This window comes from Rhipicephalus microplus, chromosome 3 (genome assembly GCF_043290135.1).
Source record: "Rhipicephalus microplus isolate Deutch F79 chromosome 3, USDA_Rmic, whole genome shotgun sequence".
In the NCBI taxonomy this organism is placed as follows: Eukaryota; Metazoa; Arthropoda; class Arachnida; order Ixodida; family Ixodidae; genus Rhipicephalus; species Rhipicephalus microplus.
In genome coordinates, this window is record NC_134702.1 from 264059005 (window position 1) to 264203183 (window position 144179).

The following is a 144179-nucleotide window of genomic DNA, read 5'->3' on the forward strand; positions in this document are numbered from 1 at the left end:
ATTTTCCTTTCCAGTGCTTGCGGCGTCGTCCTCAGTTTAAGGTGAACCCTCTTTGTAAGCTTCTAGGTTTCTGCTCTGTAGGTAAGTACCGGCAATATGCAGTTGTTATATACCTTCCTTTTGAGGGATAGTGGCAATGTAACAGTCACTATATGAGAGTGCTTGCCAAATGTGCTCCACCCCATTCTTATTCTTCTAGTTACTTCAATCTCATGGTTTAGCTCCGCGTTTATTACCTGTCCTAAGTAAACGTAGTCTTTTACTACTTCAACTGGACTATTACCCATCTCGAAGCGCTGTTCTCTTAGAAGGTTGTTGTACACTACTTTCATTTTCTGCAGATTAATATTAAGACATACCTTTCTGCTCTCCTTGTCTAACTCTGTGATCATGAGTTGCAATTCGTCCCCTGAGTTACTCAGCAATGCGATTCCATCAGCGAAGAGTAGGTTACCAAGGCATTCTGCATTAACTCTTATCCCTAACTCTTCCAAATCTAGGCCTCTGAAAACCTCCTTTAAGCCCGCAATAAATAGCATTGAGGAGACTGTATCTCCCTGCCTTACAGCCCTCTTGATTGGTATTCTGTCACTTTTTTTATAGAGCACTATGATGGCAGGTGATCCCCAGTAGATTTCTTCCAGGATGTTTATATATGCTTCATCGACGCCCCGATTCCACAGTGTGCACATGACTGCTGATATTTCTGCTGAATCAAACGCGTTCTCGTAATTTATGAAGGCTATGTATAGTGGTTGGCTACGTTCTGAGCATTTCTCTTTTACCTGATCGATAGTATGAATGTGGTCGATTGTAGAATAGCCTGTTTGAAATCCAGCTTGTCCCTTTGGTTGATTGAATTCTAATGTTGCCTTGATTCTGTTAGCAATTACCTTTGTATATAGCTTGTATACGATGGAGAGCAAGCTGATCAACCTGTAGTTCTTCAAGACCTTGTCGTCCCCTTTCTCACGGATTAAGATGATGTTAGCATTCCTCTTTCCGTCAGAAGACACATTGTAAACAGGGTGGCTAGTTTTTTTAACACAATCTGTCCATCTTTCAGCAGATCTGATGTTACCCGATCTTCACCAGCAGCTTAGCCTCTTTTCATGCTCTCCAAGGCTTTTCTGACTACTTCTGTCATTACTGGTGGGGAGCCATCAGGGTTACTGCTAGTTCTTATATTAAGGTCGTGGTTGTCCGGCTACTGTACAGATATATGTAAAATTCCTCTGCTATTTTGACTATCCTATCCAATGTTTTCTTTTTCGGCCGGCAGCCATTTAGGCAGCGTTTGCGTGGCAGTTGCGAGGAGGATGGAAGGTAAGCGGCTTGGCAAGGGTACTTGCCAGGTGAGGCACAGGGCCAAAGAGATCAACTGCGCCTTCACTGTGGTGTACGGCACTCCGCTGTCGTAAGGGAAGTTTTATTTTGGACAGACAGGGTGTTGTGTCAATAATAAAATTATGGATCACAAAGCTTCTCTGAAGAGACAACCATGCTCTAACCTATCATCCCATTGTAGAGAGTGTGGCTGCGCACCCTTGTTTGGTGATACGGTAGTTAAAGCTAGACTCAGGGACAAGGTAGCGCGGGAAATTGAAGAGGCGTATCTCATCAACAAAGTTGGTGATTCACGTGTCGCGCAAACCTCGGTTATGTTACTTTCTGCTGAGGTAGCTTTTATAGAAGCGCATCAGTAATACAATCTGTCCACTCATCTAATCGTTTCCTTTACCACACGTGTACTCGTAACCACACATAAATGTCTGTTTTCTCGAATAAAGTTTCAGTTGTTAGTGTGCGCTGTGTCCAGGTGCCTTCCTTTTGTGCTTCAAATTTTTTCGTGCACTCAGTTAAGAAAAAATTCCTGCCAGAGTCTACCTGTTTGGAAGCTTCAGGCTCGGCGTCAGGTTTCACATCGACGAAGTTGGCCTCGGGAAAACAGCTACACACACATGTAGCTGTTACTCGAGTCCACGAAGCCTTGAACTTTATAGCTGAGTAGAAGGACAACCGAAGCGGAAAGTTGGCTGCTGGGCAGTCAATAGCTATGAGTACGCTGGTGCGAATAGTGAGTTTTAGGTTTGAAGGAAATTTGAAGCAAATAGTGATTTTGGTCGAATAATCTCAAATCGAATTCGAGTAGTATATATGTCTTATATAAATGGGCATATTTATCATGACCTAACTAACCTGCACAATATTTTTGAATCCAATTAGCCTCTATGCAAATGCTTTTTTTTTTGTTCGAAGAAAGTATAAACCTCTTTGAGCAGTAACAAAATTTCTCTTTCGGTGGGATGTTAGTGATAACCTCTAAAATACATAACAATTTGAAAATTATTATTGTTGGAGGATATAAGCTGCCATAACACACTTTTAAGCTTAAAAAATGATGGATCGATTTGAGAGTAATATGTTCATTTAAAGGCATCCTCCAACATTTTTTCATGTAGACATGGAATGTTTTTACTAAAAAAACTTATTGCCTCAACAATTCACCGGTGCAAAAATTTTTAGAAACTGTCCAGTACGAGCGGAGTTACAAAGATTTGTTGCACGCTGCAATTACATTCTGTCTTCTTGTCCCGATGAAATCCCTAGAAGCTCAGCAGGAAGCTATGGCATGGGGAAAGAAAATACGCCACGTGTGCGTTGTGACCCTGAGCACTTTTTGTCTTTTTTTTTCTTTCAATACGCGGCTTTTCAAAGCGATTGCCCACATACGCATGGACGAGTGGCGGCCTCCCGCGGCGGCTCCAGTTACAATTGAGCGCGCCATGCTCAAATCAGCCAATGGCTGATACAACGGTTGTGATGAGTGATTTTCCATCTTGTGTCATCATTTGCCGAGAGAAGAGAGCAATTTTTAGCTGACTTTGAGAATTTATTGTGAATTGCAGGCTGTGTGCTGTGCTATAATACTTGGCTTGTGTGTTCTCGGTAGCTTCGACCACCGATCGACAGAGTTTTTTCACCATGCTCAAAAAGTGTTGCAAGGCCCCTTTAAATGTGAAGTTAGGCTTCGCGGCAGAGTGGATTTTTTCTGAATAGGTGCTTCTATAGCTTTGCACCCCTACACTGCATTGAAACCACCTTTACAAGCAGTTACATGCACATTATTATACACCTATTCGTTCATTGCAAATACTTCAAAACATTTAATAATTTGAATTTGAATCAAAGCAAATTTGAATACTCTACTATTCATTTGAATACAGTCAAACCTCGCTATAATGAAACTCATGGCGTGCAGGAAATATTTCGTTGAAGCGAGAATTTCGTTGTAGTGAAATCGAAAAAAAATTATAGCTGATCTGAGCTACTAAACAAAGAAACGTTTGTTCTTAAAATTAAAAAAAGTTTCCAGTGCTTCCTAATCTTTCCCAGCGGTGTCACGACACGATTCACAATCATGCACAGCGAGGCCATGGTGAAAACCGCTGAAATAACGCCTACAACTGCATTCGTAAACGTATTAAACAGTTGCATTAAGACGTTATCACCAGCAACCGTCCGCTGTCATAGTGTATCCAACAACGCCGAGATGGAGGCATGGTATCGTGGAGCGGTGACTTTTGCCTTATTCCATGCCATTCTTATCATCCAAATCTCGCAGCTGGCTGAATCGGTTTATGATGCGGACGAACAGCCGCTCTGATCAGGTACGCTCTGATCAGGCTTGGCCACACTGGCCAAGCACGAATAAAATGATAAGCACTGGAATCGGAAAAAGCATCGCTCTGCAGATGCACGCTGCAGATGCACGCAACAGCTGCACGAAGGAAACCATGAACCCTATGGACTGAGCGACTGCTTCAGCTACGGATTGTCTGCGGCTCGAAAACAAGCCAGTGGCAAAAGCAGGGCCATCCTCCATGAGCAGGGCAATCTCATCGCCATCGCTATAGAGCAATGGCGGCGCTCATGCTTGTTCACGGAGGAAGGAAAGATGTGCTTGTTGAACAGCGGCGGTTCCTGGTGATGCCAACGCGTGTTTTAGACTTCGTCGACGTTTTTTCAGGTTCTCAAAATGCATCAAAGTGTTAAAAACTGGGTTTCCTGTATAGCAATAAATATCTGAGCCTGGAATTGCATCGTGAAATTTCATTAAAGCGGGACGACAGAAGATGTGTTCGTTGTGGCGACAATATTTATGCATTGACTCTCATCGGCTGCTGATGGGGGAACCGTGAATTTTTCGTTGTAGCGGAAGTTTCGTTGAAGCGGCGTTCATTGTAGCGGGGTTTGACTGTATTTGCAGAATTCAAATATTCACACAAGCTTGGCCATGAGCAAGTGCTTCATGACGCAGCACCTATAACAAATATTAAACGCTTCATACTGAAATATTAACAGCATGAACTAACGAGATGCAAAAGAAGGAGACAACCGAGCAGAGATTACGCAATCTGCATGCAAACGCGCGCATTATGCCCAAGTCAAGAGGCTGCACTTTTCTAAATTGTGTTGAGCGACAGGAAAGGCCTTCCGTCCACCATCCTGACGACAAACAGCGAGCAAGATGTGCACGCGCGACACAAGTGAGGACGTGTGGAACTGCTCTTTCTAGCCAGACTATGAAACTCCTTAATTCAAGTTAGCGTGGCTGGCATTGCGGAGTGGTGGAATTGGGCGAAGCAGTTGCGATAAAGAGAGGAGAGCATACAGTAGGAAAACTACCTCGAAAACCAAAATATACGAGAAGAAGGCAAGTAGGGCAGCTTGCTTGAAAAGTCCAAGAAAGGCACAACTCGCACATATGAAAACTTGGGAGAGTGGCCTGCACGAGCAGTGGTCAAAGAATTGCACTATTGCATTGAATTGCGAATGGTGAACTGACTTCATTAAACTCAGACCTCGTTGTAACAAAGCTAGATTTTACACAAAAATACTTTATGTCCAAAAATTCGTTATAAAGCTTCATTGCTATCACTATATCTATTGCAAGACTAACTTTCATTTACTTTGTCATAACCTGTATTTCATTATATCCAGGTTCAGTATATCGAGGTTTGAGTATATTCACGTTTCACTCTGTGCAACAGCCGCTTTTGTACATCTGCACATGTGCAGAGGGCATGCTGAGCGAGAAAAGGACCTAAACATGAAACGAATCGTGAATTATCGAAGTCGGTGGGGTAGCCTAAACACGTGCACTGGAACGATACGAAACCAATCCAGACGCAGACGATTGAGTACTGTCGGCAGCTGACAATGTTGGGGATCATCTGGTCACTCCAGGCTGAGGGGAACTAGTCAGCTGACCGGTCTTCGAAAGCAGTTTGAAAACACGCGCCTCGTCTGACGATGAGGGGTACTCAGAGCAGTGAAGGAACAGGAAAGAGGGGTGCATAACAAAAAAAAAAAACAGTTGGGAAGAGCAACAACTAAAGAGCTGTGGAGGCAGAATCGACATCAAACAATAGGAATCTATGGGCACCTCACCGACGGCTGGTGGTCGAAAGTGATGTTCTGGACAGTCACTGAAGGGTTTACTCTATTTGCTGTAACCAATAGGTGGCACTCAGAGATGTTCCTTGCAAGTGAAACTCTGTGCCATTGAAATAATGTCTATTTCCACCTGGAATCTCAAGCGGATGTCAGTCGTTTTTGGTGGCAGTTCGTTTTAAGTGGCGTTCGACTTAGTGGGCGCCTTCCTACTGCAGAAAATTTAAGATTTATGGCATACCTTGCAGAAAGCTTCAACTGCAAACACAGCCTCAACATGAAGCTGAGCTCTGAATTCGCCTTTGGCCCTATCGTAACCGTAATCTGTGTATTTCCTGGGCAAGCGCACCAAGCGTGCTATCAGGGTGCAATTGGTGGGCAACACATGAAAGAGCACCAGAGGTGGCAGTGTGAGTTTAGTAGGCAACTAGGAAGCATAGGCTGGGTTTCCTGCAGGTGCCATTTATATTCACAGGAACCTGCACCAACGCTTGTGGATGAGGTGCACCTATCACGCATGAGGGCTAGTTACGCTAAGAAGTCTCAAAAATGCAACTGTATTATGCATAACACAATCCGGGGAAACCTGCTGCCTTGATGAATGTTAGAGAACTGATTTGCAATACAGTAATCTTGTTACAGTGGCTATTCAATGTTTGGCCTTTATTATGCGTAATATTTAGTCGATACACGTGAACGTGAGTGCGCTTGCACCAAAAGGATGGCAGTATTCTTTGTCACAGCTCCAACAACTTGGGCAAATAATTACGGGTGCCTGCATACATACAGTGACTTGGCAGGTATATACTGCCAAGATGTGACTGAGGCGGGTCACAAGCTTTCACAGCTGGCACTGCAGTCATAGATCCATGCTTGTCTCCTCTTCTTGTCTGTCGGATTTACTGCAAGAAAGATCGTTGTGATGAGATTATGAAAGATGATCGAGCCAGTTTACGATTTGGAGCAATTCTTCGAGAACGAAAAAGTCTTATTTGGAGCAGGAGGAACTGAGTTACGGAGCAGATTTAGAGTAGGCAAAACAGAATTTAGGGTCATTTGGTGCAAAACATGTCTTAACTTTTGGTGAATATTCCTATTAGTGTGCAAACTAATAATGCTGCTGCAACGTAAGCAAGGAGACATCCAGAGAGTAGCCATTAATCAGGACCTTAGTACCGAAGTGTCATATTCTGGTAAAAGAGTATTCTAAAAAATGACCTAATAGTCTTGTGTGAGTATTTGAATGCTACGAATATTCCAAAAAATAATGCAGTATTGAAATTCACTTTGAATCTAAGTTAAATTATTGAACATTATGAACTATTCGAAACGAACGAATACGTGCATACTAACCCGCATGTAACGCTATGTAAAGGCGGTTTCACTACAGTAGAGGTGTGCTAAGCCCTGAAAGCACCTTACATATGTGTTAGTGCATGTAGATGTGGTTCCACTGCAGTGAAGAGGTGCTAAGAAGTCCAAACACGTCTTCATGGAAAATCAACACGGCAGCGAAGCCCCACTTCAAGGTTCCTGTTTTTTTGTTTATTTTATTTTCAGTTCAAACGGTTGTTACACTGACTCATATGCTCTAAGTGTAGCAAATTTTAAAACGAAGCATATTTTACTGGCTATCACTAGGACTGTACCGAAAGTCACATTCTGCTACTATTCAAAGCTGTTGCCACTTCCTTTGATGAAAAAAAAAATGGCCTTTGCACAGGCCTTGTCTCTATTAAAAAAAAAATATTGTGCAGGTTTGTCTGGTCATGACAAATATGCCCCTCTCTTTATAATAGGCAATGTGTGTACGATTCAAGTTCGATTCAAAATTATTTGACCAAAATCACTACCGTATTTACTTGCGTAATCCTCACACTCACATAATTCTCGCACTCCCCACATCGCCCAACAAAAATACCATTTCTTTTCTTCCTCGAGTAATTATCCACCCCCGAAAACTGCCGCAATAATGTCGTCTGCTTGTTCCGGCCACTGATGATGATAGCGCGTGCCATCTGGCGCCATGTCTTTAGCATCAAGCGTACTATTGCGCGCAAATTCAATCCAATCCAAGCCAAGCCGAAGTGGCCAGTGCGCGTTGCGGCGTGTTTTGTATGCTGTGTCGGGAATCTTCGCACGTTATGGGGCGATACTGAAGCTACACGGCTGCTTCAAGTTGCAAGTGATAGATCATGCACTAAACGACGGCAACAGGGCCACCGGTAGGCCCTTCGGAGTCTACTAGTTTTGTGTTCGCTACTGGTGACGGCAGCTGAAAGCCACCAAGACACGTTGGGCCTGCCATGGGTCTAAAACTGGGATTGATGGTAAACTTTATTTTTTCAGAAGGAAACTGCGGACGATTCTGTTAAATAGCCATCAGCCCAATACCGACGTCCTACACTTACCTTTTGAGGGCTCCTGTTGAGTGACAAACGCTACCACTACGCCCACAACGCCCACAAGCTTTGCGTATGGTATTCTAATTCTCGACGTTTGCTTGTTCTTTTTGTGTCCCAATAAATCTTGCCTTGTGTTGAACCTCTGCTTTTATTGTTGAGGTAAGTTCTAATTAGTACTTCTTAAAGCTTGCTGTAAGTTGCTGGTGTGAGAATCCCAATTTGCGGCCACTTCGTTTTCTTTTTCACCCTGTACGTTTTCGTGGAAAGTTCTCCCTGCGCAATTCTCGCACCCCCACCTTTTCATCAGTTTTCCGGCAAAAAAAGTGCGAGGATTATGCGAGTAAATATGGTATTCGCTTCAAACCTAAAATTCACTATTCGCACAAGCCTATGACCTAAGTAGGATATTAGCAGTCTAACAAATGAAAAATAAAAACTTGATCGTTGCAAGTGAGAACATACTCACTTGCAACGATCAACGGAAAATTGTTATGTTAGATAGCGCATTAAATGAGTGCCACCACTCACTGTACATGACGCTCCACTGTACACAATAACAGCCAGAGGTGTGACATTTTTCCTTTCAATTTTTTTATTTGCACATACTGCAGGCTCAAACTGCCCTTGCAGGAGTGGTTACCGAGGAAAAAAAAGAAAAAAGCATTTAAAGCATGGTTCTTAGGGCTCTCTCATTTATTTTTGAACCAAGTGTGACAAAAGTTGGCATGCTCACTTAAGTTTGTTCTCCGGATTCTAAAAATGTAGTTATTTTTTCGGTAGCTTCATTAGTTAATTAAATAACCAAGATAATAATTTCCATTGTTCTTACCATAATAGAAAAATAACCACCTGTCAAAAATTTTAAATAACATAGGGATTGACAGTAGAAAGCATAAGACATGCAACATAAGAAGCACTTTTTTAATGGGTCATTATTTCTTACTTTACAGTCCACTAAACTTTACAGCCCTGAATGTGGCCATTGTGTGGTCACACAAAAGACTAGTTTGAAAAACTTGCATCAAGAGAAATCAAAATCTGCTTCCTATGTTGTGTGCTCCAAACATATAGCTTCATGCTGCAAAATAAAATATTCTGCTATCTGTAATAGTTTAAGATATATTTCAGTAATTTTCATCCAGGGTGTACAAAATTGTCATTTTGAGAAAATGAAGAAAACAAAGAATTCTAACATTTTCAAATGTAAAAATGTATGCACTTATAATTACAAAGCCATTGACATATAAATGAATGCTAGAAAGCCTAACGAGTGCAATGCTGCAAGCTGATCGAAAATTGAACGAGTACTTCTCAAATTACAGCACAGTAAAGTTCATTGAGTGTAACCAAATACAGAAATTTTTATATTAAAAAAAAAATGAAGCTGCCCATTAAAAATAGGCTCCCAGCATTGTTTTTTGTGCACATTTAGCTACATTGTGCAAAAACAATTACAGCTCTAGCTCTCCTAGGTCTACTAAGAAAGTGGTCAAAATCTATGCTTCGAGAATAATGTTGTTAAAACTTAATTTCGCCGTTCCGAGGGAAAAATATCATGGCACACATACTTTTAGTCAGTTAATATGCACCGGGAATGTAATAGGACTGATTGTTTGTACGAGTGTGTCGTTTCTTCTAGTCCTGAAGCAAGTTGTCGCCGTGTGTTCGTCTGCTGCGAGGCCGCTTATCAGTTCGGTGAGTGTACTGACGGCGATGTGCGACAAATGTGCGTGCGTCATCCACGATCCGTCGAATAACGCGGCGATGTTTTCCGGCTTGTCCAGAATAAGTTACCCGTAAGTGTCGCGAACCAAAGTTGCTCCCTCGCTCATCAATTTCGAGGCTACACGAGTGCAGAGATGTTTCCTTTTCACGTAAGACTGCCGCATTTACGAGCGGAGATCGTGACAACGTTGCGAACACATTGTTAAAAGCAGTCTACCTGTTGCCAGTAGCCTTCATTGCGAGGGCCGCGAGCATGTTCACTGCGAACGGATTGACTTTCTGTTGTTGGTCGACGCGGGGCGTACTCCCCTCTGACGACCCGTCGCGCAGTTCAAGGTCCTTTCGTCAGGCGGGGGGAACCACAACATCGGTGGGTTTAGCGTTAAGACTGCACTTCCGTTCCGTCACTACAAAAATTGATATCTCTGGTAGCTTCACTTCTGCTTTTTACTTGCCGACCTATAACTGATGAGGCAGCAAAACACAGCCGTTCTCAGCAACGTTGTCGGCAATCAACGGGCTCGTACGTGAGTTAGGCCTGCACCAGTGACTTGGCGACCGCCGTAGACCGCGTCGAGTTCGTTATCCTCGTTGTCCTGAGCGATAGCAGGGATCTTCACAGCGAACGAGCCACAGCCACATTCGCTTCACAAATTAGTGTAGCACGGAACTTCTTTACTACCGCAAGCAGACAGTAGCACCATGACAAAATGGCGCATGTCCGTGTGCGTCACAATGGTGAAGCAGACGCCAAAAGCGCCCCTTGGCCAATCGAATGCCTAAATTTGGTCACGTGCCCCAAGCAGCCAATTGAATCAGGCGCTAGTGCTTCTCGATGACGCGTTTTTGCTAAAAAACCAATGAGCAATGTGAGCCAGCGGTAGCGGGAAATCGAAGATGAAGAACGACCCTTCCAAACGAGACCAAGATGAACACGATAGCTCGTGTGTAACGGCAACAGTTTGGCGCGGAAAAAGCGCGATTTTAGCATCAATTTGCGCTCACATTCGTCTCACAAGGATGTTACAAATTGATTTTGCACCAGAAATAATGACGCGAGAAGCTGGAAACTTCTCAGATAAGTGCAAAAATAGGTGCAGATTTCGAAAATGTCAGCTTCAAAAAGTAGATTTTTTTGCGATCTTTGGCCTTCTAAGACCCATGTCCCCCATTCATAGAAGAAAGTAACAATCTTGAACAGAAATGAATGGCCCGCACCTCTACAGCAAATGGTTCCACAGTAGTGCGATTCACAACACTATCCGGTAACATATTCTAATGAGCAATTGCCGAGGTGAGTAAACATTTGTAAATGTTAATGCGATTTGAAGGTTGTCTGATTGTTTTACTGTGGTTAGTTCTCGATGTGTGCAGAAAAAGATGACGTAAATAACGTGACTTGGGAATTTTGAAATGATCGTGGGACCAAGGATAAATGAATTTAAGTTTGGAAACTATTCTTCACTGTGAAACTTGTTCAAGGTTTTTCACTAATACAGTGAACTCCTCTTAAACGCAACTTAAAGGGGCAAGAAAATTTGTTCCGTTTATGAGAAGTTTCATTTAAGCAAAGCCCACAAAATGAATGAAATAAGACTTTATTTCAAAAGTACCAACTGTGGCTTACTGAACAAAAACATTTTAACATATACAATACTTATATCATTGATTAGAAAGAAAAATGTTGCTAATATTGCTTACAGATATCTTTGTTTACAGCCGCACTTTCTCCAGAAACTATCTTAAAGACAAGACCATGCTGCTTTTTAAAACAGCTCAGACAGCCATTGCTCACCCACAAGTGTTCGATCCCTATGTGAGTAGCAATATTTTTGGCTTTCTCAACGAAAATGGAACCACTGATAGGGAAGTTCGCACTGTGCGCACGCTTGAATCAGAGAAAAAGAGCATCTTCGATTTCTTTGTACGCTGCCATTCTCATCCGCATTCTGTCCGTGGCGAAGTTCACAAGCTTAGCAGCTTCTTCAATCTTCCCATTGTTCTTGAGTATCCTCAACAGTGTGGAATTGGGAATATTGAACTTTTTCACAATTTCTGTCTTCGATAGGTCATTGGGGTCAAGTTCTTGAATGATTTTTAGTTTCGTTGCGAGCTTAATGTGCTGCTTAAGTGCCATGGGTGGGTATGAGCCCCGTGCTACTAGCATGGTTGGGGAATAACTATGGCATACTGCGAACACGCAAGACGACTGATTAGGTAGGTGGACCTCTTTCTTTTATTTGGCGGAGAGAGGGAGTCAATGTGCGATTTCAGAACAAACGGCACCTGCGCTGAGCCCGCTCGCAACCGCACTTTCTCAACTTGTGTGAGAGAATCACTCGGGAATATTTACAAGCCGGGGAGACTTATTTTAGCTTTTATTGCAATAGCGATTATACGGACAGCCTCAAGAGGTTTCTGCCGTCGCCATAATGTCGCCCCATCTCCTTCACTCTGAGGCGCATGAGATAAGATCCCCCCCGGTCTTTTAGACCTCCTGTCAAATGCTCAACAGAGAGGGAATGCCTGCCTGTCTCAAAAAAACATGAGAGGAGGTGGAGTTCCTCCAGGAGCAAATGCGACCTTTGATTTTACGAGAACAGTTGTCGCTGAGGCGTGCGGTTATCTCGCTATTTCAGCAGTTGTCAGCACGAAGAGAATGTGCAAAGAGTATTTCTGAAGTGTGTTCTCTTAAACCAGCATTTTTGTAGATTTCATAGATCGGATCCTAAAGAATGAGCTGCCAGCCTCGCTTCGTCTAACATTGCAGTTTGGTACTATCTCATTTATTGCTTCACCACTGCTGCAAAACTGAATTTTTTTTTGGTCAATTGATGACCACACTGATTGTTCGAATGGTTTTAGGCGAGAGCACTTGTTTTTTATTGTGGCTGACCTTTTGGTGGCTAGCCACCGTGATCCGCCAATTTCGCGATAGACATGCGACAAGCCCTTGGGCATGCAGGAGCAGCAGTAAACGCGCTCCACGTGGGTACTTAGTCTTAACTTTATGATAGGCATACCGAAGAACATTGTGCAGTGCGATTAAGAGGCATCTCTCTTTTGCGAAATATTAAACAAAATGTTTCACGACCGAATATTAGTTTGTGTGAATAGGCAGTTTCTAACATGCAGTGCCGATACCTGTAACCTATTGGCCACGGTGACTACATAACGCTCCCCGGAGCGACTTGTTAAAGAAAAAAGTGATTTTTCTACGCGTTATGGCCAGTTGCATAACAAATAAGAGGCTATCGTGTGTGCTAAACTTTCAACAGAGACACACGCAGTGGCACAGATTCTTTAGATAGGCTGAATATAACAAAAAGGGCATTGCTCAATGAAGCGAGCAGACGGCATTGGTGGCATTACAGTATAACCTCGTTACAACAGACCTTCATAGTGAAGAGGATTTGGTCTGTTGTAAAAGGAGTCTGTACAATCCATGTACTGTTACAACAGACATTTACGTAAACACGTAATGAGTCTGTTATAACAGGAGAGAATTGAAAGTCACAAACATAGTCAAATAACGGATTTATTAAATGTTTTGAAAGAAGCTAGTCAGCTTTGCCTGTACTGTGTGGCGGACAGCTTTAGACACTATACGTGTCTCCATCATGACATCTGAAGTCGTGGCCTGCTGTTCAAAATAGTTTTTGAGCCCTTGAATGTAGTCCAACGCCGGAGAAGTTGTGACCTCCTGTGTGACAATCCCTGAGTTGCCTTCTTCATTTTGTTCTTCTTCTTGCTCAGCATTAGGCACTTGGCGAATTTGGGCTACAATCTCTTCATCTGTCAGCTGCTCTGAGCTGACCAGGTCATCATCTGCAGTGACGTAATCCAAGACTGCTGGCTCCCAAAGGCCATCACACCACGATCACGTCCGCAATGCAGAGAGGCCAACAGGATACACAATGACAAACCATGAGGCCAAACAGCCCCAACTACCCCAACTGAACAAAGTGAAGTACACGGCGCCAGGGCGCCAGCAGCGCCTGCGCCGGCCCGAGCATAAGCGCCACTAAACCTTTTATTCCGAGAGGGGCCGCTGCCAAGCGCATGCTTTCTATTTATTTTTCACTTTGACCACAGTTTTATGCAAGTGGTCACTATTGTCCGTTACGAGTCTAACCAAGATTTTTTAATCTTTTATCTTTATGTTATTTTGACAACATTGCAATCATTGCAAATTATGGCTCGCTAAATGTAACAGAAGTCGAAGTCAGCCCCGGCAGCCAGATCAATCCAAGCCAAGCGCGGCCTCCCTGAAATGGCCGCCGCTTGTGTTGACACCGCCGGCATGCTTTTCCCGTGCCGCAACTATGCCTAGCGATGCCTTAAATCGGAAACAATTGAATCTCGGATGTCCGTGATATAAAAGTCTGCTGTAAAGGAGGCCTGACCACCTTGCTGGCGTCCCAATTTAGTCAATTATATCCGAATGTCCGTTGTACCCGAGTCCGTTGTAAACGAAGCTCAATCAATGGAAAAGATAGGGAGATCAGCATAACGCCGCGAATTGGTACGTAGTATCCGAATGTCCGTTGTACCCGAGTCCGTTGTAACGAGGTTATACTGTATGGAAAAGCTCTAGTTGTGTTTGTTGCGACCAAAAATAGTTTTGGGCCATAAACGGTCCGATGCCGGGTAAAAAGACGGACTAGTGGACTTTGGCCCAAGCTGTACTCGAATGTGCGCACCAAGGTGCCGAGAATTGTAGCAAAATAGCACAGTTGGATCACCACTGTCCGTTTGTCCATAACCATTAAGGACAACCTGGCCTGACAGATGAGCACTTGAGGTTACTTTGGCGTCTCATTCAACTTTTGCAAAGTAATGATCATAATCAGCCTTGTTTCATCAAACACGTACAAATGCCGAAGACCTGTCCACATAGACAGCCACAGGTACCCATGAGGTAGCAGCTAAATTAATGCCATGTAATATAAAAGTGACCCTATTTAGAAATACACACATAGAAAGCACAACAATTCAACAAAGAGTTAATCGTCTAGGAAATGAGAAAAAAGCATCAACAAAACAAATGAAACGTCTGCAGACATGGTCAACAACAAAGATATTAAAGGGCTTTAAAATGAATGTGTATTTAAACGTCATTATGTAGGCATGTGACTGTGATCTATTCAGTAACTGGTTCTGTAATGTTTGCTGGTTGTGTTTTCATTCTTTTCAAGGTTCACTGTTTTTCATGGGACAAAGATTTCTTCCTAAGAAAGGATCCTTTACTCCCTCAATAACAAATTCTATATATTGTATTTTCTGGTAATACATTGTGAACTAGCCTATCTCTAAATGATTGACAGAGAAGGCATTCCATGTCTTACAATGCACTGTATGGAGCAGTAAAGCGGGGAGGGGATAAAGAGTACTTGAGTGTACAATCTTCACACCCCCGGCTCCTCCATGGTTCCAATACGTTTCACCGCTTTATTCGTGCTATGTGTCTTAAACAAACTTCAAGTAACTGTTTTACGTAAGCCAACTGCAGGTGTTTAGATAAGTCTACTTTCAGCCTGCTTGCAGATGCAGTATTTTCAGCATTAATCTAAAAGTTTCTGTCCTCGCCTTCACTCAGAATTTTTGGCATGCACACTTTTAAGTATACATTCACCAGTGATGGTGTGTCTCTCACCTTGATTTTTCAACTTCAGTGTCTGAGCTGCTCTGCTCGGCTTCCTGGGTGGAGTCGGTGAGCTTCTGCACCAGAGGGGGCTGCCATAACACCACAGCCATGGATGTTCGCTTGCGGCTACAAAAGATATCACTACTTGTGAATATGCGCACCAAGGAACAAAGCCTTGTGTAACTGATCATTCATGCTAGCTAGTTGACAAGGTCAAAGTCGAAGGAATTCAGAACAAGTACACTCACTCTTGACAGCTCACTACGGCAGCGGAGCGAAGGCTATGAAGGCTCGCACACTCGTGTTATACAAGTAGTGTGGTAGCTTGTGGCTCATTTCTCTTTTGATCACACGGTTAACACGTTACGAAAACATACACATGAACAGTGCAAACCGGGGAGAGACATTTCGAATGGTCAGCGTATTTCTCAGTGTAGTATCACAAGTGCATTTTTCTTAGAAAACAGAAATGCAACTTTGCTGCCGCACGCTGACTCATACATTCCATGGATGCCATGTTTTTGTTTGAAAGAAGACATTCAGAAAAGATGGTGCTATTTAAGGGGGGACGCATATGGTGAAAAATGGCCAAATAGTGGATTTTGAGAAAATGCGATATTTGAAATTTTTAGACCTATAAGCACGTGTCCTCAAATTGTGAACGCTGAATTCGCTCATTAAATGGATTAAAATTGATTATGAAGTCGCCACGGGAGCCGCAAAACAACCCACGGCAGGTCGAATTCGTTCAAACTTCCCGCCCGTGCCGCCAGCGAGGCAGTCGGCTGATCGCCGCCATCTTGGGCTTGTTTTGAAGCTGATTCCTTTGTGCGCATTTTGCCGCCCTTCAAAATGGCGTCGCTTAAACAGAACGGCTGCCCTCGCCCCTTTTCCGGAGCCCCCTTCCGGGCCGCTGATTGGCATATGTGTTGGCTGCATTGTTGAGATGTATAGTGGCCTCGTGATAGACCATATCGTGCTATCGAACTTTTGCCTGGCTTGCACCACAGGACCCAAGGAAGGAGAAGCAGGACATTCTGCCTGGCTCATTCAGCATGCCCCTTTGTGCCAGAAGAATGTTGATTGTAATGCTGGCCAGATGGAAGTGGACTCAGCACTATGCTTGTTTGAGCGGTCACTTGAAAAGCACAAGCTTCGTTATACGACAATGCTGTCGGACGGCGACAGCAGGACATTCCATGCACTCACAGAAAAAGAGGTGTACGGCTTCATAAAGGTGGCCAAAAAGGACTGCATAAATCCTGTACACAAGCGTATGGGAGCTGCCTTACGTACCCTTGTAGAGAAAAAAAAAAAGCTCAAGGTGGCTCACTTGGTGGAAAGGGCAGACTTACACAACAAAAGATAAAGAAGATCACCTCATACTATGGCCACGCATTGAGAAGCCACAGGAACGATGTTCCAGGCATGCAGAAGGCTGTTGTAGCAACTTTGAACCACATGTCTTCAACTGACGAGGCACCAAAGCATGATCTTTGCCCTGAAGGCCCTGAATCCTGGTGCAAATTTCAGAGAGCTCTTGCGAAAAATGAGAAGCCGCTACCACACAAAGACAGCCTGCCTGATTTCGTAACTGAGGCATTGGAGCCTGTGTTTAGGCGGCTGAGCGACAATGCCCTCTTGGAAAGGTGCAGCGATGGGATCACCCAGAACCCAAGTGAGAGCCTGCACGCTATGATTTGGCAGCAGGCCCCCAAAACTCAGCATGCATCCTTGCGGAGCATTGAAAGGGCAGTTGCTGAAGCCATCAGCTGCTTCAACCAAGGCACAACTAAGAGCAACGTGGAAATTGCCGAGAAGCTGGGCTACAGCGCTGGCAATAACTTGTTGCGTGGCAGCCTTGAGAAGGACAAGGGCAGGCTGCAAAAATCGCGAAGAGAGCATCTCGACAGCAGTTCAATAAAGGAAAGACTTACAAAGCGTCACAAGCCAGCAGGGGACTCTGCTTACAGCCCTGGTCTGCTGTAAGCAGTCATGATGGCAAATAGTGAGAATTTTCGCAAAAATAAATATTCTTGGTTTTAGACCTAAACATTGTGTAAATCTATTGTCTATCCAAGGACAACATTATTACATGATTTTTTTGTGTTCCTTTTACTTGCAGGGCACTGGAACGACCACAAAGTAAAAAAATGATAATTCTCATGCTGAGTCAACGACTATTTTATAGTTCTAGAACAAACTGTGAGCAGTATTCTGGGTGGGTACAGTAAAATTTAACATGGCCATTTATCCTATAATATAGAGCTACAGAATTATGTCATTATTATCGCTGTAGCTTCACTTTACCAAAGGTAAAGTTGCTAGAAACTTCAAACGCGTTTTTCTCAGTTCGATGTTTTTGCACATTGCACTCGGCCTTACGGGGGTTTTTCCTATGTTAAACTTGAGTGAATGCGACAAAGTTGGTATCATTTTATTCGTCTTGACATGATCTAGGGGGTGATGCTATTTCTATTTCTCTAGCATCATTTCAGAATTACAATTGAAGATTTTAGTGAGAGAAATTTATTGTAATATAGTGACCATAAGTGTTCGTCCGTTTTCTTGCTTATAAAATGCCTTCAAATGGATAAAAATAGCATCACCCCCTAAAGCAAGTCTCCAGCATTGGGATTATGCATTCACTTTTTTGATTTAGCAAGAATAAATTGCCAAGAATTCCCGTAAGAAGTACGCAAATAATTAAGATTCAGACCGTCATATTTTCTAAACCACATGAAATATTAAGAAACAAATTAGAGATTTGAAATCAGCATGAAAAACTAGCTTAGGTAGTGAAGTTTGGTTAAGATTGAGGAAAAAAAAAAATTTTAGAACCCACGTCCCCCTTAAGAAATGGATAGAAAAAGAAGACAAGTCTTGCAAAGTGAACAATAATTGTTTAATTATGACATTCTGCAAATGTTTGAGTCTTATAATAAATAAGCAGTAGTTATTTCACCAAGGCATATAAGAAATTTATAAATGAACGTAAATACTAGGAGTTTATGAATAATTAAACTTCAACTATTTTTTTAATAATGTTTGATATTTGATTCTATTTGCACTGGAACCTTACTGTTCAAACTTGCCAAAGACAAATACACTCAAACTTCAATATAACGAACCTTGATATAACAAAATATTGGTTGTAACGAAGTAAATAAAGAACAGTCTTATGACATACATATAGTGTTAAGAATATACCTTTATAACAAATTTTCGGGTAAAACGAACACATTTTCGTGTAAGCTGCAACTGCGAAAATGATGTACTCTCAAGTGTAAAGTTGCCCCAGCATTTCAGAGATGGGATCAAAATGTCACAATGCAAAACTCCCTCTGCTGTGATGATGTCTCTTACAGAGGTCACACCCTGTAAAGATCATTTAACCTTTAGAGAAAACAGTGCAAAAATCTAGAGCCAGGCTGTGACACAGGAAGGATAGCAGAAGAGATCAACTTTGGACAGAGGCTCGAGAAAGGTGCAGTTAAATCAATCAATAAATCAATCAATCAATCTCAATTTTATTGAGAAAACATAAGCAATTATTACAAACTAGCTAGACCGTTAGCCTACATTGGCTAGTGGTCGGTCCATATCAGAGTACAAAACAGATTAACAGAGCATATATATTTACAAGCACACACATATATATACTTATACATCAATATATTACCTCATTCCCTCCTCGGGTTTTGTTATCGCTCCGCTTCACTGTCAGTTATTCTCAGCGCAAACCACGCCTACACTGTTCAAGAGAAGCTTCAGAACTGCAGTAGATCATTTTGTTAAGATTACGCCCACTACATGAACATTACAGATTATTCTGGAACCTACGTCGCCACTAGCGATAACGCTAGAATATTCGATGGCAAGTGTATGAATGCTGACATGCTTTGCCACTTGTCAGTTGATTGATGGCCGATGCTCAGTTCGCCGCTATCATTGCCAGTGTCTTGCCCACTTTCCTTTTATGTGGCTACAAGATCGACCAAATAAACAGTTTAATTTTCAAGCTACTGTCTGCTCCCTTCGTCGATGTCACGACCCCGTGACATCTGGTGGAGGTGCTTCCCAATCCATGTACCGAAGACCAAACCCCCGAACACCCCGCAACGTCAACATAGTCCCGACATCGAAAATTTACGGCCAGAGGACTTGATGACACAACGTCGAAACAGCGGTACAAACTGTCGCAGCCGTATCCGATGCCACGATGCAACTGCAACACAAGGCGACAAACCAGCGACCTTGACGTTCTTATCGACGGCCACAATGAGACAGCTCTCGTCAACAACAGAGCCGACTATTCCGTCATCAGTGGACCATTCGCCACGAAATGAAATAAGTCCACGAAATGCTACGTGACGACATTATCCAGCCTTCAAAGAGTTTATGGTTATGACCTGTTGTGTTAGTCAAGAAAGACGGAAGCCTACACTTCATCGACTATCGCCACCTGAACAAGATCACGAAGAAGGACGTGTACCCTCTCCCTTAAATAGACGACACCCTAGATCGACATGAGAACGCGAGGTACTTTTCTTCGATGGACCTCTAGACCGGCTATTGGCAGATTGAAGTCGACAAGAGAGGCCAAAAAAAAACTGCCTTCATTATACCGGACAGCTTGTTTGAGTTCAAGGTCATGCCCTTTCGTCTTTGCTTGGCACTTGCGACTTTCCAATGCGTTATGGATACAGTACTGGCTGCCTTGAAGCGGCAGACTTGCCTTGTGTACCTGGACGACACCATGGTGTTTTCCTCATACTTTGACGAACACCTCCGGCGCCTTGAAGCTGTACTGCAAGAAATCAAGAACTCCGGAATCACCCTGAAACCGGAAAAGTGCCGCTTTACATACGAGGAGCTGTTGTTTCTGGGACACGTGATAAGCAAGTCTGGAGTCCGTCTCGACCCGTGGAAAACATCCGCCATCACTGATTTCCCGCAGCCACTGACAAGAAGGCTGTAGCCAATTCCTTGGATTGTGCGCCTATTACAGACATTTCGTCAAATGTTTTTCACAGATGGCCAAGCCGCTAAATAACCTCACGAAAAACAATGTCGAATTCAGGCGGGAAGCGGCACAAAAGGAAGCATTTCAGGCACTTAAATGACGCCTCCAAACACCACCGATACTTGCGCATTTCGACGAATACATCGAAACAGAAGTACACACCGACGCAAGCAGCGTAGGACTCGGCGCCGTCCTTGTGCAAAAGATTGGCGGCATGGAAAAGGTTATCAGTTATGCTAGCCAGTCGCTATCCAAGGCTGAGGCCAACTATTCTACAACATAAAAGGAGTGCCTTGCAATTATCTGGGCTACATCGAAGTTCCCCCCTACCTTTACGGCTGGCCCTTCAAAGTTGTGAGCGACCGCCACGCCTTGTGTTGGCTAGCTAACTTGAAAGACCCTTCAGGTCGCCTCGCATGATGGAGCCGGAGACTTCAGGAATTCGACACTGTCGTTTACAAGTATGGAAGAAAACACTATGACGCCGACTGCCTGTCCCGAGCCCCCATTGAACTACCACTGAAAGATGATGCAGACAATGACTGCTTCTTGGGAGCCATAAGTGCCGACGACTTCGCCGAGCGACAACGAGCTGACCTGGAACACAGGAGCCTTGTAGAATACCTCGAGTGCTAAACTGCCGTTGTTCCAAAAGCATTCAAATGAGGAGTTGAGTCGTTTTTCTTGTGGAAGGCCATTCTCCTGAAAAAAAACTTCTGGTCACTTCGGGCCAACTACCTCGTCAAAGAAACTCGTCAAAGTACCTACCAAGTACATAATTACATCCTTAAAAATTACATAACGGTGAAAGGTTCAATACCCCATTGAACGCGATACGAAAATAGAAAAAGAAACTTCACAAGCATTGATATTGCAAAGAAAATATTTTTGCACTGAGCTTAATGTTGCGTGCTACCTTAACAAAATTGACAAATTGGTGAAATATTTCGTTATAGACAGGTCCTCATTATATGCAGTTTCACCGTGAAAATTCGGAAAAGAACTGAACAAATTAAGCAAATGGGGTCATGAATAATATTAATTTAGCAATAAAAAACTAGTTATTGTGACAGCAATTATAAGGACACTCCTGATGAGTTTTTGAAGTCATGCTCTGTGTAAAGTCCAAATTGATAATATAGCTCAGCACATCCTACCAGTGGGAGCACCTGCCTGAAAGCGGTCTTTCTGACGTAACTGTTGCCATGCCCAACTTTACCTGCCTTTACTGCACAGCCGCTGACACTAGAAACAGCAGAGCGAAGCCGCAGCAGCAACAACGGTTATTGAACTATTTCCTGCTAGCTCGATTCAACTGTGCCCTGCTAGATGGTACTACCTATCTAGCCTAAGCAAGCGAAAACGAAACTTTTGAACCATTAGCATCATTCCCCTATAGTAACATGGTGCTTTTTTCTACAAACCAAAACAGAAAACCAAACAGCACTTTATTACGTCTCTTGACACACAAAAGGCTGTTTTTTTTATTGCAGCTAGTTTGATTACTAGCGATTAATTGTAGTTGAATGCTCTCATGTTATCGGAGTCATTTCCAGAATGTCCCAATTGTGGCAGATGTTGGGTGATATAGTATTTAGCTCAATTTCTTAATAAGTAGGGTACTAATGTTGCTTATACTGCTGTTTTATACATTGTCATACATAGAGCTTTCACTCTGACATAAATTATTTGCCTTTAATGTCCCTTTAAAACGTGTTGTGTGCAATGCTGTCAGTAACCACCGAAGATGCATGGTTGAGCAAAAACGACAAATTTCAGGATGAAATCCCTTGATTGTCATCAGTGAAAATTCCTTATACACTCAAACTTTGATATAAAAAATATTATTATAATGAAGTAAATGAAAAACGGCCTTGTAATAAATATAGTGTTAGAAATATGCCCTTATAGTGAATTTCCAGACAAAATGAACTTATTTTCGTGTAAGATGCAACTAGTTAAGTTGAGGTTTGAGTATATTAAGAGTACCTCCCGCTGCCACTTTGTTACATAGAGGTCCGAAATGAATGTGCTTCTATAAAGTAATTGCAAGAAATACAAAAAATTTGTAATATCGAGGAATTTGTTGCTCATTATAGGCAAGTATAACCCGTATCTCCCAACAAAGCACTTGCGCAGCTCCCAGAATATTGAACTGGAAGAGTACTACTCTCTCGAAACTTACAGGTCTTCGAGCACAGGTCGAGGCAGCAGCGGCTCAGGCTCCAGATCGGGGCACAGCACGTGCAGCCGCTTCTCTTTGTCGACCGCCTCCTCATGGCTGCTGGCCACCATCCTGCAAGGAAAGTGAGAACTGCACAAGGAATTAAGAAGAATAAACGTACCACAGCACGTTGCACTGTGCAACGTCACAATAAATTAGGAGATCAAGAAATGCGCAGAACAATTGAATGGATGATGCAGCGAGCATATTGTGGGGAGGATTTTGATGATTAATTTATCTAGATGATATGTTCACCCAAGGAGGTGGACCCTTCAAAGTGATGGTGACTTAGCTCTACAATCTGGAAGGCACAACATGCTGGAGAAATGGCCTAGTGCCATCACAGCGGCTCAAACTGCCTTAGTTTCACTACACACACCCTCCACGTTATGAGCATCTGGCTTTGAATGTGGGCAGCATGAACGAAGGGAAAGCAGACACACAGGGTATGCGCTGAATGTCAGTGGTAGAGGGCCATCCCTTCTTCGGGTTTCATGTGAAAAAAACACATTACGATATTGAGGCACGGGTGGATTCGTATTAATTGTGACGACACATGGCACTCAACTCTTGTCAAAATGCGTGGCCAGAAATCGCACCCTCGACAAGTACTGCAGATAGGGCGAGTTGGTGCGTGGTGATAAGGTTATACAGTGGAACCCCGCTAAGACGAATGCCACTTCAATGAAAGTTCCGCTTCATCAAAGTATTTCTCATTCCCCATCACCTTGTAATAAAGTCAATGCATCATAGTTCTTGCTACAACAAAACATTTTTCGGGCTTGTGTTCGCTTCCATGAAACTTTCGCTCAGATGCGCTTGGCTTGAAAATTTGTTCGATGATTAAGTCACCGCATCGTCAACTGTGCAACTTTTCATACGTTGACAACGCTTTGTTTCACCGAAAATGTGCGATCATTGCACCGCCTGTAAACAAAGTTATAGGAGAGTGCCATTGATAGGTGGTGATGACGATGCGGCTGGTTGCCTTGCGACGCGGCGCTGTCCCGCTTTGCCAAGCCAGAGCCACAGTCGACACATATCCATACCAGATCATGTCATCAACTGTGGCCGAAGCTGCCAAGGCGATCAATGCGCTTCATTTGTGCTTGTGTGCTCACGTGTGTAGGACTCGGCGTCATCATGGCAGCGAAGCGCAAGTTTGATGATTGGTGGTGTTTTATGGTGCAAGGGCCATTTGATGGCCAAAGAGCGCCAGGTAAAAGGACAAGTGATGCGAACAATCATTATGATAGGTGTCTGTAAAGGGGCCTTGAACTTCTTCGCGCTGACGCGGGTAAAAATATGGAAGCATTAAAACCATGACATTGACGTGAAATATGTGCAGTGAGAGTGAATGGCTAAAGGTGATAGTCAGACAGTGATGGAGAAGTAGCCACCGCGGCAGCGACCTTTCTTCAGAGGTCGTGCTACGAAGCGCCTCGATATACGTTAAAAATACATATGTCTGTTAAAAATGCCAGCAATAATTTATGTGTAAAAAGGGGTTCTCTACCGATGAACATTGATGGGTGCAAAGGTATCTGTTGTCGGTATGGCAATAAAAAGTGCTTTTTTCTGAGAGCATCTAAATCACTGCACTCGATAAGAATGTGAAGAACCGTGAGCGGTTCTCCACATCTCTCACACAATAGTGCATTGCCACCACACAAAAGGTATGAATGTCGAGTGTGTGTGTCCTATCTGTGGTCTTGTAAATGTAACTTGTGTGTAGTGTGATCTGGATACTGTTGGCCAATTTCCGATTCTCGGTTTGATAACATGTAGTTTGTTTTCTGTTTGCCAATCCCATAGGTGCTGCCAGCACGCCCTGAGCTTCCATCATAGGGAAGGTTTCAGATCAAGTGCAGGGACAGCTACAGATGTATTGGCGGCAGCGTTGTCTTGAGCAGATGCGGCAAGCTGATCCACCAACACCTTTCCAGCGATCTCGTGGTGCCCTGGCACCCAGCACACTACAACATGTCATTTGAGAGCATAGATCTTGCATAACAGAGAGTACAGTGACACAAGAACAGGATTTTTATGTTTTCACAGAGTTTTCAAAGCCGTTACTACGCTCAGCGAATCTGTGTATATTACCACGTGTTGTAGTTGTAGTTCTTTAATATGCTTGACGGCCACAGACACCGCACGAGTCTCTGTAGTGAAGATGCTTGTTTCGGAGTGTAGAATACCGTAGTTGGAAAAGGATGGGCCAACAGCTGCATAGGACACATCAGCGTGAGATTTTGAAGCATATGTGAAAAATTCTGGGCAAGCGTACTTGTGCTGGAGTTCTAGGAAGTGCGTGCGGACATGTGCAGTACGCGCGTGTTTAGTGACTTCCACGAAAGATAGATCACAGTCTATAACTTGCCATTTTCACGGTGGCAGATATACTGCTGGAGCCATCAAACGGTGTTTTCCAAGTGGCACAGCTGTTTCCTCAGCAAGCCTCCTGACACAGAGTGAGCAGGGCTGTCTCAGCGTAGAAAGGTTATTGAACAAGGTAGAATTCGACAGGTCATTAATTGTGGAGTGAGTTGAATGTTCCTCGTCTGTGTTAACCTTGAGATAGTATGTGAAAGACATGTAACATCTCTGCAGATGGACCGACCATTCATTTACTTCTACGTATAGACTCTCTACGGGGCTAGTTCAAAAAGCACCCATAGAGAGGCGAATGCCTAGATGGTGGACAGGGTTGAGAATCTTTAAGGCAGATGGTGTCGCAGACTGATAGACTATGGCACCGTAATCTAGGCGGGTGCGTACGAGGCTTTTATATATATTCTTCAGACATTTCCTGTCACTGTTCCACGTAGTGCTTGACAACACTTTCAAAATATTCATGGTTTTTAAGCACCTGCCTTTTAAATGCTTGATGCGTAGGATGAAGGTTAGTTTTGTGTCTAATATTAGGCCCAGAAACTTATGCTTGGTCTTCATAGACAGACGTTGACCATGCAGGTTAATGTTGCGGTCGGGATGGTGATCCCTCCTTCGGCAGAACAAAACGCATGTGCTCTTTTGCGCATTGAGTTTAAAGCCGTTCTCATCTTCCCATTGAGAAACCTTGTTCAAACCTAGCTGAAACTGACGTTCGCACATTGAAAGGTTGCACGATTTGAAAACAACCTGAACATCAAAGACATATGTGCAGTAAAGAATATTGCATGGGAGAGACAAGCGTAAGGAGTTCATTTCGACTATGAAAAGTGTGCAACTCAATACAGGTCCTTGTGGTACTCCCATTTCTTGTGCAAATATTCGCGTACAAATATTCTCACCGAAAAACCAAATGGCATTATACAAAGAAAGGAGAGCTTTTTTGGTTTCAGGAGGCAGACGTTTGAGCATTTCATATAATATACGGTCAGAGCCTGGGGCGGTTCTGTTACAGCAGTTTAACGATGCTTGTAGCTCAGCTAAGATAAAAGGTTCATTGTATGCCTCATTGTTTGTGGACTTGCATTCTATTTTCTGTTTTCTATTCTTGCTTTGTATCGTTGGAACGCTGTATTGTAATGGGATGAGCTGGAGACCTGTTCAAAATGCGCCCCGACAGTGTTCGCCTGGTCTTCCAAACTCTCCCCTTGTGTGTTCACTAGGGGAAGTGAGTGTGCTTGTCGTCCTACCACCTTACCAACAATATTCCATACTCTCGCCTCATCTGTGTATGAATTAATTCCCGATAAAAATTTGTGCCAACTTTCCCTTCTCCCCTGTTGGGGCATTCTCCTGCCTTGCGACTTGGTGTTCTTAAAGTTTAAGAGATTCTCCAACGTCGGTGAATCTCTAAGCAACTTCCATGCCTTATTTTGTTTTTTGCGCGCATTACGGCACTCATTATTCCACCTTGAGACTCGTCGTTTGCCTGACGGCCCACATGTTTGTGGTATAAATTTGTTGCAGCATCAATCAAAAAAGCTGTCAAATAGCTCACAGCAGCTTTTATGCTTAACACCCCCATGTCAGTCCAAGTTATGAGAGTAATTTTCTTAAACTTTTCCCAACCGGCTTTATCGGTGAGCCATTTGGGAACCTGTGGAGGACATGCATTTGATATTGATGTGCTGAGAACTATAGAAAAATGGTCACTACCGTATCAATTATTGATGACTTCCCATTTAAATAAAGGTAGGAGTGATGGAGATGTTATGATGAAGTCTATTGACGAGTAGGTGTTGTTAACAATATTGTAATATGTTGGCTTTTGGCGATTCAGGAGGCAGGCGCCGGAATAAAAAATGAACTGTTCAATCAGGCGACCTCGCGCATTGCAGCGAGAGTCGCCCCAGAGGCTATTATGCGAATCAAAGTCCGCGAGGGCAACATGGGGTTCTGGAAGTTGATCCATTAATGCCTGAATTCCTGTTTATTGAGTTGAGGATGCGGAAGTATGTAAATGAAGCAAATTGTGACCAGTTTGTTGAAGAGGACAGCCCGGACGGCCACCGCCTCAAGGGGTGTTTGAAGCGGCAAATGTGCACAAGCTGTTCCTTGATCAACTATGATGGCAACACTGCCAGATAGTGCGATGATGCGACAGCATCATCCTGATCCTTTTGAAAAATAGTGTAACTGCGTAGGAAGTTTGTGTGCTTGAAATTTAAGTGTGTTTCTTACACACACAGCACTTTTGGTGTATGTTTCTGTAGAAGTTCTTGGATATCGTCGAGGTTTCTCAGCAGTCCACTGACGTTCCACTGTAGTATTTGTGTCATTTTATTGTTGTGTGGTGCTGTGTGTACAAAAGTGTTGCCTTAGATTACAGGGCCTCTTGGGAGCCCTGTAATTCGGGGCTTTTCTTTCTTGACGCGTTCCAAAGAGTTGTGCTTATCTTTCGGCGCCTGAGGGGCCGAAGGAGTGGGACTTGTATCCATCACTTCCTGCAGGGTGGCAGATGGTGCCTGCCCAGCAGGCACATTTGCAGTGGTTTCTGGCCTAACTGCGCTTTCAGTGGCCCGGGGTCCGGCAGACAAGGGACTCTGCTGGCCCTGTTTGTCAGGTGGCGGAGCAGTACAGGCTGCTCCAACCGGGGGCACTGATGGCGCGATCGCGTTCACACTCGGTGTGACACTTGCGGCCACGGAAACACCGGCGCGTCACATCGGCAACGGAGGGAATGGCCTGATTGAGTGCAAACCATTTGCGTGCCTCTTGAAAGAATAGATTGAATTTAACTTTAAGCTCGAGAATTTGTTTTTCTTTTTTTTATGGGCACGATCGCTAGTAGGCGGGATGGTCTCCTTCGCAGTTCACACAGTGGGATGCTGCAGTACGTTCTTCCGATACATGTTAGTTGGAGCTACAACTTGCGCAAGTTGCACGCCCGCTGCAGCTTTGCGATCCGTGTCAAAAGTGCTGACATTTGAAACACCTGCGAGGATTTGGTGTGTAGGGCCTGACTTGAAGCTTGCCATAGACGGTTTCAATAGAATCGGGTAAGTCGCTGGTACCAAAGGTGATAGTAATTATGTGTTTTGTTGGCGTTTCTTTCTTGTCTCATCGTACGACTATTCGTTGGACCTTCGCTACATTCTGGTCTTGCCAGCCTTCTAATAATTCACTTTCAGAGAGTTGGAGCAGGTCATCATCAAACACTACACCGCGCACTGTATTCATAGACCTGTGTGGGCCTACTGAGACTGGAACGTCTTCAAATGCTATAAGTTTAGATAGGTTATCATATATGAGCTTGTTGCGTACCTCCAAGAGGAGGTCGCCGCTTCCCAACTTGGTTGCATTGTAGCCTGGGCCAATGGCTTCCGTAAGCGTTTTCGAAACGAGGAAAGGTGAGATTGATTGGACTGTTTTGTTTTCTTTTTGGCTGTGCACTACATGGTACTTTGGGAACGAGAGCTTTGGTTTCAGGAGTGTGAAACTTTCTTCGGTGCACCATCTTTTCGGGTGGCGATCAGGGAGTGGGGGAAAAAAGTGTGCCATACAGAAAATGTAATATTCGGCGGCGATGGTGGCCACCCACCACCGAACCCAACAAGGGGACGCTACAAGGTTGAACAATAAACATTTGGAGACGCCAGCCATGCATTGCCACTATAACCGAATATTGATTGATTGATATGTGGGGTTTAACGTCCCAAAACCACCATATGATTATGAGAGATGTCGTAGTGGAGGGCTCCGGAAATTTCAACTACCTGAGGTTCTTTAACGTGCACCCAAATCCGAGCACACGAGCCTACAGCGTTTCCGCCTCCATCAGACTATAACCGAATATAACTACCCAAGGTTGGGTAACTACACAGGGTTAACCCTTGCCGCCAGGAAACTAAGAAGTAAACAGATGAGAAGATGACAGGACAGATAAAAAGTGAGAGACAAAGAGGAAGATGTAGGGAGAGAGAGATAGAGAAAAGCGACTGCCAATTTCCCCTGAGTGGTCAGTCCAGGGGTGCCGTTTACGTGAAGCTGGGACTAAAGGAATGTGTTGCCTCTGACGGGGTTCCTTAAAGGTCCAATCACCCGGCGTCGGCTCAACCCCAAAGATTCCCTTTTCGCCGGACACGGCAAAGCCACGCATGGGTAGGCGTGGGAGAGAGTCCAAACCTCGCTGTTAGCTCGGGTCCGTGGTGTCGCTACACACCAAACGCCTACTTATGCAGACGGCCTTGCGCAAGTTTCTTACTCTTGAGATAAAACCACGAATCATCAGCGAAGCTTCAAGCGGCAGAAAAAAAGGAGACATTGCTGCAGAATTCGGCATCTCCAACAGCACGCTGTCCACAATTTTGAAGGCGAAGGACAAGATTACCAGTGCTATTTCTTCAGGGATGTCCACAAAGTTCAAGAAATTGACGCCATCGACACACGAGGATCTCGAAAAGGCACTGTAAACTTGATTCCTTGACATGCGAGCCAAGAAGATGCCTATCAGCGGAAGTGTTTTGCAGCAAAAAGCACTGAACTATGCTTGCATTTTAGGAATTGAGGACTTTGTTGCAAGCACAAGTTGGCTGACACGTTTCAAGGCTCGGCATGACATCGTGAGAAAAGTGTTGCGCGGCGAGTCTGCGGCTTCTGACGCAAATGGTGCAGCGACTTGGGCATCGTCTGCTTTGCTGGACATACTGAAAGACTGCGCTTCGTCCGACATTTATAATGCAAATGAGACAGGACTATTTTATGAACTGCTTCTGAAAAAGACTCTGCACATGAAGGGCCAAGCATGCAGCGGAGGGAAACACAGCAAGAAACGTGTGACTCTGATTCTCTGCACTAACAAGGATGGTTCAGATAAACCCTGCCAGCTTGTGATCGGCTAGAGCTTGAAGCCTCAATGCTTCAAAGGCAGCAGAATCTTGCCTGTAAAGAATAACAAACAGAAAGTCGTGGATGACACGGGCCATCTTCTGTGATTAAATAATGGTGTTTGACCACGACATGAAAGCCCAAGCCACAAGGTGTGCTTGCTAACTGATAACTGTTCAGCTCATAACATTGAAGACGTTGAGCTGGGCAATGTGGACATGCAATTCTTCCCACCCAACTGCACAGCATCGAAAGCGCTTATCGGCAGCGGCTCATTCAGCAACTGTTGCTAAATAGTGATACAGGGAGCCAGACCAAAGTGGATTTATTCATGGCCCTACAAATGGTTGCCGCATTGTGGACAGAGACTCGGTGAAGCATCATAAAAAACTGTTTCGCTCACGCCGGCTTTAAACCTTACGCTGAAGTAACGGCCAACTCATCAATTAAACTCAACGAAGACGACGATCATGGCAGAGCAAAGCCACCTTCCAGAGAAGCAACTGCGGCCTGGGCAGTCCTTTGGGACACTAGAAATACAGTCGAGCCCACACATAACGGCCCCACTTCAAACGAATTTTAGCTTAAAACGAACAATATCCGCGTGACCATGAAAATATACAATTGTTCAATGGCACAAAATCGCACTTACAACGAACGTCTCCGAGCCCCGCTGATCGGTTGCAGCGAACGGAGTCGGCGGTCTGCCGACTTCCCGGGAAACCGATTTCGACCACCAATCAGGCATCGGCGTGGTGCCCATACATTCTTATTGTCAAACGCCGACCCTGCCTTCGCGACCCTCTTGTTGGTGCACTCCCCGACCCACGGAGGAAGGAACGCTGTTTCCTTCCTCCATGCCCCGACTGCTTTTAGTTATGCACCCCTCTGTCTTTTATCCCCCCGCTACTCTCAGCACCCCGCATCGCCAGACGAGGCCCGCGTTTTCACACCGCCAGCGATCTTTCGAAGAACGATCGGCTATCTACCCTGTTTTTGATCGCTGGTACTGTCGTTGGCGTTGCCGGCCTGGAGTGACCAGACCATTTGCCAACATCGTCATTTGCCAACATCCGATAGTCTGCATATGCTACCCCACCGACTCTGATAATTTGCGTTTCGTTTCGTACTTAGGACTTCTTCTCGCTCACTTCGCACTCGGCTGAGCATGCTATCCACGTGCGTGCGGAAGCGCGAAAACGGCTGTTAATTTGCGCGGAACGAATCCCGAAATATCGAAATTCGTGAGGCCATGCACACCCGCCGGCGCAACAAAACGATTTTTCAACTACGGCCGCCGATTCTTCGAACAGTGCCGCGTGCACCGATCCAGGTGGCCATGCTTTAACTTCTGCGCGCGCAGGCACTCTTTCCAAGTTTTTCTATGTGCGCGTTTCGCGGACCTTTCAAGCAAGCTACCCAACCAGCCTCCTTCCACTGTTTTCGGTTTTCAAGATCGCCCTCCCGCTGCATCCTCCCCTCTTTTTATCGCAACCCTTGCCCTTCTCTCGCAAGTCTGCTCTCCTCTTTTGATCACAACCGCTTCGCCCGTCTCCATCACACCGCGACGCCCGCCACGCTAGCTCAAATTAATTTCGTTTTCTGACTAGAAACGGGCCCAGAGCTGTTCCACACGTTCTGGCAAGCGTGTCGCGTGTGCACGTCTTGCTCGTTCTTGGTGTGCGTGTGTGGTCATGATGGCCGACGGGAGGACTAGCACGATTTTTCCTGCCGATCAACAAAATGTCGAAAGTGTGACTGCTTGGCTTGAGCGTAATTCGCACGTTAGGTGCCGCATTGCGGAGCACTTGCTCATAGCTGTTGACCACCTGGCAGCCAACTTGTTGCTTCGGGCGTCCCGGTATTCAGCTGTGGAGATGGTGAATATTTCGTGGGCGGCGGTGACGGCTACATGCGCGCGAAACTGTTTTCGCAAGGCCGACTTCGTCGACGTCGGGCCCGATGTCGATCCTGAAGCTTTCGTACAGGGCCACTGCACCGGCGATTTGTGGCAGCGCATTGTCGACTCCGACCTAAGAGAGCGGGTGGGACTTCTGTTGCGATGGTTTAATTATGGCCGATGATGATGCCGACACTGCAGAACTGTGCATGGATTGGGGCATTGTGAATGAAGTGCGTGGCGAGAGCGATTTGGAGGAATCGGAATGCGAGAATGAATAAACTTTGGAGCCAGTGCCTCATGCAGCTTATGCCACGGGCCTCGGCGAACAAGCACCCTGCCGTTTTAAATGAACTCGAGACCGCACTTATCACTTCTGCTCTTCGAAACACGTGCATCACGAACTTTTTGGGGCAGAAAAGTTTGTGTTTTCACTCGCAACTTTTTTTAAAAGCTGTGTTTCATTTACTGCGAACTTCGGGATACAGCGAACGGATGCTGCGTCACGCTCAGGTTCGTTATAAGCGGGCTCGATTGTATACCAAACGATGTGAGCCTAGATCAGTTCGTCACCGTTGATGTGGACGTTATTGCTCATGAGGAGCTAAGGGATGAGGCAGTTATTGATGACACGAGGACGCGTTGTCTGACGATGAGTGTGACGCTCAAGACGCTTGGGCCTTCCTCCTGCTTTAACTGTAATGGACGCATTTGATGTGATTCGCAATTTCTTTGGCGTCCACGATGACGACGTCGCGATGCAGCAGATCACCCACAGCGAACATCGCGCCGCGGCGCTGATTTTGAACGGAAGGCGACAAACGAAGATGACAGACTTTTTTCGCAAATAAATTATGTTTGTGACATTTCTAGTCAAATGTGACAAGTGTTCTGGGGCAGATTTCGCTACAACAAAATTTCCACTTGAACGAAATTTTTCGTGTGTCCCTTCAGTTTTGTAATCGCGAGGTTTGACTGTAGCACAGCTTTGTTTGAGCGTGAAGAAACAGAAGCAAGTGAAGAAGTCATCCTGTCATCTGTATTTCCATTTTTCACTAGCTCCTTTTTCTTCACGCTTAAACAGAGCTACACTATAACCTTACGATTTCATCAGGCACCCTTGGGCTTGGCCGCCTGATGTGCTAAGCAGGTACACGTGACACCTTTTGGGCTGCCTAACGTAAGACTGTGAAACGTACACACACCAAAATCCCCGTAGATGCCACTTTGATGTAGGGTCACACCACGAACAAGCAAATTTTTTACGGTGTTGCCATTTAGAATACACAATCACATCGATTTCATGGCCCAAATCTCTGACTGCCTGACTATCCAAAGTTTTTTATGCCTTCATCTACACTTAGAAAAGCAGTTGACACATTAGGGACTGACAGTGGCTTGTAGTGAACAACCTTACCCATCAAGGCTCAGATCGTTCATCTGGGCTGCAATCTTCTCTTCGGTGATGACCAGTTTTCTTGGTGGTAACCTGTCGATAGTCGGACAAAAACATGACTGCACCAGGGGTGAAACAGCCAAAATACAATTTGGTGCAATTTCAGAGCAGCAAAATGTTACTTTTGAAGCACAGGTTACTGGAAAAGAAGCGTGCATTTTTTATCATAAAACACCAAATTTGGAGCAATCTAAAAAGGAAGGCTTACATTTAGAAAAAAATAATGTATATAAACCTTTCAACATCACCTCAATCTTGCAATGAGCAAACAATGATATTATATTAGCATTTGCTCCGCCTGCCAAATCATTTAACAGACTCTGAATTTAAATATGGACCTACCAAGCTCACGACTTTGAAATTCGGGAGATTGGTAAAATCAAGTAATGGTGCCGAAAAAAAAACAAAAGCTGAACAATGTAGTTTTTTTTTTAGGAAGCAGAAATGTCATACACTGCTCCAAATAATTCCCAGTAACTTATTTAGACATCAGTGATGATACTGGTACTCAGAATTATGCAGCAAACAAATGCACGAGTAATTGAACAAAATGTGCCATGTCCCATGACTAGGACTAATAGCCCCTTTCAAACCTCAATACGCTTTTTCATGGTGTATCAGTGTACTACGGCGAAGGTGGCTTACGGGGAGACCAGAGTCGTAAAAAACTTTTTCATTCATTATCCTACTGTCATGAAAATTACCATGCATGTATACCATTGAATGGAGATTTAAAATCTGCAAACAGATTTCAAATATCTCCTTTAGACAAAAAGTAATGACAGATTTCCACATAATAATTAGATACTTTCTTACGGGTCATTATGGTACCTCGCAATAAAAAAAGTTGGTTTTCAAAACTAGATGTTTCCTCTAAAATGTTGATACCACACGCTAAAGCAAGCTAGATGTCAAAATGACTATTTCTTTGATCAGAAATAATTTTTAGACTTGAAAGGTAAAAATGAGTTTCCAGTAATTAGCTAGTATTTGTCATATAATTACAATTCTATCAAGGTTGAGAGAAAAAGAAAAGCTTTAGCCTGTAGTTCAAGTGCTGCGGAAAAGAATGGTACCAAGTTTGTTTAGATATCTTCACAGAAACTTGCTCAAAACTTCCGTAAGGCACATTCACTTCACAAAAATAACAATGCCAAAAAATTATGTTTTCAGTTTTAAGAACATTTGCAATTTCATTTATTAAGCTTTTAACAAACAGAAATGGTATTTTGCCACAATATAACATTTTTCCAAAACATTCTTTTCACTATAAATACCTCAAATTTCAATTTTTGAATGTTAGCACTTTTTACAATTTTGTGCTACTTTAAGACCCTCGTCCCCTCTTAAGCAGCATTCTCACCACACACTGGTTAGAACCAAGGCCAAGAAATTTTCTAACCCCTACACCCCCGTCCTCCATACACTTCCCACTTATTTTTTCACTGTAGGGATAGGTGCCGCTTCGGATCGCTTCAAGACAAAAAATGTTTTATGTGCCACTGCTAAGGCAAAAAACGTGCTCGCTACCAGCGCCGGCGTTCGCAGCATGTCGGTCTTGTTCGCACGAAGAAAATGCGGCATGCGCTCCAAACTTTAGTTCCTAACAAGCCATAGCAGGGTTTTCAGGCTAGAAAATTTACATTTCCTGCGAAGCGTCGGTGGCTACGGCAACGAATTTCTGTCTTCAAGTTCCGTTGTCCCACCGATAGGTATCAGCTTCGGTCAGTGGACCAACGGACGTGTAGTGTTGTTACTTTATCTGGTCGATCGTGTCGCCAAAGCATAGGGCGGGTGTCTAGAATAGTCTAGGCACTATAGTTAGAGTTCGCGCGCCTTGACCAATGGTGCAAACCGCAGGTGGCTGACATAGCCTCCATTTGTCGCCAAAATCAGCGCACCTGAGAACATTTTGAGGCTGGCTGAGCATTAAGATGCAGCGTGGCGCAATTTCAGCGAACTTCACAGTTTAGGTGCAGCTCGGCGCAACAATCGGGAATCGTTTCGAATTGGCGCTAATTGAGTAGCTGTTGCACACACATGCACCTAAAAAATGTAAAAAAGCAATATTTAACTGAGACCTGCACTGCCTAAAAATGCTTCTTAGCAGAGGTGTGTGAATAGCGAAATTCTGAGTGCAAAGCAAATTCGAATAGAGAAGTGGGCGTGTGAATCAAATAGAATATTTTTCAAATACTTCGAAGTGAAATTACAGAAAAAAAAAAAAGCTTGAGAGGATCCCTATGCGTAATCTTATAAGATAGCAACAGAAAGTGCTTTTTTTTACATGTTGAGTGAGTACTGGAGGGGTAGTGTTTCATAGCTATCTCATCGAGATTGAGGCAGTGTATAGGCCAAATTGTACAAGATTTGGTGCAACCAAACTGTTTCCGACAACACTTCACACGCGAAAGGCATGGATGCCACTCCTTCAGCCTCTCCTTTTCTTACTGTGGAAGCCCGTGTAATGTGGCAAACAAGAATGTGCTTCCTTCGAGTCTAAATGGGCCTTGTTGACCTCAATACTATATAAGAATGTCCGACATTTTCATACCTAAAATATCTTCGTTGTCCGATTTTTCACTTCCTGCCCAAATTTCAGGTCCAACAGAGTATCAAGTGAGGCCCCACCTCTGCCAGATCTATGATCTGAATGTTAATACCAGGGGTGTTTTTATTTAATACTTTCGCTTCTGTAACAAAACCCGGAAGGCAGCTTTGCCGCAGTAGGAGAATGTAATGGGGTGAAGTATATTAAAAATCTGAAGAGGCCACTGTTATTTGAACATTGAATGTATCTATTTTAGGGGTGTGAGAATATCAAACTTTTCGAAAACACATCCAATATAAATACATAGCTTTGAAAATTAATCAAATATCAGTTAATCAAAAAATGCCATTTTCTTCACCAGTAATATGTTTCTTTCCCATATATTTTGATAAAAACATTAGTTTATTCGCCATGCTGGTCTATTATTGCATAAAAAGATGGCGCCACCTGTACTTGCTAAGAAAGCATATGACTGCTTTAAATTGTGACTGTGATGTATTGGGTTCAATTTACATGTTGAACATATTTTTTCTATTTTTCTGTTATGTGTGTGTGCACTTAATTACATGCGAGTGCATGGCTGGCGGTGCACGTAGAGCTCACTGCGGGCGAAATTTTGCTATATGGTGCATGCGCATTGATTCATCAAAGTGGTGCATGTGGTCCGCTACTTCTCTGCCCATGCACACGTGCGCTTACGAGCCATGACCTTTCGTTATCGCACTGTAAATCACCTGATACCAGCTCGGCCTTCCACTTTTTTAATAAGCTGATAATTCATGATCGCAAAGGCGAGCCTAGAATGCTGGCTGCATCTATTAGGAAAAACGGCCAGCTACAAGGAGCAATATGTGAAAAAATATGACGAGTTTCACGATGAGAGCTTGCGAAAAACTGCAGCAACAAATAAAATCATACATTTTTTGTGCTTGCTGAAAATCCGGCAAGCACTAGGCGAGTGACTGCTAAATAAATTACACCACTAAAATAGGGAAACACTTTGCAACACTTTCATGCACAAAGACGGAGAAGTAGCGGACAAAACTGTGCGCGAGCCGCAATTACTAATCTAACTGCCAGTTAGCGCCGCGTGCCCCTGCTTCTGTTCCCTCTAACAGTGGACCGCACTGTACCCGCCATAATAACTAGCGAGTCCTGCCATGGCATTTCAATCAGGTAAAACATAACAGTTAACACCAATGTACTCGATTCGAAGCGACTATTAAAGCGCCCTAAATGGTCAGTTTAAACGGGTTCCAAGACTCCCAGTTATGGCACATACGACACCAGGTTTTACCATTTTCTTTTTGATTTTTGCCCCAGTTCTTACAGGTCAACACACTAAGGCAAACAGGGACGGCTTTCAACTACACAGCAATACTCCTTGCTTTCATTCGAGAACTATGCGCTCGCCATTTTTCTATCAGGAGTGCTCCACAATCGTGCCCAAGCATGTGCAGTGATAACGCAAGAAAGGCACGCGAGATAGGCGATTACTATTATTACGTGACAGAACGATGCCCCAAATACACCTTTTAAAGGGCCAGCCCTGAGGTACAAAAACTGTTATTAAGAGAAATTTGTGCACTTTTGCTTTGTAAACATGCTACCACAAGAATTTTCTGAATATGGGCTACATTTAGGAAGTTGCAGAGGTTAGAACAACAGTTTCAGCTGGTTTCGAATTTTTACCCAACCTCCCTTGCTGACTTCTCTCTCACAATCCTCGAATATTCCTCGAATATTTGATGTTCACAAATATTCCTTCGTCAGCTAGTGCGATTATTGGAATGCTTCGAATATTCAAACGAATTCCAAGGTATTTGAATCCACTTCGGTTTGAATTTAAATTACCGTATTCACTCGCATATTCCTTGCACTTGCATAAGTCTCGCACCCTCCACATCGCCCAACAAAAATATGATTTCTTTTTTCCTCGAGTAATTATCGCACCCCTGAAAACTGCCGCAATAATGTCATCTGCTAGTTCCGGCCATTGATGATGATAGCAGTGCCATCTGATGTCATCTCTTAAGCATCAAGCGTACTATTATTGCACGGAGATTCAATCTAATCCAAGCCGAGCCAAAATGACAAGTGCGCATTGCGGCATGTTTTGTATGTTGTGTCGGCAATTTTGACACGTTATGGGGTGATAGTGAAGCTACACGGCTGCTCTCAAGTTGAAAGACGTAGATCATGAACTAAAAAACGGCAACAGCGCCACCGGTAGGCCCTTCGGAGTCTACGAGTTTTGTGTTCGCTACTGGTGACGGCAGCTGAAATCCACCAAGACGTGTTGGGCCTGCTGTGTGCCTTAAACTGGGATTGACGGTAAACTTTATTTCTTCAGAAGAAAACTGCGGACGATTCTGTTAAATAGCCATCAGCGCAATACTGACGTCCTACGCTTACCTTTTGAGGGCTCCTGTTGAGCGACGAACCCTACCGCTACGTCCGCAACGCCCACAAGCTTTGCGTATGGTATTTTAATTCTCGACTATTTGCTTGAACTTTTTGTGTCTCGAATAAATCTTGCCTTGTGTTGAACCTGTGCTTTTATTGTTCAGGTAAGTTTTAATTGGTACTTCTCAAAGCTTATTGTTAGTTGCTGGTGCGAGAATCCTGATTTGCGGCTACTTCGTTTTCTTTTTTGCTCAGTACGTCTTCGTGGAAAGTTTTCCCCGCGTCATTCTCGCAACCCCCAACTTTGCATCGGTTTTTTGACAAAAAAAATTTCGAGGATTCTGTGAGTAAATACGTCATTGAAAATTTCGAAGTATTCTAAAGGAAAAAATAGATGCATATTAATCAGAATGTACCATCTGTAAAGGCTGTTTCACTGCAGCATAGGGGTACTGAACCGCTGAAGCACTTATCCAGGAGAAATGCGCTGTGCCGCGAAGCCCCCTTTAAATTTAAAGCGGCCCTGCAACACTTTTTGAGCATGGTCAGGAAACGCTCCCGATTGATTGATATGTGGGGTTCAACGTCCCAAAACCACCATTTGATTATGAGAGACGCCGTAGTGGAGGGCTCCGGAAATTTCGACCACCTGGGATTCTTTAACGTGCACCCAAATCTGAGCACACGGGCCTACAACATTTCCGCCTACATCGGAAATGCAGCCGCCGCAGCCGGGATTCGAACCCGCGACCTGCGGGTCAGCAGCCGAGTACCTTAGCCACTAGACCACCGCGGCGGGGCCAGGAAACGCTCCCGATCGGTAGTTCAAGGCTACCGAGGACACACAAGTCAAATATTATAGAGCAGCACGCGGAGTGCGATTCACAATAAATTCTCAAAGCCAGCGAAAAATTGCTGTCTTTTTTTTGGCAAATGACTCCACAAGCGCTGAAAGCACGTGCGACGTATTTACTTTTTCCCATGCCATTCCTCCCTGTTTAGCTTCCAGTGTTTTCGTCGGGATGAGAAGAGAGAATGCACTAGCAGCGTGCGAGAAATCGTCGCAACTCCGCGTGTACTGGACGGATTCTAAAAATATTTGTGGCGGTGAATTCATGAAGCAATAAATAAGCTTCTTTAATGAATGCACTCCATGGCTACTTGAAAAAGCGTCGCGTGGCCCCTTTAAGTGAAAATATTACTCTCAAATCAACTCATTTTATTTAGCTTAAAAGCTAATTATGACCCCTCATATGCTCTAAGTATATTAAATCTTAAAATGTTACATATTTTAAGGGTTATGACTCGCATCCTGCTGAAAGTAAAATCCTGCTACTACTCAAAATTCTTTCAACTTCTTTTGAACGAAAAAAAAAGGGAATTTGCATAGAGGCTCATTTCATTAAAAAAATTATTGTGCAGGTTAGTTTGGTCATAATAAATATGCACATTTTTCTTTATATGTCACATATACTATTCGAATTCGATATGAAATTGATCGACCAGAATCGCTATTCGCTTCGAACCTAAAATTTACTATTTCGCACATATCACTGTGAAAAACTTACGATTTTGCACATTTGTCATAAGAGCCACAGTACATCATGCAGTGATTACTATGACTTCGGTGCAAGTGCGGAGATGCTTGTATGAAAATTCATGGGAGCGTGATGACGGCTACCAATGAATGCGGCCTCAAGTCATCGCGAGAAGCCTACCAATGATAAATATCTCAATCAATCTAAATCATGTACTGCCTGCGCAGCAGTATGTGTGGCTTAGCAGTTTAGCTCTGTTACGGTTTACGTAAGCGTACTGACCACGCCATCTACTGCTGTGCCCTTGTGCGCGGGACCGCAAGTGCGTATCGCTCATGGAAACGAAAGCAACTAACTCGCCGCCGCCGCAGCATTGCCTCGACAAAATAGTCTTCACACCTTTGCTCTGCTGGTGCTGAGCGAGCACGAAGAAAAAAAATCTTTATGCAAGGGCAAATGCCCGCGTATACGTTACAGGGCAAGGCGCTGATGAAGTGGGCTTGATAGGCGATGCACTGTATGCAACTAGCTAGGGGCGCGCTCAGCTTGACGTACGATGATAACGTGTTCCATGTATAGCACACGCCAGTTTTCGCCAATGGATGACCACAGAAACTATACGCACATGCTGAAGCCTGACGAGTCCTCCGTCAGCTGTGTCGCTACTTCAGCATGTAAACCCTCATCATAGTTCCAGAATGATTTCATGATAGCGAATATGGTCATGGGAATGAGCTGAAGTGTTTTTTCACGCAATGGCAAGCATAGGAAGGGCCAAGCACTTTTGGTAATATTACAATGGCGTCATCACATATAGTTTCTGTTGCTAACAGTGACGCACGTAAGGTGATCGACGGATTACTGCATAGTTCCGCTGCGTTCCCTTAAGCACCTTTAAAAATCCGTCGTACGCGCATCACGCGGCAACGTCTTCTGCAATCCACCCTCCGTTACACCGTTGCTACGACCTTGCTCTTTTGCCAACGTCAATTTACTGCCGCCTGTAGCCAGTGCGCCAAAAGGAGTGGCGATGTGGCAAAATAGTGCCCTCGCAGCCGGGAGTTGTGGCTCCGTCAACAAAAAGGTGTATTTGGAGCGTCTTTTTATCACACATCAGTAATCATCCATCCCGTGCGTTTACCTAGCGTTATTGATGTGCGTGCGATACACCTCGGTCACGACCGTGCAGCTATCAGCGCAACACAAAATTCTTGATAGGAAAATGGCGAGCACGGTCCTCGAGAAAGGCAATGCAAGCAAGTGAGATAACGAGTATTGCTGTGTAGTTGAAAAATGCCCGAAGTATTCCTACTTTCCTGATTGATTGATGATTGATTGATATGTGGGGTTTAATGTCCCAAAACCACCATATGATTATGAGACACTGTAGTGGAGTGCTCCGGAAATTTCGACCGCCTGGGGTTCTCTAACGTGCACCCAAATCGGAGCACAGGGGCCTACGACATTTCCACCTCCACCGGAAATGCAGCCGCCGGCCTTAGCCACTAGACCATCGCGGCAGGGCCTCCTACTTTCCTTAGTGGCTTGACCGGATATGAGAACAGGGGACAAAATTGAGAACAGGGGAGAAGAAAACTATAAAATCGGGGTCTTGTGAGCTAAAACTGGATGAATTGTGACCACCTAGACTGCTTTAGTAATCGCTTAGACTTAAGTACACGGCTGTTAACTGTTACAAAATCAAACCAATGGCGTCATGCTCAGTAGTCATCAAGGCAGGTACAAAAGCTTTTTTTGTTTTATTTTTCGTAATAAAGTGCTACCACACAAAAAAAAAAAATACAAAAGGTTTGTTCATCAGTGAATTGAACCCAACATCACAGTCACAAGCTCAACTATTCGTCTTATGCTTTCTGGCAAGTACAGATGGTGACATTTTTTCTTTTTTAATTTTTGTGTGCAATAACTTATATGAATGAGTAAAAGGTTACTGGTGAAAAAAAAATTGCACCTCTTCCTTATTCGATATTCTATTCGTATTCGAAGCTGTGTAATCGTATTCAATTCGTATTAGAATATTTTGATATTCGCACACTCCTAGTTTAAACCAATTGACGAGCTGCGTGCTACGTCAAATCGCTCATCGGCGACTTTGCATCGGTGCGCGTGAAAGGATTAACCACGTGTAGGAAAGGAGTGCAGGAATCGTTTTTCAAAATGGAGGCTTTCCGTGGCATGCAGAGCAGTAATATTCAGAAAACGTGATCGCCGTGGTCTACTCTACGAATTGCCAAGCTTCTTTGGGGGAGTGTAATAAAGTCTAAGCCTGTTGACAGGCCCTTTAAAGGGGCCCTGAAACACGTTTTCAAGTAGCCAAGGAACAAATTGACTGGAAGAGCTTATTGTCTCATGAATTCAACGCCGCAAAAATTTTAAGAATCCGTCCAGTACGAGTGGAGTTACAAAGATTTGTCACATGCTGCAATTGCATTCTCTCTTCTTCCGTCCCAACGAAAGCGCTGGAAGCTATGCAGGGAGGGATGACAGCCACAAAGTAAATACGTCACGCGTGCCTCGTGACCTTGATCACTTTTTTCTTTTGTTTTCTTCGAATGCACGACTTCTTTAGTGTGATTGCACGCACACACATGGACAAGTCGCGGCCTTTGGCGGCGATCTCTATAACGACCGAGCGTGCCATGTTCAAATCAGCCAATGGCTGATAGATGGGCTTTCTACGAGTGATTTTTGAGCCACTTCCGTCATTTGTTGAGAGAAAAAGAATCAATTTTTAGCTGACTTTGATCATTTGTTGTGAACTATAGGCTGCATGCTGCGCTATAATATTTGGCTTGCGTGTTGTTGGGAGCCTCAACTACCGATCGGCAGAATTTTCTCACCATGCTAAAAAAGTGTTGCAGGGCCCATTTAGCTGAGCCCCAACTCCCGGTGGTGAAGCATTGCTGCATTGTGAATGCCTTCGGTATACTAGCTGCTGACGGCAGTACAGTGACCTTGGCAAAGTAGCGAGATCACAGCAATTAAGTTAGGAGGACTGATTGCAGAAGATGCAGCCACGCAAGTGTGATGCGCATATAGGACGGAATCTCCAAGGTGCCGTAGAAACGTGCAGCGCAACTAAGCAGTATCTGCCTCAAATTTCTGTCACCATAAGTGTACCGCCGTTATTAACATAGAAATATATGTGATGACGTTATCGTACTGTTACCCAAAGTGCACGCACGACCTTATCTTTGTTTGCGCATGCGTGGATGAACACTCCAGCTCATTTGCATGATTGCGTGCTGCCATCAAATCATTTTGAAACCATGACATGGAAGCAGCACAACTGATGGAAGACTCGTTAGGCTTCGGTCGGCTCAAGTGTCTATGTTTCTGTGGCAATCAATTAGTGAAAACGAGTGCAGCTACATGTGATGTGCCTTCTGCAACGTCAAGCTGAGCATCCCTAGTCAGTTGCATGCAGTGCATCACCTACTACGCTCACTCCATCAGCGCTGCTAACAGTAACCTATGTGTGCCCTTGCGCAGTGATGTTTTTCTTCATGCTCGACCAGCTCCAGACAGTGCAAAGGTGGAAAGAGTATTTTGTCGTGCTAATGAAATAGCAGCGAGTTACCCTGATTCTAGGCACTCCGCCGTGCTCCCAACCGGGTTGCAGAAATTAGGTGCCTTTTCTCATCTTCTAACCACTACCACCACCACCCTGATTCTCACGAGTGACGCACACTTCATAGAAGCAGTGTCGTGCACAGTTATGGCGCAGCACCAAATGGCACGCGTTCAGTATACTTACAGTACGCTTAAATGAGCAATACCAGCACTAAACTACTAAGCCACACGTACAGCCGAGGAGGCAGTTGATGATCTATATTATTCAAGCTGTTTATTGCTGCTAGATTTGTTACGATGATGTGCCGGAGCGTTCGTCGACAGCCGTCATCACACTCCTGTGCGTTTCCGTGCAGCTATCATTTCAGTCGTGCCGAAGTCACAGTAATCACTGCATGGTCCACTGTTGATGCACTTATCATAAAGATGCAAAATTGAAAGTTTTTTACACAGACATATGTGACCGAATATTCAAAACTTTCGAATATATGGTTTTCGAATCGAATACAAATATTATTGAATATTACATTTGTAATATTTTAAAAATATTCGAAATACACATCCCTGCTGTATTTGTCTTTGGGAAGTTCAAATAGTTGAAAGATAGCATTATAGCAGGAATCAACTTGAATAGCAAACATTATTGAAAAAAATATTCGAAGTTTGAAATATTTGCACAGCCCTACTCTTTCGGCAATACTTATCACCTTTTCTTTACTGGACCACAATGACACACAATATATAGCCATGCCAATATATAGCAAAAATAATAATAATTGTCAACTATCCTCAAAACCACATTATGATTATGAGGGACACCTGGAAATTTCAACCAGCTCCTGAACACGGGGCTCAAGCATTTTCACTAATATGCCTCTGCCATAAACGGGATTTGATCCTTATACCCACCAGCCCTATAACCACCATAGAAGGAGTAAGCCTACATAAGACGAATGGTGATGCTGACATGGACAAGCCAAAAAAATGTGGAACTCACTAGTCCTCACTAAAGCAATATGTCTCAACCAAAGTCACCTGAACACAAACTCATAAACATATTACTCAGCGGGGCTCATTCTTGCTCAGATACATGGCTCGAACCAAGTCTGAGTGAGTTACCTCATAAGTGAGTTGACCGACCGATAGCTCAAATGCCTCAACCCACCTACCACCTCCCAATTCCAGCATCACCCTGCACTGACAAGTTAATGGCCCTGTAGCTGAAGATATTGTTACCAGTATTCCTCAACAGTGGCCCAAGTAGTTTTCTCTCATAATAACCATTGACCTCTTTGGCTCGTGTGTGTCAAGCCTCTTCTATGTCTTCGTCCTATGCTCTTTCACCCTGTATCATGCTAATCTAACAAGCCAACAGCTACCCACCCTCGGACTCTTTGGACTTGTTTGCAGACAACTCTAAAGATCAGGAAAAAACACGTCAGCCGTTCACGTTTCTTTCCGTTGCTACAGTTCGTTTATCTGAAAAGTTCGTCAATGTGGTGTTCGTTCTACCAAGTTTTCACTGTATATGTACGAGTCAACGTCAATAAAGATTAGTTGCGAGTCTGGCACCCGTCCTCGTGTTTTCATCATTTTGTGCCTCGTGTTCTTGCGCCAATCTTAACCATGAACCCGCACCAACTCACCCAACTGTCAGTGATGCTAAAACTCACCCAGCATCCACGATATGAGGGAGGTGCCGCTTACGGAAACAGCGCTCATTCATTGCCCATCTGGGAGTCTCTCCAGCCGAGAACCTCATCACCTGCAGAGAAACAAACTCGTGGGCACTAGAAACACATGGTTCCCCTAGTCTTAGCTGAAGACCTCTTAGCACAATGAAAAATAAGAGAGAAGACTTGTACTGAACAAGGGTGTCTATCAAGAGTGTCAACTACGTATTCTTTCAATTTTGTACACGGCGCTACACCCAATGTCGCAAAAAAGACTTGTCATGCCTTCCTTAGCCTTCACACCCCAAGTACCATTTGTGGAGCATTTACACGGACCGCTCTACAAGACTTCAGTAGTGTCTACAGGTACAGCTGATACATTAAAAAAAAAGAAGTGGGGCCTGTTGCATGTGCTGAAACGGCTTCTCGAATCTCGGTTACTGTCATTCGCTGTGGTGCCACTGCTTGGGCACAGCTGCTGACTGAGAAGCCTTCCACAGTTGCATTTGTACGCCTGGCACTGACTCTAATCAGGCCATAGCAGGTGCAGATCACAGGAGGAATATCATCATTCGAAATACCAATTAGGCTGCAGACATAAACAGGTTACAAGAGGCATGGAAACCTTTTTGGACCTCGGTGTTCTCTGTGGAGATTGCCCACGTCACCCTATCGCAGGATGCCTGAGCAGGTAACACACTTCTATGAAGATTTGCTGCCTTAAATATTTGGTCGCTATGTTTATTTGTTTCACAGGAACACATATACCAGCTAATCAAAAACTACCGGAGAGATGACTTGCATCCGGTTTGCAAAGTACTAAGGTAACAATGCAACCGAAATTGAGAAACTACTCAATACATTCAATTCCGGATATATCGAACTCGAAGGAGATTGCCGAATAGTTCTATATATCAACAATTCAAAATACAAAATATAGATATTTAAGGCCTAAATTAAAGCATCTCAGGCCTCAAAAATCGTTACAAGCACCAAAATAACGATTCGCTCAGAGTATAATCAGGATCAAGGTGTGAACTGCAAGTTACTGTACTTTATTTCGCATGAAAATAGTCCGTAAACTTGTCTCGGTTCTTGCGCGCCATCAAGTTCCAGTCATACTCAGTATCATTGAAGCTTTTCAAATAAGCGAATTGAGCTCCTTCAGCCTCAATAGCGTTGATTGACGCAGAACGCTGATGCAAGCTTAGTAGTGTGGCAAAAGTTTGGTTAGCCACGGCAGCATTGGCATATTTGTAACCGCACGGGTACACTTCTGCAGCACTGGCAACAGCAGCCACGATCTCGTCATCGATGCAGTTAGAAACAGCTACGCCATCATCTGCACCGATAAGTCACTCGCCAAGATGGTGGGCGGAAATGCAGATAAGTCACAGATTTCTCCGAGGCAATGTACGCCAGCAGCCATGACGCAATCGAAGTCGTCACTTGGCCTGCAAGGAAAGTTTACGATGGGGCTTTTCACGTCGCTCCAAGTACTAGTGATAATTTTTATCGCTACGTGTGGATCAACGTTCACTTTAACTCCAGAATAAGGATTTGTCAGGAACGAGACGAGAAAGGGCATAAGACAACACCGAGTTTCCACAGTCGACATCATAGCATTAATATACAAAATCTAGAGGAAAAGCTGGGCCGGGAAAGCTATAACAGCCAGAGCACTGACATCTTGGAACGTTGTCATTATTGCCATTAGAACACTTTAAATAAGTGCTAAATATAGCAGTTTAAAACACTCAAATACTCGCACTATAAGTCATGAACAAATGTGTTCACATATTATAAACATTCGTAAATTGTGTGATATGCGTATATCAACCACATTTAGGTAAGATAAAATGAGCATTTATATAATTTACTGCGAGCGAGAAAAAGCGTTTGCAGGTTTGTTTACCAAATGGCACCACCATCTCTGTACCGTATCAACCTTTGAGAGCGTGACCGCGCGGTGTGTGGCCGATTTTGTTGGCTTTCTTGCGCGCCAGGTGGCTAATATACAGTGCCTCGTCCTGCGGGTTTTTTGTTGTCATGAGCCAACAACTCGACTTCATGTGACAGTATATTACTGCAACGTAAAAAAGAACCATGGAGCCACGAAAATGCCAGGGATTATTGCAGCGTTCAGTGGAAAGTACCAGTGGATGCCACATGAAAGCGGAGTATCGTTCCATCATGGCGGAACCCGAGCAGCTATGGGTTTTAATGCATGGGCCCTATGGGGAGCTTTTCCTCTAGAGTATGTATATTAACTCTATAGTCGACATGTTGGCGACATCGATGTCACTTGTGCTTTTATAGCTGGCAGCCGCTGCTTTGATGCAAAAAGGTAGAAAGAGCGCAGCCTCCAAGACGTGCATTTAAAACCGAAAACACGAAAAATACGTCATGAGATTGCACATCTAGAAGGCCATGCTTTTCAGGCTCGTGTGCCATTGTGCACTAACAAGAAAGGGAATGTGAACATTGGAACGAGATCACTGAGTCACTTCACATTCTCACTTTGGTGTCCTTGGCAATAGGTCTTTTTTGAAAGACCTATCGCACGTTAAGAACTGCAGATCGCGCATCCAACGTATCAGTGCACCCGCAAGCGCCGCGCAACAAACCACATCACCGCGATAGAATAACACCGCCTTTTTGTCCCCTGCACACGAAAAGGAATCAAAACTGGTTAGAACGCAGCCGGAAATTGATCAATAATTACTAGGAAAAATGCACTTACTGGGCTTTGGCGCAGCACAGCATTCAATATATCGGATGTCCCGCTGTGTGGGAGTCGAATATACAAGTGCACCGGTTTTATACTTTGGCATGGGAAATTCAAAGGGATTTCTCAACTGTTCGATATAGCCAATAATTCAGTATATTCGAGTTTGGTATATCTGGGATCGACTGTATGAGAGATTTTCGCCAATATATTGACATTTCTTTTCTAGAGGGCTTCAAAAGGTCTAGGCATTGCCCTTTCACTCACGTACCGCTGTTCCCAACAGGTATATTTCTCTTAACAACTCACGCCCGTGCTTGGCATAAAGATCTTGTCCCTAACCCCCTGCCAAAAGAAAAAATTCTGGCGACATACCAAGCTGCACCTTACCTTGAAAAATCATGAATTGAAAATAAAATATTCGTATAGTACATGAAGTTGTTGAAACTTGAGTGTGAGTGGCAGCAAAAAAGTGTTAAATGATTTGACCAGCACCTTAAAACATTTATTGCAGTTTCATAAGAGCAGCAAAGAGTTTACCTATAAACTAAATTACTGTGAAATTAAGACTACGCTTTTCACTAATTATACTTGTTTCCTGTCAACTTGAAAATGAAATGATAGTGTCTTTTAATCGTGACTTAGGGCAAAGAAGGTGGCACTTGGGCTATTAAAGGGGCCATGAACCACCCCTTGCGTCAGACATGAAAAAAACCTTGGTATGAGTTAGACACTTCCCAGGAATGCCTCGCTGAAAGAATTTTTTAAAAAGCTAAAGTAGGACGGGAGATACAGTGATTGCAACACTTGTCTGAAGCATCCCTCCTCAACTCGCTTCATTCCACAGAAGAGAGTCTATGGCACCCCACCCAAGTCTCCTCGCATGAACATTGTGTGGTTTTCTTTCCGCAAAACGTGGCGGTGCTGATGGCTGCGGCTGGCAACTCAGTTCCAGTTGGCTGCTTTTTGTTGCGCTGTAGCTAGAGTAGCCGTGCGGTCTGGCGTGCTGTCTTTACTCGGGAAAGGGGGCGTGCTTCAAGAGCGCACATAGTAGGGAGCCTTCAGGTGAGCGTTGTAGGTGCACATAAAAGCTCCCTAGCGTGCAGTGATGTGATCACAAGCCGCCATTCGGTTCTGCAAGCGAACGCATAACCACTTGTTTGGTGTTGGTGGGCCCGTGTTTTTTTTTAGTTTGAAACAATGCCTGCCTGTAGCACTGCAAACTGCTCAAGCTGACTAGGAAGGTCATCAAAGAAGACTTTTCACAAGAAGGTACCTTGAAATAATATAAAATTTTGCTAATTTTACTAGTATATAAGCAGTGAGGTATGACTGGAATCACCGGCATTTATGTTGGCTTGCCTACAAAAGGAACTTTATGGGCAGGCTGACCGTAATCCTTCACTGTCGCCTCATGTTGGCAATGCAGCTGACTACATTACAAACTTTGTGTGTCTGATTCTGCGGCTGCGGATCCTCATTGTGAGGTACCACTTGTGTCTCATCAACAGCGTGGGCATCCCATACATAGGCAGATATGTTCACGTTTCCCCACGAGCGCAGGTGCTACAATGCATGCACTCATTACGTGCTACCCTATTAGAAAACTCAGTGGGGCTGTCCCTGTGCCATACGTAAGTTAGGACCAGTGTGGCGCAGTGTCCTAGAAGGCTGGCAGACTGCATGACGTACGCTCGACGCTGCTGCACAGCAGACCCATTTTGCGCTAAAATCGAGCTTTTACCAAATATTGCAAATTATAGGTCGACGTTTGTTTCATAACATGGCCTTCTAAAGTTTGGGGGTTTACCTATAACTGGAGTGAATCTATATGCAAAATTGAAAAGTCGACATGGAATCACAACTTTTCTGAAGGGTCCGATAAATGGTCGTTGTTTCGGATTCACTGCAATTCAATGCATCAATAACATCTGCCCCAGAGGAAACAGAGTCGTGGGAACTGCTATTTCTCAACGCACGCACCGCTTACGGAATTGGACATTTTTACGATCTGCCTACGGTATACGTATGGTGGCTACGGTATAGCTATGGTGGCTACCGTATAGCTATGGTGGTTAGAGGAGGAGGTATCAGAAGCAGCATGTCAGGGATACAGCAATTTTTCATGACGCATCACTGCCAGCATCACAGTTCCACCGCATCGGCGCGTCTGTCACGCGAGATTGGCAACAACACCGGCACCTGCCGCATAGAGGTATGACAGTACATTTGGCTCGCAAATATACGCGACAAGTATTTATCGCTGCTAACAACGCGACATGCGTTTATCTGTCGTTCAAAACAGGACATGCATTTCTCACTCACCAAAACCGTGACATTTATTGTTGGCAAAAGACGTGACGCGTTTCTCGCTTTAGTGGACAGCCTGCCATAATAGCGCTTGCTGACTAGGCAATTGGAAAATTCAGATTTCCCTCAAAGCACCATGGGCATTCCCTGGAAAAGCTGGCGGCGCTGTGTGGGCTGGCAACACTTTGCAGGAAACTAAACCACATGACCAGTCACATGCACCTTGCGCATGCACCCACAAGCATCTTCACGTCTTTTTTCACTCATACCTGTTCGCCATTTCTGCCCTTTGTCTTGCTTTCAAACAGTCGTGTGCGCAATTTGCAAAGCTGCTCAATAGACGCAAAGATGCCACTGCTACACCAGCAACAGTACAGCGCTGCTTTCAAGTGGCAAGCGATTTTCTATGCAGAGTGGGAAAGCAACATTGAAGCAGAGTGAAGGTTCCACAGCAACAGTACAGCGCTGCTTTCAAGTGGCAAGCGATTTTCTATGCAGAGTGGGAAAGCAACATTGAAGCAGAGTGAAGGTTCCATGTGTCAGAAAAGCACGTAAAGGAATAGAGAAAACAGAGGACTAAGATTACACTCGACCGTTCCCATGTCCGCAAGTTCCTCATCAAGGTTACACTCATAAGAATACAGCTATACAGCTACACTCACAAGAATTATTACAAAAAGCACTCAATACTCAATATTTCAAAATCCGCAGAACTTTTAATACCTACCCAAAATCACTTTTCTACCAAAACATTTAACGATTGCATGCAACTGGCTCAAGTTGGCGCTTCTTCGCATTATGTGTCTTTTTCAGCTTTTTTCCTGCGCCTAATCGCTACCCACCGCCTCGAACGCTTGCTAGAGCTGATCTCACTGTTTCTGTTTACTCGACGCCTCTCCAAGCAAACTCTCCCAGGTCGCATCTTATCATTCATCCCTTACTCAGTTTCCAAATATATGAAATCTACTTCATGCGTTTTTGCAACATTCTTTCCTTTTAGTCCCGCATGTCTGCTACTCACAACTTTATTAACCTTTCTCGCATCCTTATAATTGCCTTGATGTGCCTATTCCTTTGGAGCTGTCTGCGTTGCCTCTACTCTGCCTCTTATGTACTTCTTTCATCCCACTCCTCTCAGGTCTTTTCTCTTGCAATATTGTCGACCTGCTTCTTTCTTCAATATTCGGGCTCTCCAACGAATCACTATGCCCTAGCTTTTTGTACTTTGTAGGAGTCGCTTTCTTTCTCTCCGTACCCTCTTCAACAACAGTGGCATATACTTTCTTAACCGCAACTTGCTACTACTATCTCCCGCGCCTGAGCTCGTTCCCTTCGGTTCATCACTTATTAACCTCATATCATTTGCATAACCATTTGTTAAGTGCCCTTCGGCTCACAAAATCGGGATTCTTTAAATAAGGTACCCTAACTTCTTTATGTTTAACCTCTGTGGTTTTACTCTCAACCCGTCTACTGCACCCTTTGGCTTGTGATAATCACAGTTGGCGCTCAAGTTCCTGCTTCTCTCGAGCGTAAGCTTCTCGTTTAGCCTCAAATTCAGCACGCTCTAACTTGCGTCTGGCTTTACACTTCTCCATCTCGTTGTCCAACTCTTTTTGAATGCAGTCCTTTTCATCATCAATAAACATTAGACCTTGTTTCTTATTGAGCTTTCACTCGTGAATGACTCTCAGTATCTTCTCTTAATCAATCCTTGCAACCCCTGGCGATAATGTGACTGGACCACACAAGGAAAAAATACTGCCAGGCTCGCCAAGTAATGTTACAATTTTATCCCGGGAGCGCTTGCTGTGAATGGAGTTGGGAGAGAGATGCGAGTTGGTGGAAATACGGCAAACCCATTTTAATATAGCACAAACTAGCAAAACATGAACAAACCCTCAAAAATCATGAAAACAAGAAACATGAACACAGTAACTGGCTCTGTAAGGAAACTGCAACTAACTTTTATCCAAGACAAGTTCGATCCTCAGCTGTAATCTGTTTCTAGCCGAGATTGCGTCTCGGTGGCCACTCTCATGCTCTCCCGCAATATAGACGAGCCCACATATAACGACCCCATTTGAAATGAACTTTCGCTCAAAATGAACAATATCTGCGTGACCGTGAAAAAATACATTATTCCAATGGCACAAAATCGCACTTACAATGAACATCTCTGAGCGCTGCCGATCGATTACAGCGAACGAAGTCTGCACTCTTCCGACTTCTCGGGAAACCAGTTTCGACCACCGATCAGGTCAGGGAGTCGCCCATAGATTCTTATTGTTAAACGCCGACCCTGCCTCCGCGCCCCTCCAGTTGCCGCTCTCCCCGACTGCTTTTTGTTGCGCACCCCTCCGTCCTTTGTACCCACCGCTACTCTGAGCACCCCGCATCGCCAGACGCGGCCCGTGTTTTTACACTGCCACCAATCTTTCGAAGACCGGTCGGCCATCTCCCCTGTTTTTGATCGCCGTTACTCTTGTTGATGTCGCCGGCCTGGAGTGACCAGACCATTTGCAAAATCGTCTGTATCCAATCGTCTGCGTCTTGTCTTATCGTTCTAGTGCAAGTGCGTTAGCTACCCCACCCACTCTGATAATTCAGGTTTCTTTTCATGTTTAGGACCAGTTCTCGCTCACTTCGCACTTTGGCTCAGCATGCCCTCCGCACGTGTGCGGAAGCGTAAAAACAGCTGTTAACTTGTGCGGAACGAATTGCAAAATATTGAAGTTGGTGAGGCCACGCAAACCCGATGGCACAAGAAAACGATTCTTTGATCCCGGCCGCCAATGCATTGAAGACAGTGTCTATGTTTCAAAGCGCAAGCCATATTTCTCGTGTCGTCAATCGAATGTGGACTGACTCTTGATGCAATGGCTACTTATTTTCTTTTTGTTACTTTTCTGTTCTTTTTTGTAGTGTCCTGGTTCCTAGCTCCAGTATTTATTTAGTATCTCTGTGATACCAGCACATCCATTTTCCCTTACGACACACTTGCTAGCTTATATAGTAACGTGCTTTCTTTCAAATTTTTTTAGTGCTCATAACCAACCTCGAGACAATCCTTTTCGGGGAGAGGGAATAATGTCGCATGTCAATGTGTATGAGCTGTGGCGTGAACTCGCTTAGAAGTAGAGGAAGAGGAAAACGTAGCTTTCTGGTCTGGTTCTGGGAAAGACGTACACTCTAGGCTGTCTGTATTATTTTGCAATATTGAAGCAAAAGCACGTACTGTCACGAAGGATGTGTGCATCTCGCTAAACGAGTCTATACCGAGCTCTTTGAGTGAATGGGTTGCCTGGTATGGACTGCCGACGGACATGGTCCGCGTGGTGTTTTTCCTGTGCGGCATCTTAATACTACCAACAGCGAGCAGCAGCAGTGGCTCACACAATGACAATGACTGTGACTGCTGCATCCTTCTCCCAAGCGATGACAATCGTATCCGATTTTTCACGGTCAAATAACTATTTCTTCGCATCACTCTTTTTTTTTATTTGTATCTGTAATGAATTTGCCCTTAGCGACAAGCATAATAATGTTTTGCTGCCTTAAGTCAAATCGATGCGCTGAACTATTTTCCCTAATTTTCGCATTAAAAGGACAAAGCAAAAAAAAAAAAACATCGCAAGAAAACAAAAGGCGAGGGGGGGGAGCGTGTCACAAACGCATGTGCAAACACTGCCATTGCGGTATCATAATGGTTTGGAGTGGCCGAACATACGAGGAACATACGAGGGTAGGGTTTCCCACTAAGGTGACAGTCTCAAAGGAAGAGCCCAAATGCTTCGGAACTTTCGCATCATCAAAACAACTAGCGAAAAAATCGCCGTCGAAGCAACTCGCGTTTGTCTTCACACATTAACGGACAGGACGACGCAGCTGGCTGCCGCGGAAGCGTAGGGTAAAGCGTCGCTTTTGCTCGCTACTGAATTCCTTGAACAGGAATGCCGAAACGCTTCTAGCCTTTTTTACGTATTTACCGCCTTCAATTTATCGCTGCGTCAGCCACATGCCCTCAGAGCTCGTAGATCGCTATCGCATCGACACGACCACGGCATTGTGCGCGGCGGTTATGGTAAACGGTAGTTTTATTTTCAAGCCACATGCCTTCAAAACTAAGTCGTTTTATGCTATCTATGATCGCAACTGCTGCGGCTTTGTCCACAGAGTTTGCGGAAAGCAGCGTTGCTTTGACTGTCCCAGCGTTGAACGTGCACACACACTCGAAATTCTGTCAGTAACGTCATCACCATACATGATCGTGCCGAACGACCCCGGTTTCGTCCACAGTGGTTGTGGCAACGACCACCACACGCACTGTAGACAGTGCGTGCGCTGGTCGCACGTATACTTCCGAAGCTTCGAGCATGCTGCTCTCGATCAGCCTTCCTTTGGCGGTATCCGTATTAAAGTTCATATCACACGCCATGATAAGAAAAAGAGTTCAGAACATTCGAATTTTGGCCCAACGGACACATGAATTTGGCTAGGGAATTTCACGAATTCGTATCAGCTCTGAAATTTGTTTATAATAAAATGCGGTGGGCTTGCAAAAACCCTGGAATAGACTGACCTGCATTTTTGTCAATGAGGCCAGATCTTGCCACACTAATTTTTCATTCCAGGAAATTTTCTTGGCAAACGTACAAACGAAAAAACGGTCGAAATCAGGGAGTCTCCCATACAATGTGGGAGACTTGGCAGGTATGTATATTGATGATAACACCAATTTCATATTGTTTTTTCCTGGTGGCGGAATATAGCACATGCGTGGCCTCCGCGGCTAGCTACGGCAACGCGCCGTAGCCAATCGCGGAGGCCGTTACTTTACTAACTTTATTTTTTATCGGAAATGAAGTATTTCCTGCAAAATTTCAGGCATGATTTGTAAAATCGTGGGCGCGGTCGAAATTCGTACATTGTACGGAAAAATCGAGAGTTGACAGGTATGAAACATGTTAGCGCAACCGCGGATGTGAGCTCCATTCAACTTCCAAGCAAACTTCCATGCTCACTCATTCTGACATATGCAGGTCCGCGGAGTTCAGGAGACGACAGCTGGCCTCTAGGGAAAGCAAATCATCACTTTTGAAAACTCACAACGCATATTTGTCTCTATTTCAGCCTGTTTATTTAACTACAACTGTTATACACAGTGTTCACGGGAACAAGCACATCTGATTCGAAGAGTGGTCTAGATTTACATCGGCTAGTGGCTAATAATCTTTCGCGATGTCGGATGACAAAAACATGATATCCGATGATAGATGCCCACCCACCGATGAGAGTGAGAACCAACTTTTATTTGAAAAGAACGCACCTCAGAAAATAGCAGCTGGGCGCTCTACTTGTAGCCTTTACCCGGCGTGCGTGGCAGCAGTATCTGGCATAGCAGTTCATAGCCGTGTCAAAGGGGGGAGGGGGGAGAAGGCTTCATGGCCCTTTTAAGGACGAAACTCTTCGCTGACCCCCAAGCTTTGCCTTTACGAGCCGAATGTGATAGCACCATCAGCACGCATGTACACAACCCACACCCATTATCCCAGTCTCAATCGCTAGCCTGCCTTCGCTTCTTGGCGGGGACTAAAACTGTGCCACAAAGAATGCTAAATGCCCTCTGGCCCTTCTTATTTCTTTAGCGCCTATCTGGAATTTTCGCTCAGGACTAATGCTGCTGTTCCACTCACAACCGAAGACAGCGCCCACCACCAGCACTGGAACTTATGCAAGACAAGCTCTTTATCGCCACTGTGCTAAAAGTAAAAGTACATGTAATAAAAGCTTCACACCTTTTCTGCCGCCACTTGCACTTATGAAGTTTCAACAACTAGACGTATACAAATATTTTGTTTCCTATGCATCACTTGTGAAGGTGCACTGATGGCTGCTAGATCAGCCTAGTAATCTGAGGAGCAGTAAAGTGGGTAGGCATTTATAAATGTGGCAGCGAAGATGTGGATATTAAGGCGTCGTTGTTGCGCACAGGGCAGCACTTACATATGTAACAGACCATTTACAGAAAAAGAACTGTGCACGGCAATAACTACGTTGAACTAACAATATTCAACAAGTACCTCAGTGTTCCTATGCGATGTGATTTATCACAGTGTCACCCTTGATACTACCCTTGCTTCTATTATTTTTCTTACTATTCTTAAATGTAACATCAAGCAGTGCCTAGTTACCTTCGTAAATTTGCATATACTATAACAATTTGACCTGAAATTGAGTATACATCTGCAAATCGGGACCCCTCGCTACCGTATTTACTCGCGTAATCCTCGCACTAGCGTAATTCTCGCACTCGCCACATCGCCCAACAAAAATGCAATTTTTTTTTCCACGAGTAATTATCGCACCCATGAAAAATGCCACAATAATGTCGTCTGTTTGTTCCAGCCGTTGATGATGATAACACGCGCCATCTCTTAAGCATCAAACGTACTATTAATGGATGAAAATTCAATCCAATCCAAGCTAAGCCAAAGCGGCAAGTGCGGGTTGCGGTACTGCAGTTGCGGTGTGTTTTGTATGTTGTGTCGGTAATCTTGTCACGTTATGGGGCGATACTGAAGCTACACGCCTGCTTTCAAGTTGGAAGTGATTGATCATGCACTAAACAACGGCAACAGGGCCGCCGGTAGGCCCTTCTGAGTCTACGAGTTTTGCGTTCGCTACTGGTGACGGCAGCTAAAAGTCACCAAGACGCGTCGGGCCTGCCGTGTGCCCCGTGTGCCTAAGACTGGGATTGATGGTAAACTTTATTTCTTCAGGAGGAAACTGGGGACGATTCTGTTAAATAGCCATCAGCCCAATACTGACATCTTACGCTAACCTTTTGAGGGCTCCTGTTGAGTGACAAAGGCTACTGCTACGCCCGCATCACCCACAAGCTTTGCGTATGGTATTCTAATTCTCGACTATTTGCTTGCACTTTTTGTGTCTCAATAAATCTTGCCTTGCGTTGAACCTCTGCTATTATTGTTGAGGTAAATTTTAATTAGTACTTTTCAAAGCTTGCTAGTAGTTGCTGGTGTGAGAATCCCGATTTGCGGCCACTTCGTTTTTTTTTTTTTCGCCCAGTACGTTTTCGTGGAAAGTTTCCCTCGCTTAATTCTCGCACCCCCACCTTGCATCGGTCATCCGCCGAAAAAAGTGCGAGGATTCTGCGAGTAAATACAGTAGTCATGCTGCATGGCTTATTATATCGAAGCCCATCAATACTGTGATTTAATTCACCTACTTTAAACACTTACTTTTCACTAGTGTCACTGCATTAAAATATCACACTTAATTGCAAGAACTGCAGTAAACTCACGCATTTATTGTTTTTTTTTTTTGAAGAAACTGCCCCCATTCTGCCATGACTTTTTTTTTCCTGCCAACCGCTGCTCTCTTTCCTCGCCACACGACAAAGCTGAACAGCTGGTCTGCCCCTGTCCAGTGCTCAACTCGGCTGTCTATAACCACGGAGCGTCACATGCGGAACAGCACGAGTGACATCTGCAGTTGCAAATACGCCCCGCCCCATCTGAGCATGCGCGGCGCCAATGATGTGCCTGGCCTGCAATTTCCACCCTTAATTATCTCCGCGGTCGTGATGGCTGCTTTGGCCGTCGAAGCACTGTCAACATTACAAAATCGAAATAAGACAACAACCACAAAAAAAAAAAAATCAGAGCAACAACGGTTTTACTTCGTCTTTCTTTCTTGTTTTCTGTTTTTTCGCGAAATCGCTCAGAGTGCTTTCGATGGCTAAAGTGATTGTTGCATCCCCGGCGATAAACAGGGATCAGTATTGCGAGGCAGGCACATCAATGGCGCCGTGCATGCTCAGATGTGGCGTATTTGCGACTGCAGATGTTGCTCGTGCTGCTTCGCGCACGATGCTCCGTCGTTATAGACAGCCGAGTTGAGCACTGTACACCACGCAGAATGATTCATAGAGCATGCAACAAAGGACTGGGATTAGCTGCCATCAAATGGCTTCGGTCCGAACATTTGTATTTGGCCATCTTATTCAAGTTTCTGTTTGTTTTACTTCGATCTTGTTCTTTTTCCCCTTTCCCAGACTGCATTTTCGGTACACATCTTTTCAGTTATATCTGCTGTCAAGCGATCACTTTATTCATTGGTTTTATGTGTTTTTTATGCCGAGTGTTAATAATGCAATCATCTGAATTAGAATTTCGTCACTTCCCAGTCATGGCTAGCTACACAAGAAGACGCGCTTCCTGCATGCTAGGCCCAATCAGTCTTGCTTTTGCCCTTGAAATTCAATTATCAATATCTTGAACTACACACAACTTTTGCGATTTCTATAAAACTTGGTATGTCATAAAATATGCACTACAGCTTTCTTATATAAACAACTACCCTTACTGTCAGGATTAAGGAGTTCATATATATGGACGAAGATGACGAAGCAGGAGGAGAAGCACAAGGCTCGACGTGCATGACACGAGCAGTAATGAAAGCCTATTGTGCGAAGATCTGGCATTGTTTATGTAGTTACGAAAAAGAAGATCACATCAGCAGCTACAATCTGTCGACGGGAAGCAGCAGACGTTATGTTCAAGAGGCCGTAACGCTGACACTCAATGTCATTGCCATTGATATAAAGCGGCGTTTGGACGAGGTACTCAGAGGTGCTGAAGCATCTTGCAGCAGTTCCAGACGCATCTGCAGCAGTCCCTGTTCAAACGTCGGCCACCAGACATCCCCGGGATGTCCCGTCATCAGGCCGAGAAGGCGGCAGAGCTCGTACTGGGCTTAACTGCAGAGGACGCCTGCCACGTCAACGATGGCGACCAGGAACACGCCCACAGCAGCATGACTGACCATTGTGCATAGGAGTGACGATTGCCACAAGATCGTTGGCTACACTGACCACAGACCCAACACAACGAAGGTTGGACTTGCGACAACTGATGGAAGAAGAGTGTTTCATTCAAACCGCAATTTGAGTACAAGGTGAAAGCACTCCACTTACTCACATAATGAATGCACCTGCATAATAAACGCACCCCAAGTTTCAGTCAAATTTTTTATTTTTTTTCTTCCGCACAATAAACGCGCCTCCTACATTCATGCACTGCAGCCTCCCAAACCGACACATGGTGCCTTCTTGCCCATTGGATCTTTCCGTGTTTTGTTTTTTTTATGCCCACACGACTTCCCCCTTCACCCTTCACTTTTACGCCCACACGACTCCACCTTCACCCGCTGCCATGCGTCGTTTTATTTTCTTTATATCAGTGCATGGCTCAATCACTGTCTTTTTAAATTATGTTAAGCCACAATGTGGTTCCCTAACAATGTGAGTGCACAGACACCGCTGCTGACAAGCACACTGTGAGCGAGGGTCACAAAACTGCACATGGCAATCAACGGTCCCTTCCTGTAAATATAAAATTTTAAGGCCCAATCAGTAATCATGCACACAATTTTCGAGCACTGCCTCCAAGATTTGCTGTCGCCATGACCGCCTCCAAGGACCATTTGTCACTATTGCATTGCAGGTTTATCAAAAAGCAGAAAAAATCGCGTATTGCCCAAAAAAGAGCGTGACAATTTTAGCAACATGGTAGCAACCCCGATTCTCACTTCAGTTGCATTGAGCCATTCACGCTTGTTATTCGGGTGTACTTCAAAATTCAAGATATAGGCTACCTCTTCTACAGTGACTTCTCATGTGGACAGCGAGGCAGAGGTTGTATTTTGCTGTTAATTGTGTTATTTGTGGTTTGTTTTGATACTTCAGTGGTAGCTTGCTGCCACATTGGTAACTTGCTGCAATATCAACGGCTTAGTGGTCGTCTTGCGAGGTTGCCTTGGAGTTGGCAAAGTACAAAGTAGCACACTCTTCTGGGTGCCCCTTGAGATGACAGATATCCACTGTTATGATTAAACGATTGCGAGGAAAGAAAGCCGCAAAACGTTTTTATATAGTGCATGGACAACGCGGGGACAGCGTGCAGAAGATAGCGCCATCAATTACTGATGTTGAGTAAGTGTAACAAAGCTATGTCAAAACAGTGTACGAGTATGTCAGCAGCAAAAGGCTGAGCAACACAACTTTTTATTTTTGGATTACCGCATTTTTGACTAATCCCGAAAAAAAGCTTTTATAAACTTTGCCCTGCATTATAAATGCACCTCCAACTTTGCTTCGATTTTTCGTCAAAAAGGTGCGTGCATTACGCGAGTACATACTGTAGCCAAGTGAACTATGATAAATGCGTCAATAAACCAAATAAGGGAGTTTTTGTTAATTAGTTGCATCAATGCCATTTCCGCAGTAGTAAAGCACTTCTGCCTCGACACAGAGTTGATGAGCGAAAACGACAAGAGACAGATTGCCATGAATTTTATGAAAAACGGTATTGTTCAAAAACAAACACTCTACCTGTGATTCACCAGGGATAGTAGAGGCAAGGCAGGTGCCCCAGGGCATAGATTGGGGCACTGTTTGCACCCACGGGGTCGCAGCATGAGGGAAGGCTGCCAACGGAGGGGAGGACGGTGCCCACGGCTGCTGCTGCTCAAGTGAAGTAGCACATAACCTGGATATCACAGGGCATCCCACTTTTGAAAAACTACTATATGAAAAACAAAGATTGTCACGAAAATTGATAGCTGTAATGTTAGCAGATGAAAACCACAAAATAATAATTGTGACTACAGTTAAATCCACTTACAAAAATGCTAGATATAACAATCTATCGGTTATAACAAGTCTTGTGCGAATAGTGAACTTGAAGTTCGAAGCGAATAGCAATTTTCGTCGAATAACTTTAAATCACATTCGAATATTATATTGTTATGTGCCGTCTCACCTAGAAGACGAAGAAGTGAAAGATTAAGTGGTGCCTCCTCTAGCCATTGTGGTTGTTTTTGCCCGCGTTACTGTAAACTGTGAATACACCCATTTTCTGTTATCTCCTCGTAACATTGTTGATGGAGGAGCTGGGCTACATCTGGAGCAAATCACGGAACTTCGCAGCAGGCGTCTTCTTGGACAGTCCATCGTGTCGAAAGACATTTCCGTTGATCCAGCTGCCGCTATGCCGAATGCACCGAGCCACGTTGTTGTGACCCACCTCCGAAACCCTGGCCCCTTCTGCGGGGACTGATAACGTACACATGGAGAAGTGGCTGGCCGACTACGAATCGCTGGGATCAGACTTTGATGCAGACAAATGTCAGCTACTACCTTAGGGGTACGGCCAGTGTATAGTTCAACGTGCATGAGGAGGAGCTGACCAGCTAGAGCGTATGTAAACAAAAAATGAAAGATCTTTTCGGAAAGCTCATTGCAAGCCAACGAGCCGCCCAGAAAGAACTCTCGTGCCGGACCCAAACTTCTACGGAACCGTACACGGTTTACATACAGAATGTCTTAGCCTTGTGCTGTCAAGTTGAGAGCCAAATGCCCGAAGCCGGAAAAGTCAGCCACATTCCCAAAGGCATCGCTGACAATGCCTTCCACTTGCTTGTGTATAAAGACTGCTCCACTTGAAGAAACCGAGAAACCATCTTAGGGACGCGTACAGAAGAGGAGAAGACGACACACGCACGCTGGAACTTAGAGAAGGTTAATGAAACCACAACACATAAAGTTCCCAGCAAAATCAATCGCGCATGCATCGTACAATTAACATGTGATACACCAGAAAAAAGAATGAACATTACTACCCACATTTTTCTAAATAAGCAATCTCTTTCTTTGATAGTGAAGGTCCACTAATGCATCTTTTTGAGCCATGTTGCCAAATATGATACGCTTCAATCACTTTACATTCGTGAAGCGTATCATATTGCCGCGCCCGAAACAAAGAACGAAGACGATGTGCGCGCCAACAGCCTCGTGAAAAGGGAGACTGAAGAAGACGACGTACTTTCATTTTTGGCTCGCCTGCTCTTGGCTCCTGCATAAAAAACACACGCCGTCTGTTCTCGGACTCAACGTATCGGTGCACTGCTTACGTTGAACCGCGACACTGGTGGAGGTGCTGGGTTGCAAGCCTGCTGATGCTCAACACCCCATCTGGGAGCCGTTCATCAAGTCCCGACACGCAGCCATCTGTTACGACACCAGTGCACCGCTTCAGTCGCCGGTTGCTAGGCCTATCTCCAGAGCTGACCTCCTTCGACGAACATTCTACCAGGCATTACGTACCTCTACCAATGGCCTCCGCTAGCCAGCCACAGTTGGTCCAAGGGATACAAGGCAGCCCCGTTTCCAATCCAGCCCAGGTAACACTTCTTCAGCCACTTGTGCCTGATCGCTTCAGTGGTGCCCCACACGAAGATGTTGAAGATTGGCTTGAGCATTACGAACGTGTTGCCGACATCAACCAGTGGAATGCTCAACAGAAGCTCGCCCGCACGTATTTCACTCTCGATGACGGCGCTCACACGTGGCTTGAGAATCGAGAAGGCCGTATATCCACATGGGATGACTTTCGTCAGCAGCTGATTGACACCTTTGCTAGCGTCGACCGTCGAGAGCGGGCGCAGCAGCTGCTCGAGTTAAGGCTTCAAAAACCTAACGAAACTGTGGCAATGTTTGCTGAAGACGTGACGCGCCTCTGTCGTCGGGCTGATCCCAACATGTCCGAGGAGAAGAAGTTGCGCTACCTTATGCGTGGCGTAAAAGAACAACTGTTCGCTGGACTTGTGCGCAATGCCCCAACTACCGTGGCCGATTTTACAAGAGAAGCCACTGCCATTGAGCGTGCTCTGCACCAAAGATCTAGGCAATATGATCGCTCGTCCACTACCACCCCAATCAACGCCGCTTCAGTGACTCTGGACAATCAGGGCTCCCTACGTGACCTTATCAGAGATATTGTCCGCGAAGAAATGCAGAAGCTTTGGACTCCTCCAGTGGATACACCAGTGACCGCCGTTGCCGCGGTCGGTCGTGACGAACTTAGGCACGCTTTTTCAGCAGCTGATCTCGATCGCGATCAGCGTCAACTGAGTTACGCCGACGCTGTCCGCCGACCACCACCCGTCCCGCCCATTACATCATACTACCAGCCACCTACAGCCGCACCTTCGTCGCAACCATTGCAGGAGGCTTTCAGACGTCAGCCCATGTCTCCGATGTCTCCATGCCACCAGCCACCACTTGCCGCGCCTTACTCACCACCACGAGAGGACATAAGACGCCCACAATTTCGCAGAACGGACGCTTGGCTCACCGTCGATCGGCGCCCTCTCTGCTTCAACTGTGGTGGTGCCGGCCATATAGCTCGCTATTGTTGGTACCGCGACACATCGCTTCGCCCGTCTCGGCCAGGGTACGACGGTCGCCGTGCCAATGACGACTACATTGTTCGCCATGACGACCCTGGTTTTCGAGGACCTTCAACAACGTGGTCTCCCTATCACGAGTCGCCTCCTCATCGCCAGCCCAATTCCGCCCACAGGTCACGCTCTCCATCCCCTGCTCAGACAACATCACCGAATCGACGTACTTTTGCTGACCTTCGGGGAACAAGGTCGCCCAGCCCTTACCGGGGAAACTAAAGGCGGCGACCTCTCGGGGTAAGGTCGCAGCCCGACCACAAGACGATAAAAAGTCCCCAGTACTGCCGCGACAGAACGACTTGACGCCGACGAATATTAACAACGACGAAATGGTGAGCGCCGACCTCTATGTAATTATTGACGGAGAGCAAGTGACGGCCTTAGTCGATACGGGTGCTGATTTTTCCATAATAAGTCGCAAGCTGGCTGATCATCTTAGAAAAGTAAGAACGCCATGGACAGGACCACATATAAGAACAGCGGGTGGTCAATTGCTGCTCCCTACTGAAAGATGCACAGCAAGAATCAGCACAGGGGACTCTTCTTTCGTCGCGACTTTCATTGTTCTCCCAGAGTGCTGCAAAGATTTAATTATAGGAATGGGCTTTCTCAGGGAGCATGGCGCAATAATCAACATCCCGGACCGCGTGGTTTCATTTTACGAGAGTGCTCGTGTGACTGATCCTACATTACCAGAGCACAAATCCTTTCGTCTCAAAGACCACAATATAGTCGTGCCGCCTCGATCATGTATCCTCGTTTCAGTAGCATGTGACGTACCGTTCGACGGTGAAGGAGTCGCCGACCAAATAACCTCGCTGCTTTTCACTCACGGGATTTCCGTAGCACGAGGAATAGTCAATGTCACCGACGGCCGAACGAACTTGCTGTTGACCAATTTCACCTCCGAGCGACGGCACCTTCCAGAAGGCACAACGTTGGCACATTTTGACGAGATCGCAGATGTTCATGACTGCTTTTCAGCACTCGAAGCAACACCTGCACAAGACCCACGTGACCTAGCACCTAACCTCGACGTCAGCCCTACTTTAACTCAGCAACAGCGGGAACGCCTGCTTGTGCTGCTAGACGAGTTCCACGACTGTTTTGCGTCGACCTCGAAAGTTGGCCGGACGTCCTTGACCAAGCACCGAATCATCACAGAGGACACGGCTAGACCAATTCATCAAAATCCGTACCGTGTGGCTTCAAAAGAGCGAGAAGCGATACAACAGCAGGTAACAAAAATGCTTGAAGACGACATCATTCAACCGTCGAAAAGCCCCTGGGCATCACCTGTTGTTCTAGTGAAAAAGAAGGACGGCAGTCTGCGTTTCTGTGTGGACTATCGAAAGCTAAATCAGGTTACAAAAAAGGACGTGTACCCGCTTCCCCGCATAGATGATTCGATTGACAGGCTTCGAAACGCACGTTACTTCTCTTCCATGGACTTAAAGAGCGGATATTGGCAAATTGAAGTAGACGCCAGGGATCGTGAAAAAACCGCTTTCGTGACGCCAGACGGACTTTACGAATTTAAGGTTTTACCATTTGGCTTGTGCTCCGCTCCTGCTACTTTCCAGCGTCTCATGGATACCGTTCTCTCTGGCCTTAAATGGAGAACCTGCCTAGTATACCTTGACGACGTCATTGTGTTTTCTACAACGTTTGACGAACACCTTGAACGATTGCAAATGGTCTTGCAGGCCATACGGGCCGCAGGCCTGACGCTCAAGCCGGAAAAATGTCACTTCTGCTTTGAGGAACTGCAGTTTCTCGGCCATGTCGTCAGTTATGCAACCCATTATTGCCTCTTGTTGCATATCTGCAACACACAGTTCCGGGCCCTGCCAATTGCAAGGATCCTGTTGCACTGGTAAAAGTTGTCCATACTTTGCTATTTTTGGGTTATTCGTTCCACGCAGTACCATTTTCAGCCGCTTGGGGGCCGCAGTCGTCGTATCTGCAGTTTGCAAAATGGCAGCATCCACGTCGTCCTCAAGCTCCGCAAACAAGGTACTGTAAATATTTTTTTATGAGCCCTCAAGTTAACCTGCGTTGCTTTTTTCACTGAATGTGTGTTCAAAACACTTTTGACAGTAATCTAGAATCCAAAAGTTAGTTTTTTGCTTGCTCTGTTCGAGAAAATATTTTTTGCACGTGGTGTGTTGCACATATGCAACAGTGGGCACTAAATGCCACAATTTTCATTGTTGCAGACATGCAACATTGCTTTTCTGCTTGAAACGCGTCTTACATATCGTGACACGCATTCATGTGGAGTGTGTGAGCGGATGTTTGTTTGCTAATTTTGCTGTTTTAACGATTTTTTCAGGGACATACTTCAATTTCAACCTCAACATTCTATTCTGTTCCAAAAGAGAGGCCGAAACGTTTTGTTCATGCAAACCTGCTGGATGTTATCGACCCTAATGAGAGTGATTTTTTTGCTGATAAAAAAATTGACGATGAAGTGTCTGGAGACAGCAGTGATGAAGGAGGTGCCATTCAAACTGAGGTAGAAGAAGCTGAGGAAGAGGTTGCTACCTCGACAGATGCGCCTCCGGTAGATCGGAAACCGCAGAACATGAAAAGGCGATACACATGGGTAAAGAAGGATTTTGATATCGAGGCAGGTAGTTTCGAGAACAACTTTCCGCTGCCACCTGCAGAGCCGCTGAGTGCCCTGGAATACTTTGACATGTTTGTTTCTCGATCCATGTTAAAGGCTGTCGTTGATGAAAGCAATAAGTACTACTTTCAAAAACATGGAACCACTCTAAACCTCACTGTGGAAGAACTTAATCTGTGCTGGGCATGTTTTTCAGTATGAGACTCGTAAATATGCACAGGGTTCGTGCTTACTGGGAAAATGGAAGTAGATATGAATTAGTAGCCCAGGTAATGTCCCGTAACAAATTTGAAAAGATCACAAGCCACCTGCATTTTTTCGATAATAAAGCGGCCAATGACAAAGTAAAAGAAGACAAATGCTGGAAAGTGCGCCCATGGCTCAGTGTCTTGCGCAGCAACATGGTTGTCTTGCCCCAAGAAAAAAAATCTACAGTGAACGAAATCTTGATCCCTTTCCGTGGGCGGTGTTACATTCGTCGGTACATGCCTAATAAACCAAAGAGTAAATGGGGTCTAAAACTTTGAGCACGTTCTGGGGAATCAGGTCTGTGTTATGATTTCGATGTCTACCAGCGCTGCAACAAAGGTTTTTATGGCAGCCAAAGTGGCTACTAGCTTGGGTTTGGAGCTGGTGTCGTGCTCCAGTTGTGTTCCAGCCTACCGAAGCGAGACGACAACCTAGTCATGGCTGATAACCTCTTCACAGGCCCTCAGCTTGTAGAGGAGATCTCAAGAATGGGAATTTCCTATATTAATACGTTTCGTGAAAACAGACTCACTTGCAGCAAGTTGATGGATGAGAAATCGATGAAAAAGCGAGGTCGGGGCACCTGTGATACTTCAGTCACTTCGTGTGAGCAAAAGACAATGGTGGCAGTGAAGTGGCATGACAACCGCACTGTTACTCTTCTTTCGAACTGCATTAGTGCTGACCCGCTTACATCAGTCAAAAGGTGGGGCAGCAAGGAGAAAAAGCACATTTTGTCGATTGTCCAGCGATCATTCCTTCCTACAACAGATCAATGGGCGGCGTGGATATTCTTGACAAAATGTGCTTCTCCTATCGCTTTTTTATCAGGTCTAAACGCTGGTATACGTATTTTTTTTGGCACACGCTCAAAATAGCAGCTGTTAATGCATGGTTCATGCACAAGAGAATTCTCCAGCAGCTCAAATTGCCGCCTACACCCTTGAGAGAATTCCTCTCTGAGCTCGCAACAAGTCTGATCTTGCTCAACAAACGACCACCAGGGCGCCCTTTGATTCAGAATGTCACACCATTCAAAAAAGTGTGCCTAAATGTCCCCCGTGATGTCAGAAGAGACAGCAAGGAGCACTGGCCCACATGGAATGCAAAACAAAACCGCTGCAAGGCATGCCCAGGAGGGTACACCTATGTTTCGTGTGCCAAGTGTAAGGTGATGTTGTGTTTCAACAAAGACTGTAACTGTTTTGTTAGTTTTCACCAGTAGGTGGCAAACAGCTATGCTTCAGTTTTGTGCTTTCTTCAATTTAAAAATTTGCCAAAATTATTGGTAGCAATAAAAAGTTTTTTTCACTTGGCTTGGCCACCATTTTATACACTACTGCCCACTGTTGCACATATGCAACATCCCATTAATAATTTGCAGACTATATCTTCAAGTTTTTTATTAAACACTTTTACTCCTAATGACTCTAAGAGCATGGCCAAAAAATATTTTGAAGTTTGGAAGAATGTTTCTCATACTGGGAATTAATGGGTTATGCAGGAGTTCGTCCAGACCCCGAAAAAGTTGCCGCCGTCGCAGTTTCCAACACCATCAGATAAAAAGGCAGTGAGGAGTTTTCTGGGTCTCTGTGCATATTATCGGCGATTTATTCCAGATTTTGCACGCATTGCGTCACCTTTAACTCGTCTCACGAGGGATGACGTTGCATTTGTTTGGGGCGACGAACAGGAAGATGCTTTCAATGACTTGCGGCAACGTCTACAGACGACCCCCGTACTTGCCCATTTTGATGACACAGCCTCTACAGTGCTCCATACTGACGCCAGCAATGTTGGCCTCGGAGCTGTGCTTGTACAGCACCAGGATGACGAGGAAAGAGTGATTGCTTACGCAAGCAGAACTCTGTCACGCACAGAAGCAAATTACTCGACCACTGAAAAGGAATGCCTGGCCGTGGTGTGGGCAGTTATGAAATTTCGCCCATACCTGTACGACCGCCCATTCAAGGTTATCAGTGACCACCATTCGTTGTGTTGGTTAACAAGTCTGAAAGATCCTTCCGGGCGATTGGCCCGCTGGAGCCTTAGACTACAGGAGTTTGATATAGCGATGGTGTATAAGTCGGGAAAACGACACACGGACGCCGACTGCCTATCTCGATCACCAATAGAGTCGGCTGCTGCTTTTGATGAAGAAACAGCATTCCTCGGAATCCTCGACACGTCAACCATAGCAGATCACCAGCATGACGATCCTGAGCTACTTGGCTTGATTAATTATTTAGAAGGACGAAGCCAGAATGCACCCAAAGCCTTTACAAGAGGACTATCGTCGTTCTGTCTGCGAAACAATGTCGTTTACAAAATGAACTTCTCGTCAGACGGGTCCACCTACCTGCTTGTCGTTCCTACCACTCTTCGATCTGAGGTGTTGCAAGCGTGCCACAACGAGGTAACATCTGGACATTTAGGCTACACGCGCACACTGAGCAGAGTTCGAGGGAGATATTACTGGCCTAGACTCACCGCTACCGTGAAGCATCATGTTCGGACCTGCCTCGATTGCCAGCGGCGCAAGTCACCTCCAACGAAACGAGCCGGTTTGCTACACCCTGTCCAGATCCCGACAACGCCGTTTGACCAGATCGGAATGGACCTTTTGGGCCCACTTCCCACCTCTAGTGTTGGTAACCGTTGGGTTATAGTGGCGACCGACTACCTTACTCGCTACGCCGAGACAAAAGCCATCCAGAGAGGCACAGCAGAGGAGGTAGCCCGGTTCTTCATAGAGAACATTGTGCTGAGACACGGTGCGCCATCGATCGTTATAACAGATCGCGGAACCCCATTCACGGCCGCGCTTTTAGATCATGTGTTGGTGCTCAGCGGTACTATTCATCGCAAGTCGACAGCTTACCATCCACAAACCAACGGGTTGACCGAGCGACTTAACAAAACTCTAGAAGACATGCTTTCAATGTATGTGGACTTCGAACACAAAAACTGGGACGAGATTCTCCCTTACATAACGTACGCATACAATACTGCGAAACAAGAAACCACACGGATGACCCCATTCAGCCTTGTTTACGGACGAGAAGTAAGAACGATGTTAGACGCGATGCTGCCACACGAATCCGATGACAACGAATTGAGTGCTGACGCGTTTACTCAACGCGCAGAGGAAGCCAGGCAGCTCGCACGTCTGCGAATATACAAACAGCAAGAGTACAACGCAGGCAGATATAACCAACGTCATACACCTGTAGCGTACGAAACCGGGGACAGGGTATGGGTGTGGACACCTGTACGAAGACGGGGACTATCCGAAAAATTGCTCAGAAGGTACTTCGGACCTTACCGAGTGCTGCGACGACTAAGTGACATTACCTATGAAGTCGTCCCGGATAGCCCAAACTGTTCAAGGCGTCGCCAGCACCGACCTGAGCTTGTGCACGTAGTGCGCATTAAGCCATACGTCAGCGAGTGACTCTGCGAGGCACCGTCGCTTCTACAAAGTGACTTCTTGCGCAGACTACTGTCTCAGCTATAGCATCGGGGCGATGCTCTTTTAAGGGGAGGCAAATGCCGCGCCCGAAACAAAGAACGAAGACGATGTGCGCGCCAACAGCCTCGTGAAAAGGGAGACTGAAGAAGACGACGTACTTTCGTTTTTGGCTCGCCTGCTCTTGGCTCCTGCATAAAAAACACACGCCGTCTGTTCTCGGACTCAACGTCTCGGTGCACTGCTTACGTTGAACCGCGACAATATTTGGCAACATGGCTCAAAAAGATGCATTAGTGTACCTTCAATATCACTATCATTGATTGATATGTGGGGTTTAACGTCCCAAAACCACCATATGATTATGAGAGATGCCGTAGCGGAGGACTCCGGAAATTTTGATTACCTGGGGTTTTTTAACGTGCACCCAAATCTGAGCACACTGGCCTACAACATTTCCGCCTCCATCGTAAATGCAGCCGCCACAGCCGGGATTCAATCTCGCGACCTGCGGGTCAGCAGCCGAGTACCTTAGCCACTAGACCACTGCGGCGGGCCTTCACTATCACTATCAAAGAAAGAGATTGGATATTTAGGAAAATGTGGGTACTGATGTTCATTCTCTTTTCTAGTGTATGACGTGTTTTTTTGTACGATGCATGCACGATTGCTTTTTCTGGGAACTTTATGTGTTATGGTTTCATTAAACCTGTTGCAAGTTCCAGCGTGTGTGTGTCGTCTTCTCCTCTTGTGTACGCGTCCCTAAGCTGGTTTCTCTGTTTGCTCAAGTATGTACCAACAGGCCCAGCAACAGATTCTACCGCTCCATTATTGATGACATTATCAGAAAGTGCCAAAGTGCCAACGATTCGAAAAAGCAAAGAGCCAACGAGTCAAGCAGCAGTTTGTTCAATTCTCTAACACTGCTGCTACGTCGTCGTGCGAAGTCATCCAGATCCAGCCGCCTCCCAGTCCCGAAAACTTTTTGTGTCTTGTGCGACGAGAGATCCCGGCAGGAACTCCCTCTGCTACCCAGGCTCGTTCTCATGAGGAAGCCCACACGAAACTGTCACTAATCCAGGCCGTCGTGCGCCAAGAACAGGCAAATGCTGGCATACAGCCAGTATGTGCACTAAGTTGTCCCGCGGTCACCCCTGCTTCATACCATTGGCCACAACAGACGTTTTCCAAGTACCGGGACCCGAACTAGTAGCGCACGCGTGATGACAGGCTGATATGTTTCAATTGCAATGGTGTCGGCCACTATTCCCGCTATTGTTGCTATCGTCGACCATCGTCCCCTCTTTATCATACCGTCCAGACGACACTCGATCCTCCCCTTTGCGCAGCCATGAGGACCCACCGAATCATAATGCCCGAACATAGACCCCACGCAATAACCGCTCGCTGTCCACCTAGACCCAGCGATATTCTCGGTCACTTATGTCTCGTCGCTCCCCTTCGCTTTTCCCACGCCATCCTTCTTCGGAAAACTGAACAGTGCAGCGCCCGGACTTATTGACCTGAAAATCCCCGGTTAACTCTGGCGACTTCGCAGAACCTTTTGGATGTAAAAGTAGACGATGTGCCTGTTTCAGCGCTTATCGACACAGGTGCCGAATTACAGTCATGAGCGCTCACCTTTCTCATCGTCTCCGTAAAGTCGTTGCACCCGCCTCATCACTTGCTGTTCGCGTAGCCGATGGCCGTACACCTACCGTCCTTAAAATGTGTTCTGCGCATGTGAGCTTCGATGACAACAAGACCTCACTTCTTTTTGCTGTTCTGAATGAGTGCCCTCGTGACCTAATCCTCGGCCACGCCTTTCTGAGCACGCATTCTGCCCTGATCGACTGTTCTTCTGGTTTGTTACAGTTAGAGCTTCCTGCTATACCTTACCTCACTATCGCTTTGCCATCATGTTTATGTGTCGTCCAGTTTGTTAGCTTGAGTCCAGGTACCGCAACTTTTGTCTCATTTAACACAGACGCACCGGTACGTGATGGCGACTTCTTAATTACCCCCTTCTTGGACATTGTTCTAATGCGACGAGTAGCTCTGCCTCACTCTCTTGTAACTGTTTCTGCGAACAACACTTGCATACCTGTTCTGAATATTGGATGCTGCGCACAACTGCTTCCTGACGGTATCATGCTGGGCATGTTATCACCGTTAGATGCAAACGACTCTGTTGCCCTGGCCATTTATACCCCACCACTGCCTCCAGCCAGCCCTGCTGCTAGCCCGAAACCTGATGACGCGACATGATTGCCACCAACCTTGACCCTTCTCAAAACCTAAACCTACGCCTTTTGTTGGTGTCATACCGCGATGTTTTTGATTTCGCTTCACCAAAACTTGGACAAACGTCTCTGGTGACGCACTGAATTGACACCGCAGACGCAAGACCTATACATCAATGCTCTTATTGTGTCTCGACGACCGAGCGCAGCATCATTCAGACGGAAGTTGACAAGATGCTCGCTAAGGACATCATTGAGCCATCTTCGAACCCTTGAGCGTTGCCTGTGATACTTGTAAAAAAGAAAGACAATACCTGGCGGTTCTACATCGACCACCGGCACCCCAACAAAATCACCAAGATGTCTACCCTCTGCGGCGAATAGACGACGCCCTTGATTCCCTTTATGGTGCATGATACTTTTCTTCTATTCACCTTTGTTCGGGCTATTGGCAAATAGCGGTCAATGAAAATGATCAGGAGAAGACCGCCTTCATTACACCCGATGGTCTATACAGGTTAAAGTCATGCCCTTCATGTTGTACAACGCGCCAGTAACATTTGAATGCTTGATGAACTGATTAAACTGATTGAGCTGATTAAACAAAGCTCTTCCTAAAATAAATCAGCAAAAGTGCAGTGATCTTTGTAATTTTGAGACTGCCAGTTAGTGGCAAGCTTAACTTGATCGCTCCACAACAGTCCTGAAACAGTTTAATTGACGCCAGTGCTGCTTAGCTTTGAATACTCTTGCCAAGATGTAAAAAGGCTATTGACACAAAATTTCGCGGCCTGCAAGATCTATTCTCGTGTACAGTACGAACGCCTGGCCGCGGCCCGTGTGGCGCGAACTGGTGGCGAGATTTGTAAACGTGGCGCACGTTCATAGAAGGGCAAGGGCGGCACTTGTCCCATATCGTCTCCTGCTTTCCCCCCCTGTGCTTGCCGAGCGCTTTCGTTTTTTTTGCGGAGCGATTCATGCCCCCCCTTGTCTGCCGGCGCCCCATCAGGTATTCAGCAGGCACATAAAAGCTCCAGCTTGCTTATTCTATGGTATATCACCAGTTTTCAAACAATGCGACTCATAACCACAGTGGTGAAATTTCGATTAAAGGCGATATACAATGAAAAGCCATGCGATTATATTTAAAAGCATGTTAATAAATGCTTAAAAATAATAAATATTCGGGTTTAACATCGCAGAATAGCAGTACGATTATGAGCGACGCATTGGAAGGCTTCAGAAATTTCAACCACCTGGTGTTCAAATTAAAGTACACAAGCCTCGAATGTTCCCACCTCCACCGATAATGCGGCTGCCGCGACCGGGATTTGATCCCGTGACCTCAGGCCAGCAGTCGAGCACCATAACCCCTATATCATTGTAGCGAGTTAAGAAAACACTTGAGCACCAAATCTCTTCAAAGGATCAATACAGCGTGATCCCTAATGAAGTTCGCTCTCTTGCTCGCTGCATCCCGGCAAATGTTAGTTTTAACGTTCTAAATCATGTGAATTTTTCATTAAAGGGCCACTAACCAGGTTTGACAATTTTGAGCTGACAAGCGCAATGCGTAGACAAGGCGTTCATGATCACGTCTGCCAAAATTTGCAACGCTACGTGCCGTGGAAATGGGTCAAATTTCAAGATGAAAGCTGCTCCCCCTCCCCTCTGCCGGCGCACGCGGAGAGAATGAGGGCATGACGTGGGCGTAGGAATGGCCCTATGTACACGGCAATGCGGTGACGTTGGTCCTCTATGTAGACGACTCTGCTCTGACGTTGTCAACAGTATACCACGTGACATGGCAAAAATTATTTAACACAACATGCATACTTTATGTATTTGTTGCTTTAAGAGATGAAGAAAACATGAAATAAATAATAAGACGCAATAAAAAATTGTGCGCGTTTTTCTTACATCTTTTCCCGTGAAACGCTACGAGATGCGAGGCTAATGTGCCAGCATTTCGCATGCGTTCGGGCCCCCACGGTCAGCGCATTGAGCAGACGACCGCCGTAGAACGCTCCTGCGCGTTCGCGCACTCATTGTGCTAATCTACTCTACCGCGTCTAAGCCAGCGTTTCCAAACAATCCCGCAAAAACAGGCAGAAGACCACAAAATAACGCTGGTCAACAAAGCAACGCCGCTCGCGTGCATGGGGGCTGGGCTTGTTCGGGCACGTCATGCGCACGTCGCCTCTTGGTCGGATGCCGGAGAGGGTGGGGAAGAGATTTGGCTTGCGAAGGCTACGGGGAGAAGCGGCAAGGGTTTCAAGCTTGCCTCCTCTAACCCTCGTTTCGCGCTGCTTCAGAAAAACCTGTTTTCTCCGCTCGTAATGAACCGATTCGAAAAATTTTTGTGGTAAAACGTTCCTCATCGGACACCCAACAACTTTCACTGTCTAACTGAAATTCGGTATGCGGCCTGGTGAGTGACCCTTTAAAGGAGCAACTCGTAACAAGTCAACGCCACAACGACAAACCATGGGTAAACAAGAAAATACGAACTTTAATTAGCAGGAAACGCCGCCTCTATGCTGCATATTTAAAAAATCACAAACAGAGTGTGCCTGAAGAAATGCGTGACATAGGCTACAAAATAAAACGTTCAATTAAAGTAAATGAGAAGAAATACATTTCTTCACTCGATGTAGCTCTTAAAAATAATCCTTAAGAATTTTGGAAATTTATTAAAGCGAAAAGTAAAGAGGTGAACGCGATACCAAATCTTTTGGTAAACGGAGAAGCAGTCTTTGACGATTACGAAAAGGCTTGCTCTTTTAACTTCTATTTTAAATCCGTGTTTTCGAACACGTGCCCATGATCATTGTCACGTACAATGGTGTTTTTAAGCTCATTAGTAACCTGAAAAACAATTCAACTGGAGGTCCTGATGGCATACCAACCAAGGTACTCAAAGCATGTCCTCAGGAAATCGCTAAATTCTTAGTCGTCTTGTTCAATGAATCTTTACACAGTTGTTCTGTACCAAATCAATGGAAAACAGCAGGAGTTGTTCACATTCATAAAAGTGGTTCCCAACATTCTATTCAAAACTATAGACCAATTTCGCTAACTTCTGTATGTTGTAAAGCTTTAGAACATATCATTTACAGCTCTGTGATGAAACACCTAGACAACAAGGGTTTCTTTTCACCAGCTCAACAAGGGTTCAGGTCTGGCTTGCCCTGCACAACGCAGTTGGTTGAACTTTGCCATGATCTTTTTTACTCCTATGATTCAGGATTTCAAGTTGATTTCATTTTTTTAGATTTTAGAAAGGCTTTCGAAACTGTTCCTCATGATTTGTTATAGCATAAATTATCACCTCTCTGTATTCATACGGCAATAGTTGTTTGGATTAAAAATTACCTTTCCGGAAGAACACAGCATGTCATAATTAATGGCTGCACGTCAACTGGAATAACAGTTACTTCAGGTGTGCCGCAAGGGTCTGTTTTGGGACCTTTGTTATTTTTGATTTATATCAATGATATTGTGCAGGGTCTTCATTGCAATGTCAGATTATATTCAGATGACTGCGTCATTTATAGAAGCATAATAAACGAACAAGATGTCATTAGCCTACAAAGCGATTTAAACAAAATTCAAACTTGATGTTCCACATGGTGTATGTCTTTGAATAGTACTAAATGTCAGTTAATATCTTTTACCCGCAAACGTTTGCCTGTGAGACTGGATTATCATTTGGACGATACATCACTTGAACGGGTACAGCATTACAAATACCTTGGCATTTATTTTTCAGAAAATCTGTCATGGGCTAGGCATATTGAACATGTTACATTAAAATCTTCCCGAATGCTTAACCTCATTAGACGTAATTTTCACAAAGCCCCCAGGAGCGTTAAAGAATACCTTTATAATACGAACGTTCGTCCATTACTCGAGTATGCTTGCGCAGCATGTGACCCAGACACCATCTGTCTTGTAAATAAACTTGAGCGTATCCAGAATTGCACAGCCAGGTTTGTCTCTGGTAATTACAACTATAAAAGCAGCATCTCATTAATTAAAGACAACCTTGGCTGGAAAACCCTAGCGCAACGCCGCTTAGTGAGAAAATTGGAACTTTTTTTCCGTATTTACTCAGATCTCACAGGTATTAACAAAAGCTTGTACATTTTTCCCCCTCACTTCATCTCTATGCGTTGTGATCATGACTATAAGGTACTTGAAACACGATGCCGCACAAATGTGTTTCATTATTCATTCTTTCCTCACACCTCCACGATTTAGAACAGACTTCTTAAAGGTATAGCAGATTGTAAAACACTTTCCCAGTTCCAGCTGTTTTTACATACAAATTTTCCATATGTCGCCTCTTTGTTGCATACACCACTTTGTTATTAGCTCATTCTTTTATCTTTGTCTGTGTAAACATATGTGCTTTTACGTGATTAATCGTGTTAACACCCTGCAATTATGCCCTTGTGGCACTGCAGGTAATTCTATAAAAAATAAAAAATGAGAATAAGCTGCATATTTTGAATCGCGATAACATGCACTTTTATGAAAAGTACTGCGCTTCCCCAGTATATGTGCACATGAAAAATAATGTGCATAAAACTATACATTAGAGGAAGCACGAAAGAGAAAATTTATTCGTCTGATTTTTGTGACAAAAGATGGAGCAGGCCAGCTCTATATGACCTCTTAACATTAGAATAAAAAGCTTCGTTCAGTGTCGGGCGATGTCACCTCTAGCGTCGAGTACAGCCTTCATCCTTGCAAGCGGATGAACCTGTACAGAGTTTCCGTGAAGGATGAATTGTGCTTAAGCTACTCCCACTCTTCGTTTACAGAAGCCCAGAGGTCATCTACAGATTTGACGTGGAGAGTTTGGCTGCCCCACACTATTTCTGTCTTCCCCACACTATTTCAGGTGACTGGGGGGAAGAGGGCACACGAACATTGTCGCGGTCTTCAGTGGCCTGTTTACCACGGCAGCGACAGCACACTGACTGCATTCTTCAGTGTAGACCTCGACTATGAGAAGCCTTTCATCCTCATGTGCTCTGGCCATGCCACATACGAGAGCTGTCACCACAGAAAATTCATTCAGTGAAGAATTATGCCCGCAGCTGTAGAATTCTATGAAAGTGATAATAAAGCTCATCACTTGCATAACCTACAGTGTCAATGCTCACAGAAATGTTAGTCGTAAGCTTTGCACAATGCTTGAACCAGCCGGCTGCCTTTGATAACACACAAGGAAATCGGTGCTTGATGAAATGAGCATCTGAAACACATGGCACGGCGTTAGCCCGCGCCGAACGCTTAGGCAGGGAGGTAGCAGACAACGCAGGGCACGAACCACCCTTGCGATTTAGTGCGCATGCTCCGTGTTTCCAAATTTCGCCAGCAGATAGCGCCCCGCGGACCTTCGGCTGTGCACACGCGTGTTCCCCCTAACAGTGGACCACACCGTACATGTACATCTGCACCGTCTCCAAAATATCAACAGCGAACATAGCTTGGAAAGTATTTTAAATTCATTTTGAAATTGCGTGTGATCAACTCTATCACACTATTGACACACCAAAAGGGGACCCTTTCAGACCCCCTACTTCCCTCACGTGCCCACACTGCAGCAAGTTATGACAATGTCATAGCCACTATTTTTCTTTGGTCATGTTTGCTCTAGCGGACTATTACTTGGCAGCTGATTGCGGGTCCATAGCCACGGCGCAAAAGTTGAAAGTTTTGTGTTTAATGACATAACATTACTGTCCTGTTTCTTGTCTAAAAAAAAATTTCTTGATGTGAACCATGCGGAAGTGCATCACAATTCTGTGCGCTGACATGGTCAAGCGTTGCACCCGCTAGGTGGCGATAGTTGCACCCAGTGGCTTGGAATTTTTTAAACCGAAACTGACACTGGTCAGTAATATCGAGCCTGTTTTAATTATCTGTTACACGCTGCCGAAAACGATGTGTCGTGTTTTGACTAACAAGCACCCAGGAACACATTGCAGCAAAAAAAAAAAAGGAAAACAGGAGACCAAAATGTTCGTGTCAGTAACCCTTTAACCATGTACGCTGACATACTCTATCCAAGCATACAGATGTATTGTCTCGACACAAGTGCCCAACGCTTTTTGGCTGGCTTCAGTCTAACTATTCCAGGCCACACTGCAGAGCGTTTAAGTTAAGCTTGCTGGTGACTGTACTGAATATTAAACTGTCACTGAAATAGCACTCCTACGTACCAGACAGTGATAGGGACAGTGGTGCTTCATTGTCCCTATAAATGCTTTCATGAGAACAGTCGCTTTCACGACCAATGACAGACGTCCTCTCCTCTCAATCTTTTCGTTTGCTCACACAATCATTGCTCTTGTTCTCCACATTTTTGTCGGTTGCCTGTCATGTGGCAATACATATCCCCGTCATTTGAGTACGAAACTTGCTTATGCTATTTTTTGTGCGACGGCTAAAAAAAGAGAAAGATGCACGGCTTATTAGAACCTTCTACATTGCCTTCACATAATCTCATTGTGTTGTGCATGACTGTGATCAATCACTTTGGTAAAGCAAAACAGCCATTTGGGCTAGTTGGTAGCGGTTCATTATGAATGATAGACACGAACTGGAGGAGAGAACAACAGCACAAGCGCACACTTGCAACTGAAAGGTTATTCAAAGTGCAACACATATATATAGCTTACAAGAATTGTGACATGATACAAATTCTCTTGCCTAAAAAACGAAAAAAAAAACAACAGAAAAACCATTGTAATTCCACAAAAACGTCATTAAAATTTCATAAAGGCGCATGCGCCTGAACAAGAAAGATAAGCAAAAATATACATAAGGGGATAAAATAAACAAAAAATATTTGCACAGTGAGTTTACCAAATATAAGTACTCTTTCTCTGAAATGGAAATGGAGGGATGGCTAACATATATTTCGCCGCATCTCTTAATGTGAAATGGTTCTATTATTTCGCGGGTGGTCCCTGTGCCTTGATTGGACAGTCGTGTCTACAAAAAAGGGTGAGCAACTGCACATAATGCAATGTTGCACCAAGTAGGTACCGTTCTTCAAGGTGACCGCCCTGTAATGCTCCTGTAAAGGAATATTTAAACAAAGACTGGTTTGGCCCACGTATACACGTCCGCATTAGAGTGGAATCAGGTACACAACTCCTATGACACATTGAACGAAAGGAGAGCTGTGTTTGACCTGAAATTCCTTGTTTTCTATGCACTTCGCTTTCCCTGCTATCTTTCTCTCTATTCTTGCAAATGCACTATTAAGTTTATTCAGAGCCGAGAAAACCAGTTTCACATCGATGCAATTAGCCACATTCTTCCACCCATGGAACATTTTATGAATGTAAGGAATGACTACAAGTTTAGATGTTTGCGATATTTCATTCTCTGCTTCTTGTGCCTTCAAACCTCATTTCAGGCTCTTTAATAACTTCTGCGCTACCTTGCACAAGACCGTCTGCGGGAAACCAGCACGTGCTAACCTTTGTAGTTGGTTGCTGGAACTTCCGGGCAGTTTGTCTGGACATAATTTGGTTATTGCTGCTCGTAGGCAAGATACTGCTACCCCATTTTTGCTAATTTTTGAATTTCCTAAATTAAAATTAAGTATTGGCTTTTTTGAGCATGGGAGGTACGATCGCACACATGGTTATCTTCGGTCGTTATTCTTAACTCCAAAAACTGTAATTATTTTGCTTTTGGTAGTCCCATTGTGAATTTTAACCCACGACTGTGCTCTTGAAACAGTTTCAAACCGTTGTAAACTTTGTGTTCCAAACAACCTGGAGTGATGAACACAAGAAAGTCATCTACATATCTATTTTTATTGCCACAGTTCCCAAATTTTCATTAATCTGTTTGTCGATTCTGCCTAGAAAAATATTGCTGAGCACAGGATCAACCTTAGAGCTAATGCGAACCTTTCTTTTTTGTAAGTAGAATTTTCCTTTCCATTCCACAAAGGTGAATTGTAAGTAAACTGACAAAATCTCCAAAAACGTGCTGACCAACAAACTTCAGGAATTATGGAACTTAATATCATCATTTTCTTCAATTATGCAATATCGAACTCTATTTAAAAGGTCATCGATAGGCATTGAACAGTACAGATCTTCTACGTCTATGATGAAGAACTGGTGTGCATCTGTGTTAGACTGTTTAAAAAAAAACTTACAAGTTCATCAGAGCTTGTAATGTTGAACGGGTCACACACCGACAAGTCTTGTAGACAAGTCCTGCAGAAACATTGAAACATTACGCTGCCAGGTGCTTCTTTCTGTCACTATTGCACGGAAAGGAATCCAAGGCTTGTGGATCTTCGCCACGAAGAAAATCTGAAGTTAAGTAGTTTTTCCGATTTCTTTACAGCTGCAGCGGGCTTTTCAAGGTTGTGCTTTTGCAACAGGGCCAATGCTCATTCTTTTACTTTCTGAGGCAGCACATAATGCACTTGTATCATGTGACAATTTTTGTAAGTTATATATGTGTTGCACCTTCAATAAACTTTCAGTTGCGAGTGTGCGCTTGTGTTGCTGTTCTCTCCTCCAGTCCTTGTCACATACCACGCCCCACTTCTATCTTCCATAATGACACTTTGGTGAAGGTGCTGTAATGTTCGACATGGCACATTGTGAAATGAAGGTTTGCCGTATTTACTCAAACCTAGGCCGATAATTTTTTTTTTTCAAATATATTTGCATTAAAGTCTAACGTCGGCTTAGATTCGCGGATTTTGAAAAGCGCGCCATTTTTCATTAAAAAAAAAGTGATGCACAACTAGTGCCCCCTAGACAGTATTATAGTCGATAGTGGCCAAGTCAACGGCTGGCTTAAGTACATACGTGAGACCGCCATTTTGATCTTTGTGGCAAGTGTTGAGGCGCGCTTCGAGTGGTCTGTGTGTGGCGTAGCTCAATGGCACTTCACAGGCGGTGTCATTATAGGGCCGTTTATAAAAAGAAAGTTATCCTAGGTGCAGAATCGTTGTGCAACGTTCAAGTCAGGCGATACCTTGGAGTGGCAGAAAAAAATGTGCGTCGCTGAAGGGGCTGTGGCGTAGGACAACCCAGGAACTTTGATCGTGCACACTTTTAGTAAGTGCAGCATATCCAGTGCACTTGATGGCACCGAGGATTGCGCAACGTTTGAAGACAGCGACGACGAAAGTAGTGGTGACTCAAAGTGAGCGTGGCATCTCTATGATTCAAATAACTAAAAGCAGCATAAAAAATGCAAAGAAACACACACAACAAGACTAGCAGCTATGTTTTTGCATCATGAGCCAACTGCTTTGTTTCCTCTTTATGATCAATAAATATTTTCTCTTTGTGAAGGCTGTCTTCGCTGTTTCGTTCGGCCTACATACGAGGTAAGTTTTTTTTTTATTTCCAGGCTTCAGACTCTAGGGGGTCAGCTTAGCATTGGTGTCGGCCTAGATTCGAGTAAATAAGGTATTTTGCTGTTCCTGGATTGAAAGAAACCAACACCAATTTACGTGGACATTTAGAGCCTTTGATTTGATTCTTTCTATGTTATAATGAAACACGGCTCACAGCAGAACAATAAAGTACTTATTTCATGCTAATTACAAATTGCTGAAAGTCACACAAAACAGCAGTTGACTTCATTTTCTTTGTCGAAATGTAACAGAGGGCCTTGCAAATATGATATGTGAATTTGACCCATTCCTAGAAGGTGCATCATAATTCATGCCTGAAGGGGATATGGCCCAGGCAAGGGAAGTTCACTTCTGGCATATATTTATATAGCCCAGAAGATGAAGCACAACGAAAGACTTCACAACACGAGCCCTGCCCGACAACTCGCTGCTTCATTCAATTGAAACAGACAAAAAAAAAAAGCATGCACACTGTAGTGTACAGCGTATCCCAAAGGACTACGGTCACTAGCAAGAGTTCGGTCTTAGCGAGTTGCACGGAATGCGTTCACTGCCACCTCGCGTGACTAACGCCGCTCCACACGCGCTTTTGGACAGCCAAGGCACCGAGCACAGCGTGACAAGTGCACAGTTTCGCTCTCAAACAGGACACAACATTTTATCGCCTGCTGCAACGCCAAAAACACAGTACAGAGCCCATTGCAAAAAGTCGGCGGGAAAGGGAAGAGGCTTATCCAGACCACGGCGAGAAGTACAACACAGGGTGCCGTGTGCACTTCTCTGTGGGCAATACGGATTCTTGGTGACAGGTCGCTGAGGGAAACGGGCCCTTGTGACTATGCTGCATTGCTCTCACGATTCAGCATAACAGGGCCCGATCACGCGAGCGAGAGTAAAATCTGCTTGCGTTGGCTTCGAGAGGTACGAGTTGGCGTAGTAGGACCACACCCACAGACACCGCACAGCTCTTCGACCTAGCGTTCGTAAGGGGCGACGAAAGGTAAGCGTTCACCGTGGGCACAAGGCACCGCTGGCGAAGTCTGAAAGAGCCCCAAACAAAAAGAGCTGACGAACGAGAAAGAAATGTGTGCTTACTCTTCGTCATCCTGGAGAGGTTCTGACTCACTCCCGACACGCGCGCGCGAAATGTCCTGAGAGACCGAGTGCAGCGCCACAGTCCACATCCGGGCAAGAGCAGTCAAAAACACTTCCGCTCCCCCAAAGCTGACGGACGTGGAGGAAGAAAGAGTCATGTTAGAACACGAGAACAGCAGAATTAAGAGGCAAGGCTCGCCTATTTCTGCCGACGCACACAGGTTACACACGTAACCTGTGTGCGTCACAAAAGACTTGAAACATCATTATGTCTTCTCCAAATACGTCAGTTTGCAACTAAGTAATTCAATCGACAGTGCGCTAGCACACGCATCACCATTTTTGCAGATAGCGAAGGCTTCAGATATCTCTCTCATGCAAGAATCCATGTGTCTATAAACGGTAGTCGTGCGGCACAATTCTGGGGTGCAACCACAGGTCGCACAGTGCACAGAAAAATGAGAGATTGGCGTACAATTTAATAAATTATAGTGCTCACGCAAGTTAATGTTGAGGCAGTGCCTCATTTGACCCACAAACCTTACCGCATGACAATAGAATGGAATAAACGACATCGTCTTTGCAAAGAATAAACGACATGCGGTGCTTGACTGTGCACGTTCTGCTAGACAACATCTTGACACACGAGGTGAACTTATCAATTCTGGCACACAGCGTGCTGAGCTTCATTTTGGCAGAAAAGTGAAAATGAACGTTGAGCTTATATGGTGAGAAATACCATGAATATACGGAATCACCGCTGGCCTCTTAGTCTTTCCTAATTTCGCATTACACGGTCCAGCTTGAGCATTTTTAACCGTGTTCAAAAACTTTTAACATTGTGGAAACATTGGCAGCATGGGGGAAAGCTGCTTGTTTCAAACATTGAACTTGAGATAAAAGGCTGAAGGACATTTTGGGGACACAAAGACTTTGTTCACACAGAAAGAATAGTGTTAACGACAATGAAGATTTTACAACGTTGAAAAGACTGGAGCAATAGCCGAGCAAGCACTTCCTGGACCCTGGGGAAAACTGCCATCAAACATGATCTTAATTCATTGGTGTTTCTTAATTATACGAGTGATCTGTTTTAACTGTGGCATTTAAAGCAAAGCCCTTTTTGTTGTCATCAAGTATGTCGATATCGATGTCCAATGCTTGTTAGACTTGTTGCAAAATACAGTAAAACTTTGATTAAACGTCTCTCGGTCCGGTGACGACCTGTTTCTTGCGATGAATTGATTTGGTCCCAGCAAAAGCCCCATAGAAATAATGTATTAAAAACCTTGGTTATACGACACAGTTTTACGTTGACACCGCATCTCAGGACCATAGAGTTTCCTAAATACACACTAGAGGGAACTTTGGCGCTAATGTATATGGGAGCTGCAACGCACAGCGCTTCAGCGAGCATAGGAATGATGGGTAGTACACGGATTTGTCTAATCATCGTACTTCAGGCTCAATGTGTGTTCATGTGGCTTGGAGCTGTTCTGCCACGGAAAAAAAAGCAGCGAATGTTCAAAGAAAGTGCTTCATCACCTGAATCTTTTGGGCTTACCATTTCAAATCGGGTCACTAACGCTCAAAAGAGTTCATTTTTTTCCTTCTAAACAAAACCAAAACACATCAATAAACAAAGCTACAAATGCGATTTGCCCCCCACAAGTACGAAGATTAGGCAAATTCGTGTGCTACCCATTATTTCCATGGTCACTGAAGGATCGCAGTGCCAGAGTCTCCTCTATTTAATTATGGGAAACTCTATGCTCACAACGACTTTCATATTGTCACGAGGTCGTGACGTGGCCGAAGACAAGAGACTTCGTGTTGGGATTTAACTGTTTACTTGGGCGAACCTGTGCCCGGTAAACGGAAAGTCCAATTACAGCAGCAGTCTCGCACAGATAGCAGTCTCGGACTGATAGCGGTGAACGGAGCGTCGGCCTTCGATCAACAACTGACAAGTGGCGAAGCGCGTCGGCATTTATACCCTTGCCGTCGAATGTTCTAGCGTTATTCGCTGGCGGTGGCGTAGGTTCCAGAACGATCTGTACCATTCGCACAGTGGGCGTGATCTTATCCAAATGATCTACTACAGTCCGGAACCTTCTCGAAACCTGCAGGCGCGGTTTGCGCCGAGAATCGTGTGTTGTTTCGGAACGATAACAAGAACTTAGGAAATGAAACGTGGCATTGCCCCCCTCTCAAAAAAGGCATCGTCCCGATGCTTTAACTAAAGATGAAGGTACAATAAAAATGCAAGAAAGTACAATGAATAAATTACAATACAACAATAATACAAAAAACACTGTTTCAGTTTGTTAACGTGCATGAAACGGCTTGAGGCGCGCGACATGGACGACTTCAGGTCGCGATCGGCGTCGTTGAGAGTTCGTGATGCCGTCAGGGACAACCTCGTAATCAAGTGGGCCGAGACGTCGAACCACCTTGTACGGTCCGAAGTACCGTCGCAGAAGCTTTTCACTTAGTCCACGTCGGCGTATCGGCGTCCACACCCAAACACGTTCCCCGGGCTTGTATTCCACGAAGCGTCGTCGAAGGTTGTAACGGTGGCTGTCGGTCGTCTGTTGATTCTTGATACGAAGACGCGCAAGTTGTCGGGCTTCTTCAGCGCGTTGAAGGTACTCGCTCACATCGAGGTTTTCTTCGTCGGTGACGTTGGGTAACATGGCATCGAGCGTCGTTGCCGAGCTCCTTCCGTAGACCAATTTGTATGGAGATATCTGCGTCGTCTCCTGCACCGCCGTGTTGTATGCGAAGGTCACATACGGAAGAATGGTGTCCCACGTCTTGTGTTCGACATCGACGTACATTGACAGCATGTCAGCGATCGTCTTGTTAAGTTGCTCGGTGAGGCCGTTGGTCTGTGGGTGGTACGCTGTCGTCCGGCGGTGGTTTGTTTGGCTGTATGCCAAGATCGCTTGAGTTAAGTCGGCAGTGAATGCCGTTCCTCTGTCGGTGATAAGGACCTCCGGGGCGCCGTGACGTAGGACGATATTTTCGACGAAAAACTTAGCTACCTCGGATGCACTGCCTTTTGGCAGGGCTTTTGTCTCGGCATAGCGGGTGAGGTAGTCGGTAGCTACCACGATCCACTTGTTTCCGAAAGCCGACGTCGGGAACGGCCCCAGTAGGTCCATACCAATCTGCTGGAAAGGTCGGCAAGGTGGATCAATTGGCTGCAGAAGTCCCGCTGGCCTTGTCGGCGGTGTCTTGCGTCGCTGACAGTCCCGGCATGTCCTCACATAACGAGTGACGTCAGTGGTAAGACGTGGCCAGTAGTACCTTTCTTGTATCCTCGCGAGCGTGCGGGAAACACCGAGGTGCCCTGCCGTCGGATCGTCGTGCAGGGCCTGCAGGAGTTCTGGTCGCAGAGCTGAAGGCACCACAAGGAGGTACTTAGCTCGAAGCGGTGAAAAGTTTTTCTTTTGTAGAAGACCGTTTCGTAGAAAGAACGACGCAAGTGCGCGCTTGAATACCTTCGGGACTTCGGCGGTCCTGCCTTCGAGGTATTCTATTAGGGCTTTAAGTTCCGGGTCGGCCCGCTGTCGTTCAGCGAAGTCGTCGGTAGTTATCGTTCCCAAGAAGTAGTCGTCATCCGAGTCGTCGGGTAGCAGTTGGTCGACAGGCGCACGAGAGAGACAGTCAGCGTCGGAGTGTTTTTTGCCGGACTTGTAAATGACAGTAATGTCATATTCTTGAAGTCTCAGGCTCCATCGTGCGAGGCGACCTGAAGGGTCCTTCAAGGTGGCTAGCCAACACTAGGCGTGGTGGTCGCTCACAACTTTGAAGGGCCTGCCGTAGAGGTAGGGGCGAAATTTCGACGTAGCCCAGATGATGGCGAGGCACTCCTTTTCTGTTGTGGAATAATTTGCTTCTGCTTTGGATAGCGATCGGCTGGCGTAACTAATAACCCTTTCAAGTCCGTCAGCCCTCTGCACAAGAACGGCGCCAAGACCTACGCTGGTTGCGTCAGTATGTATTTCTGTCTCGGCGAATTCGTCGAAATGGGCAAGTAACGGAGGCGTCTGGAGGCGATGTTTAAGCTCCTGGAAAGCGTGTTCCTGTGGTGTTTCCCACTTGAACTCCGAGTCGGCCTTGGTAAGGTTAGTGAGAGGATCGGCGATGCAGGCGAAGTTTTTCACGAAGCGCCTATAATAGGCGCACAGGCCCAGAAATCGGCGCACGGCCTTCTTGTCAGTGGGCGGCGGGAAATCGGCGATGGCGACTGTTTTCCGTGGATCGGGAAGAACTCCAGACTTGCTGATAACGTGCCCCAGAAACAAGAGCTCCTCATACGCAAATCTGCACTTTTCTGGCTTCAGTGTGAGTCCGGACGTCTTGATGGCTTGAAGTACAGCTTCAAGGCGCCGAAGATGCTCGTCGAAACTCGAGGAAAACACGACGACGTCGTCCAAGTACACAAGGCAAGTCTGCCACTTCAATCCTGCCAGTACTGTATCCATAACGCGTTGGAAAGTTGCAGGCGCTGAGCAAAGGCCGAAGGGCATCACCTTAAACTCGAAGAGGCCGTCCGGTGTTATAAACGCCGTCTTATCTCGGTCTCTTTCGTCGACTTCGATTTGCCAATAGCCAGTCTTGAGGTCCATTGACGAGAAGTACTTGGCGTTATGGAGCCGATCAAGGGCGTCGTCTATTCGTGGAAGAGGATACACGTCCTTTCTTGTGATTTTGTTCAGGCGGCGATAATCGACGCAGAAGCGTAGGGTCCCATCCTTTTTCTTCACTAACACCACGGGGGATGCCCACGGACTCTTGGACGGCTGGATAATGTCATCTCGCAGCATTTCATCAACTTGTCTCTTCATTGCCTCACGTTCTCGCGTCGAAACCCTGTACGGACTCTGACGGAGTGGTCTGGCATTTTCTTCGGTTATGATTCGATGTTTCGTGACTGGGGTCTGCCGAATTTTCGATGACGACGAAAAGCAATCTTCGTATTGCAGGAGCAGGGCCTTGAGCTGTTCTTGCTTATCGTTCGGAAGTCTGGGATTGACGTCGAAAGCTATGGGAGGGGCTTGGTTCTTCTGAGCAGGTTCCGCAGAATCGGCGAGGGCCAAAGCACTGGTGGCTTCGACAATTTCTTCGATGTATGCGACCGTTGTTCCTTTGTTCACATGTTTGTACTCACTGCTGAAATTCGTGAGCATAACCATTGCTTTGCCTCCCCGCAGCTCTGCAATTCCTCTTGCGACGCAAATATTTCGGGTGACCAACAGATGCTGACTGCCTTCAATGACGCCTTCCAAGTCAGGTGATTTAGGAGCGCCGACTGAAATAATGACGCTTGAGCGAGGTGGAATGGTGACTTGTTCTTCCAGCACATTCAAGACATGGTGTCCTGACGGCGTGCGCGGTGGTAGTGCTTCTTCTGTGGATAACGTTATCGACTTTGTTTTTAGGTTGATGACAGCACCATGGAGGCATAAGAAGTCCATGCCAAGGATGACATCTCTCGAGCAACGCTGTAGGACTACGAAGTCCGTAGGATAAATACGGCAGTTAATGGTGACTCTCGCTGTGCAGATTCCTGCAGGCGTTACAAGATGACCTCCGGCTGTGCGGATTTCAGGGCCTTTCCAAGCTGTCCTAACTTTCTTTAACTTCGCGGCGAACGACCCACTGATGAAAGAATAGTCGGCTCCAGTATCGACGAGAGCGGTCACACTGTGGCCGTCAATAAGAACGTCGATGTCGCTAGTTCGCCGTCTCGCATTACAGTTAGGGCGTGGCGTCGGGTCACGGCTGCGTCGGCTTGATCCGCTGCTTCCATGTTGCGTCGTCAGGCCACCTCCGGTAAGTGAGCTTTCGCCATCAGGGCTTTGCCTGGTTGGCATTGTGTTCGGAAAGCTCCGTCGCGGCGTCGTCGTCGTCGTTGTCGGAGGATCTTCGGTAGTTCGTCGCACAGCAACCACACCTCCACCGGTTGCTGCCCTTAGTTTCCCGGATACGGGCTAGGAGACCGACCCCGCGTTGGGCCGGAGTACTGCCGGGGGTGCGGTGACATGCGGCGGCTGGGCGACGGCGAACGGCAAGGACTTCGGGGTGTCCATTGAGTTCCTGCCAGGTAGTCGGCGATGTCACGTGGCCGATCTCCTGGCTGCGGACGCGGTGCATTGACGGCGAAGCCACGCAGTCCCATCTGTCGATACTGGCAACGGCGGTATGTGTGCCCCGCCTCGCCGCAGTGGTAGCAGAGCAGGCGGTTGTCAGGTGCACGCCAAACGTCCGTTTTTCTCGGTGCACTGCGTTGGCCCGCTGGGGAACGGTAGGACGTCGGTTGGGGTGGTGGCGGCGGTGGCGTCTGGCGACGGAAGTGTGACGGGGCGGCGTTTTGGCGTGGACGGGGAGGAGCGTTGTGGCGCACTGCAGCGGCGTAGCTCATAGTTTCTGGCTCAGGCAACGGTGTTTGGGGAATTCGAAGTGATTGCCGAACTTCTTCTCGCACAATGTCGGCGATCGAATCCACTTGAGGTTGCGCCGAAGGTAACAGTTTGCGCAGCTCTTCCCGCACGATCGCTCGGATCGTTTCACGCAGGTTTTCGGAGTCACTGGTTTGAGCAGCAGCGCATTCTGGAGTCAGGCGACGTTTATACTGTCTGGTGCGCATGTCAAGGGTTTTTTCGATGGTGGTCGCCTCGGATACAAATTCTTGGACGGTGTTCGGTGGATTCCTCATTAGTCCCGCGAAGAGCTCCTGTTTGACCCCTCGCATGAGGAAACGAACTTTCTTCTCCTCAGGCATGTCTGGGTCAGCGTGACGAAATAGGCGAATCATCTCCTCTGTGAAAATTCCAACCTTCTCATTTGGTAGCTGAACCCGGGTCTCTAGTTGAGCAGCGGCCCTTTCTTTGCGAGCGACGCTCGCGAACGTTTGCAGAAATGCGCCGCAGAAGACATCCCACGTTCGGAGCGTGGACTCACGATTCTCTAGCCAGGTCCTTGCGGTGTCTTCCAGGTAGAAGTACACACGCTGGAGCTTTTCTTCGTTGTCCCAGTGGTTGAGGGCGGCCATACGGTCGTATGTTTCTAGCCAGGACTCCGGGTCTTCGAACGATGACCCATGAAAAATTGGTGGTTCCCTGGGTTGATGCATGACCATCGTGGGCAGGGATGCGGCGGTTGTCATTGTCGCTGCAGTCGCGGTCATGGCCTTGGTCTTCCGCGCCTTGTCTTCTAGAATCCCGTACTCCGGAGGTAGCCCTTGCTGTCGGCGGCTTGTTCGCTGCTCCTGGTTGGCGTCGGTGTCTTCTCCGCGATGTGGGCTGGGTTCACGGCTTGACGGGGACGTGCGGTACATGAACGAAGCAGCACCTCCACCAGATGTCACGAGGTCGTGACGTGGCCGAAGACAAGAGACTTCGTGTTGGGATTTAACTGTTTATTTGGGCGAACCTGTGCCCGGTAAACGGAAAGTCCAATTACAGCAGCAGTCTCGCACAGATAGCAGTCTCGGACTGATAGCGGTGAACGGAGCGTCGGCCTTCGATCAACAACTGACAAGTGGCGAAGCGCGTCGGCATTTATACCCTTGCCGTCGAATGTTCTAGCGTTATTCGCTGGCGGTGGCGTAGGTTCCAGAACGATCTGTACCGTTCGCACAGTGGGCGTGATCTTATCCAAATGATCTACTACAGTCCGGAACCTTCTCGAAACCTGCAGGCGCGGTTTGCGCCGAGAATCGTGTGTTGTTTCGGAACGATAACAAGAACTTGTGAAATGGAACGTGGCAATATTCCGCCTGAAATAAAAAAAGCCACCCTTATAACCAAGTTCTTTGTATCGAAAAATTCGCAATAAGGGTTATTGTTAACAATGTATCTAGCGGAAGACTATTTACGATTTACTTTGTTGTAATCGATATTTTGCTTTTATCCGTGCGTTGTATTGACGTTTGAGTGCATCTGCATTCCAGGACACTTTTTGCAACTACTTATCTCAGAAATAGCTCGTAACATCAAAGGCGAATGTATCACAGTATCTGTATTTTAGGCTTCCAAGACGCACTTCAATATCATTATTCTGTAATACTTTTCCGACTATCTCTGCCCAGCCCAGTTACATAGTCACCCCAACAGGTATTGCACCTGTGGTGATCTCACTACTCGCCGTAGCGGCTGATCACCGCGGGTTCAGGCTTAGCGAGCTACAGGGCCACATCAGCGCCACCTACTCACGTGTAGCGCACCGCTCCGCGCGCGCTCAACTAACAAGGCGATTAGCGCGGCGTGGCAAAACAGTGTTCGATTAACAGCAATACACAAACACTTTATTGCCTTTGGTGGCACCCTGAACAACAGTACAACGTCCGCTCCCGGGACGCGGAGAGCAAAGGCTCCCGCATGCGGACGTTCACGATAAGGGGAAACCGCGAGCACGCCGCAGCTGGCAATGGCGAGCTTTGAAACACTGGTCGGGTAAAGGTCCTCGTGGCTATGCTGCGCACTCCTCTCTCACGAAGGCCACTGGGCCTGGTCGCGAAAGTTAGGGAAACCTTGTACATGCAAGTTTGCGGCAAGTGCGGGCTTGACGTGGTGCAACCACTTCAAGCCCTAGGCACCGCTGTTGACTTAGCGTACTGTACCGAAGCTAACACTCAGGTAAACACGCCCGCCGAGAATGCCCAGGCAGCCAGACAGGCAACAGTCCGGCGATTCCCAAAGGGAACGTGGGCGAAGGAAAACCACGTGCTTACCGAGTGCTGGCCAACGGAGGAGAGACCTTTTCTGGAGCGCATGTGACTTTGCCTCGCCGGTTCTTGCAACCCCCAATGAAATGCGCCGACACTACCTATCGCCCCGCGTCATTACCAGAGCACGAGAAGGAAAAGGACAGCGACCGTACGGTGGAATGCCCACGAAATGGTCGCGGGCGCGCCTCAGATTCCCACACACCAAAGAAAGCTGGCAAAAAGAATTGTTGAGGGCCTCACCACTGTTGCTGCCTGCAAACTCTTCCTCTGGAGCCATCACAAAGCTCCCCATACTACAGGAGTTAGCCACTGTGTCCTGCTTGCCATCAATCCAAATGTATTCCCAACTGATCAACATTGATCTCAGGGATCATGAAAAAGTTGATGAAAAATGGCTTAGCAATTAGTTTTCTCTTGTTAAATGCCTAGATAATTAACTCGTCAAATGGCTGAAGTTTCGCTGTTTTTATTTATGGCGGAAGAAATAGGACGGTATTCAATTGGCAGGCCGTTGGTGTGATAAGCCAAGCCCTTGCCAATGAGAAGGTGGTCAAGGCTTACCAAGCTTGATGTGCAGTCTCGAAGACACTTGGAAAGACCACGTTATACTAAGCCCTGGTTACATTACAGGTGGTTTAAGCTCTACGGTCAGTCTTGCTATCTCTATATGTCAGTTTGACTCAACTCAAAAGAAATACTGTACGGTAACAGCAAAGAATGCCACAGATATTAACAATGGACCGACAAAAGACCATACCCACTATACAGCGGTACCGAAGGCATGTCTGGCGGCACTGATGGTGGACCATGGCTGACAGGTAGTGAAGCACTCCAGGGCTGCTCCTGCTGCTGAAAGGCTGCAGGAGCACAGCAAGGGCCACACATTAACACTTTCTGCCAATGCACTCAAGTGCAAATAAAAAAAAAATTTGTGCTTGACACAAGGTTACCTTTATTATATGTAGGGGTGCCACATACAGGGTGACCCCATTAACTCAACGCAATAAATCACCCCCCAAATTTTGTGATCATATGGTCCCAGTCTATGAAACAAACTAGCGACTATTGCAGGTAAAATCAGTAAAGCCCAGGGCATTGGCCTTATCTATTAATGTTGCGGCGAATAAAAGCCTGGCTTGTGTTATGAGTAGCAAAAATTTTGAAGTTCCCTTCGAATTGGTTTGCATGATGTCAATGTTGTGAGGTGCGATTTATAGCTCTGGATCGAAAACGGGAATTTGAAACTTCATACGAATTATCTTCCAAGCTGTATTCGCTGTTCATAGTTAGTGGACGATAATTGCATGTTCATGAGAATGAATAGCGCAGGCTATCTCAGCCGCCAATATTTGTCAGTAGTCTTTTATAGATTGACGTCTATGAGTCTTATGACGATGCTGCAAAAGCGTCAGAGTTTTCAAGCATGTCCCAAAAAATGGGAAGCTTACTGTAATTTACTGCTGTCCCATTATATTGTCGCGAAGCTGTAGAGAGAGGAAGAGAGACGGCATGACATCGGCCGACGTGGCCACACAGATCTTGCCACTTTATTCCTGAAAATCTAAGGAGAGCGGCTGCCTGCGTCCGTACCGCTAGGCACGACTAGAGCGAAAGGTGCAGCACTGTGACTAACAACTGTGATGACTGAAGGCACTACAAAGCCTTGTAACACTCAATCCTCATTATATTATAACAAAGTTGCATCTTTCATAAAAATAAGTTTGTAAAATCTAAAGATTTGTAGTAAAGCTTTATTTCTAACACTATTGCAAGATTTTTCATTTAATTCGTTATAACCAATATGGTTTTGTTGTATCCAGGTTTATTACATCGAGGTTTGAGTGCAGTCTCATGTTTTAAGAGAACTTTACCTAGGGCTAGTTGGTGCATATTCATATTTGCTTTAAAAGGTATGAAAACACAAACACAAAAAAGGGAGTTAGTATGAGGTACCAATAACCAGCATGTTGGGTGTAGCGCAATCAATGCGGCTGATGTAGAGCGCGTAGCCAGTTTCTGACCCGTCAACTAGCGAAGTCAATCGGTTCCGCGAAGACGAACGCGGAAGACCCCGAGCATGGCAAAGAAAGGGGCCTCCTTCATTCTCACGGTTCACAAGCGGAGCCGTCAAAGTAATCGCCGTTCGAGACTAGAAGGAGAAGCCTTACTCGGAAAAGCGTCTAGCAAGAGGCAGGTCAGGCGCCACCGTATGAGTTAAAGCCATTGTTGGCATGCACGCGTGTCATTGAGAATGACGCGGGGACGAGACCACTTGGCTGACCGAGACATAGTGGCGGCAGGGAAACGACCATAATCTCCCCCGCTGTTGTTAGGATGTCGGGGCGCCTCGCTGTCGCATGCACACCTGGTAAGCGCACGGAGCCCAACGGTGTACCCACCGCTCTTAAAGAGGCTTCTACGAAGCAACAATTAATGCGAGAACTGACGGGGCTCGAGCGTGAGAACGGCTGTCGACGGAAGTCGGCCGACGGAGGCAGCACAGCCTGGCATGGGAGAGAGTGTCACACGCGCAGAACCTATCTCTTTGCGTGTTTTATTTGGTAACGTGGTTTTAACCAATGTAGTACCTGTTATGAAGGTGTTTCTGCGATTAGTTGTGATGATGCGAGTCCCAACATGTGATTAGTGTTTGTAAAGACTCTTTGTTCAACCGAGGGTTAAAAAGAGGATGTTTGAATTTTAAATGCGAGCGGATGTTCGGGCTTGGACTCTGGCAGTAGCCTGAGGCTACAATAAAGCGTCTCTTCACCGGACTACGGCTCTTCCTTCGCGCTGCCACCGTGCACTCGAGTCATCGAGGGGACCCATCCCGAACCTCAAATATCTTCTCTCCTTAGCTAGTGTTGAAGCTAGTCGAGGAGAAGGAAATTAACTGGCGCAGTTGACGTGGAGTGGAGAGCCCGCAGCGAGGAAGGTGCTGAAGTCCGGGAAGCTGACAAGACGCACGCTGCTTGAAGACCTGCTGGTGCGCTGCGAGAAGCAGCATTGACAGTTGATATAAGCCTGCTGGTCAACATTGGAGCCTGGAGTTAGGCTGCGCATCAGTGAACGAGAGCAGAGCCAAAGTTCGTCGTTGAGCTACGGACTTACCGGAGAAGCGCTGCAGGGTGCTGCTTCAGGAGCAGAGCAGCAGGGCAGTCAGTCGATGTGACAGACTGAGTCAGCGACAGGGGAAACCGGGCGGAGACCTGCTGCATCGGAAGTGGCCGTCGCACATAGCGTTGGTGACGATACGGACGCAGTTCCAATTCTCAAGTGCATCGGGCGACGCATCACTGCAAGGTGAGGCCTGCTTTGTGCTCTCTCGGGGCCCCAATTTTTTTTTTCTTCCTGAATGCACTTGCGTTCAGGCACACTCTGGGAGATGGCGGACTCAGATAGAGATGCAATAGAAGATGGCAGTGTGAGTGAATTGGATCGCACCCGCGAGTTGCAGCTCGATATAGAAGTTTTAAAGCTCAAGCTTGAGCTAGAAAAAGTGAAGTCATCGCGTGCCTTGTCAGAGGAGTCGGAAAACCGGAACCGGCATGCTAGTATCGCACGGTACGCGAAAGACCTGAAAGCACTTCTAGTGCCCATGCCCAGTATTGAGCCGATGATTCCGGCTTGGTTCAATAACGTGGACGCTCTTTTTGCGGTACTGAGCATTCCTGAGGAAATTCAGGGCACGATTCTGTTGCCATTCTTAACAGATAAGATGCGTACGTTCAAGGCCAATCAATCGGAAGCTGGGGTAATGCCTTATTCAGATTTAAAGTTGAGGGTGCTAAGAGAGCTGAGGATGACTCCAACTGAGTACCATCGAATGTTTTTGGAAATCAAACGAGGAGCCGGTGAATCGTGGAGCCAAGTGAGAGCACGCCTGGAGACCATGTTTACGTACTAACTTCAAAGTAGAGAGGTAATGTCGTCCGAAAGTTTTCAGGAATAACTCATAGCTGACAGGCTGAAGCAGCTAATGCCGACTGATGTCCGCTCATTGGTCACTCAGCAGGAAATAAAGGGCTGGTTAAAGCCCAAGGATATTGCCGAGTTAGCTGCCAATATTGAAGACAGCCTTGACAGCAGCAGGCAGGGAGTTGCGCAATGGAGTTACCGTGGTACTGCGACAAGGAATCAAAGTTGCCGAGCGCAAGCCAAGCACTTTGCTAGTGCTAATTTCCGCCCTAGTTCAGGAGTGTGTTTTAGATGCGGACGGCAGGGTCACTCCCAAAGAAATTGCGAGCTCTCACGTGACACAGCTAATAAAGCAGAAGTTTCTTGCGTAGCTGCCCAGAATGAGCGGTCATTTGAGGGCCCAGCTACATCGCTGCGACACCCTGCCGTCATGAAAAACTCACTCATGAGAGACCCGCGTCTTGATATTCTCATGGGAAGCAAGTCCTGTTTCACACGCGTTGACACAGGTGCGGATGCTACAGTGGTACGAGAGAATGAAGTGTCCGCTGAAGTTTTGGACCAGAGTAGGGGCACAATAAGGCTAACAGACGCTTTCGGTCATGATGTTACTGCACGTCTGCTGTACGTACCTCTGGCTCTCCCAACCTCGTCGGGAAGCGCTGCTCAGCCTGTAAAGTTGCGATGCGCAGTGACTGATCAGTTGAATACGAGTGTGTCGGTATTGCTGTCCCGCTGATTATGAGTGTCTTCGCCATCACCGGCAAAAGCCACTGCACGACCTAAATGAGGGTAATAAGGGAGAAATCAGCTGTTCAAGACAGGGCATTACACCGAAGCAGTATTCACTGATGAGGGAGCCAGAGCATGTGCCTCGAGGTTTTAGCCTTAGCGCTAATGCCGTGCAGCGCACAGTGGAGAAACAAGACGGCCGAGCAAAAAAGCCGCAAACGATTAAGTCCGCTTCACTTGTAGAGCAGGCGCATTTGAAAAGTTGCAATTCTGCTGCGGAAGGTAATGTGGACAGCGAGCGGCTTGGTCCATTTCGTGGAAATTATCGCGATGAGGAAGAGGAACGCGATGAGCGTCTGGCTGATGTGCGGCATCAGGTGAAAGAGGGGTCGCACGTCAAGAGAACTGATAGAAAGCAGTTAGACCGGAAGCAGCCATGCCATTCAGAGAAACCAAAGTCGTGCCGAGACAAAGTGTTAACACACGACTCTTCCGGTGGTAAGTCGTCAGGAAAGATGAGGAAGCGCGTGAGCGCATACTTTGCCAAAAAGCGTCGTCTAGCGTTGGGTTTTGGCGGTAGAACGAGGGGGTTCTACGTCTTGCGTACTCCCAGTTTAAAAGGAAAAGTCCCCAGATTAGGACCATCGCGTGCCCGACTGAAGTGTAAAATAAAGCCGTAAGTTTGGAGAATTGAACTACCGGATTTGTTTGGTTTGCGTTGTTTTTTTTTAGGTTCGAAACAGTTATCTTAAGTGACGAAAGGTTTTTTAGTAACAGGTATTGCATTTTTTCTTTAGTGTTTAGGAATGGTGTGTTATCGAAGAGTGGTGGCATGGTGAAAGGCTTTTAGTGAAAAGTCGGCTATTTATTGGTAACGGCAGTTCAAGAGTTTTGAACATGCTGCCGCACAACGTAGAGGCACAGGTAGCATTTGATTGAGGTATAGGGCTTGGTGTTGTTTTCTAAGTTGACGGCAACCAACCCCAGCAAAGCTTTCTGTTTCGCCATGGACGCATCGAAAAGGGCAATCAGAGGTCGCCTCTTTCAAACGATAGGTGAATGTGAACGATCGTCACAACCTTCAGTAAGAGGCTATGCCAGTCGCAACGGGAGGTGTCCACAGTGAATGAGAGGCGAATGTGAAACAAAATTGTTCGTAATTAGGGCGCTCTGAGCGAGGCTGCCGATCCTCTTTCGAGTATCGGATGATCATTAGATTCAGTGAATGTAACTGTTTAGAGGCAAGGTGACGTTTTGTCTGTTTCATATGGTTGAGTTTTTGTTGTTGGTATAGACAATATGACGTCAGACTATCTACGGTGCCTGTGCCCTGGGCCAAGCTAATGCAAACTAACTATAGTGCTGTGGACTTCATCCTAAGTGCATTATTCAGTGTTGTGCATTACGAGAGTGTTTTCTGTCGGAGGACTATTTGAGGGCATTATGTATATATGTTGCTGTGTCTATTTTGCAGGAGGATGCGAAAGTTCTCCTGTTGAGATGGAAGTGATAATCGGTTCACGCATGTGCGTGCACCGAGAGTAAGTTCATTTTGAGCGATTTTTTTGTTTGTTTTTGTATCGCGTTACTGGACATCGAGTATCCAGTAACACTCTTGAGGGGGGAGGAGTTAGTATGAGGCACCAATCACCAGCACGTTGGGAGTAGCGCAATCAATGCGGCTGATGTAGAGCGCATAGCCAGTTTCCGACCCGTCAACTAACAAAGCCGATCGGTTCCGCGAAGACGAACGCGGAAGACCCCGAGAATGGCAAAGAAAGGAGCCTCCTTCGTTCTCACGGTTCACAAGCGGAGCCGTCAAAGTAATCGCCGTTCGGGACTAGAAGGAGAAGCCTTACTCGAAAAAACGTTTAGCAAGAGGCAGGTCAGGCGCCACCATACGAGTTTAAGCTATTGTTGGCATGCACGCGTGTCATTGAGAATGACGCGGGGACGAGACCACTTGGCTGACCGAGACATAGTGGCGGCAGGGAAACGACCATAATCTCCCCCGCTGTTGTTAGGATGTCGGGGCGCCTCGCTGTCGCATGCACACCTGGTAAGCGCACGGAGCCCAACGGTGTACCCAAGGCTCTTAAGGAGGCTTCTACGAAGCAACAATTAAGGAGAGAACTGACGGGGCTCGAGCGTGAGAACGGCTGTCGACGGAAGTTGGCCGACGGAGGCAGCACGGCTTGGCATGGGAGAGAGTGTCACATGCGCAGCACCTATCTCTTTGCGTGTTTTATTTGGCAACGTGGTTTTAACCAATGTAGTACCTGTTATGAAGGTGTTTCTGCGATTGGTTGTGATGATGCGTGTCCCAACATGTGTTTGGTGTTTGTAAAGACTCTTTGTTCAACTGAGGGTTGAAAAAAGGATGTTTGAATTTGAAATGCGAGCGGATGTTTGGGCTTGGACTCGGGCAGTAGCCTGAGGCTACAATAAAGCGTCTCTTCACCGGACTACGGCTCTTCCTTCGCGCTGCCACCGTGCACTCGAGTCATCGAGGGGACCCATCCCGAACCTCAAATATCTTCTCTCCTTAGCTAGTGTTGAAGCTAGTCGAGGAGAAGGAAAATAACTAAGGGCATAAACTACAGTGTCCTTTTTTGTGCTCGTGTTCTCTCGTGCCTTAGAGTGTCCTATGTAGCATGCATACATGATGAATGTTTAGCCACAACTGCTGCATAGAAGTTGACATGCGCACCTGAACTAGAGGTGAGACTAATGCCACAATGTCTCACAGATGGCCTTACATATTTTCCGCAGAGAACAACTCCTATTAACAACTCTGCATTTGGTGCCTGCAGTAGTGATTTATAAGTGGGGTTTAACGTCCCAAAACCACCATATGATTATGAGAGACGCCATAGTGGCGGGCTCCGAAAATTTCAACCACCTGGGGTTTTTTTAATGTGCACTCAAATCTGAGTACATGGGCCTATGACATTTCCGCCTCCATCGGAAGTGCAGCCGCCACAGCCGGGATTTGATCCCGCGACCTGCAGGTTAGCAGCCGAGTACCTTAGCCACTAGACCACCGTGGCGGGGCATGCCTGCAGTAGTGCTGTTGCAGATAAGCACCACAAAGAATGAAAAGCATGAGGACTGTTACTAATAAATTTGCAAGCATGACACATGATAATGAGTCTTAAGATATCTGCTTAGCATAACACAGTGCTGAAAGCGTACTGCACCCTTTTATAAGCAACAAAGCACTTGTGTTACCACCAGTGCACAGACAGCAGGTACGAACGTCATGGGAAGCGCCATCCGCGAGTAGGTGACATGCTGCACACAACCAGAGGAAAAATACCTAGATGCCTATAAGCAGCATATGTCGTCAATGTGTATGGGTATCAGAGCCCGTATGCCTTTTCTTCTTTCAATTTAAGATTTTCAGCAAGGACTCCAGAATTATCAACTGTAACTGCATTCAACCAAGCACACAGCAGCTGCTTCCACTAGAAAGGTTTACCTGAGGTTAGAAAGGGCTGGCTACCTCTCAGCTCTGGTGGAAACTGCATGCTGCATGTCTTCAGACACTCGACAGCTGGTCCTGCAGTAAAAAACAATCTTGAGACAAGCACCAAAAGTCCTTGCATTTTATCAACAACTATCTTTAGGGTTGAAAAAGTAGGTTCGTCGTCACTTTCATATACCTATCATATAATTTCCACCTAACTCTTAAAGAGCTGGCTACCTCTCAGCTCTGGTGAAAACTGCATGTTTTCAGACACCCGACAGCTGGTCCTGCAGTGACAATCTTGAGACAAGCACCAAAAGGCCTTGCATTATTCAGAGCAGATCCGGCAGCCGCGCGGGCACGCTCACTTACGCTGTCCTGTTTTTGCTGCAGGCAAAGCTCAAGAAACTGTCTTCAACTGTATGCAAGCTAACGTGGTCTTCGGCAGCTGTGTACTACTGCGGCTGCGCAAGTCTACGACTGACGTCACCACTTCGACGCATGGCAAGATCACCGTCCTACCAGGGCTAGCCAGGGGGGCGTTTCCGGAGGCCTTATAAAAGAAGACAGCACCGTTGGACTGGCATCAGAGCAGATCCGGCAGCCGCGCGGGCACGCTCGCTAACGCTGTCCTGTTTTTGCTGCAGGTAGGCATTCTGTATTCATTACCTATGTAGTAACTAAAGCCTTTGACTAGGATGGCTGTTGGTCTGCTCTGGTGCCATCCGCTGTTTTCAGTGCTTTATTGATGTTGTCATTTTAACGTTGTGCTGTGCATTTACCATGGCAGGAAAGAGCGTCGTGGAGGACACCGACACTGATGCGTTAGTGACCTTCACAAAGGCTTTGGGTGATAAAGCCCCTAACAGCATAAAGGAGGTGGTGAAAGTGTTACTGGAAATGACCACTAAATTTACCGATGCAATGAACGATCTCAGGTTAGAAATGAAGAAACTTGATTCCTCGAACAATAGCATAAAAGCTGAGCTATCATCAGTAAAGATGTCAATGAACTTTGTTAATACGAGTTTTGAAGAATTTAAGGAGGAACTAGAGTCGCTTCGACAAGAACTTGCAGAAGTGCAGAAAGAAAATGTTGAGATTCTGAAAACAAATAAGAAATTGAACAGTGAAATACAGGTAATTAGGAAAGAGCTAACAGAACTAAAGCAGTACGGAAGAAGGAACAATGTTGAAGTGAAGGGTGTTCTGCTTGTGGAAAACGAAAACATACTCGACACGATTGAGAACGTTGCCAAATGCTTGCGCATTAAACACTCCAGCAAAGAAATTGAGGCTGCACATCGCGTTCCCACAGAAAGTGGCACGCCCCCAAATATTGTCGTCCGATTCGTGTCACGGACTTCGAGAGACAACTTTCTGAGAGCCGCTAAAAAGCACCGCCTTAACACTTCAATGCTTTGTTTTGAAAATAACACGCCGGTGTATGTCAACGAACATTTGTGTGCAGAGAACAAAGTCTTGCTGGGTAAAGCCATACAGGTAAAACGAGAGAAGAACTGGAAGTTTGCATGGGTATCCGATGGAAAGATACTAATGCGTAAAAGTGAGAACTCCCAAATACTACATGTCATGTATTGATGACCTTAATAAAATAAATTAACCTCTTTTTATGGCTGAGTCTCACACATCGAACCCGAAAGGAAATATAACTCTTTTCCACTGTAATACACGCAGTATAAGAAAAAATCTTAATCTTCTTTTCTCGTCTATCTCGCGGCACGGCAAACATTATGACGTAATAGCAGCTACAGAAACATGGCTGAGAAAAGATGAAACTGTTACCATACCTGGCTATAAATTGATATCTCAGCCACGTGCATCTAACTCTCGCAGTGGAGGCGTTGCTTTTTTCGTAAAGAACGGACTCCGCTTATCTTTACTATCTGAATTCACATGCAGCCTCCCATATATAGAAGCACTTTTTGTAAAGATAGAATGCTTTGTTGCTGTTGGTGTGGTGTACAGGCCACCAAACGCCGATACTAGCTGTTTTTTTGATAAACTTGAGGGCATTCTGTCTACCCTGGCAAGGAATGGTCGTACCAGGGTTATTATTCTTGAAGATATAAACATTGATGCCTTTAGTGCTAGTTATAAGGACTACACTTACCTTATACAATCATATAATTTCTGCAATCTGATCACGGCGCCTACTCGAGTAACAAGTACAACAGAAACTATGTTAGACCATGTCCTCACAAATATTCCTAACAACATAACAGCAGGTGTTCTTAATGAGTCTGTCACTGATCACATGCCAACTTTTGTCACTGTGGATGGAGGGCCTATAATAAATCATCAGAGGAAGGTTACTTCTTATAGAATTGATTACTCTAAGGTTCATTATTTCTTACGCTCTTTTAGATGGCATGAGGTTTATCATGATAAGGTAGACCAGGAGTTTTCTAATCTAATTAATGTTATTACGGAAGCCGTACATACCTCGAAAAAAGTCATCCGTAGACGCTCATATGAAACACCAATCTGTCCTTGGATGACTCAAGGTTTATTAGGGACGCTTAAGGCTAAAGAGTACTGGTATCATAAGTGGAAACGTGATAAGCACAATGCTCATCTACTACATGAATATAAAACTGCTCGTAACAAATCAGTAGCCATGTCATGTAAATGTAAAAAAGGATATTATTCGAAGCTTATTGAGCAAGCCTCCGGTAACTCGCGCAAAACTTGGCAAATAATAAATGAAGCAATCGGGCATACTCGTGCTGAAAAAACGCTACCCGACAATGTCACTAAGGACACTGTCAACGACTATAATACTTATTTTACAAATGTTGGTCCTTCGTTAGCCAAAATGCTGCCTATTTCTAACAAAACGCTGTATGAACCAACGTCCTTACCAAATAGCTTCGTTATAAACAACATAGAGATTAAAGAAATTCGGCTTATTGTGAGTAAACTAGTAATTAGCAAAGCGCCGGGTCATGACGAGATTCCGGCACGTGTTATAAAAGAGAACTTTGATTTAATTGGAGAAGTATTATGTAACCTATTCAACCACTCATTATATGCCGGTCAATACCCATCAATACTCAAGATAGCCAAAGTCACCCCTGTTTACAAAGAGGGAGATAGATCCGATCCTTCTTGCTACCGCCCGATCTCTGTACTGAGTGTACTTAACAATATCTTCGAAAAAATGATTTCAAAACGTATGCTTTCCTTTTTGAACAAATATCATGTGTTATGTCCGCAACAACATGGCTTCCGGCCAATGCGCTCTACAAGTACAGCAGTGCTCACACTAAGCCAAGTTTTAAATACTGCCCTCCAAGATAACAAATTCGCCGCAGTGGTTTTTCTGGACCTCAGAAAAGCGTTCGACACAGTAGACCATGACATCGTACTTTACAAATTATGTAGATATGGTTTTCGCAACACTATGTCGAATTTTTTTCAGAGTTACCTTCAAGGTCGAGAACAGGTGGTAGCTATCAGTAACATTACTTCTTCTCTCCAGTCCATTCAAACAGGTGTGCCACAAGGTTCCGTATTAGGTCCGTTACTTTACTTAGTATACATAAATGACTTGCCTCTCGTACTAACAACTGCCGAGATGCTTATGTATGCTGACGACACTGCCCTAATTATTACCGGCAAAAATCTGTCAGACATGGAAGAACAGATGAATACTGAACTAGCTAAGCTTGCCGATTGGTTTACAGCTAACAAGCTTACCATCAATGCCAAAAAAACAAAATATATGTTATTCCACTCCCGTACTAATCCTACTCCCCATGATATACAACTCTACATCAATAATTGCTCCCTGGGATGTGCCGATTCTTTTACTTACCTAGGTGTTGTTCCAGACAGCTGTTTAAACTACAGAGTCAAATAGAAGCAGTCAGCTCGAAACTAGCTTCGAGTTGTTACGTCCTTTTGCAAGCACGCGAATATTTTGACACTACAATTTTGCGCACTTTGTATTTTGCTCTAGTTAACTGCCACCTTCTCTACTGCGTAGAGTCATGGGGTTCGACATATGACTCTTATCTTGACGGCTGCAAAAACGGGCTATACGTACGATTACTTTCTCACCTTACTACGAACATAGCAAACCACTTTTTTCTAGGTTAAAGATCTTACCATTTGATTTTGTGCGGGAACTAAAATTAGCTACATGTATTAACGGTATCGTTAGGAACAATGAACCATTCCCAATTTCATTACTGTGTATTCCCCGATGCCAAACGAAGAACCAAACTTTTAACAACTTCAATGTACCACCTACAAAAAACGCCTATAGCAAACGTCTCCTAGAATATACCGGAGTGAAAATTTGGAATGGCATACCGCGTTATATAAAGAATACCCAGAACTTTTCCAGATCACTGAAAAAATACTACTTTGAAGCAATTTTCCCTGCTTGAGTTGACTGATACTTTAGGTTGTAATTTTTCATTATGAATATATATTGCCCTTTATGTGTTTAGTGTTTCTTTGAAAGATGTTTCAATACCCTTGTTCTCTATATTAAGCCACATAAGAGAAATACTATTGATACTTGCAACTACAAGTATCATTCTTCAGTTCTGTACCCCACTAATCACAAAATATTCGTGTTTACTACAAGTTATGTACTTTCCCTTTTTTCTATGTTCAATCGAATTCATGTGACTGTTGTTAGCAGATAAACATTACTTCTTGTATACCAAATTTGAATTGTTTACTTTTGTTTATTTTCAATTAGAACTATTACAGTTTCAGTTATGTATACTTTCAATGGGACCCGCACTAGCCTTTGGCTATGGGACCATACAGTTCGTGCTTATATTGTATAAGATATGAGTGCAATAAAGATCATTCATTCATTCATTATCAACAACTATCTCTAGGGTTGAAAGAGTAGTTTTGTTGTCACTTTCTTATACCTATCATATGATTTCCACCTAACTCTGAAAGAGCTGGCTACGTCTCAGCTCTAGTGAAAACTACATGCTGCATGTCTTCAGACACTCGACAGCTGGTCCTGCAGTGACAATCTTGAGACAAGCACCAAAAGGCCTTGCATTATTATCAACAACAATCTCTAGGGTTAAAAGAGTAGTTTCGTCGTCATTTTCATATACCTATCATATAATTTCCAACTAGCTCTGAATTCAGAGTAGTACAGTTGAAAATTGCAATCGTTCTCAATTATGAGAATTCACTTGAAAAAGCAACATTTCAGAGGGGCACTAAAGCAGCTGTGCCCCACCAAAGGGAGATTTTAAAATTTGGTTGATAGTATAGTAAATGCCATCATGCAGACATTATAAGGCCCCCAAAACATTCTCTAAAATTTCATGCAAACGCTGGTCGAGTGCCGTTAGGACGAACAATGCGTAACACGACAGTGCTACCCCACTAATTTCAAGAAACAATCCCGTCTCCTCTACGTGCCTTATAGCAACCCCTCAAATATTTGGCATAATGTGTCGTCTGCTCGACATCTACAAGACCATTAGCAGGAACAAATGCTCGCTGCTCTTTTTCTTTGCACGGTGAGGAGAGACGAGCTGATGATTGAAGGAAAGAGGAGCGAGAGCCTCTTTTGTATCATCAAATGCATGTAACTTGGCCATTATGGCGCTGTTTCGAAAATTCCTGATGACTATGCGTTGGTTATACCTAGACTTGCCGACTGAACATCACAACTAAATTTCAATCCCTGGATAGTTTAGGGGCCGTTTAAAGGACCCCAGGCAACTTAACTGCAAATATTTTTTTGTGCTGTTTTATTGTATGCATACAAGGGCACTTGCAACTGATTAGTAGAGGTGAATGTTGCCCTCAAGATATTCTAATTCGGCTTTCAAGTAAGCATGAGTGCCCACCTGAGTTTGCAGCGTCTTGCGATATCACCACTGGTATGAAGCACGTAACAGACCTTCTGTGACACTGATCGAAAAAAAGCTAGTATTGTCTATGTCACTGAAGATTTACGGGGGTGGACAGAATACCACAATTTTCCCCCTCTAGTGGCTATGGCTTCTCGTTACTCTCACTCTGTTGCCATGCTGCTCTCAAGGTGGTACCGACTGCTTACGCCAACAAAAAGATCAGAGATCATTGCGAAAGTTCACATAATTTTATCGCTTCACTGGATCTTGAGCTTGACTTTTTGTGAAACCATCTCTTGAAGGCGTGTTGGTTCGTTCTTTCTGTGCATGCATGAGAAAAGGATATATACTTGAAACACAGTTGTGCATGTCCTTGTCTTCTTTTTAGTGGTCATCAGTTTTACTTTGCACTAATGTATCCCAGCCAGTTCAGAAACATCCTACTGGTGGATCACTTTGGTTGTTGCATTGCCTACAGTGCTGCACCTTTTTACTTGAGAACTGCTTTGTGGCCTTGTTCGTGAAACAAGCCCACACTGCGTTGTTGGGTTGCATCAAAAGCATATGCAGACATTCCGTTGCTTGAGACTGGTGCTTACAATAATTGCGATTTTACATGCTCAAACCACAAAAGAATTGAATGGTGCAGTGGGGATCGTGGGGTTGATTTTGACTGTCTAGCACAAACACTAGACAGCTGCGAATGTGCTATATGTCACCCACCATCAACCGGCTGGCTCGTTTTCGGCAAAATCGCTGTTTTATTAGCCTCAAAATAAAATCAGGATGAGTCGCTTGCACAAGGCTTGGAAACTTCTTTGCTGCCATTGCTGGTAATGTAGATTTCGTTTAGTCATCTTCACTGCTAAATTTGCAGCTGCTGTCAGCACATAAACAAGTTTGCGAATCACACCAGTCTAAGAAGTGTGCATAGCCAGAAATGGGCGACATCAGTCAGAGGCAGAATAAAAAAGGAGGAATGACAATGGCCCTCTACCCTGAGAAAAACAAGCAACCCATATTCCTCAAGAAAGGTTCTGAGCTTGCTCATTGCTGCATAAGACAGACTGGTGCTTAAAACACGAAACGGCAGAAAACAAATCATGCCTTCAGTAAATGTTGCCACCTAGCCCTGAGATTATGGCACGGCAACCTTTCCATTACTTACGAGAAGGGTAGCGTGTAAATATGGCTCAGACAGCGCCGTGCTCTTTCATCGTGCATTGCTCATGACGGGTACAGGCCCAACGTGCAAATTATAGCTATACTACTGTAACAAAATGCAGCACAAGCATCGAAGCCATTCACAAAGTTGGAACGGTGGCACTGCACCCAAGAAATAAGTCTTGAAAGCAACTCAAAGGCAGACGAATGTCATACACTAAGCTGGATCGTCTGGGGGCAAAGTAAGGTTCTGCTGATGTCTTCGAAGTAGATGTAAAAGCACAGGCACTCGTAGCCGGGTGAACCGTGTCGTGCTTGCCGCACTGCGTAGATACGGGTTCGTTCGCCACTCACGTGAAGGGCAAGGTGTCCAATGAGCAAACGCTCTTCAAGCAGGCAAAGTCAGGCCGCGTAAAAGAAAAGTTTAAGAAAGTAAAGAAAACGAATTCATCATGATATATGGTGTTTTTGGCGCAAGGGCCATTTGATGGCCAAAGAGCGCCAGTTCATGAGACAGGAATGTGGACGATGATTGTGATTAGCGGCTGTATAAGGGCCATAAAATTCCTCGCGGTAAGGCGGGTAAAACCATACAAGTAATAAAATCATGACCATGCCGTGAAAGGTGTGTGTGGTGTGAATAGATGAACAAAGTTGGTGATAATAAAAGACGATGGTGGATATGTATGGCATTAGCACAAGTGCCTCACTCGTTCATACCCGTCTACGGGCGCGAGGCAAGTGCTTTCTTGTGTAGCCACCGCAACGAAAACATCTCAGGAGAGGTCGTGCTACGGAATGCCCGGGTATATGATATGAAAACTATGAATTTCTTTTAAAAACGCTAGCAATGACATAACTAAAAAGCGGTTCCCTACCGACGAACATTGCAGGGTGTAAAGGTATATGTTGTCGGTAGGGTAATGGAAAGTGCTGTTTTCTTGTAGTGTCCAATTGTTTGTACTGAATTAAAATGTGAAGAACTGTTAGTGCTTCACCACACCTGTCACACAATGGTGGGTCGCCACCGGACAAAAGATATGAGTGTGTCGTGTATGTGTGTCCTATCCTGAGTCTCGTTAGTATTACCTCTGTATGACGCGATTTTGATACTGGCAGCCAATGACCAAGGTGTGGCTTAATAATGTGTAGTTTGTTTTGTGTGTGTGTATCCCACTTGCTCTGCCAGTAGTCCCTGAGGTTTTGTTTGAGAGACGGTTTAAGATCAAGGGCCGGGATTAATATGGGTGTAGGGGCAGTGCTTTTGTGGACGGATGCAGCGAGCTGATCCGCCCTCACGTTGCCTTCGATCTCACGGTGCCCTGGCACCCAGCACACTACAACATGTTGTTTGAGCCTGTAGAGTGTGCACAAAATGGAGTAAAGTGAGACAAGGACCGGGTTTTTTTGTTTTTTAAGACTGTGCAGAGCCGTTACCACACTGAGGGAGTCTGTATAAATTACTGCTTTTTGTATTTGTAATTGTTTAATGTGTTTAGCTGCCACAAGTATCGCGTAAGCTTCTGCTGTGAAGATACTTGTGCCTGGATGTAGAGGGCCAGCATCCGAAAAGGATGGGCCGACAGCAGGGTAGGACACAGAGGAGTTGGACTTGGAGGCATCTGTAAAGAACTCAGGACGTGTGTATTTGTGTTGAAGTTCCAGGAAGTATGTTCGGATATGGGCAATAGGCGCATGTTTTGTAACTTCTAGAAAGGACACATCGCAGTCTATAGTCTGCGATTGCCACGGTGGCGGATATGCTACAGGAGCCATTAAACTGTGTTCAAGTGAGACTCCAGTTTCCTCAGCTAGACTTTTTAGGCGAACTGAGAAGGGCTGCCTCATCGAAGGCCTGTTTTGAAACAGAATTGAGCTCGACAAATCATTAAGAGTAGAGTATGAGGGGTGCTTCTTATCCGCTTTCACCTTAAGGAAATAAACAAAGGACATGTAAGTTATCTGCAGATGAAGCGACCACTCATTTGACTCAACATAAAGGCTTTCTATGGGGCTGGTGTGAAAAGCACCCGTAGAAAGGAGGATGCCCAAATGGTGCACGGGGTCCAGCATCTTCAAAGCACTTTGCGTTGCAGACTGATAAACAACGGCCCCATAATCTAAGCGGGTGCGAACGAGGCTTCGATACAGATTCTTGAGGCATTGCCTGTCACTACCCCAAGTAGTACGTGACAACACTTTAATAACATTCATGGCTTTTAGACATTTTGTTTTTAAATACTTTATGTGTGGTACAAAGGTCAACTTGTTGTCCAAGATTAAGCCTAAGAATTTATGCTCGGCTTTGACGAACAGACGTTGCCCGTTCAGTCGAATGTCAGGTTCCGAGTGCATGCCTCTCTTTCGAGAGAACAAGACACACGTGCTTTTTTGTGGGTTAAGTCGAAATCCGTTTTCATCTGCCCATTTGGAGACCTTGTTTAAACCCAGCTGAACCTGCCGCTCACACATTGCCAAGTTGCATGACTTGAAGCCAAGCTGAACGTCGTCGACATATGTGCAATAGAACATATTGCGGGGGATGGACAAGTGCAAGGAATTCATTTTGATAATAAAAAGTGTGCAACTAAGCACGCCACCTTGTGACACGCCTGTTTCCTGGACAAATGTTTGTGAGAGAACACTGCCCACACGGACACGGAATGTCCGATTGGACAAGTAACTCTCAATTATGGAAAGCATTGTACCGCGCACACCCAGGTGAGACAAGTCTCTTAATATTCCGAAACGCCACGTTGTGTCGTAAGCCTTTTCGATATCGAGAAACACAGAAAGAAAGTATTGTTTCTGGACGAAAGCGTCTCGGATCTGTGCCTCGATACGCACCAGATGGTCGGTGGTAGATCTACCCTCTCGAAACCCACATTGATATTGGTCAAGCAGATTGTGGATTTCAAGGAAATATAAAAGTCGGCGGTTTATCATTTTTTCAAAAAGTTTACAAAGGTAGCTGGTTAGTGCAATTGGCCTATAACTTGAAACAGAGGAAGGGTCCTTGCCCTGTTTCAAAATAGGGATAACAATGGCTTCTTTCCAGGAAGTAGGTATGGTGCCAGAAAGCCAGATAGCATTGTATAGGGAGAGTAAAGTTTTTCGCGTTTCAAGCGGCAGGTTTTTCAACATTTCGTACATGACATGGTCGTGGCCTGGGGCAGAAATACTGCAGGAATTTAGTGATGTTTGTAGCTCAGCTAAGTTGACAGGTTGGTTGTATGCCTCGTATTTTGTACACTTGTATTCCAGTTTCTGCTTTTAGATTTTTGCTTTATATCTTAGAAAAGCTTCAGTATAGTGTGACGAGCTAGAGACCTGCTCGAAGTGTGCACCGAGGAAGTTCGCCTGATCTTCGAGGCTGTCACCCTGTGTGTTCACGAGTGGGAGTGAATGCACTTGTCTTCCTGCTACTCTACCAACCATGTTCCAGACTTTAGCCTCTTGGGTATAAGAATTAATCCCCGATAAAAACTTGTGCCAGCTTTCTCTTCTGGCCTGCCGACGCGTTCTCCTGGCCTGAGACTTCATTTTCTTAAAAATGGCAAGATTTTCGGCTGTCGGTGAGTTCCGAAGCACTCTCCACGCTTTGTTTTGCTGCCTGCGTGCATTTTGGCACTCTGAGTTCCACCATGGCACACGTCGTTTTCGATGATGTCCATTCGTTGGTGGTATGCTTTTTGTTGCTGCATCGATCAGAGATGCTGTGAAGTAGTCGACAGCTGCTTCAATGTCTAAAGTGCATATGTCGCGCCAATTTATATGTGTGATGGCATTAAACTGTTCCCAGTTGGCTTTGCTTAATAGCCATTTTGGAACCTGGGGCGGGCATTCAGTTGATGTAGGTGTGCTCAAAACTACGGGAAAATGGTCACTTCCGTAGGGATTTCTGATGACTTTCCAGTGAAGTAGAGGCACAAGCGATGGAGATACTATGCTCAGGTCTATTGAGGAATAGGTATTGTTAGCGAGGTTATAATAGGTTGGTTCTTTCCGATTCAGGAGACACACGCTTGAAAAGAGAAAACTGTTCAATCAGTCGACCTCGGGCGTCACAACGAGAGTCGCCCCATAGCCTGTTATGTGCATTAAAGTCCCCTAGAACAAGATAGGGTTCGGGAAGTTCATCCATCAAAGACTGGAATTCATGTTTGCGTAGTTGAATATGTGGAGGTATGTATATAGAGCAAACGGTGACAAGTCTGCCTAGAAGCACCACTCGAACAGCCACTGCCTCAAGAGACGTTTGGAGTTTCAAGTGTTTACATGCTAAACCTTGCTTAACTATAACAGCTACACCTCCAGATGATGCCACGGCATCATCACGGTCCTTTCGGAAAATAATGTAACTGTGTAGAAAGTTGGTGTGTTTAGATTTTAAGTGTGTTTCCTGTACACACAGCACTTTTGATGAGTGAATGTGTAGAAGTTCTTGGACATCGTCGAGGTTAGTGAGAAGGCCTCTGACATTCCATTGTAGAATCTGTGTTTCCATATTTGATGGAAAGTGGTGCTGTGTGTACGAAAATTAAGTGACTGTTCAAGTGGGAAGTTGTAGCTTAAGTATCAGGGCCGTTGTCGGGCCCTGTTATTGGTTTCTTGGTTCTTTTAGCGCGCTCTATGGAGCCACGCCGCGTTTCCGGCACCTGAGGTACCGTGTTTGTGTCCATTGCCTCACAGGAAGCACTGGACGCCCGGGTACGCGAGCTGCTGCTGCGTGTTTGCGACCTCGCCTGGTGAGACGTGGTCGGTCGACCCGACGACCCTGGAGTCACCTGAGTCTCTGGCTTGGTAGGTGGAGCAGGCTTGGCTGCTTCCACCATGGGGGCGGCCACCACGCCCGATGGCTCACTTTGCGTGGGCCTAGGTAGTGGCGGAGGGTGATGCGACGCTGCCCCCTGACGCGCCGCATCAGCGTAAGTTGTGCCGTGAAAAGCCGAACACCTTCGGCGTGCTTCCTTGAAGGAGATATTTTCACGAATCTTCAGTGTAATAATGTCTTTTCCCTTTTTCCACTGAGGACAAGAACGTGAATATGATGCGTGGTCTTCGTCACAGTTTACACAATGTAGGGTTTCATTACAATTGTCAGAGATGTGGCCTTGGGCACCGCATTTGGCACAAGCAGGTCGACCACGACAGCTCTGAGAGCCATGGCCGAACCTTTGACACTGGTAACAACGGCGGGGGTTTGGTATGTAGGGTCTGATAGGTGTCTTTGTATAGCCAGTTTCTATTGTTTGTGGTAGTTCACTGGTGGCAAAGGTCAGTACCAAGTGTTTCGTGGGGGTTTCCTGATTGTTCCTTCGGATAGTGATTCGCTTCACGTTGGTCACATTCTGTTCTTTCCAGCCCTCGAGGAGTTCAGCATCCGTCAGGTCAAAGGAGGTCTGTGTCAGAAACAACTCCACGTGCAGAGTTCATGGATCGATGAGGTGTTACGCTGATGGGGATGTCGCCGAATGTTGTAAGGTTCTTTAGTTTGTCAAATTGTGTTTTGTCACGGAGTTCTAAAAGAAGGTCACCACTAGCCATTTTTGTAACTTTGTAGCCATCACCTAATGTGGCTGTCAGGGACCGCGATACTATGAACGGGGACACTGTTCTGGCTGTTTTGTTGGGCTTCTCACTGTGTACAACATGACAACGAGGGAATACTTCTTTGGGTCGGCTGAAAAAGGAAAATTCTTCGGTGCGTACGCGCTTTGAAGCGGCACGATCATTGAGGAGTGGAAAACTTCTCTGCATGATAGAGGAATGTAATTCAGTAACGATGGCGGCCACCCACCACGGAGGCCAACGAGGGGACGCTACAAGGTGCATGAAACGAGAAACATGCTGACGCCAGCCGTACACCGCTACGATAACCTAATGCGCGTAGGCCAAAGTTGGCTAGTTGCACAAGGTTAACCCAAGCCGCCCATGAAAATGGGGAAGTAACAGAAGAAATTAGAGGACAGGATAGATTTAAAGAGGAGAAAAGACGAAGATGTGGGGGCGAGAGAGATAGGAAAAGGCGACTGCCGATTTCCCCTGGGTGGGTCAGCCCAGGGGTGCCGCCTACGTGAAGCCGGGGCCAAAGGGGTGTGTTACCTCTGCCGGGGGGCCTTAAAGGTCCAATCACCCAGCATTGGCTCAACCCCCAGGATCCCCTTTTCCCCGGACACGGCAAAGCCACGCACGGCTAGGCGTGGGAGAGAGTCAAAACTCCCTCGTTGGCTCGGGTCCATGGTGTCGCTACACACCAAACGCCTACTTGCGCAGGCGCCCCTGCGGGGAAAAAAACGAATTCAGGTAACGAAGCGGTCATGACTACGTACCCGTATTGACATCAAAGAGAAAAAAGAGCCTGTAGTTCCGTTATAGCCTGCCACAGCAGCTCGTTCCGTATTCGATACAGCGAGTAATCGCGTCAAAGCATCACCGAAAAGCATGACAGAGCACTCCTACTTTAGCGGCGCGCGAAGTTTCCGCTAGATAATAAACATCACTGCATGATTCGCAGTTGCGCCGTACCCCCGTCACAACAATCGCTGGTGGAAAATAACGAAAACATGGGCCCGTTATACATCACCCAGTTTGCTTCATCTGCGCACGGAAGATTACTCACCAAGTAGAGCAGAAAGCTTCACCAATACGAATTGTTTATGAATGCAATGGTACAGAGGGTAAATAATCATTAACAACAGCACTCGCACCAACTCGCCAGTATTTGTTCTGCTGCTCAAAACACAGCTAGGATTGGCTGGCTCGGATGCTTGAGCGACCCAACGCCTCCTCTAGGAAGATGCCTGCCGCATGGGAAAAAAAAAAACAGCTGCCACACTCTTTCTCTCCTTCATTTTGGAAATGTTCTCAGTCGCTAGCGTCACCAGTGGCGGACGGTGCAACAACGCAACACTTTGCATAGCCTCTGAAATAGCGGTGTACAGTCGCAGGTCTCGAACAACTCCCGACTGACGCGCCCCTACAGGCCGCAGATGAAAAACGCTGAGCTGATACCGCCTGTCGCCGTGATATTGGATGGATGAATATGGCTGTGCCCTTTAGAATGAGCGGTGGCTAGCGCCACCAAGCCATAATACCTAATGAACCAAAAATTATAATCATTTTTTTTTTTCCTTAAAAAGTGAGTTTGAGGATTCGTACTTTGCAGTGAAGAGTTTAATTTTCACTCGTGCCTTGACTTTAGCCACAAATCAGATAACCTCCTTCTAGTTAAGTCTACCCGCTTAAAGTTTATTTTGCCCTCCCGGTTCCTAAACCCCAGTGCTTTGAAAAACTCTGCGCCATCATCCTGAACTATAAGGTGAAGCCCTTTACAGAACATTATCAAGTGTTCGGCAGTTTCTTCTTCCTCTCCACACGCACTGCATACTGTGTCTACACCTTCGTATTTGTCCCGATATGTCTTGGTTCGCAGTACTCCCGTCCTGGCCTCAAACAGTAGAGAACTGCCCCGAGTATTATCATAGATCCTTTCCTTGGCAATTTCCTGCTTAAAAGTTCGATAGATCTCTAGTGCGGACTTCTTAATCATGCCCATTCTCCACATGTCAGTCTCCGTTTCCTTCACTTTCTTCTTAACCGATAGTTCTTTTTGGTTTGGCCACCTGCTGTTTTCTAAGTATTTACCAGTCAACTTCCTGGTTCGCTTCCTCAATTTTGTATCGACATTCTTCATGTACAAGTAGCTGAAAACCTTCCTAGCCCAACGCTCTTCCCCCATTTCTCTCAATCACTTCTCAAACTTTATCTTGCTGCTAGCTTCCCTGCCCTCGAATGATGTCCATCCCATATCACCTTGTACATCCTGATTTGGTGTATTCCCGTGAGCTCCTAAAGCAAGCCTACCTATTCCACGTTGCTTAATTTCTAATCTTGCTTGAACTTCTGATTTCATGCACAAGACCGCATTGCCGAACGTCAGCCTAGGAACCATGACCCCTTTCCATATTCCTCTCACAACATCACACCTATTGTAATTCCACAGTGCCCTATTTTTCATGACTGCTGCATTCCTGTTACCTTTAGTCGTCACGTATATTTCGTGTTCCCTCAGATACTAAGTCCCATTGCTTATCCATAGTCTCGGTCGCGAGCGCCACCGCGCGGCGCTTGTTCAAAACTGAAGGCAGGCCAACTCCGCTGGGAGCGCGAGCCATTCCCCAGGCATTGTTTAGATGAGGCGTTGAACGACCCAAGTCAATAAATGCCGCCTTTTTACTAGATTAACTTCTAGCACGCTGCTCACTCAACTTGAGGCAAGAGGTGAGCGCTGAGGTACAGTCTAGTGAATAGGTGTTCTGTAGCATAGAGTTTCCCAATATACACTAGAGGGAACTCTGGCGCTAGTGTCTACGGGAGCTGCAACGCACGGCGCTTCAGCGAGCATGGGAATGATGGGCAGTACCAACGCCTCCTAGATTTTTTATGCCTGTCGGATTATTGGCCGCTCACTTTGAAAGCGGCGGTCGTCAGAACTACGGTGATGGCGTCACTCAAGTAGGGGTGTTGGGCCAAATACGAAGGGTTAGACACAATATGCAGTGCGTGTGGAGAGGAAGAGGAAACTGCCGATCACTTAACAATGTTCTGTAAAGGGCTTCACCATATAGTTCAGGATGATGGCGCAGAGTTTTTCAAAGCACTGGGGTTTAGCGACAGGGAGGGCAAAATAGACTTTAAGCGGGTAGAATTAACTAGAAGAAGGTTATCTGATTGGTGGCTAAAGTCAAGGCACGAGTGAAAATTAAACACTTCACTGCAAAGTACCAGTCCTCAACTTCACTATTTAAAGGAAAACAAAATGATAAATCTAGTGGTTAGTTCATTAATACGGCTAGGTGGCGTTAGCCGCCGATTGATTTAAAGGGTACAGCCACATCCATTCATCCATCTATCCTGTCACCTCACGCTTTGCCTTTTATGCACTTGTGTGCTTTAATATTAGTAATAGTATAGTGTACTAGAATATGAGGTTTTTCTAGTGCACTATGGTAATAGCAGGGCTTTAACGTCCCAAAACCACCATACGATTATGAGAGACGTCATAGAGGAGTGCACCGGAAATTCGACCATCTGGGGCGCTTTAACGTGCACCTAAATGTAGGTACACGCACCAGAATATTTGCGCCTCCGCCGAAAATGCAGCCGCCGCGGCCGGGATTCGATCCCGTGATATGCGCTTGGATACGTAATTGCTGACACGTCCGCGAAAAGCTTTCTAATAGGTTTGTTTGTACTGCATTCAAAACAAAACGTCAAAGCCGCAACACACGGTTTGAATACAGGTATTAACAAACGACGGCGAAGCAGTCATCCCTGGGTAAACTGCTTGCAGCTTTTAAAGCTTGATTGGAGAACAAATAAAAAAATAAGGAAGATTGAGGTATCGAAGGAACATTTGTAAACCAGAAAGTTTCTTGTTATATTACTGCTATATCGATTCGTAGTCTGCACACTGTGACAGCTTCGACTACCTTCGTTACGCGCGCGGCACCGTTCTTGTCGATAGTTGCATCATGCAATTTTAATTATGTTGCTAAGGTGACAAAACTTAGGTTTGTCACCTCGTGTCCACGTGTGAGGGTCCACGTGTGACGCTTCACGCGATGCATGGCGAGAGAGGGTGCCTGAACACACTACCCCATATCCTAGTACGCTATAGTACTACCCATCATTCCCATGGTCACTGAACGATCGTAGCGCCAGAGTCCCCTCTAGTTAATTTTAGGAAGCTCTACGTTCTGTGGTACAGACTAAAATGGGGCAGTGGAATAAACGAGGCAGCCGCGCTAGCCGCGTCAAAGAACTACAGTGGCTAAAATAGGAAAATGTGATGAATGCGTCGGCTAGCCCGTAACGCCTTGAGAGGAAACCGTCAGATGGCGCTGGCACACGTTCACACTTTCTCTTTTTCGTAGGGCAGGACTCCAGTTTTGTAATTATCGAGTGAGACAAGTCATAGAACAATTGGTGTCGGAAAGACATGGTAAAAAAGACTGTGAAGTGTTCAGGATGTGAGGTTGGTTTTAAAGTGGACCCACGTGTAGAAGCGGAAGAAAAAGAGGCTGACGCGAAGTGTAGGCAATGCAAGGTTGAGGAAAAAAATGGAGAAAATTATGGTTACCCACAGTGACATGCTGATGAGAATCACAGAGCTCGAGACTGCCTCGGCGACAGAGCAAGAGAAAACGAGGGCTATGGGAGAAAAGCTGAAGTCCGCCGAGGAAGCACTAGCCAAGGTAAACAGAGGAGTGGCCTAAGGTACAGTAGGAACAGTAGGGAACAGTAAGGAACAGTAGGGAACCGGCAACCAGAACTGCGGAGAAGAAAGAGCAAGCAAGTTTGGAAAAAACAGGTTCAGCCGGTTCATTTGTCGCTAGGCCTAGCTTCAGCGAAGTAGTGGTGGGGCTGGGAGGGGACAAAGCAGCCGGAGTCACAGGTGCAAGTAAACCCCAGGTGCAGGATGCTCCAGCTGAAAAGTCACAGCATATGATAATCGCCGAAGACTCGAATTTAAATCGATGCACAGAAGCCATCAAAGAGAGGGTAGGAGGTGACAAGATGGTTTCAGTAGGAGCGTTCCCAGGACGCAAGCTGGAAGCAGTCATGAGGCAAGCGAGCGCAAAACTCAAAACTACAGATGATAGACGAAACCTCGTGACAACTTCAGGCGGTTTAAACGATGTGTTAAACGAAGATGCAGCAGGACTAGCAACTACACTGGCGAAAAGCGTAGATGACATGCGCGCCACTTCTCCTGAGGTACAGGTAGCGATATGCACAATACCGGAGGAACCGGTGCGTGATAGCAACCTGCAAAGGGCGGTTGTCAACGCAAACCAAGAGATATGGCGGATGAGTCGAGAGAAAGGCATTGAGGTGGTGTATATAAACAGAGAGGTGCATAGGTAGGGTGGTCTTCAACGAGACAATTCACTTCGATGGGCGGCTAGGTCATGAGGTGGGTTGGCGAATTGCAGGAGGCGCAGTAGCTTTTTTGGGGGGCAAGCGGTCCTTTCGGGATGCAGGAAAGCTAGTAACGAGGAAAATAACCAGGGAGACTCTTTGACAGGTGGTATGGACAGATACGATTCCAAAGTGGCACCAGTATCTAAGATAGGTTGAGTCCGGGGCATAAATAGACGTAATCACGAGCGCCGAGCCAATTCAGAGACAGGGTATATTAACATGCAGTGTGGTAGGAACAAGCTGAAGTGGGAAGAGATAGAAGAACAGCTAAGGGAATAGAGGCCGATGGTATACGGTTTTGTAGAAACACATCTCAGGGACATGGAACAACCTCCGAACAATGCGGACTACGCGTGGGAATATTGTAATAGAACAGAAGGCAGCAGGAAGGGGGGTGGTATTGGGGCATTCAATAATAAAAGTACAGAATGGCAAAGGATCAAGCAGTAGTGCAAGAAACATTTATGGCTAAAAGGGAAAGCGGCAGGGCAAATGACACTCCTTGGTTTCGTGTACTTGTGGACGGGAGCATAGGCCACAGAGGAAAACTAGGCAATAGTAGAGTGTATATCAAATGACATTCAGGAATTAGGAGGAGAGTGCGAGATAATTATACTAGGAGATATGAATGCAGACATAGAAGACATAGTAGGGTATACCGACCCGACCGGCAAAATGGTCATGGATATGTGTGAAAGAATGGGTTTGATCATTTGCAACAGTACCGAGAAGTGTGAAGGGCAAATAAAATGGGAGGTAGGAAGGCTGCAGTCAACGATAGATTACGCACTGATGTCACATAGGATGTATGATAAGCTCAGGGGAATGCACATAGATGAAGGTGGCTCCAAAAGTCTGGGTAGTGATCACAAAGGTATCAAGCTAAGTTTTGGAAGAGCAGTGAAAGTGGGAAGGAGACAAGATGAGAACTACAGGAAAATTTTATTCGGAAAGGCAAACTGAAATAGCCACTAAACAAATGGAAAAAGTAATCACTGAGGATAATAAAACAGTGTGGACATACACGAATCTAATTAGACTGTTTGAGCTAGAGCTTACTGAGGCACGTGACAAGTCACCCCGAAAAAGAAGACACAAACCCAAAAGTTGGTGGGATGACGTTAAGAGAGCCTTAGCAAAACGTCAAGAAGCCTCTAGGGAAAACATACATGCTAAGCAGCGGGGTGAACCGACAGATGATAATGAAAGAAAACGGGAAATCTTTCTAAGCTGCAGAAGCAATGCATCCCTTCTGATCAATGAAAAGATTAGAAGAAAGGGAGCCCAGTGGCTGGCAGAAGTACATAAATAAAATAGAAAGGCAGCTGCGAAATTTTGGAACCATCTAAACTCCCTAAGAAATGAGACGAGCCTAGAGCAGAGGTTTACAACTACAGTTCAAGGTGCTAGGCTAAAAGGGGACGAAGCTATTGACTATATAAGAACAAGGGTGACAGAAAAAATTCAACAAAGAAGTGCTTTATGCACCACAATAGACAAGGATGCATCAAGTGGCGCAACGACTCCATTTTCACAACCAGATTGCGAAAGGGCTGAGAAAAGGGTTCCTAGTAGTACATCAACAGGCCCAGATGGCATTCCAATTATGATGATAAAGACATTAGGTCCAAAGTCTAAGCAGGCTTTGAGAGAGGCAGTGAGCAAAATAATAATTGATGGAGAAGTTCCTGATGGATGGAAACTTAGCAGGATGAGCATGATCTATAAAGCAAAGGGGGACAAAGCTGACATAAACAACTACCGTCCTATAACAGTGACATCAGTGGTCAACAGGCTGGTGATGCAGATTATAAAGGAAAGACTGCAGGCATGTATAGAAGATGAGGAGTTGCTGGGGGAACTGCAGAATGGGTTTCGGAAACACAGGAGGTTGGAAGACAATCTGTTCACACTGACGCAGTGCATTGAAATAGCAGAAAAAGAACACAGGCCCCTATGGCTAGCATTTTTGGATATCAAGGGAGCGTACGATAGCGTGCTCCGAGAGGAATTGTGGGAAATACTGGACACAGTAAGCGTGGAAGATGTAGTCACAAATTTTTTTAAAGAATATCTATAAAAGTAACAAGGAAGTTATAAAATGGGAAAAACAGGTATCTAAGCCCACAGATATGAAACGGGGGCTTAGGCGGGGGTGTCCTCTATCACCCTTGTTATTCTTGATGTACCTCCAAGGATTAGAGGCCAAATTAGAGGGAAGTGGACTGGGCTTCAACCTCTCTTTCGTCAATCAAGGAAAACTCATTGAACAGGCACTACCAGCATTGATGTACGCAGATGATATAGTGCTAATGGCCGACAACAAGGAAGATTTGCAGAGATTGGTGGACATCTGTGGTAATAAGGGAGATAGGTTAGATTTCAGATTCAGTAAGGAAAAATCAGCAGTCATGATTTCTAATGACAATGAGGGTAGTAAGCTTAGAATACAGGAGGTCACGCTAGAGATAACAGATAAATATAAATATCTGGGCGTATGGATAAACAATGGGGCCGAGTACCTAAGGGAACACGAAATATACGTGTCGACTAAAGGTAACAGGAATTCAGCGGTAATAAAAAACAGGGCACTGTGGAATTACAATAGGTATGATGTTGTGAGAAGAATATGGAAAGGGGTCATGGTTTCTGGTCTGACGTTCGGCAATGCGGTCTTGTGCATGAGATCAGAAGTTCAAGCAAGATTAGAAATTAAGCAACGTGGAATAGGTAGGCTTGCCTTAGGAGCTCACGGGAATACACCAAATCAGGATGCACAAGGTGATATAGGATGGACATCATTCAAGGGCGGGGAAGCTAGCAGCAAGATAAAAATTTGAGAAGCGATTGAGAGAAATGGGGGAGGAGCGTTGGGCTAAGAAGGTATTCAGCTACTTGTACATGAACAATGTCGATACAAAATGGCGGAAGCGATCCAGAAAATTGACGGGTAAATACTTGGAAAACAGCAGGGGGCCAAACCATAAAGAATTATCGGTTAAGAAGGTGAAGGAAGCTGAGACGGATATGTAGAGAGTCGGCATGATTAAGTCCGCAGCTAGAGATATATCGAACTTTTAAGCAGAAAACAGCCAAGGAAAGGATCTATGATAATACTCGGGGTAGTTCTCTACTGTTTGAGGCCAGGACGGGAGTATTGCGAACAAAGACAAATTGGGCTAAATACGAAGGGGTAGACACGGTATGCAGTGCCTGTAGAGAGGAAGAAGAAACTGCCGAACACTTGATAATGTTCTGTAGAGGGCTTCACCCCTTAGTTCAGGTTGATGGCGCAGTTTTACATAGCAGTGGGGTTTAGGGACTGTGAGGGCAAAATAGACTTTAAGCGGGTAGAATTAACTAGAAGGAGGTTATATGATTGGTGGCTAAAGTCAAGGCACGAGTGAAAATTGAACCCTTCGCTGCAAAGTACGAATCCTCAACCTCACTGTTTAAGAAAAATAAATAAATATAGTTTTTGGTTCAATAAGTATTACGGCTTGGTGGCGCCAGCCACCGCCCGATCTAAAGGGTAGAGCCATATCCATCCATCCATCCATCCATCCATCCATCCATCCATCCATCCATCCATCCATCCATCCATCCATCCATCCATCCATCCATCCATCCATCCATCCATCCATCCATCTATCCATCCATCCATCCATCCATCGATCCATCCAACGTGTGCCAGCGATCGGTTCGCTGGCACACTTGGAGATCGATTCGGATTGTCACAGTGGATGGACGTGTTTTTTGAGTGCTCCCGATCGACTGCGCAGATAAGTGTTTTTGCATGTTTTGGGCTTGTCTTTATAATTATAAGGTAGCAGTTGAAATCTTCGTAGCACGTGTTTATGGTACGGCTTTTTCGGGGACCAGTCACCAGGTATTTATTAGTTAGTGCGTGTGTGTGTGTTTGAATTTTTGTTGTTTTTTTTCTTTTGCCACCCCGTGCGGGAGGTGCACGTACATTGAACACGCAAATTTTTGTAGTAGAGCTTAGACTTTCTTTTTTTTCGTAGGACAGGGCTCGAGTTTAGTAATTATCGAGTATAGGGACAATTGGTGTCACAAAGACATGGTTAAAAATATTGTAAAGTGTTCAGGATGTGGAGTGGGTTTGAAAGTAGACCCAAGTGTAGAAGCGGATGGAGAATAGGCTGACTCGAAGTGTAGGCAATGTGAGGTCGAGGAAAAAATGGAGAAAATAATGGGTGCCCAGAGTGAACTGCTGATGAGAATCGCCGAGCTCGAGTGTGCGTTGGCGACAGAGCAAGAGAAAACGAGGGCAATGGGAGAAAGGCTGAAGTCCGCCGAGGAAGCACTAGCCAAGGTGAACAGAGGAGCGGCCTACGCAGAGAACAGTAGAGAACCGGCAACCAGAATGGCGGCGAAGAAAGAGCAAGCAAGTTTGGAAAAAAAAACAGGTTCAGCCGGTTCAGTTGTCGCAAGGCCCAGCTTCAGCGAAGTAGTGGTGGGGCTGGGAGGGGACAAAGCAGCTGGCGCAAGTAACCCCGAGGTGCAGGACGCTCCAGCTGAAAAGTCACAGCATGTGATAATCGCCGGGGACTCGAATTTAAATCGATGCACAGAAGCCATCATAGAGAGGGTAAGAGGTGACAAGAGGGTTGCAGTAGGGGCGTTCCCAGGACGCAAGCTGGAAGCAGTCATGAGGCAAGCGAGCGCAAAACTCAAAACATCCGCTGATAGACGAAACCTCGTGATAATTTCAGGCGGTTTAAACGATGTCTTAAATGAAGATACAGCAGGACTAGCAACTACATTGGCGAAAAGCGTAGATGACATGCGCGCCACTTCTCCTGAGGTACAGGTAGCGATATGCACAATACCGGAGGTACCGGTGCATGGTAGCAACCTGCAAAGAGCGGTTGTCAACGCAAACCAAGAGATATGGCGGATGAGTCGATAGAAAGGCTTTGAGGTGGTGGAAATAAACAGAGAGGTGCATAGGTGGGGTGGTTTTCAACGAGACAGAATTCACTTGGATGGGTGCCTAGGTCATGAGGTTGGTTGGCGACCTGCAGGACGCGCAGTCATTTTTGGGGGGCAAGCGGGCCCTTCGGGGTGCAGGATAGCTAGTAACGAGGAAAAAAACCAGGGAGACTCTTTGACAGGTGGTATGGACAGATACGATTCCAAAGTGGCACCAGTATCTAAGATAGGTAGAGTCCGGGGCATAAATAGACGTAATCACGAGCGCCGAGCCAATTCAGACATAGGGTATATTAACATGCAGTGTGGTATGAACAACCTGAAGTGGGAAGAGATAGAAGAACAGCTAAGGGAATAGAGGCCGATGGTATACGGTTTTGTAGAAACATTTCAGGGACATGGAACAACCTCCGAACAATGCGGACTACGCGTGGGAATATTGTAATAGAACAGAAGGCAGCAGAAAGGGGGGTGGTTTTGGGGCATTCATTAATAAAAGTACAGAATGGCAAAGGATCAAGCAGTAGTGCACGGAACATTTATGGCTAAAAGGAAAAGCGGCAGGGCAAATGACACTCCTTGGTTTCGTGTACTTGTGGACGGGAGCATAGGCCACAGAGGAAAACTAGGCAATAGTAGAGTGTATATCAAATGACATTCAGGAATTAGGATGAGAGTGCGAGATAATTATACTAGGAGATATGAATGCAGACATAGAAGACATAGTAGGGTATACCGACCCGACCGGCAAAATGGTCATGGATTTGTGTGAAAGAATGGGTTTGATCATTTGCAACAGTACCGAGAAGTGTGAAGGGCAAATAACATGGGAGGTAGGAAGGCTGCAGTCAACGATAGATTACGCACTGTTGTCACATAGGATGTATGATAAGCTCAGGGGAATGCACATAGATGAAGGTGGCTCCAAAAGTCTGGGTAGTGATCACAAAGGTATCAAGCTAAGTTTTGGAAGAGCAGTGAAAGTGGGAAGAAGACAAGATGAGAACTACAGGAAAATTTTATTCGGAAAGGCAAACTGAAATAGCCACTAAACAAATGGAAAAAGTAATTACTGAGGATAATAAAACAGTGTGGACATACACGAATTTAATTAGACTGTTTGAGCTAGAGCTTACTAAGGCACGTGACAAGTCACCCCGGAAAAGAAGACACAAACCCAAAAGTTGGTGGGATGACGTTAAAAGAGCCTTAGCAAAACGTCAGGAAGCCTCTAGGGAACACAGACATGCTAAGCAGTGGGGTGAACCGACAGATGATAATGAAAGAAAACGGGAAATCTTTCTAAGCTGCAGAAGCAATGCATTCCTTCTGATCAATGAAAAGATTAGAAGAAAGGGAGCTCAGTGGCTGGCAGAAGTACATAAAAAAGATAGAAAGGCAGCTGCGAAATTTTGGAACCATCTAAACTTCCTAAGAAATGAGACGATCCTAGAGCAGAGGTTTACAATTACAGTTCAAGGTGCTAGGCTAAAAGGGGACGAAGCTATTGACTATATAAGAACAAGGGTGACAGAAAAATTTCAACAAAGAAGTGCTTTATGCACCACAATAGACAAGGATGAATCAAGTGGCACAATGACTTCATTTTCACAACCACATTGCGAAAAGGCTGAGAAAAGGGTTCCTAGTAGTACATCAACAGGCCCAGATGGCATTCCAAATATGCTGATAAAGACATTAGGTCCCAAGTCTAAGCAGGCTTTGAGAGAGGCAGTGAGCAAAATAATAATTGATGGAGAAGTTCCTGATGGATGGAAACTTAGCAGGATGAGCATGATCTATAAAGCAAAGGGGGACAAAGCTGACATAAACAACTACCGTCCTATAATAGTGACATCAGTGGTCAACAGGCTGGTGATGCAGATTATAAAGGAAAGACTGCAGGCATGTATAGAGGATGAGGAGTTGCTGGGGGAACTGCAGAATGGGTTTCGGAAACACAGGAGGTTGGAAGACAATCTGTTCTCACTGACGCAGTGCATCGAAATAGCAGAAAAGGAACACAGGCCCCTATGGCTAGCATTTTTGGATATCAAGGGAGCGTACGATAGCGTGTATAAAATATCATCATCAAACGCCGGAAGAAGAAGAAAGAAGACTGCTGCCTGTAGCGAGCTCGCGCTACTTCACTTCTTCCAATAAACCGTATTCGTTCGAAGCAGTCCCTGGTCTCGATCGTCCAATAATGGTGCCGTGACCAGGATACTACCTCCTCGCCGGCAAGAAAGGTCAACCTGCCACGGAGCAGCAGAGAAGAGAACGGCGGAGGAGCAGAGGATCGACCTGGATCGAGCGACGAGACCACGGTGGACAGTACGAGCATCAGAACGAACGATTGACAAGGAGTCATTGTTAACCACCTCAATATGAGCAAAGAAGTGATAACGAAGAAAAGGAAAGCGCTTCGCTCCCTGATCACGCGACTGATTAACGCAGCCGAGCAGCAAATAATGATGGAGCTAACCGGGAGCAGCTGCTTACAACGCAGGCGCAGATTAAAGCAATAAGCGACAGTCTCAAGTGCGCAAACGAGCAAATGGAAAAGTTTCTAACAGAAGACAATGCCGAAGCTGAATTCGAAAGCGTCATAGAGTACGACATGAAATTAACGACGATCTTATCTGCAATAGAAATCAGACTTCGACAGCCTGAACAATCGGAGTCAACCGATAGGACAAGGCAGGTGACGCCCTCAAGTACGGGACAAGAAGCAACGGAACTAGTTAATCTACCAAAGCTTGAAATGATAAAGTTTGGGGGGAAAACTTTAGAGTGGAACCGCTTTTGGTTTCAGTACGAGTCGGCAGTTCACCTGAGACCGAACATGAGCAAGGGACAGAAGTTCAATTACTTGTTAGCATCACTAACCGGAAAAGCGGCGGCTGCTATTGAAGGACTTCAGTACTCGGCAGAGGAAAATTATGATAACGCAATCAAAATACTGCAAAAAACGTTCGGCATTTGAGAACATTCCATTGAAATACACATGAATGAGCTATTGATTTTGGAGAAAGTGAGGTTTGTTCAAGATATCGATGACTTAAATAGGCTAGTACAGAGAGTGCAAGTTAACATATTGGCACTCAAGTCACTAAAAGTGGAAACCGAGAGCTATGCGCCGATGTTATTACCGGTATTGAAAAGAGCAATTCCACCAGAATTATCAGTGCAGTTCAAGTCAAAAGAGGCTATGAGAAACAGCTCAGATTCAGAAAACGGCGAGCAAAACAACGCAACGGGAAAAGCGTGCGAGGAAAAGCTGGACAGGCTTATGTTATTCTTAAGAGAGCAAGCGGCTTTTCGTGAAGAAACACAACAGGAACAAGAGAGGATAACTGAAAACCAAGAGAGAACCGTGGACAGACGCGCACAACTTCAAGCTTCTATAGCTCAGCGGACAGAATATGCTTATTCTGCAAGCAGAAAACCCACGCAACCGAAAACTGTCGTAGGAGCATTCCAATGAATGAAAAGAAAGCTATGCTTACCGAAAATAGAGCATGCTTCAGATGCACGCGACCAAACCACACTGCACGCATTTGCAAGGCCCAAGTAAAATGCAAGCAATGCAAGGGACGACATGCCACGTCAGTGTGTAGAACGGTGATGCAGAAAACAAGGGCAGAGCTGGTCTCAACAGCGCAAGCCGAAGCGACGACATCTACGCTACAAGCAACCGAAAATATCAAGCATAAGTTGGTGCTTTTGCAGACGGCTGTAGCGTGCGTAGAAGGAGAAACATGTGGCCGACATTGCCATTTGTTATTAGACAGCGGAAGTCAACGTTCATTTATTGAAGCGGGATTAGCGAAAGAAATAGGTGCGAAGGTGTTGCGCCAGGAAAGGCTGACGATTGGTTCATTTGGAGGAGACGAAAAGGTCAAACTAATGAACGTGGTGCAAGTGACTGTAGGATCACGAGAAACAAGCACGACAACAGTGATTGAAGCGTTGATTGATTTGTGGGGTTTAACGTCCCAAAACCACCATTTGATTATGAGAGACGCCGTAGTGGAGGGCACAGTGATTGAAGCGTTACAAGTCGACGTTATCTCGCACAGTTGTATACCCACTCCAACTAAGAAACTCAGCGAGAAAATGAAACAGCTAAATATGCAAGTGGCTGATCACAGGACCAAGACGACTGCAACAAATTCTGTACAACTACTGATCGGCTCAGACTATTATTGGGAATTCTTTAGTGGTAGAACTCAAAGAATCGAGGACAGACTGATGGCTGTAGAAACTATACTGGGATGGGTACTGCAAGGGCCGTCAGAACAAAGCAAGACAAAACTAACACATAATTAAGCAGTCATGGTTTTGAAGGTCGAATCTGCGGAGACAGAACTCCAGCAAGAGCTACAGAAGTTCTGGAGCCTGGAGTCAATGGGGATCACAAGAAATAGTTTGGATAACACAGGAAATGAAGTGGTCGAAGAATTAGAGCGCAAGATTGTACAACAAAACGGTCGCTATCAAGTCAGCTTGCCATGGAAACAGGACGTAAACTTGGAAAGCAACAAGGAAAATGCGATAAAAAGACTACAGCAACTGACTAAAAGGCTGCAGACAAATGAAGACATGCTGTATCGCTACGACAAAGCTATATCTAAGTATATGACATTAGGAGTCGCAGAGGAGGTCCGAGAGCCATCAGAACAGCCAAATGCACTTTGCTACTACATGTCACAGCATGCGATCATTAGAGAGAACCGAGCCACAACAAAGGTTCGAGTAGTTTTTGACGCCTCATCAAATTCTCGAAAAGGCATGTCTTTAAACGAGAACCTTGAGGCAGGACTCAATATGAATGAGGACATGCTATCGCTGCTCATTAATTTCCGAAAAGAAAAGGTGGCGTTAGTTGGAGATGTTGAAAAGGCATTTCTACAAATCTCTATACATGAAGAGGATAGAGATGCAATGAGATTTCTGTGGTGGAAGCATGACGCTGAAAAAAGGTTAATGAATGAAGTGCAAACATGGCGCATGACAAGAGTAACGTTCGGAACAACACCAAGCACGTTTATACTGGCAGCTACAATTAAACACCATTTGAAACAAGTGGAAGACCAGTTTCCTGATACGACAAGGACACTGCAGAAAGCGATCTACGTGAATGATGTCATTTTGGGAGCAGCAACGCTTGATGAAGCAGTTAAGTTGTACAAAGAGGCAAAGCAAGTGTTCAGAGAGGCAGCGATGAATTTGAGAAAATGGACATTCAATGAAAAGCGATTAAACAAAATAATTGATGAAAATGAAAGAGACGATTCTCACATAGATATTCGATCTAGAGGATTTACAATGCTTGTGGGCTTGATACAGAAAGGACGATTGCAGTGCAGCCAAGAATTCAACAAACCCGTAATAGTAATTCCAAAGGATGAGCATTTCACGGAACTGCTAATACGTTACGTGCATAAAATGGTATCACACAGAGGAGTTCAAGTGACGCTAGCGCAACTTCGAACTAAGTTCTGGATATTGCAGGGCAGACAAGCAGTGAAAAGAGTTCTAAACAAATGTGTCGTCTGCAAGAGGCACAACTCCAGTCCGGCGACTCAAGACATACCTCCACTTCCGGCAGACAGAGTCACTGAAGCAGAGCCATTCAAAGTTACGGGAGTTGACTTCACAGGGCCTCTTTACGCAAAGGACAAGTACCAGATTGGGAAGCAACATGTACTGATATTCACCTGCGCGGTAACAAGAGGAGTACACTTGGAAGTTACCAAAATTTGTCCTCATCAAGTTTACTACAAGCATTCCGACGATTTACAGCTCGATGGGGAATGCCAGCAGTAATCTACTCGGACAACGCCAAAACATTTATAAAAGCTGAAAAGGAAATCAACAGAATGCTCGAGACAATTAAAAACGAGGTCTTAAAGAATTACTGCAGTGGCCAACAAATTCAGCGGAAACGATAGCCGACTGCGCGCTATGGTGGGGAGGATTTTACGAGCGCCTCATATGAAGCTTGAAGACGTCGATGCGAAAAATAATATCGAAAAGCACAGCTTCGGTAGAGGAGCTACGCACTATTGTAGCAGAAGTTGAAGGAACAATCAACAATCGACCATTGACTTACGTATATGGAGAGCCTGACGAGCCAATGCCACTAACGCCGGCAGACATCATAGGTGGACGGCGACAGCTTCAAGACGGACAAACAAGACTATACAACGGTGACATTGAAGACGCATGGCGACGCAGATGCAAACTCGTGCGCGCTTGGTGGAAAAGATGGCATCAAGAATATATCAAGGAAATAGGAGCTACGGTCAAAGCCAAGACACGGCAAGCAAAACCACTCTCACAGCGTGACATCGTGTTGGTTGAGGACAAGGCTCCAAGAACATTTTGGAAAATGTGCCGGATTGAAAAGCTCTACCCTGGGCGAGACGGAATCACAAGAGTTTGTCTCCTTCGCACAGGCAAAAAAGAGCTTCTAAGAAGATCGGTGAACCACATATACCCAATGGAAGGTTGTTTCAAATAGCCCGCCAGAGCTTATCACATTTCAACTTGGGCGGGCGGGAGCCTATAAAATATCATCATCAAACGCCGGAAGAAGAAGAAAGGAGACTGCTGCCTGTAGCGAGCTTGCGCTACTTCACTTCTTCCAATAAACCGTATTCGTTCGAAGCAGTCCCTGGTCTCGATCGTCTAATAGCGTGCTCCAAGAGGAATTGTGGGAAATACTGGACACAGTAGGCGTGGAAGATGTAGTCACAAATTTTTTAAAAGAATATCTATAAAAGTAACAAGGAAGTTATAAAATGGGAAAAACAGGTATCTAAGCCCACAGATATGAAACGGGGGCTTAGGCAGGGGTGTCCTCTGTCACCCTCGTTATTCTTGATGTACCTCAAAGGATTAGAGGCCAAATTAGAGGGAAGTGGACTGGGCTTCAACCTCTCTTTCGTCAATCAAGGAAAACTCATTGAACAGGCACTACCAGCATTGATGTACGCAGATGATATAGTGCTAATGGCCGACAACAAGGAAGATTTGCAGAGATTGGTGGACATCTGTGGTAATGAGGGAGATAGGTTAGATTTCAGATTCAGTAAGGAAAAATCAGCAGTCATGATTTCTAATGACAATGAGTGTAGTAAGCTTAGAATACAGGAGGTCACGCTAGAGATAACAGATAAATATAAATATCTGGGCGTATGGATAAACAATGGGGCCGAGTACCTAAGGGAACACGAAATATACGTGTCGACTAAAGGTAACAGGAATTCAGCGGTTATGAAAAACAGGGCACTGTGGAATTACAATAGGTATGATGTTGTGAGAGGAATATGGAAAGGGGTCGTGGTTTCTGGTCTGACGTTCGGCAATGCGGTCTTGTGCATGAGATCAGAAGTTCAAGCCAGATTAGAAATTAAGCAACGTGGAATAGGTAGGCTTGCCTTAGGAGCTCACCGGAATACACCAAATCAGGATGTACAAGGTGATATGGGATGGACATCATTCGAGGGCGGGGAAGCTAGCAGCAAGATAAAAATTTGAGAAGCGATTGAGAGAAATGGGGGAAGGAGCGTTGGGCTAAGAAGGTATTCAGCTACTTGTACATGAACAATGTCGATACAAAATGGCGGAAGCGAACCAGAAAATTGACGGGTAAATACTTGGAAAACAGCAGGGGGCCAAACCATAAAGAATTATCGGTTAAGAAGGTGAAGGAAGCTGAGACGGATATGTAGAGAATCGGCATGATTAAGTCCGCACTAGAGATATATCGAACTTTTAAGCAGGAAATAGCCAAGGAAAGGATCTATGATAATACTCGGGGTAGTTCTCTACTGTTTGAGGCCAGGACGGGAGTATTGCGAACAAAGACATATTGGGCTAAATACGAAGGGGTAGACACGGTATGCAGTGCGTGTGGAGAGGAAGAAGAAACTGCCGAACACTTGATAATGTTCTGTAAAGCGCTACACCCTGTAGTGCAGGCTGATTGCGCAGTTTTTCATAGCATTGGGGTTTAGGGACTGTGAGGGCAAAATAGACTTTAAGCGGGTAGAATTAACTAGAAGGAGGTTATCTGATTGGTGGCTAAAGTCAAGGCACGAGTGAAAATTGAACCCTTCGCTGCAAAGTACGAATCCTCAACCTCACTATTTGAGAAAAAAAATAAATATAGTTTTTGGTTGAATAAGTATTACGGCTTGGTGGCGCCAGCCACCGCCCGATCTAAAGGGTAGAGCCATATCCATCCATCCATCCATCCATCCATCCATCCATCCATCCATCCATCCATCCATCCATCCATCCATCCATCCATCCATCCATCCATCCATCCATCCATCCATCCATCCATCCATCCATCCAACGTGTGCCAGCGATCGGTTCGCTGGCACACGTGGAGATCGATTCGGATTGTCACAGTGGATGAACGTGTTTTTTGAGAGCTCCCGATCGACTGCGCAGATAAGTGTTTTTGCATGTTTTGGGCTTGTCTTTATAATTATAAAGTAGCAGTTGAAATCTTCGTAGCACTTGTTTATGGTACGGCTTTTTCGGGGGCCAGTCACCAGGAATTTATTAGCTAGTGCGTGTGTGTGTGTTTGAATTTTTTGTTGTTGTTTTTTCTTTTGCCACCCCGTGGGGGAGGTGCGCGTACATTGAACACGCAAATTTTTGTAGTAGAGCTTAGACTTTCTTTTTTTTTCGTAGGGGCAGGGCTCGAGTTTAGTAATTATCGAGTATAGGGACAATTGGTGTCACAAAGACATGGTTAAAAAGAATGTAAAGTGTTCAGGATGTGGAGTGTGTTTGAAAGTGGACTCAAGTGTAGAAGCGGATGGAAAAGAGGCTGACTCGAAGTGTAGGCAATGTGAGGTCGAGGAAAAAATGGAGAAAATGATGGTTGTCGAGGAAAAAATGGAGAAAATGATGGGTGCCCAGAGTGAACCGCTGATGAGAATCGCCGAGCTCGAGTCTGCGTTGGCGACAGAGCAAAAGAAAACGAGGGCAACGGGAGAAAGGCTGAAATCCGCCGAGGAAGCACTAGCCAAGGTGAACAGAGGAGCGGCCTACGCAGAGAACAGTAGAGAACCGGCAACCAGAATGGCGGCGAAGAAAGGGCAAGCAAGTTTGAAAAAAAAAAACAGGTTCAGCCGGTTCAATTGTCACAAGGCCCAGCTTCAGCGAAGTAGTGGTGGGGCTGGGAGGGGACAAAGCAGCCGGCGCATGTAACCCCGAGGTGCAGGACGCTCCAGCTGAAAAGTCACAGCATGTGATAATCGCCGGGGACTCGAATTTAAATCGATGCACAGAAGCCATCATAGAGAGGGTAAGAGGTGACAAGAGGGTTGCAGTAAGGGCGTTCCCAGGACGCAAGCTGGAAGCAGTCATGAGGCAAGCGAGCGCAAAACTCAAAACTGCCGCTGATAGACGAAACCTCGTGATAATTTCAGGCTGTTTAAACGATGTCTTAAATGAAGATACAGCAGGACTAGCAACTACACTGGCGAAAAGCGTAGATGACATGCGCGCCACTTCTCCTGAGGTACAGGTAGCGATATGCACAATACCGGAGGTACCGGTGCATGGTAGCAACCTGCAAAGAGCGGTTGTCAACGCAAACCAAGAGATATGGCGGATGAGTCGATAGAAAGGCTTTGAGGTGGTGGAAATAAACAGAGAGGTGCATAGGTGCGGTGGTTTTCAACGAGACAGTATTCACTTGGATGGGTGCCTAGGTCATGAGGTGGGTTGGCGACCTGCAGGACGCGCAGTCTTTTTTGGGGGGCAAGCGGGCCCTTCGGGGTGCAGGATAGCTAGTAACGAGGAATACAACCAGGGAGACTCTTTGACAGGTGGTATGGAAAAATACGATTCCAAAGTGGCACCAGTATCTAAGATAGGTAGAGTCCGGGGCATAAATAGACGTAATCACGAGCGCCGAGCGAATTCAGACATAAGGTATATTAACATGCAGTGTGGTAGGAACAAGCTGAAGTGGAAAGAAATAGAAGAACAGCTAAGGGAATAAAGGCCGATGGTATACGGTTTTGTAGAAACACATCTCAGGGACATAGAACAACCTCCGAACAATGCGGACTACGCGTGGGAATATTGTAATAGAACAGAAGGCAGCAGAAAGGGGGGTGGTATTGGGGCATTCATTAATAAAAGTACAGAATGGCAAAGGATGAAGCAGTAGTGCAAGGAACATTTATGGCTAAAAGGGAAAGCGGCAGTTCAAATGACAGTCCTTGGTTTCGTGTACTTGGGGACGGGAGCAAAGGCCACAGAGGAAAACCAGGCAATAGTAGAGTGTATATCAAATGACATTCAGGAATTAGGAGGAGAGTGCGAGATAATTATACTAGGAGATATGAATGCGGACATAGAAGACATAGTAGGGTATACGGACCCGACCGGCAAAATGGTCATGGATATGTGTGAAAGAATGGGTTTGATCATTTGCAACAGTACCGAGAAGTGTGAAGGGCAAATACTATGGGAGGTAGGAAGGCTGTCAATGATAGATTACGCACTGATGTCACATAGGATGTATGATAAGCTCAGGGGAATGCACATAGATGAAGGTGGCTCCAAAAGTCTTGGTAGTGATCACAAACGTATCAAGCTAAGTTTTGGAAGAGCAGTTAAAGTGGGAAGGAGACAAGATGAGAACTACAGGAAAATTTTATTCGGAAAGGCAAACTGAAATAGCCACTAAACAAATGGAAAAAGTGTTCCCTGAGGATAATAAAACAGTGTGGACATACACGAATCTAATTAGTCTGTTTGAGCTAGAGCTTACTAAGGCACGTGACAAGTCACCCCGGAAAAGAAGACACAAACCCAAAAGTTGGTGGGATGACGTTAAGAGAGCCTTAGCAAAACGTCAGGAAGCCTCTAGGGAACACAGACATGCTAAGCAGCGGGGTGAACCGACAGATGACAATGAAAGAAAACGGGAAATCTTTCTAAGCTGCAGAAGCAATGCATCCCTTCTGATCAATGAAAAGATTAGAAGAAAGGGAGCCCAGTGGCTGGCAGAAGTACATAAAAAAGATAGAAAGGCAGCTGCGAAATTTTGGAACCATCTAAACTCCCTAAGAAATGAGACGAGCCTAAAGCAGAGGTTTAAAACTACAATTCAAGGTGCTAGGCTAAAAGGGGACGAAGCTATTGACTATATAAGAACAAGGGTGACAGAAAAATTTCAACAAAGAAGTGCTTTATGCACCACAATAAACAAGGATAAATCCAGTGGCGCAATGACTCCATTTTCACAACCAGATTGCGAAAGTGCTGAGAAAAGGGTTTCTAGTAGTACATCAACAGGCCCAGATGGCATTCCAATTATGCTGATAAAGACATTAGGTCCAAAGTCTAAGCAGGCTTTGAGAGAGGCAGTGAGCAAAATAATAATTGATGGAGAAGTTCCTGATGGATGGAAACTTAGCAGGATGAGCATGGTCTATAAAGCAAAGGGGGACAAAGCTGACATAAACAACTACCGTCCTATAACAGTGACATCAGTGGTCAACAGGCTGGTGATGCAGATTATAAATGAAAGACTGCAGGCATGTATAGAGAATGAGGAGTTGCTGGGGGAACTGCAGAATGGGTTTCGGAAACACAGGAGGTTGGAAGACAATCTGTTCTCACTAACGCAGTGCATCGAAATAGCAGAAAAGGAACACAGGCCCCTATGGCTAGCATTTTTGGATATCAAGGGAGCGTACGATAGCGTGCTCCAAGAGGAATTGTGGGAAATACTGGACACAGTAGGCGTGGAAGATGTAGTCACAAATTTTTTTAAAGAATATGTATAAAAGTAACAAGGAAGTTATATAATGGGGAAAACAGGTATCTAAGCCCACAGATATGAAACGGGGGCTTAGGCGGGGGTGTCCTCTGTCTCCCTTGTTATTCTTGATGTACCTACAAAGATTAGAGGCCAAATTAGAGGGAAGTGGACTGGGCTTCAACCTCTCTTTCGTCAATCAAGGAAAACTCATTGAACAGGCACTACCAGCATTGATGTACGCAGATGATATAGTGCTAATGGCCGACAACAAGGAAGATTTGCAGAGATTGGTGGACATCTGTGGTAGTAAGGGAGATAGGTTAGATTTCAGATTCAGTAAGGAAAAATCAGTAGTCATGATTTCTAATGACAATGAGGGTAGTAAGCTTAGAATACAGGAGGTCACGCTAGAGATAACAGATAAATATAAATATCTGGGCGTATGGATAAACAATGGGGCCGAGGACCTAACGGAACACGAAATATTCGTGTCGACTAAAGGTAACAGGAATTCAGCGGTAATGAAAAACAGGGCACTGTGGAATTACAATAGGTATGATCTTGTGAGAGGAATATGGAAAGGGGTCATGGTTTCTGGTCTGACGTTCGGCAATGCGGTCTTGTGCATGAGATCAGAAGTTCAAGCAAGATTAGAAATTAAGCAACGTGGAATAGGTAGGCTTGCCTTAGGAGCTCACGGGAATACCCCAAATTAGGATGTACAAGGTGATATGGGATGGACATCATTTGAGGGCAGGGAAGCTAGCAGCAAGATAAAAATTTGAGAAGCGATTGAGAGAAATGGGGGAGGAGCATTGGGCTAAGAAGGTATTCAGCTACTTGTACATGAACAATGTCGATACAAAATGGCGGAAGCGATCCAGAAAATTGACGGGTAAATACTTGGAAAACAGCAGGGGGCCAAACCATAAAGAATTATCGGTTAAGAAGGTGAGGGAAGCTGAGACGGATATGTAGAGAGTCGGCATGATTAAGTCCGCACTAGAGATATATCGAACTTTTAAGCAGAAAATAGCCAAGGAAAGGATCTATGATAATACTCGGGGTAGGTCTCTACTGTTTGAGGCCAGGACGGGAGTATTGCGAACAAAAACATATTGGGCTAAATACGAAGGGGTAGACACGGTATGCAGTGCGTGTGGAGAGGAAGAAGAAACTGCCGAACACTTGATAATGTTCTGTAAAGGGCTTCACCCTGTAGTTCAGGCTGATGGCGCAGTTTTTCATAGCATCGGGGTTTAGGGACTGTGAGGGCAAAACAGACTTTAAGCGGGTAGAATTAACTAGAAGGAGGTTATCTGATTGGTGGCTAAAGTCAAGGCACGAGTGAAAATTGAACCCTTCGCTGCAAAGTACGAATCCTCAACCTCACTATTTAAGAAAAATAAATAAATATAGTTTTTGGTTCAATAAGTATTACGGCTTGGTGGCGCCAGCCACCGCCCGATCTAAAGGGTAGACCCATATCCATCCATCCATCCATCCATCCATCCATCCATCCATCCATCCATCCATCCATCCATCCATCCATCCATCCATCCATCCATCCAACGTGTACCCGCGATCGGTTCGCTGGCACACGTGGAGATCGATTCGGATTGTCACAGTGGATGAACGTGTTTTTTGAGAGCTCTTGATCGACTGCGCAGATAAGTGTTTTTGCATGTTTTGGCTTGTCTTTATAATTATAAGGTAGCAGTTGAAATCTTCGTAGCACTTGTTTATGGTACGGCTTTTTCGGGGGCCAGTCACCAGGTATTTATTAGTTAGTGCGTGTGTGTGTGTTTGAATTTTTTGTTGTTTTTTTTCATTTGCCACCCCTTGAGGGAGTTGCGCGTACATTGAACACGCAAATTTTTGTAGTAGAGCTTAGACTTTCTTTTTTTTTGTAGGGCAGGGCTCGAGTTTAGTAATTATCGAGTATAGGGACAATTGGTGTCACAAAGACATGGTTAAAAAGATTGTAAAGTGTTCAGGATGTGGAGTGGGTTTGAAAGTGGACCCAAGTGTAGAAGCGGATGGAGAAGAGGCTGACTCGAAGTGTAGGCAATGTGAGGTCGAGGAAAAAATGGAGAAAATGATTGTTGTCGAGGAAAAAATGGAGAAAATGATGGTTGTCGAGGAAAAAATGGAGAAAATGATGGGTGCCCAGAGTGAACTGCTGATGAGAATCGCCGTGCTCGAGTCTGCGTTGGCGACAGAGCAAGAGACAACGAGGGAAATGGGAGAAAGGCTGAAGTCCGCCGAGGAAGCACTAGCCAAGGTGAACAGAGGAGTGGCCTACGCAGAGAACAGTAGAGAACCGGCAACCAGAATGGCGGCGAAGAAAGAGCAAGCAAATTTGGAAAAAAAACAGGTTCAGCCGGTTCAATTGTCGCAAGGCCCAGCTTCAGCGAAGTAGTGGTGGGGCTGGGAGGGGACAAAGCAGCCGGCGCAAGTAACCCCGAGGTGCAGGACGCTCCAGCTGAAAAGTCACAGCATGTGATAATCGCCGGGGACTCGAATATTAATCGATGCACAGAAGCCATCAAAGAGAGGGTAAGAGGTGACAAGAGGGTTGCAGTAGGGGCGTTCCCAGGACGCAAGCTGGAAGCAGTCATGAGGCAAGCGAGCGCAAAACTCAAAATTGCCGCTGATAGACGAAACCTCGTGATAATTTCAGGCGGTTTAAACGATGTCTTAAATGAAGATACAGCAGGACTAGCAACTACACTGGCGAAAAGCGTAGATGACATGCGCGCCATTTCTCCTGAGGTACAGGTAGCGATATGCACAATACTGGAGGTACCGGTGCATGGTAGCAACCTGCAAAGAGCGGTTGTCAATGCAAACCAAGAGATATGGCGGATGAGTCGATAGAAAGGCTTTGAGGTGGTGGAAATAAACAGAGAGGTGCATAGGTGGGGTGGTTTTCAACGAGACAGAATTCACTTCGATGGGTGCCTAGGTCATGAGGTCTGTTGGCGACCTGCAGGACGCGCAGTCTTTTTTGGGGGGCAAGCGGGCTCTTCGGGGTGCAGGATAGCTAGTAACGAGGAAAACAACCAGGGAGACTCTTTGACAGGTGGTATGGACAGATACTGTGACGTCATCCTCCTGCATTCTGTGGCCGCCTGCTCCAGAGACAAGTGCCAAGACACGCGCTATCTTGGTTTCCTTTATCCGGTTATCACGGGAGTCATGTGATCATTCTGACTGTATATATTTCACGACGAAACAATAAAGAGGGCCTTTTTTCTTGGTAACGAGCGTCTGTCGATCACTCTGACGAGCTTGACATGGTGTCAGAAGTGGGGTCCGATGTAGCCAACTAGCGCTTCAACAGCCCCGTCGACAAGTGAGCGACTGGCAGCTGCGTCTACGAGAACAAGCCGTATCGGTGACAACGCTTTAGAATGGCGGGAATCAAGCCTCCTAAGCCCTTTGACTTCCAGGACGCAGCGGACTGGCCCGCCTGGATGGACGAATTTGACGACTACAGATTCGCGTCTGGGCTACATGAGAAACATGAATGAGACTACATGAATTTTTACGAGAGTGACCTCTAATTCTTACAATGTGTTATGTAAACTTGTTATGCTATTTATGTTTGAATTTTGTATGTACAATTGCAGGTTGCTTGAAACCAATGTATTGAATATATATATTGTTTCAGTGCTGATGTCTAAGCTTTGCACTGTCACGGACTGTGGAGGGACAAGGGCCTTTGCCAGGCTGTTCGCCTTTAGCCCTTTGCCCCTGCAGTGAGCTCTGTATCCGGCTTACTGTAAATAAAAGTACTACTACTACTACTACAAAAGACGATGTTCAAGTAAGGACTTTTTTCTATACTATGGGCAGAAAGTCGAGGGAGATTCTTCGGTCGCTAAACGTAAAAGACGAAGAAATTGAGGACTTCAAGCTCGTAAAGTCTAAATTTAGCGACTACTTTGTCCACACCAAGAACATAGTCTACGAAAGTGCTCGCTTTAATCTACGCCGCCAACAACGGGGAGAAACACTAGGCCAGTTCGCAACCGAGCTTAGCAAGTTAGCCGATAGATGCGAGTTCGCAGGCGTGAAGGAACGCCTAATAAGAGACCGCTTCGTAGTAGGACTACGGGACCAGGTTCTTTCAGAAGAATTGCAAATGAACCCCAAGCTAACGATGGCCACTGCTTTGGCAAGAGCGCGTACGAGCGAAACCGTAAAGCCACAGCAAGCAGAACTAAAAGAGCATGAATGCACAGTCTCAGAAGCTTGCGTCGCCGCAGTAAAGCCCAAGAAAGCTGCTGCAAAGAGCACGTTTACTCGCTGTCAGAAGCCCGCTTATCATCAAAATAACTGCAGCTATTGTGCCGGACCATTTCACCAGCGAAACAAGTGTCCAGCGCAAAAAGAAACGTGCAGATTTTGCCGGAAGTTGGACCACTATGAAAAGGCATGCCGAAAAAAGAAGCAAAGAGACCCAAATCTCGATAGCATCGCCGAAGCTGATGGCAAGTTTATAGGCACGGTCGAGCAGTGTGCGAACACACAATCTGAGCATTTCGTGACGGTAAAGATAAACGACCAGACGCTCCGCATGAAAGTAGATACGGAAGTCGAAGTGACAGTCATCGGTGAAAATTATCCTTTTCTTCCGCCTTCTCTGGAAAACGCAGCTGATCTTAATGACCTAGCAATACTAGCATCCGTACGATCGGAAAGCTTGACGCTAAAATATCTTGGAAAGACAGCTGTTCACAACAAACCATTTACGTCGTGCTGAACTTGCGCACGCCCTTGTTGGGACTACCAGCCATAAAAGCTCTGGGAATTGTTCGCTTCCTAGATGAATTAGACACTGCTGACAATATCGGAAGCAAGTACCCCAAGATATTCCAAGGCACGGGTACCATATCGGGAGAACATACCATACACCTTGTGCCACATGCAATCCCGTACAGTCTGTCTACACCACGACGGGTTCCTATTCTCATGAAAGAAAACGTCAAAGAAGAACTGGACAATCTAGAACGAGAAGGAATGATACAGAATTTCGAAGAACCGACAGAATGGTGCGCGCCTATCGTTCCTGTAATGAAGCTGTCTGGAGCAGTAAAGATCTGCCTTGACTTAACTGAATTGAACCAGTTCGTCAGACGAGAGCGTCATCAAATGCCAACAATTGAGCAAGGTATGGGAAGCTTCCAGGAAGCCAAAGTCTTCTCTAAACTTGACGCGCATTCTGGTTTCTACCAGATTAGGCTTTCCGAGGAATGTCAAAAGCTCACTACGTTCATTACGCCGTACGGGCGGTACTGCTACCGCAGGTTGCCGTTCGGGATTACATCTGCACCTGAAATTTTTCAAAGAAAGTTCTCGCAAGTCTTAGAAGGCCTAGATGGCGTACTGAACTACATGGACGACATTCTGGTGTACGGCAAGAACCAAGTGGAACACGACAAGTGGCTTTGTAACGTCCTCGAACGACTTCAACGAGCAGGCGTAACTCTCAACAGGGAAAAGTGTTGTTTCTCAGTTAAACAGGTCACATTCTTGGGGATGATCTTCGATGCCAACGGCGTGCGTCCAGACCCCGAGAAAGTTAGAGCAATCAAGCGATTGCCCAGACCCCAAAACGTTGCTGAGGTTCGATCCTTGTTAGGTATGATGAACCATCTCGCAAGGTTTTTACCTGATGCAGCTGCAATGTCTGCTCCTTTACGCAGCCTCCTCAACAAGGACAGCGACTGGTTTTGGGGCCCTCTACAAGAGACAGCTTTTGAAAAGATCAAGACCACTCTCAGCTCAGACAGATGCCTGGCGAGGTACAACCCCCGGTACTCGACAATTGTATCGGCGGACGCGTCTTCACTAGGGGTTGGCGCAGTACTCCTCCAGGATCAACCATCGGGTGAGAGACGTCCTGTTGCATATGCCTCCAGATCGCTCACAAAAACAGAGCAGAGGTATTCACAGATCGAAAAAGAAGCATTATCTTTAACTTGGGCTGCGGAACGCTTCGACGAATTCCTAAGAGGCCTCACGTTCCTATTTGAGACGGATCACAAGCCTCTCCTCCCGCTACTGGGTCGAGATCCTCTTGATTCTCTACTGCCAAGAATTCAAAGGTTCAGAATGCGTCTTATGCGGTACTCGTTCACGCTAACACACGTCCCGGGTAAAAGGATTGCTACGGCGGACACACTTTTTCACGCGAGAGTGATGAACACGGAGCTTTCGGTCGGAGAGTTGTCTGAAGCAGACGTTTCGGCTCACGTCGAGGGAGTCGTTCAGTATGTGTTCTCTGACGACATGCTCAAACGCATACGCTCAGAGCAAGCAAACGACCCCGAATGTGCGTGGTTGCTCGAAGCTTGTATGCAAGGTTGGCCCGCTAAGCACTACACACCACAACTGCTCAAGCCATTCTGGGCGCATCGTGGTAACATCGCGGTATGCAAGCAGCTGCTTTTGAAGGACTAAAGGCTGGGGATTACACGAGCACTGCGGGAAGAAATGCTTCGGAGAGTTCACGAGGGACACCAGAGAATTGCACGCTGCCGCGCGAGCACTAGAGAATGTCTCTGGTGGCTAGGAATTAGCAAAGACATTGCACAAACCATGGCCGACTGCCAAGTATGCGCCACAGAGCGTACCCAATTTTCCGAACCAATGATTCCATCAGAAACAACCGAGCTGCCATGGCAGAAAATCGGAATTGATTTATTTGAGATGAAAAGAGCTGTCTATCTTGCCGTTGTTGATTATCACTCCAGGTATCCTGAGCTGGCCCTGCTGGATCGAGGAATGTCGTCGAAGTCGGTCATCCAGCACCTGAAAAGCTGCTTTGCCAGACATGGGATACCGCAAACGGTAATATCAGACAACGGACCACAATTCATCTCATTCACGTTTGCTGATTTTGCAAAAAACTACGGCTTTAGGCATGTCACAACAAGTCCTCGTTACCCTCAAGCCAACGGGGAAGCTGAGCGCATGGTAGGGACTCTTAAAAAACTTTTGAAGAAGGCAGAGGACCCCTACATCACATTGCTGAACTATAGAAACACGCCAGGTCCAACCGGCTATAGTCCAGCGCAGCTGCTAATGAGCCGCCGTTTACGCTCAAAATACCCTGCATGCCATCCGCGCTAAAGCCAGAAGTAGTAAAGGCTTCTTAGAAAGAGCAAGACAAAAAATACAGACAAAAAAGATGTATTTTGACAAATGTCATGCTGTGAGACCTCTTCCCTGTCTATCCACAGGCACTCAAGTATGGCTCAAAGACAGAGGTGCCGAGGGCACGGTCCTTCGTCCTTCTAAAAGACCGAGATCCTGCTGCGTCCAAACTGAAGGAAAAACCTTACGCAGAAACAGGCGTCATCTCTTCCTTCTCCCACACGGAGGAGAAACAAGCCCCGTAAGGATAGAGCAGCATCCACGAAACAGCGAGCCAACGGACGCGACGGACAAAGACATCGTAGCTACCAAGTCATCTGACATCCAAGAGCCTCGTTCATCGAACAAAACTTCAAGTCCTGAGCAACAAACGACGCGATATGGGCGCGTCATACGAGCTCCGAAAAGACTTGGTATTGATGATTATTTCTGAAATGCTTTCCTGTTTTTGGCAGGCCCACGATGCCGATAAAACGGGGAAGATATGACGTCATCCTGCTGCATTCCGTGGCCGCCTGCTCCAGAGACAAGCGCCAAGACACGCGCTATTTTGGTTTCCTTTATCCGGTTATCAAGGGAGTCAAGTGATCATTCTGAATGTATATATTTCACGATAAAACATAAAAGAGGGCCTTTTTTCTTGGTAACGAGCGTCTGTCGATCACTCTGACGAGCTTGACAGATACGATTCCAAAGTGGCACCAGTATCTAAGATAGGTATAGTCCAGGGCAGAAATAAACGTAGCCACGAGCGCCGAGCCATTTCAGACATAGGGTATATTAACATGCATGGCGGTAGGAACAGGCTGAAATGGGAAGAGGTAGAAGAACAGCTAAAGGAGGAGAGGCCGATGGTTTACGGTTTTGTAGAAACACATCTCAGGGACATGGAACAACCTCCTAACAATGCGGACTACGCGTGGGAATATTGTAATAGAACAGAAGGCGGCAGAAAGGGGGTTGGTATTGGGGCATTCATAAATAAAAGTACAGACTGACAAAGGGTCAAGCAGGAGTGCAAGGAACATTTATGGCTAAAAAGGAAAGTGGAGGGGCAAATGACACTCCTTGGTTTCATTTACTTGTGGACGGGAGCAAAGGCCAGAGAGGAAAACAAGGCGATGGTACAGTGTATATCAAAGGACATTCAGGAGTTAGGAAGAGAAAGCGAGATAATTATTCTAGGAGATATGAATGCACACATAGAAGATATAGACGGGTATACCGACCCGACAGGCAAAATGATCATGGATATGTGTGAAAGAATGGGTTTGATCATTTGCAACAGTACCGAGAAGTGTGAAGGGCAAATAACATGGGAGGCGGGAAGGCTGCAGTCGACGATAGATTACGCACTGATGTCACATAGGATGTATGATAAGCTCAGGGGAATGTACATAGATGAAGGTGGCTCCAGAAGTCTGGGTTTTGATCACAACCGTATCAAGCTAAGTTTTGGAAGAGCAGTGAAAGTGGAAAGGAGACAAGATGAGCAACTACAGGAAAATTTTTATTCAGAAAGGCAAATTGAAATAGCCTCTAAACAAAGTGAGAAAGTAATCACGAGGATAATAAAACAGTGTGGACATACACGAAGATAATTAGATTGTTTGAGCCAGAGCTTGCTAAGGCACGTGACAAGTCACCCCGGAAAAGAAAACACAAACCCAAAAGTTGGTGGGATGACGAAGTTAAGAGAGCCATAGCAAAACGTCAGGAAGCCTCTAGGGAACACAGACATACTAAGCAGTGGGGTGAACCGACAGATGATGTTGAAAGAAAATGGGAAATCTTTCTAAGCTTTAGAAGGGATGCATCCCTTCTGATCAATGAAAAGATTAGAAGAAAGGGAGCCCAGTGGCTGGCAGATGTACATAAAAAAGATAGAAAGGCAGCTGCGAAATTTTGGAACCATCTAAACTCCCTAAGAAATGAGACGAGCCTAGAGCAGAGGTTTATAACTACAGCTCAAGGTGCTAGGCTAGAAGGGGACTAAGCTATTGAATATATAAGAACAAGGGTGACAGAAAAATTTCAACACAGAAGTGCTTTATGCACCACAATAGACAGGAATGAATGAAGTGGCGCAATGACTCCATTTTCACAACCAGAGTGGGAAAGGGCTGAGAAAAGGGTTCCTATAATAGTGCATCAACAGGCCCAGATGGCATTCCAATCATGCTGATAAAGACATTAGGTCCGAAGTCTAAGCAGGCTTTGAGAGAGGCAGTGAGCAAAATAATAATTGATGTAGAAGTTCCCGATGGATAGAAACTTAGCAGGATGAGCATGATCTATAAAGGAAAGCGGGACAAAGCTGACATAAACAACTACCGTCCTATAACAGTGACATCAGTGGTCAACAGGCTGGCGATGCAGATAATAAAGGAAAGACTGCAGGCATGAATAGAGGATGAGGGGTTGCTGAAGGAACTGCAGAATGGGTTTTGGAAACACAGGAGGTTGGAAGACAATCTGTTCTCACTGATGCAGTGCATCGGAATAGCAGAAAAGGAACACAGGCTCCTATGGCTAGCATTTTTGGATATCACGGAAGCGTACGATAGCGTGGTTCAAGAGGAATTGTGGGGGATACTGGACACACTAGGCGTGGAAGATGTAGTCACTAATCTTTTAAAGGATATCTGTAAAAGTAACAAGGTAATTATAAAGTGGGAAAAATACGTATTCAAGCCTGCAGAGGTAAAACAGGGGCTTAGGCAGGGGTGTCCTGTCAAGCTTATTATTCATGATGTACCTACAACAATTAGAGGCCAAATTAGAGCGAAGTGGACTGGGCTTGAACCTCTCTTTCTTCAAACAAGGAAAATTTATTGAACAGGCACTACCAGCATTGATGTACGCAGATGATATAGTGCTAATGGCCGACAACAAGGAAGATTTGCAGAGATTTGTGGACATCTGTGGTAATGAGGGATATAGGTTAGATTTCAGATTCAGTAAGAAAAAATCAGCAGTCATGATTTTTAATGACAATGAAGGTAGTAA

The 144179-nt window shown here is 45.5% G+C and overlaps 2 protein-coding genes across 8 annotated transcripts; one reads left to right on the forward strand and one right to left on the reverse strand.

The window, feature by feature from the left end:
* Nucleotides 1-6090: 6090 nt before the first annotated feature.
* Nucleotides 6091-113055, reverse strand: LOC119168288 (uncharacterized). 7 transcript variants are annotated; one of them, XM_037419733.2, is made up of 9 exons: nucleotides 112872-113055; nucleotides 99252-99308; nucleotides 91854-91953; nucleotides 60336-60492; nucleotides 44881-44972; nucleotides 33080-33151; nucleotides 22446-22574; nucleotides 15244-15360; nucleotides 6091-6359 (listed from the first exon to the last, which is right to left on the reverse strand). In XM_037419733.2, the coding sequence occupies exons 1-9, from the start codon at nucleotides 112939-112941 to the stop codon at nucleotides 6317-6319; spliced, it is 837 nt and encodes a 278-aa protein (XP_037275630.1). In that variant the 5' UTR covers nucleotides 112942-113055; the 3' UTR covers nucleotides 6091-6316. The 7 variants fall into 7 exon arrangements, with proteins under 7 accessions (XP_037275630.1, XP_037275617.1, XP_037275625.1 ...); XM_037419720.2 differs by having other exon boundaries at nucleotides 99228-99308; nucleotides 112872-113053; XM_037419728.2 differs by having other exon boundaries at nucleotides 22446-22556; nucleotides 99228-99308; nucleotides 112872-113052.
* A 24364-nt stretch (nucleotides 113056-137419) lies between these two features.
* Nucleotides 137420-141758, forward strand: LOC142803198 (uncharacterized). The gene is made up of 5 exons (XM_075888293.1): nucleotides 137420-137537; nucleotides 137828-138527; nucleotides 139718-139868; nucleotides 141257-141411; nucleotides 141626-141758. Exons 1-5 carry the CDS (start codon nucleotides 137420-137422, stop codon nucleotides 141756-141758), a joined length of 1257 nt encoding a protein of 418 aa, XP_075744408.1.
* The last annotated feature ends 2421 nt before the right edge of the window (nucleotides 141759-144179 follow it).

What these genes read in the sequence shown, in the direction of transcription:
- LOC119168288 (XM_037419720.2), bottom strand. Translation starts at nt 112,941, where the DNA reads ATGATTATTTACCCTCTGTACCATTGCATTCATAAACAATTCGTATTG. An exon ending in GAAGCTTTCTGCTCTACTTG is followed by an intron (nt 99,309 to 112,871) that starts GTGAGTAATCTT and finishes TTTTTACTGCAG; the next exon opens with GACCAGCTGTCGAGTGTCTG. An exon ending in TCGGTACCGCTGTATAGTGG is followed by an intron (nt 60,493 to 91,853) that starts GTATGGTCTTTT and finishes TGTGATATCCAG; the next exon opens with GTTATGTGCTACTTCACTTG.
- LOC142803198 (XM_075888293.1), top strand. Translation starts at nt 137,420, where the DNA reads ATGGCGGGAATCAAGCCTCCTAAGCCCTTTGACTTCCAGGACGCAGCG. An exon ending in TTTATAGGCACGGTCGAGCA is followed by an intron (nt 138,528 to 139,717) that starts GTGTGCGAACAC and finishes TCCTTTACGCAG; the next exon opens with CCTCCTCAACAAGGACAGCG. An exon ending in ACGGAGGAGAAACAAGCCCC is followed by an intron (nt 141,412 to 141,625) that starts GTAAGGATAGAG and finishes TGTTTTTGGCAG; the next exon opens with GCCCACGATGCCGATAAAAC.